General features: G+C 36.2%; 13 protein-coding genes and 6 non-coding genes across 21 annotated transcripts; 9 read left to right on the top strand and 10 right to left on the bottom strand.

The window, feature by feature from the left end:
• Nucleotides 1–257: 257 nt before the first annotated feature.
• Nucleotides 258–6,388, bottom strand: LOC111592837 (poly(A) polymerase type 3). The gene is made up of 9 exons (XM_023305265.2): nt 5,693–6,388; nt 4,541–4,689; nt 3,714–4,483; nt 3,450–3,646; nt 2,787–3,374; nt 2,472–2,729; nt 1,677–2,397; nt 737–855; nt 258–664 (listed from the first exon to the last, which is right to left on the bottom strand). The coding sequence occupies exons 3-7, from the start codon at nt 4,444–4,446 to the stop codon at nt 2,167–2,169; spliced, it is 2,007 nt and encodes a 668-aa protein (XP_023161033.2). The 5' UTR covers nt 4,447–4,483; nt 4,541–4,689; nt 5,693–6,388; the 3' UTR covers nt 258–664; nt 737–855; nt 1,677–2,166.
• Nucleotides 6,389–6,621: 233 nt separating this feature from the next.
• LOC111592844 (ubiquitin-associated domain-containing protein 1) lies at nt 6,622–9,386 on the top strand. Its single transcript, XM_023305280.2, has 6 exons — nt 6,622–7,126; nt 7,265–7,276; nt 7,342–7,831; nt 7,888–8,229; nt 8,293–8,596; nt 9,145–9,386. Exons 1-6 carry the CDS (start codon nt 6,753–6,755, stop codon nt 9,291–9,293), a joined length of 1,671 nt encoding a protein of 556 aa, XP_023161048.2. The 5' UTR covers nt 6,622–6,752; the 3' UTR covers nt 9,294–9,386.
• An 11,945-nt stretch (nt 9,387–21,331) lies between these two features.
• LOC115482763 lies at nt 21,332–21,678 on the bottom strand. Its single transcript, XM_030222692.1, has one exon. The coding sequence runs from the start codon at nt 21,579–21,581 to the stop codon at nt 21,351–21,353; it is 231 nt and encodes a 76-aa protein (XP_030078552.1). The 5' UTR covers nt 21,582–21,678; the 3' UTR covers nt 21,332–21,350.
• Nucleotides 21,679–27,597: 5,919 nt separating this feature from the next.
• On the bottom strand, nt 27,598–30,076 carry LOC111593319. Its single transcript, XM_023306027.2, has 9 exons — nt 29,665–30,076; nt 29,441–29,604; nt 29,195–29,377; nt 28,928–29,137; nt 28,692–28,868; nt 28,325–28,608; nt 28,121–28,266; nt 27,801–28,063; nt 27,598–27,744 (listed from the first exon to the last, which is right to left on the bottom strand). Exons 1-9 carry the CDS (start codon nt 29,939–29,941, stop codon nt 27,730–27,732), a joined length of 1,719 nt encoding a protein of 572 aa, XP_023161795.1. The 5' UTR covers nt 29,942–30,076; the 3' UTR covers nt 27,598–27,729.
• Nucleotides 30,077–31,087: 1,011 nt separating this feature from the next.
• LOC111593533 lies at nt 31,088–33,665 on the bottom strand. 2 transcript variants are annotated; one of them, XM_023306337.2, is made up of 9 exons: nt 33,577–33,662; nt 33,083–33,384; nt 32,863–33,026; nt 32,624–32,806; nt 32,362–32,571; nt 32,126–32,302; nt 31,699–31,985; nt 31,483–31,628; nt 31,088–31,412 (listed from the first exon to the last, which is right to left on the bottom strand). In XM_023306337.2, the coding sequence occupies exons 2-9, from the start codon at nt 33,357–33,359 to the stop codon at nt 31,147–31,149; spliced, it is 1,710 nt and encodes a 569-aa protein (XP_023162105.1). In that variant the 5' UTR covers nt 33,360–33,384; nt 33,577–33,662; the 3' UTR covers nt 31,088–31,146. The 2 variants fall into 2 exon arrangements, with proteins under 2 accessions (XP_023162105.1, XP_023162113.2); XM_023306345.2 differs by lacking the exons at nt 31,088–31,412; nt 31,483–31,628; nt 31,699–31,985; nt 32,126–32,302 and having other exon boundaries at nt 32,444–32,536; nt 33,577–33,665.
• A 20,216-nt stretch (nt 33,666–53,881) lies between these two features.
• On the top strand, nt 53,882–54,780 carry LOC111593853 (general odorant-binding protein 56a). The gene is made up of 2 exons (XM_023306902.2): nt 53,882–53,972; nt 54,424–54,780. The coding sequence occupies exons 1-2, from the start codon at nt 53,913–53,915 to the stop codon at nt 54,778–54,780; spliced, it is 417 nt and encodes a 138-aa protein (XP_023162670.1). The 5' UTR covers nt 53,882–53,912.
• Nucleotides 54,781–55,624: 844 nt separating this feature from the next.
• On the bottom strand, nt 55,625–56,101 carry LOC111594806. Its single transcript, XM_023308272.2, has 2 exons — nt 56,042–56,101; nt 55,625–55,981 (listed from the first exon to the last, which is right to left on the bottom strand). Exons 1-2 carry the CDS (start codon nt 56,099–56,101, stop codon nt 55,625–55,627), a joined length of 417 nt encoding a protein of 138 aa, XP_023164040.2.
• A 1,080-nt stretch (nt 56,102–57,181) lies between these two features.
• On the bottom strand, nt 57,182–61,252 carry LOC111594817. The gene is made up of 2 exons (XM_030226140.1): nt 61,073–61,252; nt 57,182–57,877 (listed from the first exon to the last, which is right to left on the bottom strand). Exons 1-2 carry the CDS (start codon nt 61,250–61,252, stop codon nt 57,182–57,184), a joined length of 876 nt encoding a protein of 291 aa, XP_030082000.1.
• A 959-nt stretch (nt 61,253–62,211) lies between these two features.
• LOC111592679 (general odorant-binding protein 56d) lies at nt 62,212–62,853 on the bottom strand. 2 transcript variants are annotated; one of them, XM_023305046.2, is made up of 2 exons: nt 62,761–62,853; nt 62,212–62,703 (listed from the first exon to the last, which is right to left on the bottom strand). In XM_023305046.2, exons 1-2 carry the CDS (start codon nt 62,809–62,811, stop codon nt 62,356–62,358), a joined length of 399 nt encoding a protein of 132 aa, XP_023160814.1. In that variant the 5' UTR covers nt 62,812–62,853; the 3' UTR covers nt 62,212–62,355. The 2 variants fall into 2 exon arrangements, with proteins under 2 accessions (XP_023160814.1, XP_023160822.1); XM_023305054.2 differs by having other exon boundaries at nt 62,212–62,700; nt 62,761–62,826.
• A 14,860-nt stretch (nt 62,854–77,713) lies between these two features.
• On the top strand, nt 77,714–78,186 carry LOC111594826 (general odorant-binding protein 56d-like). The gene is made up of 2 exons (XM_023308294.1): nt 77,714–77,767; nt 77,848–78,186. The coding sequence occupies exons 1-2, from the start codon at nt 77,714–77,716 to the stop codon at nt 78,184–78,186; spliced, it is 393 nt and encodes a 130-aa protein (XP_023164062.1).
• Nucleotides 78,187–78,326: 140 nt separating this feature from the next.
• LOC111593265 (thioredoxin, mitochondrial) lies at nt 78,327–78,968 on the top strand. Its single transcript, XM_023305936.2, has 2 exons — nt 78,327–78,580; nt 78,644–78,968. The coding sequence occupies exons 1-2, from the start codon at nt 78,417–78,419 to the stop codon at nt 78,909–78,911; spliced, it is 432 nt and encodes a 143-aa protein (XP_023161704.1). The 5' UTR covers nt 78,327–78,416; the 3' UTR covers nt 78,912–78,968.
• A 1,038-nt stretch (nt 78,969–80,006) lies between these two features.
• On the top strand, nt 80,007–80,080 carry Trnai-aau. Its single transcript has one exon. It is a non-coding gene; the product is annotated as a tRNA-Ile (tRNA).
• A 4,321-nt stretch (nt 80,081–84,401) lies between these two features.
• Trnam-cau lies at nt 84,402–84,473 on the top strand. Its single transcript has one exon. It is a non-coding gene; the product is annotated as a tRNA-Met (tRNA).
• Nucleotides 84,474–84,790: 317 nt separating this feature from the next.
• On the bottom strand, nt 84,791–84,862 carry Trnae-cuc. The gene has a single exon. It is a non-coding gene; the product is annotated as a tRNA-Glu (tRNA).
• A 446-nt stretch (nt 84,863–85,308) lies between these two features.
• Trnae-cuc lies at nt 85,309–85,380 on the top strand. The gene has a single exon. It is a non-coding gene; the product is annotated as a tRNA-Glu (tRNA).
• Nucleotides 85,381–85,734: 354 nt separating this feature from the next.
• Trnae-uuc lies at nt 85,735–85,806 on the top strand. The gene has a single exon. It is a non-coding gene; the product is annotated as a tRNA-Glu (tRNA).
• A 4,308-nt stretch (nt 85,807–90,114) lies between these two features.
• Nucleotides 90,115–90,186, top strand: Trnad-guc. The gene has a single exon. It is a non-coding gene; the product is annotated as a tRNA-Asp (tRNA).
• Nucleotides 90,187–91,688: 1,502 nt separating this feature from the next.
• LOC111594605 (odorant receptor 56a) lies at nt 91,689–94,294 on the bottom strand. The gene is made up of 6 exons (XM_023307975.2): nt 93,988–94,294; nt 93,011–93,441; nt 92,730–92,945; nt 92,563–92,664; nt 91,804–91,956; nt 91,689–91,745 (listed from the first exon to the last, which is right to left on the bottom strand). Exons 1-6 carry the CDS (start codon nt 94,292–94,294, stop codon nt 91,689–91,691), a joined length of 1,266 nt encoding a protein of 421 aa, XP_023163743.1.
• A 23,645-nt stretch (nt 94,295–117,939) lies between these two features.
• Nucleotides 117,940–118,503, bottom strand: LOC111593865 (general odorant-binding protein 56h). Its single transcript, XM_023306928.2, has 2 exons — nt 118,437–118,503; nt 117,940–118,368 (listed from the first exon to the last, which is right to left on the bottom strand). The coding sequence occupies exons 1-2, from the start codon at nt 118,491–118,493 to the stop codon at nt 118,027–118,029; spliced, it is 399 nt and encodes a 132-aa protein (XP_023162696.2). The 5' UTR covers nt 118,494–118,503; the 3' UTR covers nt 117,940–118,026.
• Nucleotides 118,504–121,896: the final 3,393 nt, after the last annotated feature.

Here is a 121,896-nt window from a genome sequence, read left to right as displayed (position 1 = left end):
ACCAAATAAAAACAAATTCTATTTTTTTTTGAGCTTTCGCCTTGTATTTTTTTTTATTTTTTATGTTTTTTTGTTTATTTGGTAAAATTAAATCAATATCTTCATTTCAATTATATATTTTTTTGTTATTACCTTTTTTCAGTTATCTTTTCTTAGAAAAACGAACATAATTGTTTCAAATTTTCAGCGTACAACTAGAAGAAGAAGAAAACAAAGATTGAAATAAAACCAGATGAAAATTGGAAAATCAGAAAGAAAATAGGGCAAATAGAATAGAACAGTAAATTCTAAAATTCATAACTAGATTCTGTTCTTGTTTGCAGTTCATGTTGTTCTTGTTGTTGTCTTGTTTCAGTGATTCGTGTTGTTGTTGTTGTTGTTATTCACTCTCCTTCTCTCTCTTTCTTACACACTCTTTACTTCTCCCGCACTCTAGGCACTCCTTAATACCAGCTGTGGGAAGTAAAAAAGACGTACAACAAATATTATTGGGGAGAAAACCTTAAGACAAAATGTTTAGCGAATTGTTTGTTTCAGGCCGCTTTGTTGTTCTGGTTGTTGTTGTTGTTATAGTTGTCCGTTTTCAATGGTATGTATATGCCCAACGCACTTTGCGCTGGAGACTAAAAGTAAAAACAAAACTCTGCAGCTTTAAAATGGAAACCTAGAAAATAAATAAAAGAAATATATTATTATTTAGAGTTTCTTCGTCCAGTTCGTCTGCTTAAAAACTCACCGTTTTGTATAAAATATATGGGCTTCCATTATGTTTGTTGGCATCAAAATGCCAAAAGGAAATCAATGGGTTAACTATGAAAAACTAAGCCTTAATGGTACATGTATTAGCTTTTTACACTGTAAATAGAAAAGTTACAAATTAGTCAGTTTTAATTGAAAAGTAAAGTTTTCTTAAGCTTAAAGCAATATGTACTAAGAGTTAAGTATATTTAACGAATATCAAATAATACATATTTATTTTAATACTAAGAACACAAATTTCACATATTTATTAAAAATTTGTCCAAAAAAACTTAAGAATTAAAAAAGTAACTAAATATTTTATAATTTTAAATATTACAATTATAAAAAACTTTCATTTTCCAAAATATTTTATAATTTAAATTTATTTTTTTAAGTCTTTTTTAAATTAATATATTAATTTATAATAATTATTGTCACTCAACTTTTAACGCCAAAAGTTATTTGAAATACTTTATAAATTATATTTATAAATCATAAATTTAGAAATTTCTTTAAATTTAATACATAAAATTTGTAATTCTCTTTTAAAACATATTTCAATGTTTATAAATTAATTATTTTTATGATTTTACGATTTTCTTTTGAAATACATAATTAAAAATATATTTTATTGTTTTAAATTAAATTTTTATTTTTAAAATCAAATCGTTATATAAGTTATAAGATTCAGTTCAAGAAATTGTTCTTAAACATAGTTTGTAAGAAATTTCTTTTGAGATATATATTTTAGTGAGATATAGATTTAATCTTTTAAAGTCCAGTAAAGTACAGTTTTATAAGCCAACATTTGAGAACCAACATTATTGTTTATGCTCAGCTATATGCACATTAAAATAAAACAGTTTTGAATAAAATACGTATAACTCGATGGGGATAGGAAAAAGGAGATAGATAGTCAATATTCAATAACTTACAAGAAATTGTCGATGCCGCAGTTGCGGCAGCTGCTGCAGTTGCTGTTGCTGTTGTTGTTGCTGCTGCATCTGGCAAGGCTCTGGCAGCAGCTGATTGTTGCTGTTGTTGATGTGGGTGTTGCTTGTTTTGTGGTTTTTGCATAGGTGGTTGCTGTTGGTTGTTGTCATCATCGTCATCTATAAAGTAACTGTAGTTTGTGTTGTTGCCGCCGTTTTTATTGCCAACACTGGTTGCTCCACAAGCTGCTGATGCTGATGTTGTTGTTGCTGCTGCTGGCTGCTTGCGCTTGTGTCCGGTTATGCTTAGAGCAGCCGTAAGACTCGAAGCCGCATGCAGTATAGAACGCTGATTAAAAATGCTATTGGAAGCAGCCGCCGCGGCCGCATTGTTGTTTTTGCGAAATTTATGATGATGATGCTGCAATGGTTGTTGCTGTTGCTGCTGTATATGTTGCTGTTGCTGCTGATGTGCTTGTGGCATCGGCGGTTGTCACGAGCAGGCCACTTCAGCTGTCGTTGCGCTGCTGCTGTTATTATTGTTGTTGCTGCTGCTGCTGCTATTGCCATTAGCTGCCTGCTCTGTTGTGCTGTCCAAGCAGCTGCTATCGGAGCCATTCTTAGCGGCTGCCTTGAAATTGGGTGCACTCATTTGCGCTGCTGTGGGCGTCGTGGGCGTTAAGCCGCCCAATTCACTGGAGGCATTCGAATTGTCCTCAGCCAACTATTGAAAAATTGTAAAAAATTCCATTTAATATACATTTATATATAGCAATAGCCATATATAAAGCTATTTACCGATTCACTTAATCTTTGCACCTTATTGCCGCTGTCGCGTCCCCGTGGATTTGCAGGTGGCAGCGTCTCTTGCGACTGCGCCAGCTCTGACGAGAGACGCTTGCGTTTGGCCATCATCGTGTTATTGAAATTATTGTGATTTTCCATGGATTTGCGTTCCCGTTTAAGAAAATCGGCATCCAGGTAGACCGACAGCTGTTTGCGTTTTACATGGCGCGCTATAATGGACATGCCCTCCTTCAACATCTTTATGTTTACCTGCAATTGGATTTATGATTAACAACATAGATAATCTCTTTACGATCTCCTACTTACGCCATGCATATTCACGTGCTCGGTGAAGTTTTGTATGCTCTCGGTGAGGTCAATGTTGAGGTTCTCCGAGCGCTCAAACTCTAGCCCAATAAACCAGAGCGAACAATAGGGCGCTGTAGTTATGGCTGATTGTGCCGGCTGCTGTTGCTGCTTTAATTCCTCCTCATTGCCACTGTTGTTTTGCGAATTATTAGCACTAGCGGCGCCCTTTTTCAGCTCGAAACATTTGGGATTCACATGAGCCAAGACAATATGTGGAATCCTTTCCAAATTGCCAATTAGCAGGCGGACTTTTGACTCAACTAGACCACACCATTCCAAATGATCGTCGGCTGTCTGAGAGTTGACGAGCAGAACAATAAAATGACGATATCTGTAAAAGAAACTGGGTGCCTCGAACAGGCGATCCCAGCCAACTCGGCCAAGCATTATCTCATCCGTAATGCTCATGCCGCGATTAAATTCGGTCAATATGACCTTCTTAGTAGACTCCGATACATTGAATGTGGAGTTTTGTTGTGGATAAGCGGGCGTTATAATTGGCATTAAATGATAACGATCCGAGGCATTGACCCGCGGATCCCAGACCTAAACAAATAGATTTATACGATTAATAATATATGTTATATTTGAGATAATTAGAAATTTATTTTTGCTATATACCTGAAATCGTAGATTAACATTATCTAGATGTTTTAGCAAAACAGGATTGGGCCACTTCCAGCGTGAAAATACCAAAAAGAATTTGTGCACCAGCGTTGCAGCAGCTGCATTTGGATACAACTGACATGTGCGTGCCACTAACATTGCCCAGGTGACACCTCCAAAATAGCCCAGCGAATTCGAATAGATGCCATGCTCTACAAACAAACAAAAAAAAATATATAAGCTATTTGTTTAAACAATTCATGCTTAAGTTGCTCTCACTCTTTGCCCACAATTTGATAGCGCGTAATGCTAGGCGAAAGTTTTCAATGTTGGGCACTAGGGCAAGTATTTCATCAGTTACACGACAACCATTCAAGCTGCGCACCGAACGTGGATCCAAGTTCTTCAACAGATTATCGTCGCGTAAATCAAAGTCATCTGGTATCTCCTTCAGGGAAAGTCGTGCGAATAGCAAATCAATTTCAATGCCATCAAAATTCATTTTTATTACAGGCACAAATGCCTCCTCGACAGAGCGACATTCCGTGACCTCTGGTTGTTTCTTCAGGATCTCGAAGAAACTCTGAAAATAATCTGTACGTTCGATATTTCGTGGTGCCACGCACAAAGCATCAATATCCGCCCCTTTATGATGCACACCCAATCTATATGAACCAAAGGTGTAAATTTTGCCGCCCAACTTCTCGGCTGCAGCTTCGGGCATATTTTTGCTAACGGATATATCCTTCACCCATTGTTTGACCAACGTATTTAATTTCGCTAAGATTTCCATACGATGATTCAGTTCGTCCTGGCTCTCGAAGACATTGTACGGCTCCAAGGATTTGCTTAGCTCTTCGGTCCTTTGTAAATCCTCAGCACGCGGCTCGGCCAGGCTAATCGCTGATGTAATGCCCAATTGTTTGGCAGGCTGGCCGCTGCCCGAGGTAGAATTTCCATTGTGTTGTTGTTGCTGCTGCTGCTGACGTTGTGTTGGTTCGGAATTCCACATGGTGTTGCTTATGTATATATATATATATATTTAATTACTGCAAGATATTTCAAATGTAATTAGGCTAATCTAGTGAGGATTATGGTGTACTCACCTAACTAGTCTTATAATTTAGCTGGTTTTTTTGATTAACTTAATAATTAAGTTGATGTTGCAATTGTTGTTGTTGACGTGTCGGTTGCTGTTGCTCCGTTAGCAATAAATGGAATTATATTTCTTGCCCGTTAGCGCAATATTAAAATGCTGCAAATTAGATATTTGTAAAAATATATTATAAAATGGTTAAAAATCTTTAAATTAAATAAAAAGTTGAATGCTTCAAAAGTAATAATAGGTTAATGCAATTATTTTTATTTTTTAAATTGATTTTAATAATATACATTAAAATTCAAAAATTCCAAAAATTAAATCATATATTATTTAGATGAAAGCTTCCGGCAGATTTTAACATGGGATTCATAAATATTTCTTTGTCGCAATGGAATTGTTTGTTTTTTTTTTTTTAACAGAGATAAGTTATTAGAAGCTAACAAAAACGATATAAACAAACAAAAAATGAGTGTTCCTAGAACAAGTAAATACTGTTAGTGATGCACTTTTTGAAAAGACTAAAAAAAAGCTAGCAAACTATGAAAACATAGCTGGATAAACAGCTAAAAATTAAATTACTTATTTTGAAATGCTCATGGGATTGAATTCAATACACAGAATTCTATGACAGTCATATAATAAGCTAACTTTAGTTTTATTTAAAAAATAGTGTGTTGAATAAACGAAACACGAGGGCAAAATAAGCTGATCTCAGCGGAACGAAAAACAAGCTGAATGCAGCAACACCGTTTGGCAGAACTGGCCACACTCAAGAACGCGCGAGTGAGAGCTTTTCTCTTATTCGTTTCTGTTCTGCTTGCTCACATAAACAAATGCGTAGATGTCAAGTTTTTTTTTTGTATTTGTATTTAAACAAAAGTGCAAGCTAATTGTCGACATATTACAAACATAAACAAAAAGCAACAGTAAAAGCAAATCAAAACGGAATCACATATCAAGAGAGATAGAGAGACACCCACACACACGCACATTCACTGGTTTAATGGCAGCAGAAAAAAATGTCTCGCATATATATACATGCACGCACACACAATAGATGCAGGCACAACTTTCGTATACACAAACAATTTGTTCTTCGTAAGGAACTTTTAGGTACCGTTCGTTTAGTTACTTCTTCTGTTTATTACCTACTTACCTGCGCTTTTTGTTGTTTTACAGTTGGGTTTAGATGTTGAAGCTACGTTATGTGTATGTTGTGCTTGTGGTGGTGGTGTTTCAAGTGTATGCGTATGTTTTGTATGAATATGTGTGCACATGTATGTATGTATGCAGCTTGGCAGCGTACGAGTGTTGAGGTCCATTCATTTGTGTCGTTCCGGCTTTTTTTTGAAGCACTTTTTCTCTTTTTTGTTGCTCAGATTGTATTTGTTATTTGTGTCGCGCTTTGAATGTGTTTTACTCGTCGCGCGTTGTCTTCTTCATGCTCTCATCTCTTTCATATCATATTCGCTTCTATACCCACATGTAACTTTTTCTTTTTCTGTTGGCCTGCTTCTGTTTTTTTTTTTTTGTATGCTACGTGACTGAGTGACTCGGTTGCTGACTGACGCACGCCATGCACAACAAAAATCCGTTTTCATTTAATTATTAATATACCATATGATGGACGCGCGCACTGCATTGATGAAATTGCGTAGTGTTGTTTTTTTTTCTTTACTTTTCCTAGTGTGTATTCATTTTCGGTTTCCGTTTTACAATTTGATTTGCGCGTTCTACAAATTAATATGCCAAGAACCGCAACGACCGATACGCGTGTGTGTGTGAGTGTGTAGATAATAAAAGAGAAGCCAAAAAAGAAGCAGAGTTGCTTTGCCGTTTTATATCGCTGGCCAATCACGTGAAGACGTAGACGCAGAACAAATCGTATGAATCAGACATATTTGAATTTATGATATTGTTTTTTTCTTAATGGAGTAACTAATACATTTTAAAGTGGATTTTTAAAAGAATTAGCAAACTAATAAATACAACTGCTTAAAAATGCTGGTTGTTCAGTTTAATTTTATGTGGAACGTAACATTGACCACAATTCAAAATGAATGCGGCCCACAACTAATCAACTAATGTGGCAACGCTGACAAACAGCTGTGCAGTTTATTTGTATTTTGAGTGAATTGGAAAAAACGCTGCTGAAAAAAAATTGAAACAAAATGTAATATAAAAGCACCTAAAACGGACTTGATGGCAGCCACAATATGATACCCTGGATGCGCGAAAAGTTCAATGAGAAGCGCGCCAAGTGGTTAGCACGCAACAAACAACGCGGCAACGCAACCGAAACCGAAACAAATTCCGATTCCAGTCGACGTACTGCCATCAGCAGCAGAGGCAGCACCAGCGCCAGCGGGAGCAACAGTGATGCAGGCAGCAGCAGCCTTAGCCTGCGCAGCAGTCAGGTGCAGACGACGGAGATGGAGACGCAAACGGATGTCGTTGACGTTGGCGTCGCAGTCGGCGGCGGCATTTGCGTTTTGCGCACTCCCTCGCCGGCGCGCAGGCGGCGAATTCAATTGGAGTTGCAGCTGCAGCAGGAGCAGAAGGCAAGGCATGCGGAGCAGCAGGCGAATGCGTAAGTTGCCAAGTAAATAAACGTTTGCTGTGAACTAATAATTCTTATTTTTTTTAATTTTGTTTCATCCAAATTCTCCGTTGGAACCCACAAACAAAAAAATAACACCATAAAACAAACTATGCAAAAATTGCGAAGTTTGTTTCTCAGGTCAGTGCGATGCAGTGCACCATAGTTGATAACCTATTGCTTGAATGTGTTTTCTCTTTTTATAGGAAAAATCATGCTAGGCTCGCGTCAGCTTCATCGGCGATTGCTGATGATCAGGATGTGGGCAAAGCTGGCGCAACAATAACGGTGCGTGTTATCTGTCCTAGTTCCCGTGTCCTCATCTTTAAAACTGACATCAACAAGCGCCTGAATGATCTTAAAAGTGAAGTTATCTTGGAGTTGAGCGATGATCCTGAGTCGATACAGTTATTTGCGCCCGATGTCCGACATTTGAATCCACGTTATCGTCTCTATAAAGCGGAATACTGGGGAGGGGAATTGAACGAAACCCAAACACTTGCACAGCTTCATGTGCGCGACAATGAGACGTTCATCTTGTCACCCAGGCGAAACACTTTGCCACAAACGGTGACACGAACTCGTGAAGTGCCAGGACCAAATGAGGCGCTGCTAGAGAGTGCAACACGCTTTGTGCACTCCAATACTAACGCGCTGCCAATCATCGATATCAATGAGATCTTTCAGCAGTCGAATGTAAGTGGACAGCAGAATCTTTTGTGGATAAATCTCTATACATAATCTTGTTATAGATCCAATATGATGTACGCAAGGTACTCATCTCTCTCGCCCAGGCTTCGGCTGCTATAATTGGCGCTGGGCCATTTGCACCTCGCTTAATCAGCATGCTAAAGCAACGTTTGGTCAATCGTCGCAATCATCAGGCGGATACGCTGCAGTGCCTCATTGATATGGGCTTCACCCGAGAGGTTTCTGACCAGGCTTTGCGCTCAAATAATGGCATCTATTCAACAACTTTGGAGTGGCTCATACAGAATCAAAGAGAGGAGGATGGCTCACCGTCGCCGCTGATGCCTATGAATATGCAGCACAGCGTCTCCTCCATATCGCCCTCAACTATTGTTACCGATAATGTAACCCTTTAGACTATGTAAATTTATACCATATATACACTTATACTTCCCTCTCTCTTTTAGGAGACGATTGAGAACACGGCTGCCCTTTTGCAAATTGTGCGCATTTATAGCCACCGCGATACGCCGCCAAATGAGGAGATTGTAGAATCCTTGACAGACATGGGCTTTGAATATAATGCAGTCGTGGCGGCGCTTAAGAAGACGGGCAATAATAAGGCCTCCGCCTGTGACTGGCTGTGCGAAAACCGCTCGGGCAGTGTCATTGAGCTGCGAGAGGGTCTGGCTCCCGATTCTCCAATACTTAAAGTAATACTTGAAATGCCGCAGGTCCAATTGACGCTCAGCAATCCAAAAACCTTTTTGGGTATGTGTATTTAGAGATATATGTTTGCATAGAGCTCAATAGTATAGAGAATAGGTTTATATACGGCTATATAGGTAATCTATTGATAAATAGATAATGTATGTATTACTAATATAGTATAGAAATTAGAGATAGCTATAGACAGCAGGTGTATGTTGTGATATATATGAAATCTATACCAAATGTAGAAATGATTGTAAATGAAACTATCTATGAATAGCATAGAGGATTATTGGTAGTATAAATATGTATGCAATATAGTATATATAGTACAAGTATTTGCATTAATCAGCTAGATAGTATTTTTATGCAGTCTTTAAATGTATAAGAAACAGACCAGGCGGCATTCGTCGCTCTTGCATCTTGTTTGTATTACATGGAGCTGATAGAAAATAATATATCCGATAGTCGGGCATATGTTATGTTTTAGAGCTAGTAGATTTTCGAAAAGAAAATACGCATTTAATACGATTTTGTACGGCTCGAGTTTCAAGGTATATCTTAGTCGGATCTCATTCTATCTTATATCATTTTCTTCTCTCATTTAGCCTTTTTGGCCATACTGGAAAACGAGAATGCGATACGCGTCTGGCGCGGCGATAATGACACAACCTCCGTTATCACACATATCCTGCAGAAGTACCATGAGGAGAAGCACGTAATGGGCATTAATCAGTTCTACGTCAATCGCTGGTGAAGGCGAATGCTTTTTTATAGTGGCCTAATTATTGAGATTAACCAAATTCTATTTATACATGCATATATACATATACAATATATACAACCTATAGATAGAGACACACACAGACACATACACACATACACTTACACCTATATATATATATATACATATATATCTATGTGACTATAGATGTGTATAGACACTTTTTATACATATATATGTATATATATATAACTACGAGAAGTACATAGTTTACAGTTAAGCGCCTTTGAGCCTCAAGTATTGTATAAAAAGTATTTTTGTAGCCAAACAAAAAATGGAAAACGAATAAGGAAATAAAAAAAAAACAAAATTGCACCAAGCCAAAAATGCAAAACGCTTCGCTTACACAGAGCACATTGGCTGCAACCGACAAACGCTTACCGATCAGTACGAAATGCATTAGTCAATAAAATATATTATATATATACATACTATATCATTTATCATCTTATCATCTAGTCATGTTTTTTAAGCTCTTGTCATTTATATCAAAACTCGCACAAAAATTGTCCCACAACTATTTTTATCTTAAACACAAATTGAGTTGTAAAATTTGTAAAACTAAAGAGTGAAAATTAAGAAATGAAGATGGAAAAGCGCAACTGAAGTATTATTTTGTAAAACAAATATTGTATTTCTATTATTTATAAGTAATAAAAATAATTAGTTTTTGTAAAAAATTGAGTTTAAATCAATATATTTATGCCTAGGTATATCAATAGATATGGATATATGGATATATTATTATATATATTTATTATCTTCTTTTTTGTATTCCAACGAGAAACCAGAACCCTGCTTGACATGCGAGGTCTGTTTAAAAAGTATTTGCAAGCTGCTTTCCCAAGAAGTTATATGTTTAGTTAATTTTGGTCAGCCATTTTTCTTTGACAAATATTTAAACATTTAATTTTTCCATAACCTCTAAAAGTTTTTAAAAAAATTATTTAATTTGTTATATCTATTTTATATTCTTCAAAGTAAACTCCATTAGATAATATAGCTTATGTTATACTTGCACCATTCACGAAGCATTGTCAAAAATAATTTTTCTGTCTTGCTTAGCTCCTCCTTCAATGACGTCTTTATCAGCTCAATCGTATCGTATTATGGCCGTATTATAACTTTTGCATGCTATCTTTTACGAAATTAATTTAATTTATATAGAATATTTGCAGGAAAGTCTCAGCAATTACAGTGCCATCAAAAAGAATGTTTATTCATTTCAATTATATTAAATTAAGTTTTCCTTTTAAGATTTTACTTTTTCGTTTAGATTTATGTTTAATTCATACCACCCTCAATAAGAATGCCAAAATAATTGTTATTTATAGAGGTACAAAGCGGAAAGCTTAGTTGTTATAGCTCTTCTATACTTTGTATCTCAAGTTGGACTAAATGTCAAAGGCCAATTACTCATACGCCCCATTAGCCTATATAACAATATTTATTCGTAAGCAATTGGGCTTGCACTCCGTGAGTCATATTTTTATCTCTAGAGCTATGAAGTTCATATCAAATGAATCATTCCAAACTATAAACTTTTGATTTATTGATAAGGCAAAACCTCAGTGGGGAAACATTTCTCGCCCCATCAGCTCCCAATCTCTCTAGCAGACAAATGTTACCAAATATAGTTGATAGCTTTTAATTAGTATTTATTAAATGGTATTTCTGTTTCTGAAATATTAGCATGTAATTTTCATTTGAATAGCTTTTTATTTGCATTATATTATTATTTTGTTTCAATGTTCATTTTATAGCGTATGAGGGGTACATTAGAAATAGCCCAAGTCATAGACTTTGATAAAGATTTTATAAAATTATATAAAAAGTTAAGAAATTAAGAAGCATTCAAGTTTTTCCTAATGAATAAATAATTATGAAAAGTTATTTTGATAAACTCTTATGTTTTTTGAGATTCTAACTTAAGATCAGTGTAAAATGTATGAACAGTTTTCGATAAATATTATGTTATAGACTCTATAATGGACTCTTAAGGATTCTTTAAGGACATGTTTTTATATACAATTTCTTCAACATCCTCTAGACGATTTCATTACAGTGACATTTTCCCCTCAATTGTCTCTAAACTGTAAGCGTCTCAAGTATGCGAGTAAATTCGGCTTAACTTTTTCTTCCCCTCCCTTCACTTCTTCTCTTTTCTCTTTATGGTTTCATTATGGGAAGATTCCATTACAGAAATTTTTTTTATCTACTATATGATTTAACCTGCGGCCAGCCTCTATCTACATAACTCTATTAAGCTTAAGTTTTAGAAGATTTCTTTAAGAATAAAATAAATAAATTATATAAAATCTTCTTGAACTTCTTCTAGAAGATTTCTTTAAGGAGAACTTTTTTCGTCAAATTCCTCTAATCTGTAAGCGTATCTAGCCTGCGACTAGCTTCGACCTAGCTCCCTAAACTTGTTGACTAATGTTTCATACACTCGCCACGCCCCCACTCGAAGTGCTTCACTATTTTTTTATTCATTGTTCTGTGCACATATGTTATGTGGAAAATGTTTTGCAATTTGTTAAATTTTATGGAGTTCTTTTCGTTGTTGTTCTTGTTGTAGTTGTGGCTGAAAAGCGAATAATTTAACAATTGCACTTTAAATGCATTACAATTAATTTTCCGAGCGACCGCACATTTTTCCATTCAACTGCAACTAAAACAACTAAATGTAATTTTTTTTCGCATTTTTTGTTTATGGTTTTTGTAGATTTATGTTAAGCGCGTTTATTTGGTGGTCACGCATCCGTGAGATACGCAGCTCCTCTCGGCTGCATGCAGATTCAGCTACATTTGGCTTTTTGGCGAGTGGCTTTTAATTAATATTTTGCGCGCATAATTGTTAAATTGTTAAATTGTTTAGGAAATGAGCAAAGCTTAATTCATTTAAAATGTTTTTTATGCGCTCGAAATGTGGCTGCAACAGCTTGGGGCTGCTGCAACGTTTGCCTAATGGTCCTTGCGTCTTGTTTATGCACAAGTTGATGACGCATGAATGGCGGCACGGGGCGGGGGCCAGATAATAAATCATCGGCTGCAAGCAGCAGCAGCAGCAGCCAGCCAGCTAACTACTAAATCGGAGTGATATACCCGGCCAAGTGGCCCAGGCAAATGAGTTTTTGATATTATCAAAAAGACGAAATGCATTGACAAGCGAGTAGAGCACGCCCCAACTCCAGCTCTGCCAGCTTAGCCGCAGGATAAGCGACACACGCCCAAGCACTCCCCAGGCAGCCTATAAAAAAGCATCAGCACGAGAGTGCGGGAGCTCCTGCGTCCTGCGTCTTGCGTCCTGCGTGGGGGTTGCTTTTACTTGATATTGTTGTCGTGTGGCTTTCTCAATTTCCGTTGCATATTTGCAGGCGCCGCACAATTTATGGAACTTTATTATCGACTGAAACCGAAAACCAAAAACCCAAAAAAAAATATATTCCAAAAAAAAGAAAGGAAAAGAAAGCTCATCAAAACAATACGCTGAAACAATTTGGATTTTCGCAAACATTTTGGCAATTTGTATGAAAATTGTTTTCTTTTTTGTTCGGGTTTCATTTGAAATTCTTGTCGCATGCGAATTTTCATTCTGTTTTCTATGTTTATATTTGCCGTAAAAGCCCAAATAACTCCATATAATGCGTTGGCTCTTAAAAATTGCATTAAATATGCATTAAAATTGCTGTCGCATCGGATATCACATAAAATAAAATATTAAAATTGATAGAAGAATGCGAAGAGACCGACTCGAAGATGTGCTGTAATATGACAAGTTTTATTAAAGATATAGTAGACTGAAGTCTTACTTGGAAACTAAAAATCTTATTTTTTCATATGTATGCTGTTATAGATTCTATATACCAAATTTTTGGACTCTAGCGAATATACTTCTCGAGATCAATGAGTTCAATTTGATAATAAAAAACATGGCTAATGAGTCAAAAATACAATTAAAAATGTTAAAATTAAGATTAGTAAGTGAATAAGATATATTTCATTAATAAGACTGAAACTAAGATTTAAATGATATGGGTAGCTATACTTTTATAGATAGTACTTCAAACTTTTAAAATTACTGTAGTCTTCCAAATAAGAGCCCACCTATCAAGTTTTGTTTTTTGGTCAACATTTATAAAAAATAAATAAATTAGCATTTCAGCTACTTTTCCAAAAGAGATAATAAGTATAATATTTATATATATATATTTATAGTATGCAAACAGCATTGACACTTAGTTATACCCCACTCACACCCTGTTCAAGTACAGGGTATATAAATATACAAGACGTGCGTTTCGCTCACATTTTCTTTGCGCATCTTGGGGTTTGAGCCAAATGACATTTGGCCAAATGAATGCATTAAATTGTGCAATGGGCCCAGCCTCTCTCTAAGGACTTGTGATTTATACATAATTTATACATGATTTTCAATTGATTTAATCAACATTTGAGTCAATTAGTCAGTTGATGTTTCCTGATTGTTCAACAATTTGCATTGTTGTCATTCTACTTTTGTTATCAATCGACAATTGTTTTGGGATTTGTTTTGACCGAACTCGTTAAATCTTTTAACTTGCGGGTAATTAAATTGAATATGTTTTAGTGTAAATTAAAATTTCCGAGGTGTTATTAAACATATTTTGAAAAATCAAGAACTTTTAAATTTATAAAATTCTCTTAAAATATTTTAAGAATATTGTTAAAAATGATCAAAAAATATTTTTTTTAAATACTTTTGTTTTTATTTAAAAATAAAATAAAAACAAAAGAAAAATAAAATAAAAACAAAAGAAAATATTTTATTTTTAAATAAAAATAAAATAATTTTTGAAAATATTTTTATATGAAAAATATATTTTTATTTTTCTTTTTTTCATAAATTTTAAAAATTGTAATAAAATTAATTAAAGAATTTCGATATATTAAAATTTCTTTCTTCTCTTATACATAATGTTTTGGCCCAAGTTGCCCCAGCAAAAAATTCCTCGAATATTCTTCCACTTGAAATGTTTTCTTATTGGACTCCAATATGGTCGTCTTGCCTGTTTGCTACCCCTTGAGTAAAGCCCCATCCAATTATCCATTTAAAACCAAATCGAACTCCTTCATTAGCAAACATGACGAGACATGTTGTCAAATCTTAACTTAGGGCACATTTCATTTATATGCCATAAATACTTGTACGAAACTTGCAACGCGACATGAAAATTAAGCAGCGGCCACGCCCACACTACAATCTGCCCCCGCTCTGAACAGATGCCCTAATGTGGTTGTCTGCAATGGCAGCAAAAAGGAGGAATTTCAGCTTAAACGCATGAATTCACACAAAGATACTAAAAATTTGGAGTCTGCGGCAAGGATCGAATGCTCTGGCGGACCATGCGCGTATACACACATACACACACACACACACCCAGCATACACATGTGTACAAAGTCAACTACCCTGTGGCTAGGCAAAACTCTACAGTTTATGACGCAGTAGGCCAATGTCCCGGCCTCATAAATATAAAAATTAGTTGCTGGTCAGTTAGCAAGTGGGTGGCTAAAAGGCGCAAGGATGGGGAAGGGGAACGTGCTACGCTTGACCGTTTGCTATCGTGTGGGCGGCCCAGACGACGGCTACGGTGGCCGCCCCACAATTAATTAATTAGTTCAGTTGACAAAAATTGGTGGGGAATAGTCAAGGCGGTTGGACCGAACAACTGGTTGGGCAGCTGTGTGACTAAGAGGGCGCCGAGGGGAGGTGGCAACTGTGGTTAGCCCCGGCGCGTGTTTATGATGGCGAATGTGACTGGGTCGACTACTGACTTAGTGTGTGTGTGTGTTTGTGAATGGCTGCGTATGGTTAGCACTAATATAGTTGCAGTTGCGTTTACACGATGGAGCTTTATGAACTGAGTAAGCCAAAGAAGTGTAAGCGAGAAGAAAAGTAATTTATTGTGGGTTCCCCACAATTGTAGCTTTTATGCATTTCTCCATGAAAGGGAGAGAAAGAGAGAGATAGAAAACGCTCAAACTTTGGATTCCGTTACAGTGCCTTGCTCTGATCAATTGTGCATAAGAATAATATCCAACACAATTATACTCATTTACTTAGCTGTTAATTTCGCCGATAGAGAGCGCTGACACATAGTGTGCTGTACATGTGGATCGTGTGGAAGATGAATGCACTGCTTGCCTTCGTATTCACTAATGCTTCTGATCGCAATACGCTAGACTCATGCATTTCAGCTGTTGTGAGCATGAAAGTAATAATTAGTGTCTTTCTTACTTAACCAGGCATAGGCTGCTTGTGGATCGTGTGTGTGTGGAATTGTGAAGAACTAATTCATGAAATCCTTTGCCCATAGACGGGGCCTATAATTATGTATATGTTTCTCTTACACTGCTTCTTTATATGTTTGTATGTATGCATGCATGTACATGTGATTGTGTGTGTGTCATTTTGTGTGTCATTTTAGTCAAGGGTCATGTGGCATGCGGCCAACTGTTTTCATAAGCGTAGCAAATATTTTCACAAGCCCAATTAGTGGGCAACCCCTCAGCTGACCAACTGACCACACAGCTGCCGAGAGTTGTTGCCCATGTTGTTGTTGCCGTTGTAGTCAAGGACTCCTTGTCCTTTTGGCCATCTTTTCCATACTTATGTATGGGTATATATACATATATATATATGGTCCCTCCCGCTGACTTCTAAAAATTAATAAAAGTGCAAAACTTTCTTCTTGCCTTCTTTTCGCCAGCTTTTTGTTCGCCTTCTGGTTTTCGTTGTCGTTTTGTCAACGCGCCTCGTGTGCAACATACTTGCGAACAAAAGTGAAAAAGCCAAAAGCAATAAAGTTTTCAATTGTTTCTCTGCCACTCTATGCAATGCGGTTCTCTTTATTTTTGTTTTTTATTCCTTTTTTCTCCCTAATACACTAGGCAAGGGTATGCTTAGTTTGTTGTGGGCCTGACATTACTAGATAAATATTGTCTTATAATATAAGCTTAAGAGTTTTGTGAGTGATTCTTATTAGTAACTGTATTGTTAATATATCATTACAGAAATTGTAGTGCTTTCATCAACAAACGTCCATTAATATTATTAATTAATGTCTATAATAATCATATAGAGAGTATTCAGTTGGCCTTAATAGCAATTGGCTAAAGATATTACTGGGTCCAAATTTCTTAAATTTTATTTCAGTGTTAAAAGAGAGCTTAGTTCTAAATAAAAGAAATAACATTTAAAATGTTTTTAGTATTGTTTCTATTTATCAATCATAATATTTATATCTTTATCATTGACTCAAGATTTGCCTATTTAAAAGTTTCTGAAGTCCCTCATCAGTTTTGAATATTTTTTAAATTTATTTTGAAGGGTATTTGCAGCTGCATTAAAGCAATGCATTTATTTTTTTTTTTTTTGGTTTTTTCTATAGTTTTTATATTTTTTCTTCTTCTTTTTAGTTTCCTTGTAGTCGTTCGCTTCAAAGTTTTTAACTGGCGCTGACTTTAAGTGCAATTCAGTGCCGAGGCAAAAGCGAAAAAATGCTAAAAACTTTTCCCCTACTTGCAACTGACTTTGTTCATTGCTGTTGTTGAATTTTTTTTGTGGCTGCCACATTTCGTTTTTGTATTTTGCAGTTTAAAAACGCATTGCCAAATGTGTCACACAAAAGTTGTTGCTGTTGTTGCAACTGACACAAAAGCTGCAGCAGCCGAGGGCTGAGGGGTCGGGCTAACTGCTCGGTGTGCGGTTGCTTTGTCTTATGCATTGCACATTTTGCACTTGACAGAAAACAAAAGGCACATGCAACTTGGACGCCCTGCCTAGGCCCCGTCGAACGGTACTTAGCGAGAGAGCACTGTAGTCACGCCAGCCAACGTGTGGGCAAAGGTGGACAAAGGTAGGCCACAAAGAGAATGCTAAATGTAACTGGGTTGAGCGTTTTAATGGTGACATTCAGGCTATTCAAAAATGTTTGCTCTTCATGACTAAAAGTGTGAATTGCACTCAAAAATAGGGTAAATAAAAGAAATATATATCCAGTTTATATACGCTCAGTATTTTTAAACAATTTCTTTGCTTAATATTTCTTACAAAAGAATATAAATATTAAAAATTTGAGCAAAATTAAAAAAAATATATAAATAATTTGTAAGATGCATATGAATGTAAATAATAAATAAAAAATAAAAATATATACATAAATATTTATTGAATCATTTATTTATTAAGAACTCGCTTAGACTTGGACTCATAATATTTTTGGATATTTTATTTATGCTCTATTAAATATTTTATATTTCTTGACAACTTTTAGCCCTTCTAAACATTTATTTAAATCTCTAGATTATATATAATTTTCTCTTCTGTTTTTTTGCGCCAGAAAGTATGCTTTAAAAGTTCTTCTTAATTGGTTTGTAAATCAATAATTAACTTCTATTCGAGAAAATCGCTAGCCAACCGTGTGTAAATCACTTTTTAATTACTCCAATGCTATATACTATATATATATCTCCTCTTAAGACGATTAGCCTACCCTTTATGGGCGGCAAAACGGCTTTCAGACTCTTGGCTGACGTTAACAAGCTGCGTTCTGAGCAACTACTTGGACATTGATAGCCTTAACATGGCCTTATTAAAATCGCCTGCCATGACGGATTTATTTTTAATGAGTCTGGACTAAGCAAAAGTTAATGAGGCCCGAGCCAAACAAACCGCCCAGCCATGAATGCGATGATGTACAAATCTTTCACGTGCGTGGCAAATAAATCATCATTGCTCGCAAAACCAACAAATACAATTGCAATATTCGTTGGGGGTTCCAAATCCTGACAAATGAGCGAAAATATCATAGAAGCCCAGTACAAGAACATAAGATATTAACGTGTCTTAACCACCCTCTATTCGTTTCCCCATTCTAGACAAATGCATTAAGTCCCTGAATGTAACTATATAAACTACAATACAATCCCGTTTGATGCTGCTGCTACTGTTGCTGCTGCATTGGCGTCAAATTTGCTGCTTCATTTATAAGGATTACAGCCCTTACAGTAAAAACTCATAACGAAATTACTTGCAGGAAATGCAACAAGCACAATGGCCCAACCATGAGTCGCAGCTCTGCTATGTGCTATGTGTAGCCACCCCTAAGCGTCTTCTATTTAGCAGGGGTAGCATTTCTGGCTGACTTCTTGGCGCTAACCATTGACGTGCCTTTGTTAAGCGGAGAACACGAATTATGCATTAGTTTCAACTTGTAGCGCATGATTAGATGTTTTCTTTTTATATACACATCTATTTCCCACTTGAGGGCTGCTGTGTGACCCAAATGTATTCGCGTGAGTTGCACTCTGGGGTAAAGAAAGTGCGTATGTAGCAAAATAATATTAAGCTCTGATGGTGGGCATAAATTAATTGATTTTCCTAGAGGCTAAGTAGGTAATGCATCTTAAATATTCTATTAAAATCAAATTCAAGTCGAATGAAAATGAAAAAGTTTAACAAATTCACTTTTAATCGAAATCGATATCATTGTTGTAACAGTAATTATTATTGTTATTAATATTATTAATACATAATATTAATATAGTTATTATCATTATCATTACCTTTGTCTAGGGTGAAGTTGAAGTAGAGTCTATAATGGAGCAAATGTGAGAAGTTAAAGATGCTTGGAAAAGTTTTTAGCGCTTCACTCGCAGCTCGACGCTGAAGCACTGATGACAATCCTCAGTTGGAGCATATAGAAGCGTTACACCTTGAAGCTTAAAGAGGATTGCAAGGCTGGAGGCAGCCTAAGCTAGAGCAGGTATTCGGTAAGCAGCAAAGGCTATGCGACACTTTTGTCGGAGTGGCTGAAGATGCATACAAAATTCAAAGTATTTTTATTATTATTTTTTTTTATTACAACTTTAATTTTCATTGCAATTTTAATTATCATATATATAAGTTTGTTATAATTTTATAATATTTATTTAGATGTAGTCTGAAAATAATGGATTTAATAAGTAAGGAAAGAAAGAGCAGTACGATTATATTATCTATTTAACTAACTATACATACTTTATAAATATTTCATTAATTTCAATCATAATAGACTTTAATTAGCCACTCCCAGACCCAATTGATCTGCGAGCTCATATTTCTAGCCATAACTTTGGCCACTCTCAAATAATTCGTGCACTTGCAGCTCGGCAGCTCGGCAGCTTTTTCCATATTTTTAGACACTACAAAGACAACCCCAAAAATACAAAAGAAAAAAATAAGAAACAAGAAACAAACAACAAGAAACGCCCCTTTCCAGTTAGCTGACTTTTTAATAAATATAAAGCGTTAATTTGCTGCATAATTGCGCCGTGCCACGCCCACTTGCTGCGTGTAGACCCTTCGTGTCTGGCAGCTCGTTTGCTCCTAGTTAAGTAGCACAGCCTCCCACTCCTTGGCTTGTCTCAAAGACAAGCAGCCGTCAATGGCAGCGCCACGCCCCTTTACGTTGGGTTCCACCCCGCCCGTCCCTTTTTTATGTCTTCAATGACAGTTATTTCATTTTTCTTGTTGATGTTTTTCCCTGCACTCATTAAACCAAGTTAAAAAGGCATATAGCACCCAGTTGTTGCCGTTGTTGCCGTCATTGTTGTTGTTGTTGTTGGCCTGTTTCCGTTGTTAGCCAAGCTGTTGAAGTTGTCCTGGATATGCTCCTGGTTTCAGCTCGTCTCTTCCTTGTTGCCTTCGCCATGTACTTGCGGCCATGTCGAAGACAACGCACAAAATTTTCAAATAACATTTTCCACAGCCCCACAAAAAAGTCGAGAAACAGAAACTGGAGTAGTAGAAAAAGACAAGGACATAATGTCGCACTCTGGCTAGGACTGTACACGACTTGGCTTTAATTATTGTTGATAACACGGCGCACAGGGCGTTGGGCTTTAATGTTCTAGCCGCAAAACGTCATGGCTGAGAGCTTGGCACGCGGCTCTGACACAAATTTCAATTGCGCATCTGTCTAATTGGCGGCGTCAGGAGTCTGTTACTCAGCGGGCTCTACATGCATTGGCTTTTCATCAATTTTAAGCATAGTTATTAGGCATATGGCGAAATAGAGAGACAAGTCAATAAAAAATTAGTCATAGACTAAGCTTATTTCGACGTATTGCTAAAATTAAGTAGACATATGGTTAGAGTTGCTAAGTGAAGTATTGTTAATGTGTTTATATACATGGAAAATTGAGTTTAAAATAATTGCAGATTTTTTTTTAACATATTTTGATTAGAATAATAAATTTTGATTGGCTATATTTATTAAAAAATTAACTAATCATGCTGTTAGTTTTTTTTTAAATAATAATAACATTTCTCATGAAAGAAATAATAAAAAAAAAATATAATAATAATAATAATAATAATATAATAATATATAATTACAATGTATATATAATAATAATAATAATAATATTAATAAAAATGTGATATTAAATGAAATGTGCTTGGCTTATAAACAAAAGAAAATGCAACTTGATGTTGGTCTTCTAGGGATTATTCTTTGTTAATTTTAATTCAAGTTGACACAAAGGATCGTCGGCCTCATTGGATACAATAGTGAACTAATGTGTGAAGTGATCTCAGAAGTAACTCTGATGTCTTCAACCTATTTCGGACTAGTTAATAAATATTTATATAATGTAATGAATATGGTTTTTTATATTTAAAAAATGTGTATTTTTATATGGGTAAATAAATAAGTTTGCTCTAAGTACTTTGTTATTAATGCAGTCTCAAAATATGTGATTACCATTCATCAATAATAGTATCAATTAAAAATACTCTTTATAACAATATATTCCTGCAGCAACTTAGTTACATGGCAGCTAGTTAGTAATATATTTTAGCCAAGATTTGCATTATTATCTCCATTATTTAACCGCTCACTTTAAGCACCAGCTCTTCAAAAGTAAAACCAATCACTTAACTTTTCAACTATAATTTATTCACATTAAATATTCTTAGACACTTTTCAAAAGGAATGACATGTTATGATATTACACAGCCGCCCTCTTCCGCTATACAGCAGGCGGTAAGCAGCAGGCAGCATTCCATTTGCTCTCTTGTTGGACCATTGTTCTCCTCCACATAGATCGTTTGGGGCTGTGTGACGACTACGGCTGGTTGTGTGTAGGCTGGTTGCTGGATGACTTCGACAACCTCCACTGGCGGTGGATAGTAGGGATCGATGACATCCACTTGATAGCCCGGGTTGTACATGATCTTGTCGTTTAACTACGCGCGTGTCTAACTAATTGAATTGACTAAATGTTATGTTGTACGTCGCAATAACTTGTTTTAAACTAAAATTGTGGTTCGCTGAAAGTTGATTTTTGGTAACTTTTTCGCTACTGAATACATTCTTTTTTTATCATAAGCCCCTGGCATTTGATCAATGAGCTCTGATAATAAAAGAGTTTTGTGTAAGTGTCAAAGGCACAGTGAAGCAATGTGATTGAAAATAAAAGAAAATTTCAAATTGTGATTTACATAATTTAAATTACAATTATTCGTCACATGTTTCGGTTTAATTCAGGGTGAAATTTATTCTGTGTATTTTGGCAAGTCTTTTAGGTAGCTAATGAATGTGCAATTGAAGCTATTTATAATTATATACAAATTAAAAAAATAATTATTATTTATTTATTTGGTTAAAAAAGTTTTTTAAAAATATAATTAATATTCTTATTAATATTAATTTTAATATTCTTATATATATTTATATAATATATGTATTTATATAATATTATATATTAAAGCTTATTTAATTATATTATATATGCCCAAAACATGCCTTCAATATTTTTAGAGATGAGTGCAATTGATAAATTATTACTAAATATATAAGAACAAATAAATAAAAGAATTGTTGATAACAAAAATAAATTCTAGGTATAAATATTTATCAAGCTGAGGTATAGTTTCTGTTTTAACAATAGCAAAATAAATAAATAAAAAATAAATTTAAATATATATCATCATTTAATAAGAATAATTGTTTGCAGCTCTATTATTTATATGAAAGAAAAACAAGTGCCATAGTGCGTATGAGTAATATCATTTCTAACCAGGCTGAAATTAGAATTATTTCTTATATACATATATATTTGATGAACTTATGATTTAACACAATTATCGCTGTCTTCGCCACAGTTCAGCGCTTCGCGTGCAACAGTGCGTATGAGTAATATGGTTTGGGCTATAGATAAACGGCAAGTAAAAAAAGTACACACAAATTACGCTGAATGGGTGACCCAGCAACCCACAACACTGCCCTGCCACCCACTCAGTCAAACCCTTGTCAAAACTGTTCGAAGAAAAAAAAAACAGTAGAAGAAACTTTTGGCTTTGCGGTTGCAATACGCAAAGATCTCTCATAAAATGTTTTATCAAATGGCAGCAGGCGGCACTTTTTGACACATTTTCGCTTTTATTGGCAAATTGAAAAACATATATAAATAATAACTGGCAATGCCAACTAAGTTTTCCACTGGCAAGTTTTCATATATACTTGTGTGTGTGTGTGTATGTGTGCTATGTCAAAGGGTTGCCAGGCCGCTCATAAAACTACAAAATTTTTGCGGTTTCCCTGTGTGTGTGTGGGTGTGGATGTTATTAAATTTGGCTTTTTATTAGAGCAGGCCAGAAGCACATTCGAGATTTATGCAAGACAATGTGCTGCCCAAGTGCTCAACCACAGCCCCGTGTACCACACAGAAAACATTATTTATAACAAATCGTAAAATTTTATTGCACGAAAAAAGTGTGTGTATTGTGTGTGTGTGTGTGTGTGTGTACGTGTGTGTGTAAATGTGCTTCACAAGCCATAGAAACTTAATTTAACGGAAAGCATTAAAGGATTTGCAGCGCCTTTTGTTTGAAGTTCATATTGTTGCTGCCGTTGTCAAATGTTGTTGTTGTCGTTGTTGTTGTTGTTACTCTACATTATCGTGCAACAGCAACAACATTCGCCGCAGCTAAAGCAACAGGGACAGCAGGGGCAGCAGCAACAGCCATTATCTTTGGGTGGTGGAGGCTGGACAATAACCGTTGTAGGGCCCGTCGGCGGGGGCACATTTATCACCTCAATACGTGTCTGATTATCCATTATTACTATTTTGCTTCGATCAAAGTTTTCGAGCTGCGACTTCTTGCGCGTTACACGGACGGTGTTAGACTATTTTATAAGGCCAGATCGGCCTATTATGGTATTCACTCACTGACAATCTCTAAAGTACGTTCTCCGCGAATGTACGTAGTTGTGCTCTGGCGTGTGTATGTTGTGTGGGTATTGACTACAAAAATAGTCTTATCTGTAGATAAAACACTATCGCGCTCTTATTATCTTCATTGGGCTGGACAGGTGAATTGTCTTATCTGTACCAAACATTTTATTTGTTATAAAAAACACAGATTGCATGAATAGTCTATATGCACGGAAGTATCAAAAAGGAACTAGTTCCAATGAGTGATAGTTTATACAGTTTAATTGCAATATAATATAATTTAAAAAGTAAATATATAACTTATTTCAATGTTGTTCATAAACAATGTGTGGCTTAAAAATATATATTTAACAAGTTCTCCTCACCTCAATTTATTGCCATATAAACGTGTGAATAGGCTTACAGTATGAGTCAGCCTTTTATTACAAAAAAATTGTTTTTAAGTGAATTTGTTTGCTTATATTGCTATTGAGTTGTGTATTATGCCAAGAATTGTTAAACAATAATAATATAAATGTAAAAACGCAGTGAGTAAAGGTAAATTGAAATACACTACTCACGGATATACATATATAGAATGTCTTTTACAGCTGGCGTATATATGACTGACTCATCTATATCTTTGCGTTGACAAAACTTTATACCTTGAGAAACAAATTCTGAATGATTTTATGAATTTTAAGATAATATAGTTAAAAAGTAAAGTAATTGTTATTGGGAGTTTATATAATATATTTTTGATCTGAGCTTAAAATAAACGATTAATGCTCAAAGGAGAATAGTATTATTTTGATTTTAAATTTTGAAATTTTGAATATTTAATGCGCAATCAATTTTGATCGATTTTTAATATTAAAATATACGAAGAAATAATACTCAAAGAAGAATACTTTTATATCGATTATAATCGATTTTATGCGCATGGGAAAACACCTGAAACCCAAATCTCTAGTGAAGACTTTTCAATTGCTCAACGCTGCTTACCAATTAATAATAATGATTATGATTATAATGCTATCTTAAGAATTTGTCCATTAATTTTTCCTTGACTAGTAAATTGATCGACAGCGATTATAATGTATATACATATATGCTCTCAAAGAGAGATGGCTATATTTTTAGAATTTTATGACCAGGCCACAACGTCGATAGGAAGCACCTGGCTTAACTAGCTTTATCTTTGACAAAGCAATACACAAACAGTACGTTTAGCATTCAATGTCATGTGTGTGCCAAAGTGAAACATATAATGACCAATTATATGTTATCTTATCTAATCTAACTATGAAACTAACAAGAACTACGAAATTTACATGCAGCACATAGCAAAGCACCCAATTTATGCAGCTGGTGTGGAGCGACGCCGTCATAGGTATATCCCATTGCCAGATCTCAATTAAAAATTGGGGTTATTTGTGGTGGGGGGATTGTCAGGGGATGTGCATTACCTTTGTGGCCCACAATGAAATTAATAAAAATATATTTTTGAGCGCGCAATGGTGATGATAATTAGTGTACGTGATTCTATTTACTTGGAAACCAGCAGCCAAAAAGTCCCTCCGAAATACATAAAAGGGGTGCTTTGCCTGTTTGTGTGTAATATGATATGCGCGTAAAAAATATAGTACGTGTGTGCGTGACAATGGCAACAACGTGCGATGACAGGACTGAGGACTTCGAACTGGGGCTGAAGCATTTGGGACCTGGGTGTCAAAAATGAAACAACGCCTGCTCGGAATTTTAAAATAACCAAATGAGCTGGCGCCTGAAGTAAGCCAGCAACAGCGAGCGAGACAACAAGCCCCATAAATATTTATAAACTTTTGCCTGTCATATAAATACAGGGTCATTAGTTGGCCGCACACACCTTTCGCTCCGGCTTGAGCTGGAAGCCCCTTCAGGACAATAAGATCCAACTAGACGGCCATTTAAATGTTTACGGCTCTGCCAACTTGACACTAGTAGCAGCTCGATGCAGCTTATTAGTTAAACAAAGGAATTATTCAAGGACACTAATGGGAGACTCAAACAAGCAGGAGACATGTTTGTAGCTGTATGTGTGTAGGTGTCTCTATGTAACATATATATAACATATAAATGGTTTTGTTGATGTAGACTAACTACTGAATGAGTACGTGAAGATAAAACGTATATATACAATTTATATGATAAAAAATAATTACTTTTGGTATGTAGATGCTAATTTATTTTTTTTTTAAATAGAAATATAAAATATATATAAATGTTAATTCAAGAAATATATATCTAACTTAAGTAGAAGAGCTTTCGCAGCATTAAAAATAATTCTTGAATTATACAAAAAATATATAATACATATAAAAAGAAAAATAATAAATATTCAACTATAAATAAAAAAATCAAAATATATATTTTGATAAATTTTATATGCAAGCTGATTTTTTTTCTATCAATATCCATTAAAATTAAATATTTAACTAAATAAATTTAAAAATTGGAAAGCAATTCAGGCAGCTATTAAAAAAATAAATACAATAATATTTATATATTATATTCATAACAGTGCTAAAATAATAATGGAAAATATACTTTTTTTAAACTTAAAAACAAACATTTTCCTATTTATCATATTTAGTTCATATCAACTTCAACTTCAACAAATATTTTCAAGCATTTTTTATTTTTATTTATTTTACAAATAGAAATTCTTTAACAATTTTCATAAAGTGCGTCTGCCACAACTCAAAGCTACTTATTCTAAATTTCAAATGTAATACCAATAAAAAAATATTAAAAATAATATTGCTAACAATAGCTACATTGAAATGCTCAGGTTGCAAATACTGCAGGGCAGTTGGTTGACTGTAATATACTCATATTTATAATTTAGCGCCAGCTACAGACACGCCAAACTGCCTAGAAAGGAGCACATATAAAAATGATAAAGCAAAATGGCGAAAAGTGGCAGTAAAAAAATAAAATGCGCTGCCGCAAAAGTGCCATTTGTGGCATAAACACATGCGCGGCAAAGTTTGATAAGACAAAAGGCGGCGGCAGCAGCACACGAGTGGGTGGCTGTCTGGCAGGCTAACAGGTGAAGCAAGCCATGCCGGGCAGGTAGGCCAAAAAGTTTGCCAAGTGTGGTCTCACACACACACGCACACAAACACAGCAACTGCGACAACACAAGCAGCAGCAGCAGCAGCAAACGTGGCAATGTCCTAAGGATGAACTTCAGCGCCAACGTTGGCACCGCAATGTGCCACTAAATGCTGCCACTAAATGTGTGCCAAGTATTATTGCAGGTGCCTATCTATACATGTGTGTATGTCTGTGTGAGCGAGTGTGTTTCTCAAGGATCTACCTTTCAGTCGAGCTGCGCATAAAATTAGCACAATAAAAAGCCATAAATGCGACACAAAAACATGAAAATCCACTTGTTATAATTTAATCGAGTTGATAGAAATTTTACGACGACGCGTTTTTCACGTAAATTTTCCTACACATACATATATATTATGTGTTTGTTTTTTCTTTCGTTTTAAATGTAGGTTAACATAAAAGCCGTTATCACACGAGACCTGTTAATGGGCGGCCACAAAGATAGCTCAGCTATAAACTAAATCAGTTTAGTAGAAGGCGGCTACAAATGGAAATGCATTCGGATCCCAGGTCCTATAATTGACCTTGTGCTGGCTCTTTAAGCACCTAAGTTCACAATGGGAAAGCTTTAAAGCTTCAAGTTTTGTAGGCTGAAATAACAGATGAGAATACTAAGCAGGTTTGCTTTTGTAAGGTAGAAATACAGAGGCTAATACCCTAAATGCATATGAACGCAGCAATCTTCTAAACGCAGTACAATTATATATTTTTTCCATATATACCAAAGTTATTCATCAATTAGGCAAACCCCATACTGCCCAAGTATCTCGTAGCATATTCTTTTCAATGCAAGCTTATTTACAAGGCATGAATATTTTAAATTATTGATCCATTATCTATCACAATATTACTCTTTCGAAACGCTGGCTCGACTTAATTAAATGTGTATATTTTATTTATTTGTAACATGTTGAAATTAATACGGACTCGATATTTACTTATTTTAATAAAGTACTTAAGTCTTTTCAAAAATTGTTTGAGGATTTAAATATGCATAGTTCTTATTCCATATCAATCTGAAAAGAATGTATTGTCAATGCATTATTATATTAAATATATCATATTCGCTCACTTCCTGTCCCGAATATATGGTTGACGCCTTGCTGGCCCTTTGACTGGCTATTGAGCTGATCTTACGATTGTATTCGTCCTCGGTAGATAACATACAAACATCTATGAATTTGGCGAGGCTCGGAGACTTGAGCTGCTTGGCAATTGGCAGAGCCTCTTCTAAGGCCTCTTTCGTACTCTCTACCTTATGCTGCAAAGTGTTTGCCTTTATCATTTGAATAATGCCTAGGAACTTCCATATGAGGCTGTTACAGTTTTGACTCTCTAGATCCAACAAATTAATAACTGTTTACAGACATAATATTAATGAAGTATTCGTACCTTTTACCGCCTTGCGTGCATTGAAACAGCATTCATCGTAATGTAGTTGGGTCAGATGAATGCTGGCCATTTGATGAAGTAGATAGCATTTCTCTATCGAAAATTTAGAAAATCTCATTCGTTTCTCCAAGCGTGATAACATTTTTCTAAAAGTCAAATAAATTAATTTAATTTATAGTAATTTAATCCTTTTTGTTCACCCACCGGCATTTCCTGCCTTCGCTTTCCTCGTCGCCTTCTTGATAAGTCGATCGGTCGCCGAATACAAACGGCACAATATCTTTCACCTTATCGACAGGCAGTAAAAGCAATTGCAACATTGCTCTCGACGATATTCTAAAGTTCTTGGGCACGCGATACTGTTCACAAAGGGCCAAAGCTAAGTTATTATATACCTCATTATGGAACTCAAATTTCCAACACATGACACGATTTGTTTTCGTCACATAGTAATCGCCCATCACTTTCTCAACATAGGAGGAAAGCTCCTAAATGTATATTGTCAGAAATTAAATGATGTCATATGATATATGATATATGATATATTACATTTGGACCGACATATATTTACCTTGACGTCCTTGGCTTTACGCAGTCGTCGTATATGTTTGAGATCATGAATCATATTGCGATGCGTTTGATATTGTACTCGGAACAGATACGCCTCTCTACTCTTTTCCAACATCTTCTTGTCGGGGAACTTGAGGAAGCTCACATAATACTGAGGACTGCGGCATTGCAGCATTTTCTGCGAGAGTAAATAAATATGGGTTAAACATATTACAGCATATTAGATCTTAGACGTACGATGAACTGCCTTATAATATCATACTGCTTGAAGGCAAGTGTTCGCAAGAAGGATTTTGAACGCTTGCATTGATCTAGAAGCAAGCTCGGATTGTTTCGTAGATTCTTCATGAATAAAACGTCGTACCACGAATCGTTCAGATAGTTTTGATGGATTACATTGAATGCACGCGCTCTGCGCGACACTTCAAGCGGCGACAAAATCTCTTCCTATAGAAGCTGTATTAATTATCACTATATTCGTTTAGGTATACCGGCTTTACATACAATAGTCTCGGGTATACTGAGCACATCGCATTTATGCTGATCTCTCAATATCTTCCACATGGGGCGCGTGTCAACGAACTCTTTCGCCTTGTTGATCTCTCGCACACGTTGAATGAGTTTTTGATGTTTTAAAAAGAACAAGGACATGGATTTGCCCGTGACATCTTCAATAACATCGTTTACCTAAATTTCGATACGCATATATGGTATATCCGTAATATACATATAAGGACATGCACATCTTACCACCATGACTCGCGTTTGAAAGTGCTTGGCCTTGACGCCAATAAAACGTCGGATATTATCGTGCAGCTCACATGCACTGTTCTCGAACTGGTTGAGCTCGAACAACGCATCGCAAATTTGCAAATTGATGGGACAATTTGGACCACGCGCCCCCATGCCGATTTCTATGATCGAATCACATTCATTTGTCAATCAATTATGTGGAAACATCACATCCAACTTACTAGCAGCCAATCGAGCATCGGTCAAAGCCTGTTCGATTCGTGCGGCCTTTCGTTGCACCTGACTGCGTCGATAGAGCGTCACATAATCATAGTTGTTCATATCCAGTGCCTTCGTATAATAATATAAAGCGATGTTCTCTCGGCGTCTATTAAAGTAGTATGTGCCCCAATCTCTATAAATATCATGTTCGATTTCCTCGCTCCAATCAAATTTCAGCCATATAGGCACAGCGCCATCAAGCCCAGCTTGCGGGACATAGCCCACAATGGACGTCATGATTGTAAATACTTGTTAGCAATCGAATGTAATTGAAATTATGAAATTGAAAAATTACAAAACCGAACTATGTTTCAGGTTATTGTGTTAAACTGCTTCCATCTGTTAGTGTGTTGCTACTGAAGCTATTTGTGCAAAGTTAGCATTAAGTGATTTATATGAAAGCTCAATGAGTTCTAGATTGAAAATATCAATATTTAGTTTTCAGTTATTTTTGTTAAGGTTAACTGAAGCTGAACTAGAGTTTATGGTATTTTTTTGCATTTAGCTTTTTCCAATAGTTTCAAAAACCTTTTTCGGCTGATACATGGTTTTCTTGGAAGTTTTCTATAATGATATCTAGATATGTTGTCTGTTTTGATAAGACATATGTTTGCTACATAAAATTTTCGATATATAATATGTTTCATGTTAAAAAGCAGCGTCAGTTCGATACTTGCAGCAGAATTTATACTTAATTACTATAAACTTATAAATATTCAGATCGAACTTCATGTATGAAGCAATTTCTTGTTCATTGTCTTGGCTGCTTGGAACATTTGAAACTTTTTTTATTAAATTTTTTACTAACTTTATATTTTATATATATTTATTTAATTATATTTTATGTTCTTAGGTTTTCATTTTATGTTCTTAGGATTTCATTTCCTTTACTAATAAAAGTTCTTTAAGAACAAAATTACTTCCGTACTATATGATTCCTAGAGTCAGCTAGTTGATTCAACTGAAAAAATGTAAAGGAAACAAGCTATTGAAATTGTAAGTGTTTACGACTGGAACTTGGAAATAGTAGAAATATACCATTTACTGCAGCAATATCAGCGTTGATCCCACCTAATAGACCAATTATTATTATTGTACAAAATGTATTTAATTTATTTTAATTATTTTTATTTTATTTTTAAATATTTAAGTTTGTTTGCCAAAATTTTATTTAAAAAATTATTCTTGGATAGATGTTACGGGGCATCAAATTCATCTAAAAACGGCTTATTTATGGGACTTGCAAAGTTGAAGCCTTTTTGTTGTGGTTCTTTGACTAACTTTACAAAGCGAACTTGAATTATATATATATATATTTTTTTTTATTTGTTTTTTTTATATATTTTGTATATATATTATTTATTGCTAATTTTGTAAAAAGGTATCAAAGTATCCTTAGTAATAAAAGAAACACTTTTCCAGCATTTCCTGAACTACACGCCTCAGCTCAGCTCAGTGCTTGCCATGGACATTCTGCTGGCCCGTGCCATCGCTAGTGAGACACCCTTGCGACGGAATTCTTCGTCAGCCTGATTGTAGCATACTTCTATAAATTCCAGCAGTTTCGGTGACTTTAGCTTTTCGGCAACAGGTATTGCCTCGTCTGCAGCTTCCCTCGTCTTTTCTATTTTGTGCTGCAAGGCATTTGCTTTGATTATCAACAGTAGACATAAGAACCTCCAGAGTGCGCTTTGACAGTCGTGACTTTCTATACAATTGTAAAAAGTATTAATATATTTTTATATCATATAAAATACGTATTATATTGGTGTAAGCACCTTTTATAGCTTTGCGCGCAGTAAAACAGCATTCATCGTAATGCAATTGACTTAAATGAGTGCTGCTTATCTGATGGTATAAATAGCACTTCTCAATTGAATATGTGCTGAATCGAATGCGTTTCTCCAGGCGAGTAATTAGTTTTCTTTGGATTACAAATTCTTTCATTAATTCATGATACTTGCGGAGCAAGCATTGTAGTTCAATGTATTTACCTCGCATTTACCGCAGCGTGATCTATCACATCGCCTCCTTGATATGTTGACCGATCTCCAAATACAAATGGTTGGACTTCTTTAATTTTTTCATTTGGCAACATTAAAATCTGAAAAAGTGCATCATCCGATTTTATAAGATCTTTGGGCGCTTCGTACTGTTCGGCAAGTGCGATTGCCAAGCTATTGTAGACCTCATTGTAGAACTGGAATTTCCAGCACATGACACGATTTGTTTTCGTCACATAGTAATCGCCCATTATTTTCTCAACAAAGGCGGCAAGCTCCTAAATAGGTCGTCAAATTAAATCAAAGTGAAATATAATAAAAATAATGAATTAATAAAAATATAAATATATAAATAAATACAATCGACTAAATATATAAATAAATACAAAAGATAATTAACATCACTAATTAAAAATACCTTGACTTTCTTTTCCATTCTCAGCTTGCGAACTTTCCCTAAGTCGTGAATCATATGGCGATGTGTTTGGTATTGAATGCGAAAGAAATATGCATCCTTACTCTTTTCCATTAATTTCTTATTGGTAAACTTTAGGAAGTTCACATGGTAAAGTGGACTGCGGCTATAAATCATTTTCTAGCAAGATTTGTACTTATTAATTAATTAAAAATGTATACTTTATGCTTAATACTAACTATGAAACGTCGAATTATATTATATTGTTGGTTACACATTTTTTCCAGAAATTCTCTAGAGTTCTTGCATTGATTTAGCAGCAAATTAGGATTCTTACGCAAGTTTTTCATGAATAGAACGTCGAACCACGACTCATTCAAGTAGGTCTGATGTATGACATTAAAACCGCGACTTCTGCGCGCGATTTCCAACGGAGATAAAAAAATTTCCTTTTCGGAATATTTGAATATCAAGCAATGATCATGATCGTTGAGTACCCACCTCTTCCTCAGGTATGCTTAGTATATCACACTTCTCTTGGTCTCTTAATATCTTCCACATAGGACGATCATCGATAATTTCACTCTCTTTGATTAACGCGCTCACGTGTTGCACAAGTTTCCGATTTTTCAGATAGTATAAAGATAGGGCCTTTCCTGTAACTTCTCTAATGATATCATCGACCTATAGAAAAACACTTAACGGAATACTTAACCTTTTTATTGTATATTTAAATTTACCACAATCAGACGCTTATCAAAGTTCTTGGCTTTAGTACCCCTGAAATGGCTTAAATTTGTGTGTAATTTCAATTTAGACATTTCGAATTTGTTGAGCATAAGCTGACAATCGCATATTTGCAGATTGATCGGACAATTGGGTCCCACATCGCTCTCAGCCATTTCTATTCAATACACCAATTAGTTGACTTTGATTCTTTCAATTAATATCCAGACTTACCTTCAGCCCTAAGAGCATCAAGTAGTGAATCATTGATCTGGGCTGCTTTGCTCTTGGCTACACTACGTCTATAGAGCGTATCCCAATCTTCATTATCCAGTAGAAGTGCTTGAGTCAGATAGTAAAGTGCAAAGTTTTCGCGGCGCCGATTAGAGTAATAAGTGCCCCAATCTCTATAGATATCATGCTGCACTTTCGAACTCCAGTCCAAGTTCATCCATGCCGGAAGAGTTTCGCCTTCTCGCAAATTGGGCACAAATCCAACAATCGAAGTCATCGTTCAGGTATTACGGTATATCAAGCTATAAAAAATTATCCAATATAATTAAAGGCTCAAAGTGCAAGAAGGTCGAATCGTAGTTCTATATTCTATCATATCATTTCTATGGAAAGTTTGTAATTTATTACTTTAATAAAATTATAAGTTTTACCACTCGGTACATGCTAAGCTTAAGTTAATAGTAATTAAAATAGTTAGTTAATTATTTACTTACTCAACAAATAATTCACTTTCATTAATTTCCACTATAAATTTAAGAAATTTATAAAAATGTTAGAAAATTAAAAATAGGCTAAACAAAATAATAAAAAAGGAAAATTTAATAAACTGCTGTCTCTCAGCAACAAAATCAAGGGAATAAGAATAAGTTATTGAAATCAAAAAAAACTAAACAAAATGTAAAAACAATGCCTACTTATATTATTAAATAATATATAAACATAAAAAATATATTTAAATTGTTTTCCAGTTATGTGCAACGAAATATTGTAACTATTATAAATTCTTTAATATAAATTTCACTTATTAAATGTTAAATAGTTTTACCTTTTATTTGGTCAAAATCATCTGATAAATCACAAAAAGGCTTTGCTCTACATATATCAAAGATAAACACATTTTTTTTAATTTACTTATTATTGAAAAAGAAAAATTCAATTTTTAGGCTCAAATATCATATACGCCTTTGAGACTAATTCTTAAAACTATTTGATAAAATAATTCATTTTAATTACTGATTTATCAATATTTCTCAAGATTAAATCAAAATTTAAAACACTATTAAATATATATATATAGATATATTAAGCTATATACTAATAATACCTATTTACAAAACATATATTGATAGAATCTATTTCCATCTATATATATATTTATTTATATATTGATAAATATATATATATGTATGTTTTTCATTTTAAGAACGTATTGTTTGAGCAATACATATATTTACGTATCTCAATATATATCCATAATCTGACGTCAAAAAAAGAGTTTTGCGAAGAACAAATAGAAAAGTTCTTGGCTTGCTCAGTGCGATTCCGATCGCTTTACTAATTTAGCAAGAAAATAAAAACTTTTGAAATAAACGCGTTTTGATTAACGTTAATAATATAATTGCACCTCAATTCGTTCTACAAGCTGAGTGGACTGCGTGTTATGGGACAAGCGTGCAGGGTTTCCGTTTCCGTTTCAACTTTGAATTCTGTCACACTTCAAATAAGCACCTTGCCATGCAAGGCAACCAAACATATTATTACTATTACAGAAAAAAAGCAGCTAAAGAGAGTAATACTAAACCGCAACTCATGTGACAGAAGTGGCACAAACACACATGAGCCACCGTAGCCGTCGTGCCACCGATTGGCTTTATAATAATAATTGTGCATGCCCAGTGGCTCAGCCAAGTGTAAGAAATCACTTAAAACACACAGCCCGGCAAAGGTTTCAGTTAGGGATTATGTACACATAGCCTCGCAGCCCTCTTCTAATGGCAAAATTTAAGCCACAAGAGCGACCACAAAAGGCCAATGATAAGTGTTAAGAGTCGTAGGCGTAGGCAACTCAACGCGCACATAAATCTAATGTATAATAAATTTAAATAGCGAATTCATGCAAAATGGCAACTCGAGTGTGACCAGACCCCTCCTAGCCCCGCCCACTTTTTGGCTGTCTCACGCACACACACACACACACACAACCACACACATACATCTAAAGTCGAGGCCGACAATGACTACACTTTAGCGGCAAATTTGTGCGCATTGTCGCCGTATTATTTGCTATTATTTATGCCTTTTCCACTATTTACTTCCTATTTTTTTTGTTTCATTTATATTATATTGTTGTTGGTTTTGTTGTTGCTCACACGCCATTGTGTTCGTATGCAAAAGTGGACGCGAACCACTCCCTATACAGTGTCTAACCGCAGCTTGGTATGGCCAGTGGCGTAGACAGGAATTTGGCTGGAAAAGGGCGCAGCAGATGTACACATATGGAAATGGAAGATGGAAGATGGGAGCTGGAAGATGGAAGATGGAAGATGGGAGCTGGAAGATGGAAAATGGGAGCTGAAAGATGGTAGATGAAAGACAATATTCTTGACTGTTGAGCCTGATAAAGAATATTTCTATTTTTTGGACTCTTTCTAGAGAAACCAATATATTAAGTAAATGTGTAGTTGTAATATATATATATATATATGTTTTCCTTTACTTTAATTTCTCTTCATATGTTTGGGAAAGCCAATTTCTAAGTCTCACAATCCCCTTGCTGCGCACGCCACTGCCAACGTCCAGTGGCGTGCTAAGCATTTGCTCGCGTGGATTTTAAACATTTTCACACAACATTCTCATATTTAGACGGCACACATCAGCGACAGTCGAAAGCCAGTGCCCTGTTACCCCGAGTGCGCGCCCAGAAAGTTGGCGGTAATGTAAGCTCCATAAGCCAAATAAAGGACACACACTAATAGCATGCAGCACACGCGACCAAAGCGCCCCGAAACGTAAATCTGTGAAATGTAATTGTTGCCATGAAGAAAACGCCAGAGCCCAAGCCCCAGCTCGAACTCGAACTCGAACTCGAGCAAAGCAAACCCAACCCCACTGGCATACCCAAACCCAAAGCTAAGGGCATTTTAAGTAAGTTTTGCTGGCGCTCTGTGCCATATTCGCATTTTGATAATCGTTGGGCCTCCATCGCACTGCCTGCTCTGATATACAAATTGGCTTTTGCAATGACTTTATACATTTTACGAGCAACAGCCATTTGAGTGGGTTTTCGTATACACACACACACACATATATATATATATATATATATATATATATTTTTTTTTTTTTGTTGGGATTTTATCGGTTTGGTTCTCGTTCTTGTGCTGCTGGCTTTGAGTATGTGGCGCACTCTGATGCGATTATAAAGGCTAAATTGATGCAGATAAAATTAATTGAATTCAAAAAGCCAAATCCGCTGCCCTTTTTTTTGGTTTCTTCCACTTTTCCTACTTATTTCCTTGAAAGTTTTTTTTTCTATTTAGTTGGCGAGTTTAACAAGTGGGTCGCATTTGGGTATTTTTTTTTTGGTTTGCTTTTTCGATAGTTTGGCTAGTTAGTTGGTTAGGTCATGCGAGCAAAAGTCTTGAATGTGCACTCAATTGCTTTTAGATACGCATGGTGCATGCTTAAAGGAAGTTATCTATCAAAAAGAGGAAGCTAAGATCAACGAAAATTGGCAGTATAACAAATATAAGCGAAATATAACGTAATAGCTCGTATACATAGATAAATAAGGTATTTAAAATATTAAAGGAATATTGATACATCGCTGATAATAACCCATTGACTTCACCTGAAAGTTTACCTTCAAGTTTATCTGTCCAAGTTCGTGGGTAAATACCAAACTTTTGTGGAATTTCCGAACTTTGACATTTGAAAAAGCTTTGCCTTCATATAAATATATAATGAAGTTCAACCAATCGATAGGGTGTGTTGCAAGCAGCTCAACGAACATTTCACTATTTAAGTTTTAAGTTGTTTAAAGTGCAAGAAATGCCAGGACCACATAACCCGCCAGGACCTCATGGCCCACATGGCCCAGGAGCCCATCACCCAGGCGGACCGGGACATGCGCCTGAACATGGCCATCAAACGCATCCGCCGCATCATCAGCCAGCTGTGCCCCATCATCATGGACCGCCAGGACCCCCACATCACCCGCATTGAATTTGCAAAGCTGTAAAGCCAAAAACACAATTAAATTAAACAAATTATAAAAAAAACCTAATCAAATATATTTTTGCTTGACCAATAACTAAAAATAGTTTCAAACCGCGTTTATTTTTGGGTACTTTTTATATACAATTTGAAAAAAATAACGCTTCGAGTGTTTTTCCCAACACTTAGCCGTTTATGACAAACGATTCTTTTTAGAAATCGTTGCTAATAAACTTGCATTATAATGAACTAGCTGGTTCAATAAGCAAACAATAGACCTGGATGACATACCCACATTGATTAGATAACTCTTATCTGAACACCATAAAAAGACTAAGTTGGGAATAATATAAAGCTTGTGCACATACCCAAAGGAATTTCAGTTGAACAAAGTTACTGTCGTTGTGCACAATTTAAATTAATTAAAGACAAACTATTTGCAATGCATCATCACAATCCTGCACCACCGCACCATCATGGACCGCCGCCGCCGCACCACCATGGACCTCCGCCGCATCACCATGGACCTCCTCCACATCACCACGGGCCACCGCCGCACCACCATGGACCCCCACCACACCATCACTGTCCTCCAACTCATTATGTGCCACCGCCACATCATGGCTGCCCACCGCCCCATCATCATGGACCTCATCCACAACCTCGTTAAATTGCCACATCTACAATGTGATTTTTCTGGCACGATCTACACAGTATATTTGTGTCAAATATAATTTATTTATGCACAATTAAGTTTCACGTGTCTTTGCTATTTGCAATTGTTTTTCATCATTTTAAAAAATAAACAATAAAAAAATTATATTTTCAAAAATGATATTTTATATATTTTTTTAACTTTTATCTTTAAAAATATAACAATACTAAAAAAATATTTTTTTTACAAAATATATATTATTTATATTTATAGAAAATATATATTTAAATTAACAAACTGCATATACTCAACCAAAATAAAATATAAAAATATTTAAGTACTGGAAAAAAATTTGTATAAAATTATTTATTTTTATTGTAAATACATATTTGAATCAATCAATTGCATTTACTCAACAAAAAGTATTGCAAAATAAATAATATAATATATTTTCATTTCATCATACACACAATATTCTATTTATTAAAAAGATATATTGAATCTATTATACAAGGGTTTTTTTGAGCATAATAAAACTGTTAGTTCATAATTTTTTTATCAGTTTTTTATATCTGAGGGTTTTCCAAATTTTTTTTAACTGCGTATGACTAAATTTTGCTTTTATTTATATGCTTGATTGCTCTTAGTCATGTCTGTAGTTCACACAAATATTTGATATTTGTATTGATTAGCAGAATAGTATACTTAAGATTAGATAATGTTTATCAGGGTGTATATATTGGGTATGAAATCAGAATATGATATCTGTGGAGTTTAGTTAGCGTCTGCAGCTTATGTGATTCGCACGTAAAGTCTACGGTTAGAACGTTGAAACGCAATGCCACCGCCACATGGAGGACCTGGACATGGCCATGGCGGGCCACACCATGGAGGACATGGACATGGACCGCCCCATCACGGACATGGACCACCACATCATCATCATCACGGACACCATGGACCAAGGCCATGCATATGCTGTACGATTTTATAGAGCAAAGGCGTCTATCACAAGGCCTATTCAATAATGTTACAATCTAGTTTTAATGTGTCAATAAAGCAGAGAGAAAGAGTTCAAGACGTTTACAAAGTAACAGCTGTTTAATTAGTCAAATCAAGTGGCCCCAACAATTAATGAGTGGCTAATCACTATGCCTAAATACTTTAAAACCGCAAAAGCCGCTTACATGGCGGTTACTTTTATATAAACGTTTATAAATTATATCTGTATGTCTGCGTGAATGTGTGTGAGAGTGTGTGTGTGGCCTTGCGTGTCGATTTCTGCACAGCACATTTGTGGGTGGGCGCGGTATACACACTCACACACACACGGCTTTAATTTATAGCAGTCAAGTTGGAGCAGACCAGAAGACATACAAGTGCCATAAATTTTGGCAAAGGAACACATTATTTATACTGTCAACTGGCTATATTTGAAACGGAATCCAACGCTACGATATACTACCTATAAATAAGTGCATTAGCTTGCCAAAGGAGAGCGAAAAAGAGCAGAGAAGAAAGTCGGGAGCAATCCGTAACAAGTAGCGCTCATTTTGGTATAAGTCTTCATTAGCGGTTAAAAGGCTGACCTACAATGGGGGAGACGGCCAGTTAGTTGGCACTGCCAATGGGTTTTTCATACGCATTGAACTGTCGCCGCAGCGTTAAAGCCGGAAGTGCCCAAAACAACAATAACAACAATAGCGTATGCGCTGAAAGGGACGAGCCAAAAGGAACGCAACAACATCGCTGGCCAAAAGGAAAATGCTTAAAGTTCAAATTAAGCACAACAGCTGGCGAAAAATTGAATTGAAGGCAACAGCAACAACAAAAGCAGCAGCAGCAGCAACAACAACAGCCACAATGTCGCTGCATGCTTTCCCTTCTTCGCCCACACACAAACACACACAGACCATACCCAAAGCATTTGAACGACAACAGGCAACGAGGCTGGCGAAGGAAAAACCAAATAAAAAAGAAAAAAACAATATATAAACATATATAAATTATATGTTTTCCAGTCCTGTGGTGACTGAAAGTTAGGTTGAGAGGCGACTGTGCCTCTTATTGCTGGCCTCGGGCTCAGACAATGAAATAAGCCATTTAACGAGCAAATGACGGAGTGAATATTTATTTAAGCGGTTTACTGGAAGAACGCTTTTTAACCCTGCTTTTAATTGTTCTTTTTTGAATAATCGAAACAGTTAATTTTATTGGTTTTTCTTATTATATTCACTATTTTTAGTTTTACTTATATGACACCAATTTTTAGCATGTCCTATCAGTACGAGTTAAAACACGAGACTGATCTATATTTTTACAAATCATAGCCTCACCGGCGTAAGTAGAGTTGCTCTTGCCAGGGCTGTTCCTTAACTTGTCTAGCACCCGATAATAAGTGTTGAATAATACCTTATATTAAGTGTTATAAGCTAACTAAGTGTTATAAGTTAACTACCCCCCCCTCAAGTGTAAGGTCGTCCTCGACCGACCCAATTCCAGCGACGACTCCTCGCAAGTGCTTCGCGGACTTCTTTGCGTCGATGATCCACCAAAGAGTGAGGCCAATGCAGATTAAAGTACAGCATATGGCTCCTCTTTCGGAGTGCCGTACAACGACACATCATCAAAGTGCACCATTTCGGTTCCTTGGTCGCATATTAGCAGCGGTGACCAGCGAGTCGGTGCAGGTGTTCTCGAATGAAATCCGCAAGTCGTTCTCATTCACATTCAATACGGAGCAGTATGAGCAGCGTACTGATTCTTCGCTATCGCCGTTCAGCAGGCGCTTACTAAGCTTGCTCTTGCGCCTACGTATGTGGCGTCTGTTGAAGCTGTTGGTGCCCGACGTGGACGTGAGCCTTGGCATCGGATGATGCACACCAAAGTTGTGCAGCTGCAGCGACTTGAGTGTGGCTGGCGCCGTCGATGACTGGCCGTGCACGTGCCCGTGATGGCCGTGATGACTGTGTCCCACCACTCCAGCGATGCTATGAGCCGTTACTGGACGAGTGATGTGTGTAGTCTGTCGGCGCGCTCAGCTGGCGATTGAATTCGGCCTTGCGGCGCGTCAAGTCCGTCAGGCAGTATTTGTTCAGATGGCCGTTGCTGGAGACAGGGCTCTTGGGCGATGATGCCAGATGCTGCGTATAGGCCGAAGGAGTTGCTGCTCACGCTTAGCTTATTGCCGGCGTTGTGCAGCAGATTGTTACAGTTCTTGCCGCTGATCTTGGCTGCCAGCGACTGCGACACCGGCCGACTTTTTGCTAGGCGCCCTGTACTCCTTGTCGTCGCTCTCGCTGCGCACCGATGCTCGATACGCAGGAAATGTCTTCGTCTTGCTCTTCAGCGAGCCGTTCAGCAGTAGCTGCTGTTGCCGTGCGGCAACTGCCGACAATGCCGGCCGCTGCAGTTGACGTGACGCCGCTGCCGATGAGGATGAGGATGAGCCGGCAGCTGTGGAAGGTGCCGACAGAGATGGACAGCGGTTGGAGCAACCTGTGGCTGTGAAACTTCTTGAATTAATGCAGTTGGCAGTGTTTTGGGGATTTCTTGACTTGGTTCTAGTATGGATGAAGAGTCGCTTGGCTCTGCCGCCGCGAAGAACTCGTTAGTTGTTGCTTCTACTGTTGGTGGTGGTGCCGTGAACAAGGGGATTTCCTCAACGATTCCGCTTGTAGATTTGCATGCTGTGGTTCTGGCTTAGCATCCAACTATGGGGCGAATAGAGCTGTTGCTGGTTCTTGTGGACGACAGGATAAATCGTAATTTTTCTGCAGGCTTTTTTAATTTTTGGGAATTTGGTTATAAAATGTATAGTGTTGATGGATTCCTCTAGCCAAATTGATTTTAAATCTGAGGAGTCCAAAATGTTTGGGCTAACAATGAGCCTTCGCGAGAGTAATAGCAAGCATTAAACTTTGCAACTAGATCGTCCGCATTCTGTTTCTGGACAGTGTTTCAGTGTTTCAAATAAATAAATCAATTTGTGAGTTTTGGCTATCCCGAGAACTCCATTGACAGCAAATGTTAACTGGTTAAGCTGGTCTTGAACCTCAGTGTTTACTTCTATCCGTCTACTGTTGGCATTCATTAGTCGCATTTCAGTGGACCTAATCTACTCTAAATGACCGGCATCGGGTGTACCCGCCACCAAATTGTTTTATAAAAATTATGCCAAGTGGCTAAAGGTAAATTGAAAAACTATATCTAACTTATTCTAAATTGCCTAGCGGCTTATAATAAAAGGTGTAATAAAAAAACAAGGGAGTCATCTTAGGTTGTCCTTGTGGACCACCCTTCCTTTAATGAGGACCTCGGTCCCCAGGTCTGCTTCCACGGCCTTCTCGACACATAAAGGTGTGAGTTTGTTTCCGAGCCGTCGGTTGGACTTGACCAAATCCTTGTCACCAACATCGAAGACTCTATTCTGCCGCTTTGCGTTCTCCCTAGCTCTGAGCGTCGTCTGAGCGTTTCTGATCTTTTCTTCTATCTTTTCTTGTGGCTCTTGTTTTTTGGGGTGTCTATCATACTTAGCCCTAGCACATGTTTTGCAGTTTTGTACTATTTCCTTGGCAATTTTTGCCATCCGTGGAAAGTAGTACTCCGAGAGTACCTGCTTAACATTTTCCTGTGCAGACCTATGGGCCCTATTATGCTCGACTGTGAGGATTTCCCTTCCTTCTCCAACCGCAAATATGTCCACTACGCGATTTTTGCAATGCCAGAACTTTGTGGCTGGGTATCTTCGCACCAATGCATCTTGTATCATTGCAAGCGTGTGTAAATTACAGTGGAGAGCATTTACGCATTTGGGTGAGACTACATCTTCGAGCTCGTCTAGCAGCGATTCGACGCATGTATAGCTGATCAAGTAGCGTTTCTTATTTCCAAAAAGAATAAAACTTCGTTTTAAGGGGAAACGCGCCTCTTCTAGCACTATCTGGTTTTGAAAACAGTTCAAGGGTTTGTCTGTCGTCTCAATGGTGTTGGTGAGAGATACCTCACTGTGGATCGTTGCTGCGCAGGACTCAATTTCTTGCTCATTTATAGCGTTGAGCTGCTGTCTTGACAAGGCATCCGCAACCAGATTGTCCTTGCCAGGTTTATAGAAGATACGTGCATTAGACTCGTCAATGCGCGCTTTCCACCTTTTGATTTTCGCATTTGGATTAGATTCCGAAACTGCGAAGGTCAAGGGTTGATGGTCAGTGAAGATATTAATGTCTTTCACCCCATACAAATAGTGCCTTAATTTGGCAAGTGACCATACAATGGCCAATAACTCTCTCTCATTGGTTGCATAGTTAACCTCACTGTCCTTCAATGTTCTTGAAATCATTGTTATAGGACGACCCTCTTGAGACAAAACTGCACCTATGCCGTGAGCCGAAGCATCGGTCGTTAGATCGAATGGCTTCTTAAAATCGGGGTACCTGAGCATTACATTCTCGGATGACAAAATATCGCGCAACTTCTGAAATGCCCTCTGCTGCACTTCAGAGAATTGAACCTTTATATTTCTGGACCTATGCTTACTGACTGTTCCATTTTCACCCTTCAGGATATTCGAGATGGGTCTTGCTATTGCGGCGAAGTCCCTAATGAAACATCTGTAATAACTTGCGAGGCCTAGAAATGATCTAACCTCGAACAGCGTTTTTGGTTCTGGATACTCCTGTATTGCCCTAACCTTTTCAGGATCCGTCGTGGTGCCAGTGCTGGTGACTACGAAACCAAGAAAGTTCACGCTTTTCTTAAAAAAACGTGACTTTTTGACGGAGACCCTCATGTTTGCTTTGTATAAGCTTTTTAGGACCCGATCCACGTGTTTAATGTGGGATTCCTCATCTTCTGAAAAGATGATTACGTCATTGACATCAACATAGCAAAATTTGCCAATCTGCTCTCGCAGTATGTCGTCGATGGTTCTTTGAAAAATGCTTGCTGCATTCTTTAATCCAAAGGGGAGTCTTTTGAACTCGTATTTCCCCCCGTTCACAGAGAAAGAGGTTTTTTCACGGTCGCGTTCAGCGAGTATGATCTGGTGATAACCAGACTTGAGGTCTAATGTTGAAAAGAATTTGGCTCTCCCCAAATTCCCCAATATCATTGATATATTTGGCATAGGGTATTTGTCCGGCACGGTTTTTTCGTTAAGTTTACGAAAGTCCATTACCAACCTCATTTTCCTATTGCCCGCTTCATAAGTGCCCTTCTTGTCTACTACCCATATTGGGTTATTGTAGGGAGAGACGGACTTTTGAATTATATCATTCTTTAGTAGATCTTTGATTTCTTTATTAACGAAATCAGCCGCTCCCATTGGATATGGGTAAAGCTTGGTATAGATCGGTTGCTCATCTATGGTCCTAATGGTAGCCACGACTGATGTGTTATACGGCAACGTCTCGTCTGGGTCTGCAAAGGCCTTTTGTCTGGTCTTCAGCATTTTCAAAAAAGAACTTCTAACTAATGGGGATGCATCTGCTATTTGTTCAGCTAACTCATTAATTCTTTGAGTCAATGCATGCTCCCTCTGCTGGTTTACAGCAGCCTGTTCGGCTAAAGCTTTGCTGATAGCCGTCCTTATTACTTCCGTAAGCTGATCTACATCCATTCTACCTGATGGTGGGAGAACTGCACAGTCGGAATCTGAGTCGCTAGACTGCCTGCGAGGGTTTCTCTATTGGTTGAACCGAGACATGCGCAGGTCAGTGGTCGCGAAAAATAAAACGGGCCGTCAGAAGATGGGTCGAATTACGTCGCAGTTCTGAACTACGAGAACTGCATGCACAACTTCAGACACACAGAAAGTAACACAATGTAATTTTATTGACGATCTGAATGATCAATTGCTGCCACTAAAATTCCCAAAGTAGTCACTCTCACTTGGTTCTGATCATTAATTTTTTTTTTTTTTTTACATGCAATTGCAATATAAAATACTCGCTAGTCCTAGCTATTTTTTTATAAAATAAATTTTAACACTTTTTGTGTTTGAAGAAAAATTTTGGCTAGAGTATCCACTTACAAGATTCAACTAACACAAAACAAAAAAAAAAAAATCCCTTTATAAGATCTGTCAATTGCAGCTCCCGCGCTGCTGTCTTAATTGTTGTTGGTTGTGGAGTCCGACCACTAGTTGGGCGCCAATTATATGTTTTCCAGTCCTGTGGTGACTGAAAGTTAGGTTGAGAGGCGACTGTGCCTCTTATTGCTGGCCTCGGGCTCAGACAATGAAATAAGCCATTTAACGAGCAAATGACGGAGTGAATATTTATTTAAGCGGTTTACTGGAAGAACGCTTTTTAACCCTGCTTTTAATTGTTCTTTTTTGAATAATCGAAACAGTTAATTTTATTGGTTTTTCTTATTATATTCACTATTTTTAGTTTTACTTATATGACACCAATTTTTAGCATGTCCTATCAGTACGAGTTAAAACACGAGACTGATCTATATTTTTACAAATCATAGCCTCACCGGCGTAAGTAGAGTTGCTCTTGCCAGGGCTGTTCCTTAACTTGTCTAGCACCCGATAATAAGTGTTGAATAATACCTTATATTAAGTGTTATAAGCTAACTAAGTGTTATAAGTTAACTTATATATATATATATATATATACATATATATCTAAAAAGGAAAAACCCGAAGCATGCTTCAAGGCGCCGAGGCGGCAAAAACACGACCTCAACTCGTGTCAACAGCTGGCAAAGAGAGTCAAAAGTCTCTCAACACGAAAAGCAGAGAATAGCACAGTGGCGCCAATTGCCAGCCTAGCGTTTATTTGCCGTACTAAACAACGCCTGCGCTTAAAGCCCATCGAGTGAAACATAAACAGAGAGCACTACGTGCGACTCCAGTCGAATTTCGTTTCAGTATTTTGTCGAATGCTTTGAGGTTTGGGTGGACACACAATATTCATTGCCAGCTCGATAAGAAGTCGTCATTGTTATGCTCGATAAAAGACGAATAACCTGCCTCGAGTCGAGAGTACGAATAGGTGTTATGCACAAATATCTTATCACTAAAATATTTCAAGGCACTTGAGGTGTATGCAATCAGCATTTTGCTAGAATTATGTGCATATTGTGTAAAGCTTTAGATTTTCAGGGGCTTAAGTCATTTTGGCCATTGATTAGATATATGTTTGTGATTGGAAAGCTTGTTATAGAATTGATGGATGTGATTGGCATACGAGTTACAAAAATTAGTTAATGAGCTGCTCTAGCTGAAAGTCAATGTCGTAGGAGCTGAAATATAAAAATAATACAGAAAGTATATTAAGTACAGTATCTATAATATTAATATTTTATTAGCCAGAATATTATAATAGAGAATATATGCTATGTATATCATAAATAAAATAAATAATGTTTATTATAAATATTTAAAAAATATCAGTGCTTAAATTTTCTATTTATAACTTTATTTATTTAAAAATTAAATCAATTATTTTTTGGTTGTTATTAATAAGATTGTAATTTTTTTTTAAATTTTCGCTGACATATTTTAAAACAAAATATAATAGGAAATGGTAGATTTGGCTTTCATACTTGATCAATCATAACACTACTTAAATCTATATCCTATATAAATGGGCAATCAGAGAATTTCTTTGTAGACTTAATTGCATATAATTTCTTAGCTTCAGTCTGTACTTAGCAACAATTGTCTATATAATCTCCAATGTCAAACGCTTTGCTTTTACTTTTAAGTTAAAATAAAATTCAACTATTTTACCTGCTGATTTGCTTCATTTGGAGCATTGCATTTAATTATGTGCTCGGTAGTTCCATTATGTTGAAAAGTGCTTGGGCTATAATGCCAGCCATATCCTAAGCATGTAATTATAAATGTGAGAGTTTCGAGTGTTGTGTTGGCTTGCCACGCCCACTGCCTAAGTACAGCCTGCCAGCCAGCCTGCAACGTAGTAGTGCATAAATTATGTTAGGCCAAAGTGTAAGCAAAGTTATTTGCAACATAAACCTTGCCACCAACATTCACACACACACACACGCACACACACTCTTTCAGACACACTCAGTCATGGCGACACAGGGCCTTGGTTTGTTAGAAAGATTAACGCGTGCATTTTGTTTTTTTTATGCCAACAGCTCATAAAAACACAGCAATAAACACACACACACATAGAGATACTTATACTAAGCCGTCTGCGCTCGTACTAAACGAGGGTGCATTAGTGGGGAGTGCGCGACTAACAGATACCCTGAAAGTGACAAAGAAGCTGCAGATATAATGCATTTTAATTCACTTTTTAAGAGTTTTTCTAAAACTGAATTTTATTTTGATCTGTACATACATCCAAGAATTTCTTGGCGCTAAATGCAAGAAGTATAAATAAAATGAAAATGAGGAACAATATCTATGGGAGCTGATTAGCTTATTTTGTTTATGGTGTACAGGTCTTGAAACGGAAGTTTTTTCAGTTGTTCCTTTATCTTAAATGGAAAACTTAAGTCCATACACAGCAAAAACAATATACCCTACTTGCCCGTATCCATTGGGTATCAAAAACAAACTGCAACGGAAGCTGCGCCTCTGTCATGTGCTCGGGCGTTGTCAGTTTTTAGGAAGCGCAAAGCAAAGAGGCGGATTGGATGGCCCGGAATGAGTGCAGCAGCGACTGCTCATGGCGGGCCACTTCAGCGACAATAATAAGCGCCACAACAGCAGCGTCAGCGGATGCCACTGCCCGACTAGAAGGTGCGAACCGTGGGGTCTGTTAATGATAATGATGACAGTCTGTCGCCGGCTTTGGCTGCCGCTCCAGCTGCACTTGCTCGCTGTAGGACACTCGGCGCGCTAGTTAAAGTTTTAATTTGGCATATTATAGTGGCTATAGTGGTGCAGCGTGCGCTCGTTAGATACGGATATGGATATGAGCATATGGTATTATGTGAGCACAACTACTCAAAGAGCAGATTATGCACTCAACAACAAAAAATGAAAAAGACGACGAGATGGCTAAAGCTAACTACACTTGAGCTTGAAACTTCTGGCATTGAACTTAAGCAATAGGAAAAGGGCATGGATGATAGCAGCTGAATTAAATGAATCACCTATACTTATTTAGGGAAAAGCTTAATTTATTTTATTTTTTGTGTATTTTAAATCTATATAAGCTTATATCATATCAATAAATTCTGTTTTTGTAGTGTGTATTGTTGATGGTTTAAATCGATATCTTAAAATAAGTATATGTATTTAGTGGAACAGGCTGGCCTTTATGAAGAATATTATAATAAGCACATTTTTTCTTGCAAGCTTTGTTAGTTTATAAATCTATTTTGCTTAAATGTGTTGAAGTAGAAAAAGAGTTTCTGTAGCAAAGCTACTATATGTAAAAGATATTTTATTTAAGTGAGGTTTTTGCTTAAAGATTACGTGGCCAAGAAAAAGTCTTATAACATGAAATACGCTTGAAAGTGAAAAAATTATTGGAATCAAGTTTTGAAATGCGTAATGAAATATTATTATATATTCTTCTGTTTTTAAATTCTTCTATTTTGGTGAAATTTTACGTTCTTGAATTTAAAATCAATTTGGAAAAGATATTATAGAACCAAGAGTTAAGTGTAAGCCAGCTTGAAATCTATCGTTTTATTAATTAAATGAAAATATATTTAATTCTAATTTAAATAATTATTTTTTATTATTTATTTATATATATGTATATGTATAATAAATACAATAAGCATGATTAAATTGTCTACCATTTTAAATTATCTATATAATAATTAACGTATTGCATTTCTCAGTCAATTACTTAAGAAACTACAATTTTTATTATATTTAATTCTAATTTTCGGAAAAACCTTTTTGCATAAAAATCATTTGTGTTGTGTCATTGGCTTGCTTTGGCTACTTTGCGGATATCAGCTCACGCTTAAAGCCATTTAGCAAATTATGTGCGACTTCCTTTAACCCTTAAGTAAAGTAGCGCACAAAGAAGATGCCAAGGCAAAGGCAATGCCAAAGCCAAGACGAAAGAAGTGGCAAAATGGGAGGAACATTTTTTGGCAAGCATTTTCAATTCAATCAAACGCCCACTAAGAGAAATGCAAATACCCAAAAGACAGACACACAAAACACACACACACATAGACAGGCACGCACACACATGTTGGCATTTAAATAAAAATAAACATGCCAAATGGTTAGAAATACTTTGAAACACTTTTAAGCATCATTACATTAGCAAATTTTTCTCTGCGCTATGCAGAAAAGCAACAAAGAGGGGCAAGGGGCTGGGCGAGTGCGGGTGTGGTGCTGTGGGGCAGAGTGAGGAGATTTAGCTGCAGAATACACAAAAGGAAAATGTGAGCAAAAGAGATTTTTCGGGCGAAATTGTGGGCGTGACTCCAGCTACTTCTTTGCAATTTTATTACATTTGAAAACGGTCTGTGTGTGTGTTGGGGGTAGTGTGAGTGGGCGTGTCCAGCCATAACAACGTTGAACTAAAGCACACATTATGGCCACCTTTTTCGTTTTGGCTAGCGCCAACTTTAGCATTTTCTAATTTACATTTAACACAAATGTAATTATTGACAAAAGGCAAAATGCTCTGACAACATATGCAGCACCACCGAAGCAGCCAGCACCACAAACGTTGGTTTCTATGTAATTGTCGTTATAATAAATAACTTCAACTGTCCAACACTTGACACTTGACATCAACTGCAACGGAAGCGAACACACAAAAAACTACCAGAATGAGCGAATATCAATTGGCAAACACTTTTTGCATATACCCTGTAAAATTGATAAAGCTTGAGGGTTAACAATTTGCTGTAGCTGTAATAATATATGTATGTATGTATATATATTCAAAACTATATAACATATCAATTAACTAATATCTAAATACAATGTGCAAGGAAACAATTGAAGGTAAACTAAATAATTAATAATAAAAACAGTTGAAATAAATGATTAATTAAATAAAAAAAATGTAACATAAATATTCTCCTTTAGAAAGAAATTTTATTATTTTTTATTATTTTTTTAATTTATTATTATCATTAATCATCATCATTATGTATTTAAAAATATATTTATTTGCTTACTTAGGAATAAGGATTTTTATATTAAATAAACTATGTGCACTAAATAAAATATTTAAAATCTAAAGGTTCAAAAAAAAAATATATAAAATTAAAAGCATTAAAACAACATAATACATAACATAACTTTTAAAATAATTTTTATTTAGTTTAGTAGCTAACATGAATACCTCATAGTAAAATATTTTGAAAAAGATATGAGAATAAAATTTGAACAAAATTTACATAATAATTTATTTAATATAGGTTTATGAAATTGAAAAAAGTAATATAAAAATCGAAACTCTTAAGTTTTTGCATTAAACAACAATAATAATAATTATTTATTGAATATTGGTTTACGAAATTGAAAAAAGTAATATAAAAATCGAAACTCTTAAGTTTTTGCATTAGGCAAAATACCTCCTTCATTAGGAATCCCTATGTAAATATATGTTTCAAAAAAGTTTGCTGAAAATAATGTCTATTAAGGCAAGGGCAATAGTGAATGCGTATACTCCTGCTTCTGCTCCGGCACAGGGTATTAAACCACCAAACTCAACTGGACTTTGCCTCAACCGCATGCAAAGCGCCAGAAAAACAGCGTCGCATATTTCAAACGGGACACATGTAAAAATGCTGAAGCGCTGATAAGGACATTAACATTTGCACAAACACATGATAGAGTTGTGGGGAGGACTAATGGGGAATGCTACGGTTCTTTTCTCTCTCTCTTTTTCTCGAAACTTTGAATTCGTATGCGAAACATCAAAAAAAAACGTTACCGCGTCGCTTTTGACACGCAAATTTATAACAGCAGAAACTTGTTGTGGTGCCAACAGCAGCAAAAAAAACCCACCGAACCACACGAAAATAAGAATGAAACACAAATAAGTGAAATAAGAGTGGAAAATATAGGTATAAATAAAAAGGTAGCAAATTTTTGAACGCATACAAATGCAATTTAAATTTACTTATTTAGAAGCCCACGGGAATTCCAAATTATTTGCCTTTTCACGCAAATTTAGCGACCATTTTTCTCCAAAAAGCAGCTGGCCTGGCCTCCCTTTTTTTTAGACAGGTGGGCACCAAATTGTTTGAGTTTACATAGTTAAGGCGCGAGGGAGTGGCACCCTCTGACATGTGCTGCACAAGTTTTTCGGCTGAGTTTTTGGACGATTAGAAAATGCTTGAGAGCCAAAGTAAAACCAAAAGGCTCTGACAAATGCCCAGACTGGCAATTGTTAATGTTGTTGTTGTTGTTGTTGTTGCTCCTGTGGTGATTAATGACGTCGAATGCTGTATAAGCAGACAGCGGGGGACGTGCAAGCGGTGCCGCCAGTCCTGGCAGCTTAATTTAAAATGAAAATTGTACTTAATTTCTAGCGTAGCTTAGCAGGCGAGCTGGGTCGAAGCCGGCTAGAAGCTGTGGGAGGAGCAGCAAAGACAGCTGCTGTTTGCTTAACAAGCGAGACAGAGAACGACGCAGCGATAGAGGAGGTTAAGGGAAGGGAGGCACAGAGTGAGAGCTTATAGAAAAGCCATTCGGTAACTCGACTGCCCTCGAGCAGAGCTAGCTCATTGTCTGGCTAGGTTGCGAACTCTAAGGCTCTATTTATAGCGCTTTGCACATAATTCAAGCATTAAGCACATAGTACATCATTTACTCTGATAAATATGAAATATGAGATTAATAGTGTTGGTTTCTAAATAAGAAGGCTTATTTAAGGAGTTTATCATATTTTAGAAATATATCCGCAAACTATTAGATAAATTATAGAGTTAGATAAATTGTATAACGCAAATATGGATAATAGCAAATATATATATATAAATATATATATTTATACAACACATAGATGTGAGATGTGGAATATCAGATATGTGGAAAGGAGCTGTAATAATAATGAAAATGTTAAGATGTTGCCTGAGCTCGGCAAACCCTTTCATGATTTATCTATACTCTGCTCTCTAAAGGGCAAAATTGGACCTCTTGCATAAATAATTGTGAGTAAAAATTAAGAATTGATCGAGCCTCAAAACATGTGTGGAAAAAGTTTGTTCGAGATACCCCATCTATGTGATTAGTGATAATAGTTAGAAGATTGAACAGATGTCGATCAAATTTCATGAATATTTATGAGTTCGCCTTTTTAATGGTATTAAAATATACTTTCAAATCCAGAATTTAAAATTTAGTTAAGCTGAGCTGTGCTAGAGATGCAAACTCTAAATTTTATTTAAAAGCTTTTATTTGTTATATTTTGCATTTATGAACTTTCCATTTATTCATGCTTAAATATCTTATCAGCTATTGAATCTTAACTTCTTTTCTTTCTTTGCTTCAATTTTTAGTTCCAAAGAATAAGTAATAATCCAATATGGAGTATTCAAATAGTAATATATATACGCTACATACAATTTTATTTTATTTGCCTTGAGCATATATAATTTTATTAGTATATATTTCTTATATTATTTTCTTACATTTAGTATATTGATTTATAATCGATTTCTAATTGAGTTTCAATATTCAGAGCTCTCAGCTGAAGTTTTATTTCTGGCTCAAATTAACGCACTGTCAAATTGCGGCAAACATATGTCACTTTCCTGTGTACATATGTAAATTTAGATATGTATATGTATGTGTGTTTGTAGAGACATTTTCTACCTGACTTTTGACTTATAAATTTTGAAGTTTGCTTGGCGAACCGCAGGCAAATTGAATTAAGATTTGCCACGTGAGGATTTCAAAGAATTTACACAAAGTCAAACCAGCTTTAGTTTATTATTATTGTTTGGCTGTTTGGGTGGACGGGGCATGCAAGGTGGTTGGGTGGCTCGGGGATTCAGTGGTTGCTTGTTGGCAATTTTCAATCGCAATCTTTTCGTTTTATTTTTTGTTGTTTTTGGTTTATTTCTTTGGCGCAAAAGCTACTTTATTTTGACAGCAGACAAACAAATGTCAGAATTGAAATTAAAAGGAAGCCAACGACAGGCAGACGAGTGCGGGAAAAACTTGGTGGAAAACATGAAGAAGGAGCAGCAGCAGCAGCAGCAGCTAGAAGTGGCAGCCGCATTACGCAGCAGCGACAGCTCTCTCTCTCTCTTTCTCTCTCTTGCACACTCTTTTTCTTGCTCGCTGGCAGAGCTCTTCTGCAACAACACCCACACGCATTGCTCTGCTGACTTTCTTGCATTCCCGTATTTGCTTTGGTTTTGCTCTGTCTGTGTGTGTATGCGCGTGTGTATGTGTCTTTTTTGTTGTTTTTGTACATTTCACACAGCGTGAAATTTTCTAAATGTCATTTTGCTGTCATCTCGTGGATAATAAGATTACAACTACGTTGAAATAATAGGATTCAAATGAAAAAACTTTGCCGTCGTCTGTCTTTTACTTCAGCTACAGCTTCCACTTCTTCGTTTTCTTTGACTTTTCCTCGCGCGTCTCAACTTTCAATACGACTTACACCTCGTGCCTCAGATATATATCTCGCAAACTCCCCTCCACTCGAAAATGTGGGCGCGTGTTGGCAAAGTACAAAGTTTTCATTTGGTCTCGCTGATTGAGTAGTGCGATAATGATTAAGCAGCTGCCAAGTAAGTACACAAAAAAAAAAACAAAAAAACAAGAAAAAACGAAGAAAATTAAAAACAAATACAAACCAAACATGAATTGGTAAAAGCAGACTTATTGATCTTGAGACCACGCTTCAGACATCTGAATAATGCCCCGGCTGTCGGTCTGCATGCATAATTGATTCGATCGTTCGTCTTTAATGAGCCAACGCAAGACTCTAAGCAAAAAATAGGTTTGCTTTCATAGAGCTCGCCCGCAGGCTAGAAGTCAGAAAGTACTTGTCGTAATGCCAAAAAAAAAACGAACATGAAATGGATATAAAAACAAAGTACCCAAAAAAGTGACAGCTTGGGTAGATCACAGCCGCAGGCCCATTAAAATGAAAAAAAGTTAAAAAAATAAATAAATAAAAACCGGCTTAAACTACCGCAAAATTCGACTATAAAAGCTCAACGCAATGCCTCACAAAACATCAGAACTTCTTCAGCGTTCTAACAATTCACATCTAAAGAAAAAAACAATTTATAAAAATGAATCCCATTTTTGTGATCGCTCTGAGTGCCGTCTTCATGACGCTGGCTGTGGCAACTGTAAGTACAAATTATAAAATTGAATAAAAAAAATATAAGGGGAAAAAGTAAATTATATATATATATATATATATATATGAGCAGACTTTAAAGCTGTTATAATAGGATTATTTGTAGACAGAAAATAAAGAGAAAAACAGTAATTTAATAAAAAAAGATTTGAAGAAAGAGAGAAAAGTACAGTATTAAGGTACAGCTGTATCATGATCTAATTGTAGCAGAAATGTGTAGGTATACAACAAGCAAGTACAGCTGGAAAGGTATAACAAAACATTGCTCACAAATAATGAAAAATACAAGAAAATAAAGAAGAAAAAAATAAAATAATTGCTAGGGAAAAAGTGTATAAAAGAATAAAGTTCAATTAATAAGAAAGGAAAGTCAGATCAAAGAGAAGATTTATTTTAAGAGAATTGTATTCATAGTCTACCAATCAAATCTCAATTTACAGCCCGTTGAGCTAACCGACGAGCAAAAAGGTTTGATCAAACAGTACGTCGACCAGTGCACCAAGGATGTCAATCTGACCGAAGAGGAGATTGCCAAGGTGAAGGCCAAGGACTTCAAGAACCCCAGCGAGAATATCAAATGCTTTGCCAACTGCTTCTACGAAAAGGTGGGCACCCTTAAGGACGGCGTCGTCCAAGATGAGGTTGTGCTCAAGAAGCTGGGCGCCATCATTGGCGAGGAAAAGACCCGCGAGGCTCTGGCCAAATGCAGCAGCATCAAGGGCGACAACAACTGTGATACGGCCAACAAATTGTACGAATGCTTCGAATCGTTCAAGCCCATCGAGATTAAGGCTTAAAGCCACATTTTGTTCACATGCTGACAAATTGTAATTAATTTATGCTTGCATTGAAAAACAATAATAATAACTCTGTATCGTAATAGATAAAACAAAACGTTGTCTATATATATATGTGTGTGTGCATGTGTGTGTATTAGTTAACTAGTTGAACATAGTCACATGCGAAAAGCACTTCTGACGTTGTGGGTTTTGCTGTGATAGTTGCTTATGCTACAGCTGCAACTTTTTTGCCTTACAATGTAGTGAAAATGGAATGTCTCTCTAATAATATATTTTGCAGAAGTGTTCCCATGTCAACTAAAAGATCAACTAAACTTCTTTAGCATATTTCCGAATAGATCTCATTAGAACATAGTAGAAAAGCGTTTCTGTATCTATAATAACTAGTTATTTGGCCTTCAAATAATAGCTAAAACAATCTTTACGCATTTCATTAATTTCGCAGTGTTGGCTAAAAATTGTTTCTCTGCGCAGTTGGGTATTCTTTGTAATGCGTCACAGTTTGTCACAGCTTAATTGCAGCTTTGCTGGCCTCTGGACTGGGCATAAGCCAGCAGCTTAAATGGATTATGTATACATATTGCTACATATATACAACTACTATATCGATGAGAGTGTGTGTGAGTGTGCGTGTGCGTGTGTGTTGGCTCATTTGCCATTTTCAATTTGCATAATTAAATGCACAATGCACGTGCCCCAACCACCCACGATTATGCGGCAAATGCGTTAATATTGTAAAATAACTTTATTATTTAACGGATTTCACTGCGTGATTGCCGCGCTGGTCGCTTGTCATTTACGTAAAGTGCATTCGACCCTTGCTGTTCCCCTCCTGCTCTGTTTAAGCTGCGAGTGCCTTTGACATGCAGACCTCCAAGTTATTGACAGTTTCGCAGCTGTTGGCGCCTTTTTTCGCGGTTGTGCCACATTCAGTCAACTTGGCCTTGATATTGTCCACCGGCACCTTGAAGCGTGCCTTGGAAAATTTCACAATATTCTCATTGTTGGCCTTGCCATCTGCGAGCATCAGACCCAGTTTCTTGTATAGACATTCGTGAAAGCATTTGTACGCATCGGATGGATTGGCGACTTCCTTGTGGGCTGCGATTTGTGTCGCCTCGGCAGCCGGCACTTTCAGCTCTTTGATGCACTCCTGCTGCTTCGCCGCATAGGCAGCCATTTCAGCAGCACTCTGCGACTGTGTAGGAAAAGCGTCTATAAAACTAGCTCAAAGTCCGTGCATATATTGCTGACTTACCACAACCAGCTCATAGAGAGAGCACACGATAAAAACTTGCACAAAAATGTTAACTTTCATTTTGCTTCGCTCTTGGTAGACTGATATTCGTCAGCTCTTTCAGGCTGCTTAAATAGTCCAGGGGTCAGAGTTATTGTACCGAAATATTGAAAAATTATTTTAATTAAATTATTAAATTTAAATTTCATTTAATTTCTGCTGGTTATAGCTGTTAGCCTAGCATTAAAATTGTTTTTCCCGCATGGGGTTATTGTTTTACCTAAAAAATATTGACATATGTCTATACAACCTGATTATTATAATTATATTTTTGATTAGATCTATGTTTAAATATATATATTTTTTAATAATGTGTGATACTTTTTATAGATTTAACTCGCTTTTGTTACATAAATTTCCATTATATTTATTTTATATCCAAATAAATGTATCAGAAAGAATACAAGTTCTTTTATATTGAAGAGTACATATGTATATATTTAACATTTTATATTTATTTATTTCTATTTTTACATATGTTGTATATGAGGTAAGCTTAAATGTTAATTTAATATCATCAGAATATTCACTCTTTCTACAAATTGCAATTACCAATAGAAGAATACAAATTTTTTCATATATACGATACCTTTAAAGTATCTATATAAGGAGTACTATTTTTAACCTACCCAAAAGCAGTTCCAATTTTTAGCACAACTAACCCAAGTCTCAAAGCATTTTACATAACTCTATTAAAGACAAAACTCTGTTAATTAGCTGTTAATTAGCTTACCAAAACTGTTATTAACATTTATATGTAAGCTGAGAATAACATATTCTACATTATGTTCTCTACATTCTCGTACGCAACACACATTTGCTTTAGAGCACTGTTAATAACATTATTATGCTAAATAACATTTATTTGCAATTTTTTACAAGTTCTAAGCAAGTCAACTGCCGCCTAAAACTATGCTATCTATAGTATATTAGGAATAAAAAAAAAATGAAGCTATGCCTGAAAGCACGTCACATATATTGATATAAAAAATATTATTGCATATTACACACACACACACATATATATATATAGATATATATATATTTATTTATATGTGCGATATATATATTTATATAAAGTACAATATAGTTTATAAAATATTATGCCGTTGCGTCGCTAATGCGCTGCATCGCATCAATGATCTCATTGGCTTTGTCAGTTGCAGTCGCCACATTCCCGATTTCGTTCTCATTCTCGTTTTCGTTCTCGTTCTCCTCGGTGTCCTTCTGATCACTGCTAGTTTCGCTACGTTCAAGCATCTCGCGCAGTCGCTGCTCGGTGTCCAGATTCTTGAGATGATTGTAGCACAAATGCAGCTTGTAGGTAGCCTCACAGCGATTCCGGCTATTCATATTCTTGCACTCCTTCAGCTCCGGCTTCAGACGTTGCATTAGATTATCCAATTGCATTTTAAAGGCCTCCTCCAGCATCATGTCGTAGTGCACTATGCCCAGACTCTCATACAAGCAACGCACAAAGCACTGCAGTGGCTCGTTTCGCTTGATGTCCAGATAGGGGCCGGTGTTGCTATAGTCAATATCGGCCACATTATTGCCGGCATTCAGCTCTGCATCCCCATCGGCAGGAGCAGCGGCCAACTCGTTCTCTGAGTTGCTATTATCATTGAAGAGCAGGCTAAGCCGAAAGAATTTCAACTGCGACATGGATATCTCCGTCTCCCGCATGCAGGACTGTAGCAACTCCTGGTTGAGCTTCGATTGCTGCCTTGCCACCTTCGGTTCATCCCAAACGCTGCGCGTCAGGGACATGTTCAGCGACACAGAGACAGACCGTGCCTAGACAGAGAGAAAGAAAGCATATTCCAACTGATCTCAGCTAAGAGCTCAAGTTTCATCTTACCCAGGCTGGATTCAGACATAGGCACTGCGCCAACAACAACAGGGTGACTCGAGTATACATTTAAAGTAATGTAGATCCACTTTGTATTTGATTTTACTTTATTGGAGCACTGGGAAACGTGTTCAACTATATATGAAACTGACGTGCGCGCTGTCTGACCTTATATATAAGGTCCAGTTTTTGTGGATAAATGATATTTAATAGCTGCAACTCACTTTAATATTCACACGCCTGACTAGACGCTGATCGCAAATGGATCTCTTGTGGGCAGAGCTCAGCTAATTATATATACATATATAGTATCACGAATTTCATGCTATATGCTTTAAATTTTTTTGCTCTCATTTTTAGTTTTTTTTATAAATTATTGTACAGATTTTAATGGCTGCGATGAGTCCAGCTTATTTTGTTAGATAAACAACATTTAAAAGGACACGCGTCAGTGCGCAGCTATATATATTATATATTATAAGCCACATTTATAGCCGAAAAGATGACATATACGAATATATATATTAAAAATAGACTTAATGCTAAATATTTGTTTTTACGTTATTTAAATACTGCAAATAATTTGATACTTATTATAATTATTTAAGAAGTTTTTTTCTAACATAAATAAATATATGAAGATTAAAATCGCGTGACTTTTTGAAATTATATTTTAAGAAATACTATTAAAAATGATGAATTAATTAATTTAAATAAAAAATCTATAAAATTCACACAACACTTAAATGACTTCTCATTTAATTAATTAATTCCAATAATTTCATTATTATCTTCAAGAATTTTTTAATAAATTGTATTGTTTCTTCAGCAGCAGGAAAATTGTGATTTACTCTTCATTCAATTACTTAGCTTCGCGAATTCCTTTGGCAATTACTCAAGAAATGCGTAAAATCGGAGATATTTATTAACTCGAATCTCGCTCAGCTAAATGTATTGGTCTTAAAAGCAATACCTAATTGATGAACTCGACAAGAGACGTGTGCTGATTATCTGGAACAGGAAACAGCTACAGGACCTGGTCGCCAGACACATGTATGTCTTTAAGATCAAAGTAAAGACAGCTGAACTGAACTGTCAATGCCACAATGCCAATGTATATATATATATAACAACCCCCAGAGCGGAGTTTTTATAAAATTAAATTACATTAATGTGAGAACCACAGGCAGCCAATCCATGAACCCCATGCCAAGGCAGACTCATTGAGCCAACTAACAAGGCGTACAGGACAAGCGAAATAAGAAAAGTTGCCCGGTCTGAAATGCTCAGCCTGGCTGTCGCTGTGCCAGTCTGTCTATCTCGCTGGCTGGCTGTCTGTCCGTCCGCCTGTCTCCATGTCTCGCTGACTGTCAAGACAAAGGCTAGAGCAGCATCAATGTGTTTGTCCCTTTGGCAGCGTCCACAGAGCACGCGTGTTGGGTTTTCTTTGACAAGCCGCCAGCGCAGAAACCACGAGCTGTCTACTTAAATGCATTAGCTGGACAGCAGGAGGCGGGGTGAGTGGGCGGAGTGGGTGTGGCAGAGGGTGCTTTTTAATAGACATTAGTAAACGCATCAGTGATTATGCCAAGGCTTTTGTGCAGACAACTGCAACTGAAACGGATGCTAAATGGAAGTGGCAGGACAGCTCGTACTGCCAGGAAGTGACAAAATGAATTATAGACGCCAAGCTAAGCCCGACTATCAGTCAGCCTTTCAGTCAGTCAGCCAGTCAGCCAGTCAGCTGACTGGCGCCCAGCTAATGGTCGCCAAATTCCCCAAGCATTTGTCCTTTCTATGCTAACAGTAACTGAACGTATTCACGCAGCTTGCAACCCTATAAAAAGTGTCTCCACATCCCCCAATCGAAACTCTGCACACACCTCACTGACCCACTGGCAATTGCAATTGCGCCACGTGCTCAATGAATGTTTAATGATTTGTTAATTGGATTTTGGCTTTTGAACAACAGCAACAACAACAACAACAGCGACAACAATAAAAGGTCAAGCCCTCAGCTTGTGCCTATTCGTTTGTAGCAAGCATTACGCATACGTCGTGTGGGCCGCACTTTGTAAAAAATAAAGAATGGTAAAATAAAAGCTAAGCAAAGCGAAATCGAAAGTTTTTCAAGCGACGCTCATCAATATTTATGCATTTGAATAAACGTGCAAATACCTAAGGGACGAAGGGACTTAACGTCTGATGGGGGTCTGACAGTTGCCATCTAATGATCCCCAACTGTTATGCAAATGTTCTATAAAATATGCTTTTAACTCACATTCCCAGTAAATTCTAGCCAAGAAACAATATTAAATATTTGTACAAATTAACAGGGTTTCTTCTGGTAATTATATTAATAACAATTATTATTTAACTCAGATTCGAGTTAAGCTTTTCATTAATTTGTATACCTTCATCCAGTAAGTGTGGGAAATCAGAGTGTAAACTCAGAGTTTTGTTGAAAATGTACCGAATAGACAGAAAAAGGCGTGGCAGACCCCATAAAGTATATATATTGTTTATCGTGGCTAAATGTCCGTCTGTCTAGAAACCTGATATTATACATTTATATTGCTTCATTCCACACACATCACAAGTCTATCATTGTTTATCGATACCGCATTTCCTTGTTATCGATAGTCAGAAATCTATTTTTTATATAGTTTGATGATAAGATTGAATATTATAGAAGATGGGAACGTACAATTTACTGTTGCGGTTTCTAAAATGAAAACAGTGATACAGATTTATATTTACCTCAAATTCGCATAAATATATAAATATATATATATATATATATATATATATATATATATATATATATATATATATATGCATATATATATATGTATATATATATAAATATATAAAAATATCTTTATATTTTATTTATTGTATTATGTTCAACTGAGAAATATATTGTATTAAGTTTGCAATTTTCGTTAGTTAATAATAATGAACACTTAAATATCTATATTTGGTATATTCATCCATGCTTAAAATTATATTAATATTTTATAAAGTATGGAAATAGTATTTGATAGGGCTTGAACTAATTTTTACTTTGGTGTAATCTTTTTAAAATATGATGCTACTAAATCCGAATTCAAATAAGACCAATCATCAAATAATATTACTTCGTTTTCCTCGTAGCACTTGGCTAACAGGTTGGCAAAATCACATTTGTCTATTAATCTTTTAGAATCGCATTTGGCCTGTGCCGCCTTTACCGTATTCAAGCCGGCGATGGGTGCCATTACTTGGAGCACCGTATCGGCATCGATCTCGCCATCGATGAAAAAGCCAATATTCTCCATAAAACAGTAGGGAAAGCAACGGTAATTGAGAATATTGGTAAAGCCCAAGGGCAGGCATGTTCTGGCAGCTTGGTCCCTCAGAGTTGGCGGTAGCTTGGGATTCTGGAAAGGCTATTGCTTAAATGACTTGGCTTTAGTTATAACTACACAATGCTTACACAGGCTGCACTGAAAGCTAAACAGTTTAATAAAATAAATACAAAAATCATAATTTTCGATGTTTAAACTTTTGCAACTGAAATTTTCTGCTTACTGTTCTTTGCTGGTGTCGCAGGTATTGCTTTTATAGCACGAACACATATAACGCATTAGCTATGCAATTCGTTCCATTATTAATTTGCTTAAGAAATTTCAAGTATTTAGAATATCAAGTGTATTTATATATATAGTCTTTGGTTCATTTATATAGAGACATTGATATATTTCGTAATATCTTAACTATCGATAGTTGATAATCGATATTATAGTCTTACGACACGTGAGCACATGTTGCTGTAGGCCTTAACTAGTTGGGCCTGTCAGCTAGTACATACAGCTTACATTATGGCTTCTTCCAATCAATTTCGTTTCGGACTCCCCTGCGGTCTAGTTGGGATGCGGTCGTAGACGTAGTTGTGCTGCGATTTGGTTTAAATGTGCTGTCAGAATGTGCATCTGCGAATCGCTAGATCCTTATATAGAACAAAGTTCTCAGTGAATCAGTCGAGTCCAGTTTATCTTCAAAGAGCGTTATTTTACATAATTTGAATTTTATTGGCGCCTCTATGGTGCTCACCATAGAGGATTGGATTTGCTTTTTGAAGATAGTTTGCTGGAGGCTCTTAGCATCAAATCCAGTTTTTTCTTTTGGCTTAGCATGCTTTGGTCTTGGTAAGAATCCCAGGGACACATCCGGTCAGTCACCTATTCTAGTAAAGACTCTTGAAAATTGTTTTTAATTTCAAATGCTCGAAATTATATTTATTTTTTAGGAAGCTCAGATTTATTTATTTACATTCATTTTATATACACATTCATTTTGCTGTCGGCTGCTTTCCACATTCTAGCTGATAGTTCACAAATACTTCTGGTTACGTTATACTTGGTGCTGGATTTGAGTTGATTTAGATCTGGGTATTCTGCTTGTAGTAGCACTGATACAACTGGAAGGCAGTATCGCATTTATCGGTGCCCTTCAACGAATCGCACTTTTCCTGGGCTGCCTTGACCTTTTCCACGCCCACAATCGGGCCTATCTTCTCCAAGACGACATCGGGCTTGATCTGGCCATCGACCAAAAAGCCGGACTTCTCCAGGAAGCAGTTGGCAAAGCACTTGACCTTATCATCCACATTCTCAAATTTGCCCTCACGCAGAGCCATGGCCTGCTCCTTGGCGACTCCCTCCTGCTCAATGCAGGCGCCAGCATTGGCCTTTGCCCGGGCCTTCTGCTCGTCCGTCAGCTGCACCTGCTATACACAATTAATTAGCAGATGTACAAACTCCTTACTCACACCTTTAGCACTTACATCGGCAGCGACCAGAGCTACGATGGCAACGAGTACGATAAGATATTTCATGATGTATTTGGTTGTATCTGCTTTTTGCACTGCTTGCTTGATTCATCGTGCGATACGCTTTTATATCATTTTACTTGACGAACTTTGCCCACATTTCGATTCGGCTTCGTTGTTCTCTTTCGCTCTCCCCTATTTGTCTGTCTCTCTCTCTCTATCGCTTTTTATAGCTCGCTGATCACAAGAGAGTTATCAAATGTGTCGAAGTAGTTTATTTAATTCGCGCTTTGTTGATGATGCTTAGCCTCTGTGTCACGTTCTAAGCGCTTCTGTCTCTCGCTCTCTCCTTCTCTCTATAAAGATTTAAAGTTTTCATTAATTTTATAATCATTTTTTATTTTTGCACTTTACGTGCTGTAATCTGACGACCTTTGCAATTATTGCTGCGAGTGATTTACCCAGCTTTATTGTTCGCATTGCGAACTGTTAATTGTTTATTGTAATTTGTAAAATTAACATTAATGTTAATTTGATGTGTTTTTTGAGCAACTGTAAGTGCCGTTGAGTGCAGCGATGCAGCAAGTTTAGAGGCTTACTTTTTCGATATTATTTGTGTACCCATTATTCAGGGCTAATTCGCCCAATCGGCCAGCCTAATGAGACATAATAACGTGCAGCGCATACACAAAAACGAAAATATATATTTTAGGCATGTTTTTAATAATTTATTATACTAAATGTGGCATATGTAATCATTCATAATTTAATTTTTTATTATATTAAATTAAGTGAATTAAGGTAAAAATAACAAATGTTTGACCAAAAAATATCTAGTAGCAAAAGTTCTCTATAGAATAAATATATAGATTAAAGACGAAATGTAATTCAAGCTTGTTATTGAAATAAAAAAACGAAATTTCTTTTATCTGTATTTCATACAGTTGCTTTGGTTATTAGACTAATTGTTATACGATGAAGTCCATCGATAACTATCGCTTTAGATCGAAGCACTATTTGCACCTTCATAATATATTATATAAATAGTTAAGCCTCTAGCAAATCTTTACTTTTAGTAAAAACACCTTAAATTACATTACAGTAAATTGTAGCTTTAGAAGAAAATGTGTTAAATATACTTCTAAAAATATATAAATATATATATTATAAATACAATTAAAATCACAATTAAACAATACACTAGCAGAGATTAATATTGATAATCTGAATTAGTTATCAATTATTGATGACTATGAATATAAATATATGTATGAATGAGCCTTTCACTACACTTTCCTAAATAAAGGTCGCAATACACAGCTGTGGTTGACAGAACATATGTAGAGAAAGTAAACTTTGCACACTTGCATATATTTAACATTTTTTTCTTACAATGTATAACATTTGAACTATCTTAATTAGCTCCTGCACTTTGTTAAAGTATCATTTAATAAAAAATTCACAACTTTAACAATCGCCTCAGTTAAGCTATAAACAATTTAATGATAATTGCTGTTTGCTGTTTGATGAGCTAAGCTTGCCAGCCTTGCTTGTGTATGACAGCTCAAAGGCTGCAATCTTCCGATAATATCTAGCTAATAATCAGTCTATATACATCCAATTATCTTACAGCTATTCGATTCATATGTCTAGGTACATTTCCATAATTAACCCACTCGAAATGAGATGCGACAGATTCGCTTGAACAGTCTCCAAACTGTTATATATTTAAACATACCGGTTTCTAATTGATTAATAATTAGCTGTGCGGGCTGGGGCCAGCGCTATATGTGATTGATCTCAATTCGAATCGGTGTCTGATGCCAAAGTCCGCGGACAGAACGCGCTCGAAATATGCCGAAGTCCAAATGCCAAAACTGGTTTGCCAAAAAGCCAAAAAAAAAACTATCTGCGGAGTCACTCCATAGCCACATTCAGGCAATTAAAAAAGTCCATTTAAATCATTATACGATGGGCATTTAGTGTGTCTGGAACCGAATGGTTCAAAGATTATATTTTATCTCTTTTTTTCTATTTTGGGTATTTTCCGAGCAACTCGTGCAACAAATAACGTTATATCGCATATATTACAAATATTTACTGCTGACAGCATCGATAATTCATGACCTACTCAAACTACCTTTAACAGTGCAACCAAAAACTTACCCAGACAAACTCATAAATAGTTACGCACGCCAACCAACCAAAAAACAAAAAACAATTCAACAATAATAAAACTAAAGAAAGGGAAAAACAAAATGTCAGAGCTCTGGCAACGCTTATTGGGTGCCATCGTCGCCTGCCAAAGCCATAACAAATATAAAATATTTAAATAGTAATAAATTCATAATGTCAACGTGTTGTTGCTGTAACTGCCATAGATTTATAGACAATAATAACGACAAACACGAAACGCGCCTTCCACTACCAAAGACAAATATATATATATGAATATATATGTATATAAACTTTGCAGGAACCTGTGACTTAAGTAGCTAAAAAACAAATATATCACAATGAAAACATTTCAACTTTCTGATACTCTGTTAACAGGGGAAAGTCTTCTCATTAGTTAGCTAATATTCAATTCCAATTGGGAAAGTTACGAATGAAATGAAAGTCCTTAAGACAAGCAAAATGTTTTATCTTCCACGAGAGTTTTCTTTCTAAATAGTAAAACAGTTTTTTAAAGTGCTCTAAGTAATATAAAAATATAATAAACAAAAAAACAAGCTCAGAAAATTTAAGTTGAAGAAGATTAAGAGCATCAAATTCTTTGAAGATGTAAGCCAAAATCCATCGATCCGCATTTAAAATATATAAATATATAAAAAATACATCTCATAACCTATTAAATCCATCTCTATTACCTTGACAAATAGGGTATAAAAAGCAAAAACAAAAGTTTCTGCAAAAAAAAAACCAAACTAGATAATATGATGGAAATGGCAACGTTTTATAACTTCATATAAGAAAATAATAAAATTCTTTTATTGTAGACATGATAGACTGTTAGTGCAAAGGGCTGGGGGCCATCAGCGAGATATACCTTACATATACATATACATATACACTGTATTAAATACTATATGGCATGCCATAAAAATATAAACAGCACATAAAACGACTATGAAAACAATGGCACACGTTACACTACAGGACGAGAAAGGAAGAAAAAGAGAAAGCGAGAGAGAGGGGAGGGAGAAAGTCCTGCTAGCTAATGAAATGTCATTGGACCCAGGCGGGGCTGAGACGCGACTCGGGATGTCAAGCTAAACTGAAATGCAAATGTCACGCGAAAAACTATTTGACGACAACATTACGTTGACATTATAATGCGATATGACCAAAAGAATATACGGCCCAAGAGACCCAGCCAAACACACACACAGAGCCACTACCTGTAGTGAAACGTCCCAAAATGTGCTGAAAGCTGAAGCTATGCTAAGTATTCGCAGTCATATGCAAATTTTATTAGCTACTTCTTTATGGCGAGTCATGCAAATAAATTTATTAACTATGAAAATTAAAAGTAATGTGGAGAAACCAATTATAAAAAAGTAAAGAATCGTAAAGTTAAATTACGGTCATTAAGCTAAGAATAATACAAATGCAATAACATTTAATTTTGCAATAAAAAAGGCTAGACCTATTAATATAAAGTAATAATAAATATATATAAAACTTAAAATAAATATAATATATAATATTGATTATAAAACTATCTTTCAGAATAAAACTCTTAGTAATATTATATTTATACATACCTCATTTATTGTTGATACCTCAAAAATTATGTTTATTTAACTAAATTTGTAATGCAAATACTAAAATTAAAAGTTTCTATGAAAATGTATTTCAAGCAAAAAGAAAAAAGTATTAGATATTTCACATTAAATTAAGTTTTGTATAAATATAAATATAAGAAATATAAGAAAAAAACTAATTTTATATTATTGTTAATATTATTATGTATTATTAAAATAAATTAATTCACATAAAAATATAAGGCAATGGAAAATATAATAACTTAGATGTGTACCTGTGAATAAAATTAAAAATACAAAACAAAAATTATTTACAAATATAAAAAACAATTCATAAATATTTATCAACCTTATTTTAAATGCATACTGTAAAGAAAACAATTATTTAAGCTTATGTTATTTATATTATTTAATGATAAATTTAGGTTAACGAAATCTTTAATAGCCAAATGGCCCATATATCATTTATTACTGTCACGTTGCATGGGCGCTTGATCTCTGTGCCGGACGAAAAACAAAAATGCCTACAGAAATTCAATTAGGCTTATCCCGTGCAACAACAGCAGTAGTAACGACAACAACAACACCAAAGAACAGCAGGTAAAACAGCTGCAACACCTGCGCAATTAATTAGTATTTGCCGCATTAATTTCACAAAAAACTCGGGAGCCTCGCATAAAGTCCACAAACCCACAAAATTGAATGGGAGAAAGGGCGCCTAGGCACCAGACTAATAAATTCACAAATGGGCCCGAGCATCCGCATCAGCACGAGCTCTGTAAAAGGCTTATCTAAGCCAGAAACTCAGCTTTTGGGGCTACGCAATTAGAGCGAAAATGTGCGCCAAAGTCAGCAACGGGCCAAACAAACCACTAAAACACTAAAGCAGCCAAATCAAATAAAGCAAATTCACTTAATTTAAATTATAATTAAGGCCAGCCAACGGGACAGAGCTCTGCGTTTGCTGATGCGAAGATAAAATGAGCTTTGAAGTGGGAACTGCGTGGTTCGCTCTAAATGTGACCTACATCTTAGTGGACCTTTAATTCGGAAACAACTTTAAAGAGAATCTCTATAGAAAAAAGTTAGAGTAAGGCGGATCACAGCTACTGCGAATGCGAATGTTTAAATAATGACGGTCATATTTTCTTATAATATATGTATATTCTATAAACTTGTTTTACAATTGATATTTTAGTAACATATAATAAAAATTAAAAGTATAACTAGAATTTCAAGTCTGTTAATTAAAGACCATATTCAACAACGGTTTGACACTTTGTTGCCAGGTAAAATATTGTTTAAGCTCAGTTTGTACTTGAGTCTTCTTCACAACAGAATAAAGATGCTTGCTCCGTCACAACTATTACAGTTCATCTTCAATGCACCCTAGACTAGTAGCTTGCGCCGCTGGATCATGTGCATCTCCTCGCACATGGCGGGCATACCAAACTGCACAATTTATATCAGATCGAGTTATACTGAATGAGCTGCGTCGATCTATGCTGCTCTTATCGTGGCTTCAAATTTCTTGTCAACAAATTTCTTCTCACAAATAAACATCCATATTACTACAACTTATATATATTTCCATAGTTTGCCCGGAAGTTTCGTTGGAGCATAGGGACATTGGGAATGATCACAAATTCCTCAATGCACTCTCGTAGTCCACTTGATGGAAATGTCCCTCAACACTGTCTTCATACTTGCAAAACACTATCTGCATGCAGCAAAATCTTTATAATAAAGTTTTTAACAAAACCTCTTTATTGAGCGGTTGACCTATACAAAGTATTTTATAAAGTAGTAACTAAAAATCAGAAAGTTGACTGATAGTCGATAGTCAATAATGACATTTTAAAATAGTTTAACATTTTGATATAAAATCAACCAATTGGCATTGAAATCATATATAAATATATGTGAATACAAATATTCTTATCGCAATTTAGCGCTGCTGTTTTTTTTTTTCATAAAAAGAACATATAAAGATTGAACGTCATTGATATGTCAATAACTTCTAGGGGATCTTAAATAGGAATATAATAGCCAATAACAATGCCATGCTTTGGGTTCAGACAGAAAGTTATTTAATTCGGTATTCGATATTTAAGACATAAATAAAACCCAATCAAACATGAACATATAATGAGGATTATTGATTATTTTGGACTTATTTGGGAACGTTTTTTTTTTTCATTATTATAATTTACACATATTTATATATACTTAAGCTTCCCGCTCAGCCCCAGAGGCTGATAAAAATCTCATCGGTGGCCATAAAAGCTGAACGGCCAGGTCCGCGGAGAGATATCATAATTTCCACTTCTATAATTTGTTTATGATTATAACCGCATGCAAAATAAAACGCATTTAAGTAATTAAGTCATAAAAAGAATGCGTGCGCTCGTAAAAAAAAAAACACAACAACAACAAAAAAGCAATGTGGAGGCATTGCAATAAAATGCCAAGAACAAAACAATTAGGCAATTAAATGTGGCGCATATTACCAAAAATTTTCGTTTTGGTAACAAAACGCGTCATAAAATGCGGCCAAGGACTCGCAAGACACTTAAAAAAAGGGTCACAAAATATGCCCATAAAAATAGGAATGGAAAAAGGGAAATATCAAAAAGAAAATGATGTGAAAATGCTGTTGATTTGCCCGATTGCGAAGTGTTTTACTAATATTTATTGAATTCCAACAAATAATAAAGAAAAAGTATTGTTTAGGAAGCGAACAATGCTCAACTGAGGGCAGCAGCCCAGCGCATATTTTTCGCAAAAATTCCAAGCGCGACAAAATGAATTCTTTTGTGACAAGTTCGGTTCGGTTGAGCTCAGTTTAGTTTAGCAGAGGAACTCCAAAAGAGCTCAACGAGGACCCTCAAGCCAGTTACGACCACTTCATATAAGGAACGAACTGTGAGATGTTTTCTTTCCCGTTTGCCGTTTTCCTTTTCGTTTTCTTTTTCCCCGCCACTCGCTCCCTTTCTTATATAACGCATCAAAGACAGTCAGGTGAAGGAATGCAGTAAACGTTTTGTAAGAAATTGAAAAATCTAAGAGAAAGCGAACAAGAAAACTTCGTAGCTCGATAAAGAAGTTGGATTCGGGGAAGGGCGACGGAGCAGCCAGAAAAAATCAGCAGAAAATGCGCTGCTTTAGTTCACATTATTGTCCTGGTCCTTGTGGATATTTGCTTGTGCATGGAATTTTTTAATAAACGTTAAAGTTTATAACATTCTCCATATACGAGCATATCGACAGGGCACCTACACACTGCTCACTAGAAGGAGGGTAGTAGATGTTTAGGCAGGGCTCTGCTGTGCTCTGCTCTGCTCTGCTGTGCTCTGCTGACATCTAAAAAGGTAAGCCAAAGGCATAAAGAGCCCTCACATAAAACCAACTAATTAGGCAAAGCATCTAATTAGACAGACAACAAGCACAACCTGATTCTCTTCCAAAAAAATAACAAGTATATGCGTCTTTAGCGCCGGCTCGTAAAAGCCAAAGCCCAACCAAAATGACAGCGTCGCTAAAAATTCTTATCGCAATGCCAAAAATTAAGCCCCTGCGTAGAAAGACAGAGAGCCCCAGAAATTTATTGTAGCAAAGGTTAAAGATGCGCCATGTTAAATGTGGAAATTGTTTAATCCAGAGCTTAGCAATTACAAGGCACAGCGCTCGTGGTCAGCTGCATGAAATTGGGAGCTGACAACGTTAACCCAAACAGAAAAAAAGGAAAATAATAAAATTTAAGCTACATAAAAGCGCACGCTGTATACTCTGCCAACTGAAAATATTTAGTTTATAAATATAATGTATAAAACAGAATAAATTATTGTAAGCAAAATGAAAGTTAAAATAAATATAAATATAATATGATAATGATGGAGTTGATTAAGATGGACTCTTTAGTCAATGATTAAGTAGATGAAGATGAATTAAGGAGATAAAGGGCAATGCTTGGATAACAATTTTATTAATTATATTAATGAAAAGCAATAATAATTATATTAAATTCTTTAAAGGAAAATATAAAAAAATTTACTAAAATAATAATCCGAATATAATAAAACATTTAAAAAAGTGCATAATAAATTTAATGAACCGACCTATGCAAAACCAAAGTCCTCTTTCTGAGCTGTCGATGTACCGGCAACTGTAGAATCTAGAAAAGATTACGCTCAAACTACGAACGGCAACGAAAAAAGCTTGTTAATAATAGAGAGAGAGAGAGGAAGCGTGACTCCAGTCTCTCTCTCCTCTTTAAAATATCAATCAAAGAAACTGGATATATTCGTATACACATTTTTGCAGCACAAAAATTGTACCCAAGCAAAAAATGTGTTCCATATCATGTGACTATTCTAAAATACTCTCACTGGCAGCGTATTCTAAAAAAGGAAAATTATCTCAGTAAAGTGGAAAGAAATGCTATTTGCATTTTATTTGCTTTGTAATTTGATGCTCGATTGCCTCTTTAGTGTGTAATGAGCTGGGCAGAAAATGCGTTTTATTTTGTCGCCAAATATAGAAAAACAAAGCTAAAGTGGCTCTCGCATGGTGCAGGTGCAGCTGAATACTGAATACTGACTGAACTTGTGGGAATTAGTTTTGGATAGAAGCAACATAGATTACAAATACCTATTTGATAAGGGCTGTTACTTTTAATGTGCTTCGATATCAATAAATAGTCTAAGGTGAACTGAGGTGAACTTGATTGAATTTGATGCGCTTATAATTGGAAAGATATTTATTATTATATGAAAATGATGAAAAAAACACGAATTGTATAAATGTTTAATTAAATTTTATACATTATTTTAAAATTAAAATATTACAATGTTAGACGTAATACAACTTTTTAATGAGAGTAAATTGATGCGATTCTGAAAAGCATTTATTTTCTTTTTATTAAAAATATTCAATAACATTTAAATTAACGGAAACCCGTTTTACTATATCAATTTCATTCAATTTTTTCTTTCATGTAAAGCAGATTTATATAAAAGCAGCAATAGTTAAAGTTTTAACCCTGAACTTTTCCGAAAGCTAAAGAATTTTGCAGTTAAATTCACTTTACAATTCTGAGATACTAAAATAGTCTACACACAACATATTCCAAAACAAATTTCAGATTCAGAATCTAAAAAAAAAAATTACTTTTATATCACACGCTGAAATGACAAAATCGATGTGATGGCATTGATAGTTATAGCAAGTTAGCTCAAATTAGTTAGTTAATATTTACTTAAGTACAAATTAGAAAGTATTTATTAGTAAGATTCACCTGAAACGAATACGTAAGTTTATAAATGTTAGTCTTAACCCAGAGCTGCCAACAACAACTAAATAACTTTCATAAAAACTTAGTAAAACACAGACAAATTAAAATGTATTTTAAGGTTTCTATACATAACCGAGGTCAACATATTAATCCTTACTTGTAAGTTATGCATTTACATTTAATTTATACATCTATTTCGCTTACATTAAGAGTTTATTTATTTTCAATATTCATTGCTCCGCTGCAGCCACAAAAGGCTGATATTTTTAATAGATTTTCTTGATATTTTCATTTGGCCAGCCACTCATAAATTCTATTTAATATAATAAAATATTTTATTCACACTCAAATTTGTCTTTGGCCACACGAATTGTGTTTTGTCTGATTGTTGTTGAGGCAAATGTTCTCATCATAATTTCAATTGCATGGAACGCACGAGTGCATGAGCAACACCCTGAGAATATTTCGACACTTCAATTCGAAACAAAATAAATTGCATAAAATATTCTATTTACGTTTTCACAGCCAAAAAGAGCGAGAGAGATAGTCAGAGATTCCTTTGCCAAAGTAGCCCAAAAATTATTTATTACATCTAATGCAATCAAAAATGGTTGTAACTGCAATGCCTGCGGGTTTTTATGGTGTGGGCAAATGGGTAAAGGAGAAACGAGAAAGGAGCAAGGGTCCATCAAGGGAAGCCCAAAACAATGCGCATTTTGATATTAATTAGCTTTTTGGATCGACAAGCAGCAAATTCTTGCTTTGAGTTATGCTCGGAATTTATGATAAGCTATGCGGATTACGCATAGCTTTCGACAGTTATCGCAATTCCGACTGCAGAAAGAGTTCAACGAAATCAAGCTGTGCGCACTTTATAATTATAGACTGTAAAATATATTTCTGTTCCAATTATAAACTAATTTGTTGGCTTATGTTATGAGCTCTGTGAGCGCCGTTAATATAATTAACTCAATGTCAAAGGAGGCAATACAACTTTAATACACTACAATTAATGCTTGAAGGTGTTATACGTTTTTAATGCTCAGGATATATATATATTAAGTTCATGTGATATGAGCTATGGAAATTATAATCAATTAGAAATCTAAAGTTATTTAAATTTATTTTATTCTTAGCTTTCGAATTATAATTAAAGGGTACTTAGTCCTGCTACTATTTGCAATGCAATAAGAATTAAAGAACAAATTGTTTTATATTAAATAAAAATAAAAATTATTTTGTTATACATTTAGTTTAACTATAGAATCTGAAGAGCACTCAATATTCGCAGCATTCAACTTTTTCACTTGTTTTTGCAAGTGCAACAAATGGATAAATTATTTATTTAACAAACAGACGAGCTCGTGAGTTCTCACTGTACATTAAGTTTTTGTCACGAGTATTTTAATTTGACGAAAGCTGCACAAAAATATGCAAATATCAGTCATTAAATTAATTAAAACAAGCTTCACCTACGATATGGCAATGAACAACACACACAGCCAGACATACAGACACACACACACACACACACACACACACACACACACACACACACATATGCAAGCAAAAGAAACTTTTCCATTTGCATCTGAACTTTGTTGGAGTTGTGTTTAAATTGTTATTATTCAAGCTTTTGCAATTTGAATTTGTAGTTGAATTTGTGCCAATGCGATTTTCTAATAAATTTCCTGAGCTTTAAAGCATTTGATTAACTGAAGAAAAAATAGAAGAACAATTAAAATTAAATTTCCAAAATTGGTTTAAAATTTTTATCAATGATGCCTGAAGTACGATAAAAGGTCGATAGATTATGATATTATACAAAGGCTTGAGGTTTTTAAATACCAAAACTTTGATATAATAATTTAGATTTAGAATTTTTAAATTATGAATTAAGTTTAAATGTTCTTTAGATATAATATAATATATATTTATCTCGCTAGTATTATGAATTAAATTTTAATGTTCTTTAGATATAACATAATATATATTTATCTCGCTAGTATAACAACTCATCAAATACTGTACTAAAATATTTAGTATAAGTCCCATATTATATAAACAAGCTTAAAAAGCCCTGCTCCATCTCAGTGTATATATTATGAAACAATAAGGAACTTTATTAAAGATATATTCAGAGAAATATATCAAAATTATCAGATAGACTCAGCCGAAGTTCCATCCAACCCCTAAATACACATACGCAATGCCATTTCGCGGCTATCCGAACTATCCACACAGTTCGCCAACTGACCCCAAAAACCGTGAGGCAGAGTTCAACAACCTTTGGCCATATCCCCAAAGGAAAAGTCTCTGATGAAGCTGTTTTGAGGGAGCTTATCGCAGGCACACACACAACCACACACATACATGGAAAAGCAATAATCATAGGCATAAGATTTACTAATAACAATGATATAAGACATTTGCGCAAATGAGTATATAATAAAGCTAATGGAAAATTATGGAGCTAGCGGGTAAGTGGAAAACTTGGAGCACTGAGATGCCGGCGCCACTTTGTTGCTGTACAAGTTTAGAAGTTTAGAGATACATGTTATATATATATATATATATATATATATATATATATATATATATATATATATATATATATATATATATATATATATATATATATATATATATATTCAACTCAGCAGCAACAGCAATTTTATATATAATCTGGTTTTTTATCAATATGGCAATTGAGTCTCAATATAATTGATTGAATTTACCTTTAGACAATTTATGGGCTATCATTTGAAGTTAAATGCGAACTTTTAATGTTTATGGCCTGCACATATTGCAACTAAACCTTTTCTCAGCTTGGGGGCGGTGTGCACACCTTAATGGCCTATTAAGGTGTTTTTGGGTTCGTGTTTGGGCCTGCGATTTAAATGCAATTAAATTGAAATGTGTTTTTTAATACTCTCTGGCTATCGGGGTAGTTGGGCAAGGGGTATTCCTACGTTGTGTAAATGCTCGTAGCAAACAGATGAGAGAAACAGAAGCCCATTTCAAGATCATAAATAACGTAAAACTCATTAGACACGTAGATACAGATATATTATTTAATGGGGTTGTTTGAATTCGAGCTAAATAAGAGAAATGGGTTTGAATGCATTATATAATTATATTATCTTATGCATTTACAGAGCACCTACAAGTCGATAACTCAACGCTAAGACAAGTACTTTTTAGTGTTTCCGAGCACATTTTATGACCAAATATAAGATAAGATAATACACTTAGTTATAATATATAGATTAAATAAAAATTATAACAATATTGTATGTACAGTGTATCTGACTGCCAGGCACTTTTGCTTAAGGCAGTTTTACTGTAGAGAAGTTCGTATAGATATACATAGATATAATGAAATATATATGTATTAGAGCATATTTATGAGTTTCATGTGATTAAATTATTTATTTTTATTTTTAGGCGCAAATTCATATTTTGCATTTAAAATCTACTTTGAATATGCAAGACACTATATGTAAAATTATCTTCAAAAAGCCTAGTCTTTTACAGAGTATCTAACAGTCGCATACTTTCCCTTCAATCACAGCGAGTTTATGGCCACTTTCTGGTTAGATATTACATTATATAAAAATTATAATTAATCAATAGGTTTCTTTTTGTACTTAAGTTACTACTACAGGGTATTTAATAGTCTTTTCCTTATCTTTCGAATACTTGCACTGATTTCTTATACACATAATGACTTGAAATTTCGTGATATACGCATTATAATTAATTTTAAAATATTAAATAAATTGTACAGGGTATCTAGCAGTCGTAACTTATGCCCATAAAACACTTCTTTTCCATTCTGCTACCCTAGTACAGATCTTAAACAAAATACATACTATTGTAACTAAATTCCTCTTCATATACAGCTTTTTACAGGGTATCTAGCAGTCACTCACCTCTGCTTACAGTGTTTAACGGTTTTTGGACACACTTTATAGCCACAGCAATGGCCCGAAAGGGCAAGCCGTTCGCTTCAATTAAAATAAATGAAATTGCGTACGCGCCCTCCCCCCGCGCATACCCCGTGCACCAAAAAAAGGAATATAGGGTAAGAGCTTGTTGGCTCGTAAAAGCATTTAACACATTAAATGAGCGCCCGCTCATCGATGAATAGCCAGCCAGCATTTATTTATGAACAACAATAATAACTTTTCAAGCATTTAATTTAGCTGCAAAATGGCTAAATACAATGCGTCACGCCCAACTTTTTAGCGGTTTCTGTGACGCCCACACACACAGACGCAGAGTGAGAAAATGTCAACCAAAAATTGTCAAATGCACAGCATTTTATGCGCCATACATTTATGTTGATGCGGTTGGAAAGTTTTTTAATTACATTTGCAGATCCCGCGCCACGCCCCTCTTCCTCTAGCTAGCAGCTACTATAGCGAATACATATATATATTTTACGGTTTATGATTGTGTGTGGAAAAACTCATTTAATTTCGTAACACTTTGAAAATGATAACAAAAAATAATTTCTTATCAGGATGCAAATATTTTTAGCTCATATTCATAGAGTGAAGCTGAATGGGCTGCGTGTCTATATAATAATATATATATTTAAAGCTCGTTATATTTTGCTGATATTTGCATTAAATTTGATTTTGCTCAGGCAACCCTAACCCACTTGCTCGCACGCCTGTCAGTCAAGCATCCTTCCATCCAACCATCCATCCATCCATCCATCTCCAAAAGTAAACTCTTTGCAAAACTTGGCTACTTATCATCAGTGGCTCACACAAACAAAAACTAATTGCTGAAAGGCTGTAGATTATGTAAAGCCTAGCTGAATGACAGCACTGTATCCTATCTCTAACCCTGAATCATAAAAATGTTTAGACAACACACACACAAACACCCGCACATACACAGAGAGCTCATCATTCATTTGCCGCTGCCTTTCGAGCAAGTAAACATGGCCAAATGAAGAAAGTGCCTGCTTAATGTTATCAGCCTCATGTGATCTAATGTGACCCAAATATATTTCTATAAGTATATATATATATACATATATATATATGGTGTGTGGGTGTGTGGCACATAAGTAGCTGCTGACCAAGGCAAACAAATTTAAAGCAATCTCATTGAAGCTTTGGCAAGTAGGTCGCATAATTAGCCTGGAAGCTGGCCAAGAAACCAAGAGAAATTTATAGTTAACGGGTCTATACAATTGAAAGATGCGCTACGGCATTTATATATAAAAAGAGAAAAGAATGCACAACCTTATAATTATTGAACCTATTTATATATATATCTGAAGAGTAACTGTCTTTTTAGCCATTGATAACCCCAGATTGCCATAGGCAATAGTTCTTTAGAGAATCACATGGAATATCGGCTGAGAGAGGATTATATTTTAAGCCATAAATAACCAGTGTTTGGACTTTTCGAGCCAAAGGTGACATTTGCACTTACGGAAGTATAAGCAAAGTATATAAATTGTCCTCAATGCTTGCTTATGTCCGTTGCTGATATAGATATGTCTGAAAGTATTATACTCTTCTTAATCATTTTAAATAGTATGAAAAAAACTCTTAAATAAATTAAAATTCATTTTATACAAATTTCATTATCTTCAGAAAATAATACTGAAAAAAAGCCCTAAAACCATCATAATTCTTGAAATTATATTGCTGAAAACATAATATTAAATAAGTGCATTAAAGTTTATTCAACTGCAAAAATAAAATCGAAAACTCGATGCAAAAATCGTATAAAAGCGCATTGCAGATCGAAACCAGTTGGCAGAAGCTGTACAAAAGGCCTGCGAAAATAGTCTATAAAATAACTAAATATTTATAAACTATACATATAGTACACTTATATATTTATATATTTATTTTTATATATTTATCACAACTCAAAAATGAAATTGTTAATAGTTTTGCTGGGCTACCTAACGCTGTCCTTGGCAGCTGATGTGAGTAAAGAAACATACTATAAAATGCTTAACTATATTATATTTTATATAAAATATAAACCTATCATCTTACTTAATAGTTAACTGATGAGCAAAAGTCCACGATTCGGGCAAATGCCATGCTTTGCACGCAGCAGGAAGGCAACACCAAGGAGCAGGCATTTGCGCTGCGCAATGGAAACTTCGAAGATGCTGACGATAAGGTCAAGTGCTATGCCAATTGCTTTTTGGAGAAGGCTGGGTTTATAGTCGATGGCCAGATCAACGGAGAGGCGGTACTGCAAAAGCTGGCACCCGCTGCCGGAGTGGATCAAGTGAAGGCCGCTCTCGCCACTTGTGATTCGGTCAGGGGTGCGAATAAATGTGAGACGGGCTTTCAGATCTATCAATGCTTCTATAAGAATCGAGCTTGGGCTTAGATCTGCAACATTAATTTAAGTTTCAAATAAATCTTTGAGCGTGTTCCTAATCATGCTACTTGACTACTTGAACAGAATTTTTAATCTAAGTAGGCGTGTCCTTCACATATGGTTTAATATTTACGGCTCAAATATACATTGTTTTGTTTCCCACTTTACATTAAACATTGGAAATAATTTTAGCTCACAGTAAACAAAAAAATTGTAAATTGTTAAAATTACAAAAAAAAATGTCTTTAAACAAGAATGCCGTAAAAATCAAAATATTGAAAAATTTATTAAATTCTCGTAAAACTACGCCTTGCCGAGTTGTATTCGACGTTTCAAATGTTCAAGAATTTGAAGATAGAGTTAAGCGTGCATCAAGACCCGTTTTAGTGAATTTTTATGCAAGGTTAGTTTGATGACGTTATCCATACTAGCTATCGATAAACTATTTTAATCGAATCTCATTCAGTTGGTGTTCTCCATGTAAAGCCCTCGCGCCTCGCCTTAAAAATATTATATCAGAGCAGAAGGGCAATATGGAGATGGCACGTGTTGATGTCGATGAGCTAACAGACCTGGCCCTCTTCTACAACGTGAAAAAGGTACCGTCGATACTGGTCATGCATAATGGTGAAGAGCTGAATCGTCTTGAGGGTCTCCAAACCTCCGATCTCATAAGAAATTGGTTGTCGACTGTCATCAAGGGTGCACCTGGCTGCATTTTCCTGAAAAAGTGATTGTTTTTAAGTGAACGAATATCTGATGAAATGTTATGAATAAATGTTTTTAATTGATTTTTTGCGATTTTAACTAATGTCGCTTGCTGTCTGGCGATTTACCAGTGCAAATATCGGTACCGGCAATTCAATATGCAAACAGTCTCGACTCTCTCTCTCTCTCTCTCTCTCTCTCGCGCCAGGTTCTCAAACAGTTTGTGAATCAGCGCCAGAGTTGGGTGAGCCAACAACAAATACAATGGGAAGCAGCTCGTATATGCTCAATTGTTTGTTGATATTTGCTAGCCAAAAGCAACAAAGATACTGTGCAACTCTATCTGTGTCTATCTATATATCCGTCTACAGCTCTGTCCATCCATCTCTATTTGCTTTTGCTGGTTATGTTCTGAGCTTAGGGGACTAGACTCTAATTGATTTTGGTAATGTTGCTTTTTAATGAAGTGTCAAATGCGTGTTACTTGGTTTGGGTTTGTGTTTCGGTTCGGAGCATCGCTTCAAGATGCATGTCATGCTACAGAACAATGGCTGATGAAGTATTAAGTCCTTGTACTCCCCAAGGACTCTTATCAAAATACACTGAAAACTGTTTGTGGCAAACGACACGAGTTTAATGTGAATCCAAAATTAAGTTAAACTAAGAATACACTATTTTTATAAAGCTATTCCCTATGAAAGTTTATATAGATCATTTTTTTAATATATATAAATATTTTGAATTTTATGCATACTTATATTTATAATATATATTTTTTTATATATTTATGTGAAATTGGATAATAAATTTAATAGATTCTATTAACATTTTGCAGACATATGCAATGTATTATATATATATGAAATTTTTAGTAACAAGAGAGCAGTCAATTCTGCTTTGCTAAAAGCAAAACTGGCGCCTTGAAATCACACAGCAACAAAAATGTCCACTAAATATAAATATATGAGCAATAAAATAAATTAAAAATAATCTTATCTCATTAAAGCAGACAGAGAGGTAATTATAGTTTATAATATATCGCCAACAAAATGTATTTCATTGAAATATATTTCATTGTACATTCATTTCGTGTAGCAGTCTGAGCTAGAGCACTTCACATCGGCCCATTAGCTCAGCTGGTTAGAGCGTCGTGCTAATAACGCGAAGGTCGCGGGTTCGATCCCCCCATGGGCCACATACAATTTTTTTTATTTTTTATTGTGGTGTTTTAAAAATTTTTTTCTACACAATTTAAAAACAAATTAATTGAAATATTGTAAAATAAATATATTTATTTGTTATAGTAAAAAATATTTAAAATGTACATTAAAATAAATGAAAAGAACCAGAATATAATAACAAATGTATAAAATAGTATATAGATTAAAATTAAGTAATACTTTTAATATTTAAGCCATATATTACTTGAGTAACATATTAAACAAATATTAATTCTCTTAAATGTAGCCAGCATGTAGGTAACCTAAACAAAGTCTATAACCTGCCGTCCTAGCTTTTGAAAATAATTGCCTGACCACCAGCCAACAGTCTAGCATACAAGCCCGCATACATAATATGACAGACTAATCCTTAACCCTTTTACCAAACACACGCACAGCCTTCCAAAATACATTACCATAACCATTCTGTTAGCTGATTGAAAAGGGGGAGACGACAACGACGACGACGACACTTATGACCATAAACAAAATTGAAATTATAAAGCAAAAATGTGGAACAATTGCCAAAACTGCCAAGAAGAAGAGTTACTTTTGTGCGTGTGAGAGAAACTGTTTGTGCCGGGCCCACAAAATAGATGTGCCGCAATGTAATTGAGTATTTGTATTCAATTAAGACTTATTTCAATATTTGCATACGTCGAATGCAACAGCCCAGACAATCAACACAGACAACAACAACTCCGAAGTGAGCTGGTAGCAGTGTTGTGAGTGTTGTCCAGTGTTTGTTAACAGTTGCTGGCCCAATGTAAATCCCCTCCATATGCTCGAACATAATTTGCTGAAACGAAACTTGAACAAACAGACGGGCTGAACAGCAGAAGGAGCAGCAGCAGCAGCAGCAACAGGAGCGACAGCAGCAACAGCAGCTGCAATAGAGTCCAAATCTCTGGATTTTGCAGGGGGAATTTAACGCCACAAGGGATTTTAGGAAAGGGTAACGAGGCGGATTGTACATCATGTGTGCAAACTGTCTGAATTTGACAGCCCGCATAAAGCGCTGGGCAGACAACGCCGCCGCCGACGTCTCTGCCACCGCCGCCGCCTAGGTAAACAGGTAAAGGAGTTAAGCAGATAGAGGAGCGAGGTTATAAATGCAATGGCCGGACTTTTAGTGGGTGTGCGTGTGTGTGTACGTCACAAAATGCAACAAATATTAATTTTTATTATGCAAACATTGCTTTAATTACATTATTTTTGCGTATGGTCCAGCAGACAAACCAACTTGACATGTAGCCACACACGTCTGTGTGTGTGTGTGCTGGTGTGTGCGTGTGTGTGGTTAACTACCTCCAACCACAACGAACGCTCTGTCCCTAGCTGATTCCTTCTCTCTCTCTCTCTCCATCTCTCTGTCTTTTCACATGCCTTTCGCGCACTCTCTCTCTCTCTTTCTCTCCCTTTGTATGATCAATCACTGGAAAATTGGATTTTCATATGGGCCCGAGTCGAGGTTGTGTGTGGCGTTTATGCAATTTCCCCTGGCCGTGGCCATAGCCTTGTGGCTGCAAAAATCAATCGGTTGCCAATGTTGAAACAAACACGCGCTGCCTCGCCCAGGCCACGCCCCCACTCCTGCACCTGACCGCTTGACAAGCACAAACACAAACTTAATCAGCAGCCATGAATTGGTCAATAATTTTTAAATACAAATCAAGTGTTAACTGCGGCGCTTTATGCCCCAGCCTCACATCAAAAGCCAATTTTCTGCATTTGAGGGCGACCGAACGGCCACGAGGGGCAGCAGAGCTGTTTGCGCAACGGTTTAAAATCTTATCCAAAAATGATGTATGAGGCAGGCACTTGGAGCGGGGCTTATGAGTCTTCGCTTTAAACTGATTGCACATTGATTACCAATATCACATGGAAGATATGATTTAATATAATAGTATCTAATCTGAGAGGATGATGAAGAAGCTAATGGTAATAGGATTAGTCTGTGTGTTTTATATGAATATATAAATTTTATATAAAAAATAAATTATATTTATATAAAAATTTATAATATATATAAATAATATATTATACATTTTTATATAATTTTTATATATATAATAAATAATATATTAAAAATTTTTATATGAATTTTCTAACATAACTATAATTGATTTTTTATTTTATTATTTAAAAAAAAATAAACAAAAAATAACTACATAAAAAATATAATTATTCATTTAGTTGCTTGGAAAATAAGAAAAGCTTAAACTCTCAAAAAAATGTTTTATATCACAATTTTATAGCTAAATAATGTAAATTATTATTATTTTTTATTTTAATCTCTTATAAATGTAAGTTCCTAAATGGCTTAATGCAAAAAAAAAGCTTAATTAAATAAAGAATGTTGAAAATATTTTAGAAAATATCTTTATATGAATTCAGTGAAAAAGATTTTTATTGCTTTACCTTATTCAAACATTGCTCCACAAAGAAAGTAGTCATATCTTTTATATAAATATATGATAAGATATAGTAATTTCTCAGAGCGCTCTAAATATAATTTTCAAATATTCCACTCACTCTGCGTTGTTATCGCTTTAACACGTTCCTGCTTTATAGCCATATTGAATGTCATTCATTTGTCTTCTAGCAAAAGTTTGAATCTCTAAAACCGCAAATGTCCCGTAATGCTACACACACACACACACGTGCGTATATACATTCAACACACACATCGTGGGATTTTGACACTCAAACAGATAGATGTATTCAGCCGGAACCCTTTTTGCCGGCTCAAACCATTTGGCAATCAATATAAACAGACACGGAGCTCTACATATGGAGATATTGTACAGTTTTTTTTTGTTTTCGGCTTTTTTTGCTGCTGCTGCTGCTGGGCAGGCAGATCCATCGTATCGTCCGGCTTTGCCCATGGAAAATTCTGCTGCCTGGCGGAAATTCGATTTATTTTCATCAATATTCAATGTCAATGCAACATCTTGGTGGCCGAAACCAGAAACGTACATCAGGCATGTCGAGGGCAACGGGATTGCAACAGTAACAGTGCCTAGGGGATGGATGGGAGGGGTTACTCTACGAGCTGTGAAGGGGCGCCATGGAAATGGACTTTGTGGCTTGAACTTTTTGGGGTTTTCCTATTAAAATTTGATGCGCACGTTGTCTCTTGTCTCATGTCTCTTGCTGCAGGCAGGCAGGCACCGCAGCATCCCCTCCTAGCAGGTGGCATTCACACACACACACACACACACACACACTTGACGCTTTACCATTGCATATTTAAACAAATTTATTTGCAATTTAGTGTTTGCGGTCTCTGAACATTTTCCCATTTGAAATGGGCATTGGGTGTGTCGCTGTTTGTGCACTGCAGTAACGATGCTGCTGCCTTTTAAGTGGCGCGCGAAAATTAATTAAAATTTGGAATTTATTGACAAAATATGTCAATTTGATTTCGCTTACCCCCTCAAACATAACAACAATTGGTAGCAAATAATCATATTTACGCTGCAGTTGAGCTATAGTTATTACGGCGAATTTTAATGTAAATATTGCAAAATATTACTTTATTTGCCGAAAGCATTTCATTTACATTGAATCGATAAACATGATTTGTGCAATATATTTTAAAAATTTTGATTTTATAATTCCATGAAAACTGAGCAAGCAGCAGCAAGTTCAAACCACAGTCAGGGCAAAAATTATTTTTTTTTGTTTTTTAACAATTTTTTAATTTCTAAATAATCAATTTTACAAAATTTAATTTAAAAATATTTGTTTATTATTAACAGAATTATATATCCACAAAGAAAATCTATTTAAGTTAGCCAAGTAGTTTCAGCTATTTTTAGCATATTTAAAGTCAACTTAAAATGTTCAACTTGCTGACTTGGGCTACCGTTGCGAGCAGAGCAAACAGAAAAGTAAAAGAATCAACAGGAAATAGCACGCGACACACGACACGCGGTTATTAAAGTCATATTTGTGCTAAAGGCGAAAATCGTTGGCGCAGCAGCAGCAGCAGCAGCATGAGCAAAAAGGTTGGAGAGGGAAACTGTTGAGAATGTAAGCAGCGTCCGCATGCAACGTTGCGATAAGAGTCGTCAACGCTGTGTGGCCACAGCTAAGTAAATACGTAATCCACGTGAATCCGTGGTCCAGCGGCTACTCTGTGTGCGCGCGAGTGAGTACACTCGTGAGCGCGTGTGTGCGAGAGAGACAATAATACTACACGCCTCAGTAGCCATAGCTAGCATAATAGACTGTTTGAGTGAGAGAGCAGTTGCTGTCTTTTATTATACATTAGTTGAACCGTATACAACAAGCAGAGTGGCGCAGTGGAAGCGTGCTGGGCCCATAACCCAGAGGTCCGAGGATCGAAACCTTGCTCTGCTATGATGTGTACATTTGAAGCCATATGTGAGTTTCATTTTTTATTTTCCTCTTTTATGTGTTAGATCAATAAATATATAATATTCACCGCATCTTCCGCAGTAGCATTCTACATGCAAGCTTTTTACATTTAAATAGGCAAGTAATTATTAAAAAATGTACTATATATTATGTTGTACAATAAATTCAATTGAAATTGGCTAAATCATTTTAGGTGTTGTACAGAAATAAAAAATAAAAAGGTATGGTATTAATAAATATAATTTGATAATGCTAGTTACATAAAAAATAAAAAAGAAACCACACGACGAATCTGATTTTTCCCATACCGGGAATTGAACCCGGGCCTTCCGGGTGAGAGCCGGATATCCTAACCACTAGACAATATGGGAGATATGTGTTTGATTGCCAAATGCTTAATATATAAATTAGCTCCTATGCTAAACTTTTGCTTTAATATTATGATTGTCATGCGTTACTAAACATACATGTAATACATATGTAAAACATAGCAATCATTTCATATTAATAAGGTCGAGAAAAGTCAAATAATTCATACAGTTCAGTAATTTAATTTCATAAGCATATCCAATTAATGCATTATCAATTGAGATTAATTACCACAATTTTAAGTTATATAGCAGTCATATTTTTGGGGCGACTTTGTGCAATAAGAATGAATACCAGTATTTAAAATAAGTGAAAATGTGACAAAATTTATAATTTTTTTAGATACTCTAGCAACAACGTCTTGCTGGTGACATATGTAGTAATATTGGAAGCAATGATGTGTATGTAAGTAAACATATATTGAGCATTTGGCATGCAGGCATTCACCTCCCATATTGTCTAGTGGTTAGGATATCCGGCTCTCACCCGGAAGGCCCGGGTTCAATTCCCGGTATGGGAAACACCTTAAAGAAGTGCTTTGACAATTTTTTATTTTAACACATTTACTTACAATTTACAATACATATAATTTTTATTAATTTTTTTTTTTAAGTTCCCTCATCGTTATTTATTTATTGATTTTTGAATAAATATTTTTCACTACAATTGTACATGTTATATGTTTAACTAAAATGTGGATAATATTTTTGTTTGTTATCCCAATGTGTTTCAAAAAAATATATATTTGACGTTTTCTTAAAATTATAATTGTTGTTTATAATAAAAATTGGAGTAAACCCAAAATATTGAGCTCTATTGAGCTCTATTGAGCATAATAATAATAAAACCAGCATCTGTTACACTTATAACCATATCCCATATGGTCTAGTGGCTAGGATATCTGGCTTTCACCCAGAAGGCCCGGGTTCGATTCCCGGTATGGGAGGGTAATTTTTTGTTGCATTTACTCTTATATTTTTTTAATATTTTAATAAAGACAAATATTTATTAAAATTGACCGCCATAAATTAAATATTATATTATTTGATTGCGTAATGTGTTAGAATTGATGCGTAAAAACTGGGTATTTAGGTACTTAAAAATATTTATACATACATATATATGATACAACGAACACAACGATCAAAACGTGTTCGTTTTTTTGTACTTTTTGTGACTTAGAATTCTCAATGGGTTTTGGCAGCTAGCTAGTGGTGTGCTTGTTGCTTGGAATTCAGAATTTGTCATTAGTAGAGGTAGACTGACGTTCTACCCAAATACTAAAGGCCAGTTGATGATACAGAATTATGATTCTTTGTGATTATGATTTGTATACCACGATTCTGACGGGGTTGCTCCTGCCTAGAGTTGTCGGTCGTACTGATGGTCTTTAACTAATGACAAATTTCTTTCTAAATAATAAATTTGATATATAAAACGTATTCAATTAAATCATTGCTAAGTCTACAGGGTATCGAGCTCGCGTGCAATGATTGGTTGTTAGGTCTCAACTGCTCATTCCATATGGCATATTGCCACTTGTCTGTGCGCGCTTATTGATGCCCTGGCCAGCAGTCTGTCTGACTGCTGGATTTTTGGTGCTGTTGCGAGGAGTGGGAGGATTGGCAAGTGGAGCGTTTGTCTGGCTCTGTGACCGTGGCAACGAAATCATCAGAATTGCTGCCCCCGTCTCTCTTTTCTCTTCAATCATTTTGTCTATATGAGTGTGTGTTGTGGCGTGTGTTCTTCTTCTTTTTTGGACGAAAATTTACATAAAAATCGCATTACACTTAACATCCACTTTGCTAAACGAAGCGCATGAAAGCGGGCGCCACGTGGTTCGAGTTTGGTTTTCGGGCTTTTTTGCCCGCATTGGGCGACTGCGCTTTTGTAAGCTGACAACGCGAGTGGATGGGTGTGCGGCTGCGTATGTGTGTGTGCCTGTTTTTGTTTGTGTGCAGTGTGTCTCTTGGTCGGCGCAAAGCGGTTTCAAGTGCATGGCGAGCCTACGAAAATTAAATTAAAAAGCGCATCCAAAGCGACCGAATGAAAAGAGTTTTTTGATTCTCGAAAATAAAATCACAGAAAAAAGACGCTCTCAGAAACCAATTGCAATTTGTCGATAACGATCTTTATTTGGGCAGCACTCAAATTTTATAAAGCAATCACTGGCTAGAAACCTAACAGCAGCATTAAATCTAGTTAAATGTTTATTTATGGTTAAAATTCAATAAGCCTCATATAATATATAGAAATGCTTCGCACAAATATATTTTAGTTACATTTGAATATATATTTTAAGATATTCTTGTTCAAATTTGGTATTTAATTAAAAAACGAACCTGATTCTCACTTTATTGCTTTGATCACAACTTATAGTTAATTTTTTAAAGTTTTTTAGAATTACATGAAAACATATTCTCTATGTAGAATTAATAAAGTGCTGATGTAAATAATATAATTTATAAATTTATTTTCTATATTAACTAATGATGTATGAAATATACATCTAATAATTTTAGTTCCCATTACTATTATTATCAAGCTCAAAATGTTGTTAATTTTTGTTTTTCCAGCTCTGAACTGCACGTATTTCTAAGTCTTTAACTAAAACATGGTAATTTAAAAAAATATGGTAAGCTTAGTATGAGGAATATAAAGATTTTATTTATTTATTTTTATTTTTTATAAATTTAAAAGTTGTTTGGAAACAAATTTTGTTCTCCAACTACTATGATGTTGAGCTGATGTGTTTCTTAAATAATAAATTTAAGAAACACAACAGCTCAACATCTTAACTGTTATTTAAGATAAAAATAGTTAATTTTTTCTTTTGTTATTTAATAATATCAAAATTTCTCAGCAAATAAAATGAAAAAATTCTTTCGCTAAAAGAAATCTTTGTGATTTGGTAAATTTCGTGTGTTTTATTTGTTTTATGAATTTAATTGAAATGTCTAAAATGAGCTCTAAAGTCGCATATAGCTTGGTCGACTAACTCTGGCCGAGTTGTTGACTCACGGCACACGTTAAGTGTTTGGGCCATTAAACATTTATGGGACACAGTTAAAGCGACACACGCTAAAAGTGAAAATGAAACTGAAAAAAACATTGGCCAGCTGTTTGTTACGCGTCTGGTTATTAAATATAATTAACGCACGCCGATTTGTTGACCGGCGCCATAAAATGAAGTTGTAGTTGCATAAAAGTGAAATATTCAATGCGGGGCAGGGGGCGAGCCCATCTGCTGTTCCCAAATGTGCAGCGAAGCTTGTCTAAAAACAAAAGTCAACGCACAAATTAGTCGAGCTGGCAGGATCCCAAGAAGGAGCCTTGCTAGCTGCACTGCCGGCCTTAGGGGGCAATACTGGTAATATATATTTAAATGCAACTGATTAATCATGAATAAAGTTGTTGTGTGTTCACAGTTGTTGCCGCTCACGTGACTGAAAACAATTTGACTTCAAACACATTAACAGTTACGGTCGATGTTGAAAAAAGTAAAAAAAATAATAGAGAAAGGAAAAAATTGTAAACGAGCACGCAGAGGGAGGGAGAGAGAGGATAGGGCGATGGGTTTGTCACCAACATTCGAGGAACAGCTACTAACTTGGCTAACTAAAAGTTTTCATGCATTGCCGTTGACAGTGCAATAAACATGCCAAAACAACAACTGCAGCTACAACAACAACAACAACAACAACAACAACTTATGAAAACAATAGCGTCAACTGACCCGCCCATATGAACGCCCCTAAACACGCCCACGCCTCTGCTTTAACTTGTTCCAACGGGTGGCAGTAGAAGAAGCTCGAAAAGAGAGAAAAACAGTTCGAATTAGACACGTAGCCAGTAAAATATTTAGTTGGATCGAATGTTGTGTATGGATGCATTTGAGCTTGGCTCGGGCTGCACTACTGAAATAGTTGGCAGCTCTTTTCCTGGAATTTTCAAGAATTTTATTTTTTTTTTTTTTGTTACTTAGGGTTGTGGAGGCAGTATGTGACTGATTTATGAACTTTGCATGCAGTTTGCAGACATTCCACAGATAAACAAATGTTGATTTCTAAAAAATATAAATGTATATATATATAAATATAAAAATATCAAAATAAATATATAATATAATATATAGATATATAATTTTATTGTTAGATATATAAATATATTTTGTTTTGGAAATTTTCTATTTTTATTTATATTTTTATTTGTTGAAATTTTATTTTAAGGACTTTAATATAATATAATCTTAATATATTTTTTTAAATTTTCTAACAAAATATATATGTAATATATACATAAATAAAATGCATAATATGTAAATAGTATTGATAGATTTTTGCTATAAATAAAAGTCATAATAGACAAATTATTTTTATTTAATTTAATTATTTTATTATATCGTAGCATAAAATTGTATTTTTATTTTAATTTTTATTTTTAATTTTATTTTTTGTATTTGAACAATTTCAATACTAAACACTTATTTTAAGAATTATGTTATATTATATTAATAATTATGTTTTTTTTTATATTTAACTCTAGATCAATTTAGTTTATTTTATTTACTAAATAAAAGTAATTCTTGCAATTAGTTTTTATGTAAGAGTACAATTCACATATTTTGAAGTATTTTTTTTTCGGTTTCACAAAGCTACATTTTTTAAATGTATGCATTCTAGACATTGCTTAATATGCATATATGTGCATAGCAGAACTGCAATTTTATCAGTCAAATATATATTTTGTTCCGCCCAGCACTCAGTTGCTCTTGTACTCCAAAAAATGTTGGCTTGCGATGATAAATATTCATTACATGTGTGCAAATTCGTGTTCAAAGGCAAGCAATTTTAATTTTTATTCTTTTGCAAAACTGAAAAATAGGGTGACTAATGGCCCTCTGCTTAAGAGTTGGCTGGCGGTCCAAAGAGGGTTGAATGCACATACATGTGTAGTATGCGTATCTAGGGGGAGTTGTATGCATGACATTCATTGTGTTTAATGAACATCCATTACTCCGTGCGTTATGTAATGTCATAAATAATCGCAAAACGTGCAGCGCAGCGAAAACCATAAAAAATTTGCCAATATTGCTAAAAATAGTCCGCAACAGATGGCAACAATTGGACACGAGCAAGTGCTTTGCAGTCTATTCATAGATTCTGATTGTGTTACGCATCAAATATGGTGAATGTGTTAGCCTACAGCGTAGCATTCGGCAGAAAACAAAGTTTTCGTCAATCGTTTCCAACAATCCTCGATAGTATAGTGGTTAGTATCCCCGCCTGTCACGCGGGAGACCGGGGTTCAATTCCCCGTCGGGGAGAGATTGTAAAATTCTTTTTATTTTATTTTTTTAAATTATATTGTTTTTATAAAATGTTAAAATGTATGAATATAAATAAATATAATTTTTTTCTATATACTTTTAATTAAAACATCATTATTAATTCATATCTCAATTGCAAGCGGAAGGCACTACCTACAACAACTTACCATAGGGGTGTTTTGGATGTATAATGGTTGCAAGCCTCTTAAATGTTACTTTAAGCTTAACAATTTTTATAGTTATAAAAGTCTACTTAAATACAATTAATATTCATATATCATATATGGCTGCTACGTTTTTACATGTTACGCGCTAAATGTCTACAAAGTCTAACGGCATTTACGCTTGGGACTCGGGTTCGAACCCCGTTGCAACAATTATTTTGGTTTTACAAACTATATTCTTATTTATATGTTTTATAGTATTTTAAAAACAATAATTATCATCTTATTTTAAATAAAATTGATATATATATATATATATATATATATATATATAGTTCCATAACTAAAAAGCATGTGCTTTATGTGTCTTTGTTTCCATTCTAATTTATGTTGTTTTGTTTCCACATCAACAGCTCACTCTTCAGAGATGCGTATCTGAGCTGTGTGTAGAGCAACCCTTTTTTGTCTGTTGCTTGTTAGTAGTAGTTAGTTGGCACCCCATGTGCACCCTTACCCTTAGTGCAGGGATACCTGCCATGGCTTGAACCCATTAATACTCATTAGTATCTGCATTTTTTCTCTGGGTGCTGGCAGCGAGACACACTTCAGTGTGTTGTGTGTTCGCCTTTATCAGCCATTTAGCCACTTTGTGTATATAATCCCCGGGACGCGCAACAACCGCAAACAATATGCGTGTTTATTATTGTTTGTTGGTTTGGCTCTCTGACTGTTGTTTTGAGTGCGGTTCCTTTTGTCTATACTCTTAATATTATTAAAAAATACACCCAAGGGTACAACAATTCGGTTGATTCGGTTAGTTTTTTTTGCCTTGGTGGTGGTTGCTTGACGGACCGTTTTCCAATATTACGCAGACCAGACGCATAAATTCGGTGACTGGAGAAACCCCCCAGACAATTAGAACTAAAGCAGCTAACATTGGGTGGGTGGGTGTTTGGCCGGTTGGCTGGCTGCTTGTCATGTGCATACTTACATTGAAGTAAAAACTGCAAAAATCGTTTGCTATATATATGTCTACGATATACCTATATACAGTTTAACAATAAAACACACACAATGCGCCTGACATTCGCTTCGAGAGACGCAACTCAAAAGTGATAAATGATGTTGCTTGTTACTGCCATTGGCTTTTGAGTAGCAGGCATCACGTTTATTTGCGCTGTAAAATGTTTTAGCATTTTGCCAACTCGTCTATCAACTCGTTTTTGTTCTCCCTTGCAAATGAATTGCAAGCCATGTTAACTGTCATGTTAGCCAAACGACGCGCTGACAAGCGCAACGGCATTTGATTAGCGAACAGCGAGTGGCAAAGAAAATCTAATACAAATGCGCACTACGCAACAAATTGAAATAGCTGTACGCGCCACGCATAATCTGCAGATGGAATGAAAAAGTTCGTTAAGCAATCATTGAATTATTTAGCCAGACTTACATCGAGAAAGGTTTTCAGATTCAATTCGACCAGCAGCGCGCGCATCTTCAACGGCCTCTGAGCGTGCATCATCATTAGCAGCAGCATCCGCTGTACAGGCAGGCCAAACTTGTACCAGTCGCCGGCATAGAAGGCAAAGCACAATTCATTCTGCTGCACTTCCCAAAAGGTTAAATATCGCCAATGTCAGGTCAATTGGTTGGGCAAAAAATAAAAAAAAAACGATTTGGAATGAAAGAACATGGAAATTGTTAGCTATTCATTAAAGGTTGACAAGAACAAAGGAAAGGAAAAACATTTTGAAAATTGTCTAAGGGTTTCGGCATAATAACTCCTGGATAACTCAACTCTGCTATTGCTTCGTACTTTTAATTGTTATCTTAATTTCAATAGCATTTACAATCGAGTTACAAAATTATTTTCTTGTCAGACAGATTTGGTTTTGATTTATGCCCAAAAGTATTCTACAAAATAAAATAAGAAAATTATCTAAAAATAAATCTAAAAATGTTTCTCATATATAAAAAAACTCAAATTATTATTTTAAAATATAAAATAAAAGATTTAAAACAAAAATTAAAAACGTTTCAATAATAAAAACGGATACATAAAATAAGTAAGAAATTAAATATGTTTTTTTATAAGATTGGTAATAAATAAATAAATAAATTTTTTTAAAATCATATATATATACATATATTATTAATAGATATTTGACATGCCAAAATAATAATAAATTTTGTTTGTTTGTCAACCTACACCTTCAACTATTAAAGTCGCATGCCAATGATATATCCACAAGATTGCAGCCATGACAAACAAATAGAGGAACATAAACGAATAATCCATGTTGCTAGGCTCCTGCAGAGAGGAGAAACTCGAAAAATAAAGTAAGTAAAGCAGGAAGAGTTTCGCTCAAGACTTACGCCCACAGTAAGAGCAAAGAACAGAAAGCAGATGAGCACAGAAAATATGATGAAGTCGGCCATGACAGGTATGCGAATGAGATGCTCGATTTGCTGAACGAAATCACGTATCTTCAGCTGCTCCTGGACAAAGTATTTGCAGAGCTGCAGCTGCCAATGGATGCGTTCATTCGCACCCAAATGATGTTGCAAGAGATTCGGCTCGAAGCGTCTAATCTGCAAAGTAGATGAAGCAAATTAGGCCTTGTTGTTGAGATACTATATAATATATATATACTTACATCCATGGCCAATACTCGTTTGTTGAGTATCTGCAGCTTGAGCGTCACATACTTCATGAGGCAAGCGATGAACGTGTGCCACAATGGAATTGTGGTAATGCCCAGGGCAAGGGCATACCAAGCACCCAAATACCCCATGACGAAATGATCGTACAGCTCGCCAAAAGGGAAGAGTTTGAAAATCAAAATGGGCTGTGCCTCGCCCCGTCGCACTGCGGCCATGTTGAAAACGGTCTTTGGCAAAAAGATGGTGCGATAAATGCAATCCAAATAGGCCATCATACCAGCCACCACCGATGGCACCCAGAGCAAAAGCGTTATAGTCCTCACGTAGCGTTGAGTGGCATGCAACAAATCCAATTCCTGAGCATCCGATTCTAGTATCAAGTGCTGCAGATCCTCATGAGCAGTGCGCAGCATCGTGATGACACCTAGTTGGGGTAGAGGAATAAAAGGGTTTTAGAAGAGGTATTTCAGGAATATCTCGATAAAAGATGACACAGAAAGAGACTTAAGATAGAGGGAGATAACTCTAAGAGATCGTTGGAGACATTCTGAAAAGCGATATATTCAAGAAGGAGCATTCCGTGGAAGAGAGATGCCACAGTAAGACTTGTAGTTGCAATTCTTAAGAGAAATGAAATGATTGGAACTGAACTTAACTGAAATAATAAAGAGCCACACTTAACACAGAGGCCTAAAAGAGATCTATGACATAATAAAGAAGCCTTAGGAAAATCCCTAAGAGACAGATATATTCAAGAAGGAGGATGCCGTGGAAGAGAGATGCCTCAGTAAGACTTGTAGTTGCAATTCCTAAGAGAAATGAAATGAATGGAACTGAACTTAACTGAAATAATAAAGAGCCATACTTAACACAGAGGCCTAAAAGAGATCTATAACATAATAAAGAAGCCTTAGGAAAATCCCCAAGAGACAGATTATTGAGAGAGATCCCAAGGCACGACCTTACTTACGCTCTCGCTGCACATACGCATTTAGTGTCGCTATGGAGACAGCGAAATACTGCACCGCAGTTGCCCAGCTGGTGGCGCCATCGTTGATGCTCTCGTAGCCACGGGATAAGAAGAGGCGCAGCAGCATCAGCGCACAGCTCAGCCAAATGGAGGCCGTGAAGATCGTGCAGCGGAGCAGCGCGAGCCACGGATGACGCTGCTCAATGGACGCCACATAGCCATACCAGCGAAAGCAGCGCAAATGCAGGCGAAAAAGGGGATTATCGAAGCTGTCCGTCGACAGTTGCAGCTCCTTCACCTTGTACATTTTGACTGTGAAAACTTATGGCATAATTTGTGCGTTTTATAGCCTCGCACTTGGCTGTTTGCTAAGTGGACTGCAATTTGCATAACTAAGGTGCTGAAAATTGCATAGTAGATAATTGTCATTTAATAGCTGCTATTTAACTGTATTTCGGTTGACAGCTGCTACAGTTCTCCTCATGGCACATGTGGCAAAACATGCTATTATCGCATTTACATTTCGAACTTAACTTTAAGTTTAAATATCATTAAACTTTAATGTGCTTCTTAGAGAAAATACATAATATGTGAGCATTGATTATAAATTATTCACAGTTGAATAAAAGACAATAATAAGTGCTCTAGTTAGGAGTGCCCGACTAGCAGTTACCCTGAACTACACTTAAAGGTATTTTGCTATAGATATATGCATTTTATACTCATCCCTTAAACTGGCCTGCAACAGTTTTCTCATGTTTTCGGGTTCAATTTAAAATTGTTTTTATTAAATAATTCCAGATTGCTTCAAAATAAGAAGCTCGCAAGCTTCTGATTGATTTAGCTAAATGAAAATTAAGGCAAATGTTCTGTAGAACAGTCTAGCTATATCAATTTAGTAATGAGCTAGAGTGCTATTTTGGAAGCGTCCGACTAGTAGATGCCTTGCGAAGAGCTGCTAATTCAATCATTTTAAGCCTCTCTTTAACGCTTCAAAAAAGAAATCACATTATCGATTTTTACCGATAATAATAAAATGGGCTGAATAATCGTATGATATACAGAAATATATATATCAAATCGTAGATTTTGTGATTTACGTGATACCTGCCTTAATACGGATGGACAGACGGGCAGTCAGACATGGCTAGATCAACTGGGCTCTCTTACTGAACAAGAATATACATACTTTATGGGATCTGCCACGTCTTCATCTGGCAGTTACATACATATTAAAAATCCAACCATTCTCTGAATTCTCATTTTCAAAGCCTTTGCGAATTTGGACTGTTTATTTTTATAAGCTCGAAAATTTGTTAATTTAATAATAATTAATTATTTCATAATTTAATTCTACTTGTAATGAATTATTGTCTAACGTGTAAGCCAAACATTTATTAAATGAAATTTTTATAATGCAATCGAGACATATTTCTATTAAATTTGTATTAAACAATATTCTAAAAGAATAAAATCTTCTTTCAACCGTAACCTGCGATATATAAGCCTTTTTTTTTTTGCAAATTGTAGAGATTAAATTTCAGCCTCTCACAGCTACTTCCTTGCGCAATTACTAGCGACTTGAAAGTGCATTCCTTTCATTGAAATTATATATTTATTATACTTTTCAGGCAATACCCCAATTACTTTGCTTAGTTTTGACTAGCTTATAAACTTGCATGTCCCTTAGTCGAATGCTTCTTTGCTATAAAAAAGAAAAAAAAAAAAAAATAAACAAAATAGAAAACACTGTGAAAAACATGTCACACACAAAAAACAAGCCCGAGCCCCAAAGGCAATGCTCACGAGTGGAAAAAGAAGGGGGCAAAGTTCATGAAGTTGAAATTTCACTAACGAAATTTAACACGCATGCAGATGCTGTGCACTAAAACCATTTGACATTAGACTTTTGTTTAGATATACTTCAGTTAGTTCTTCGCTCGGCAGCAGCATGTGGACAAAGTTTGTGCCCAAAAAGGTGCCAGCGAGCGTAACATGCAAATCTAATTTCCCCCAAGTTAAGAACAACAATTTCCAGAGGACAGAATATTTTGAGAGGTTGCCCAAAGTATTGACAGTTGAAACTAGAATGTTATGAGATAGAGATATGCAGTAACAAATTGTAGTTAATTTAATGAGCTAATAAATCAGTTTTCAATTTATTTTATTCGTTTTTATTCAGCTACTAGAAAGTATTTTGGCTTTCAGCTAATCAGTGAAATTTAGCTTAGTATAAATTATATGTTTTCCAGTCCTGTGGTGACTGAAAGTTAGGTTGAGAGGCGACTGTGCCTCTTATTGCTGGCCTCGGGCTCAGACAATGAAATAAGCCATTTAACGAGCAAATGACGGAGTGAATATTTATTTAAGCGGTTTACTGGAAGAACGCTTTTTAACCCTGCTTTTAATTGTTCTTTTTTGAATAATCGAAACAGTTAATTTTATTGGTTTTTCTTATTATATTCACTATTTTTAGTTTTACTTATATGACACCAATTTTTAGCATGTCCTATCAGTACGAGTTAAAACACGAGACTGATCTATATTTTTACAAATCATAGCCTCACCGGCGTAAGTAGAGTTGCCCTTGCCAGGGCTGTTCCTTAACTTGTCTAGCACCCGATAATAAGTGTTGAATAATACCTTACATTAAGTGTTATAAGCTAACTAAGTGTTATAAGTTAACTACCCCCCCCTCAAGTGTAAGGTCGTCCTCGACCGACCCAATTCCAGCGACGACTCCTCGCAAGTGCTTCGCGGACTTCTTTGCGTCGATGATCCACCAAAGAGTGAAGCCAATGCAGATTAAAGCACAGCATATGGCTCCTCTTTCGGAGTGCCGTACAACGACACATCATCAAAGTGCACCATTTCGGTTCCTTGGTCGCATATTAGCAGCGGTGACCAGCGAGTCGGTGCAGGTGTTCTCGAATGAAATCCGCAAGTCGTTCTCATTCACATTCAATACGGAGCAGTATGAGCAGCGTACTGATTCTTCGCTATCGCCGTTCAGCAGGCGCTTACTAAGCTTGCTCTTGCGCCTACGTATGTGGCGTCTGTTGAAGCTGTTGGTGCACGACGTGGACGTGGGCCTTGGCATCGGATGATGCATACCAAAGTTGTGCAGCTGCAGCGACTTGAGTGTGGCTGGCGCCGTCGATGACTGGCCGTGCACGTGCCCGTGATGGCCGTGATGACTGTGTCCCACCACTCCAGCGATGCTATGAGCCGTTACTGGACGAGTGATGTGTGTAGTCTGTCGGCGCGCTCAGCTGGCGATTGAATTCGGCCTTGCGGCGCGTCAAGTCCGTCAGGCAGTATTTGTTCAGATGGCCGTTGCTGGAGACAGGGCTCTTGGGCGATGATGCCAGATGCTGCGTATAGGCCGAAGGAGTTGCTGCTCACGCTTAGCTTATTGCCGGCGTTGTGCAGCAGATTGTTACAGTTCTTGCCGCTGATCTTGGCCGACTTTTGCCCGTCGTCGGTATCGTGTTGCTGCTGCTGCTAGCCGCCCTGTACTCCTTGTCGTCGCTCTCGCTGCGCACCGATGCTCGATACGCAGGAAATGTCTTCGTCTTGCTCTTCAGAGAGCCGTTCAGCAGTAGCTGCTGTTGCCGTGCGGCAACTGCCGACAATGCCGGCAGCTGCAGTTGACGTGACGCCGCTGCCGATGAGGATGAGGATGAGCCGGCAGCCGTGGCAGGTGTCGACAGAGATGGGCAGCGGTTGGAGCAACCTGTGGCTGTGAAACTTCTTGAATTAATGCAGTTGGCGGTGTTTTGGGGATTTCTTGACTTGGTTCTAGTATGGATGAAGAGTCGCTTGGCTCTGCCGCCGCGAAGAGTTCGTTAGTTGTTGCTGGCTGATGAGCTTCTACTGTTGGTGGTGGTGCCGTGAACAAGGGGGTTTCCTCAACGATTCCGCTTGTAGATTTGCATGCTGTGGTTCTGGCTTAGCATCCAACTATGGGGCGAATAGAGCTGTTGCTGGTTCTTGTGGACGACAGGATAAATCGTAATTTTTCTGCAGGCTTTTTTAATTTTTGGGAATTTGGTTATAAAATGTATAGTGTTGATGGATTCCTCTAGCCAAATTGATTTTAAATCTGAGGAGTCCAAAATGTTTGGGCTAACAATGAGCCTTCGCGAGAGTAATAGCAAGCATTAAACTTTGCAACTCCATCGTCCGCATTCTGTTTCTGGACAGTGTTTCAGTGTTTCAAATAAATAAATCAATAAAATCAATTTGTGAGTTTTGGCTATCCCGAGAACTCCACTGACAGCAAATGTTAACTGGTTAAGTTGGTCTTGAACCTCAGTGTTTACTTCTATCCGTCTACTGTTGGCATTCATTAGTCGCATTTCAGTGGACCTAGTCTGCTCTAAATCACCAGCATCGGGTGTACCCGCCACCAAAATGTTTTATAAAAACTATGCCAAGTGGCTAAAGGTAAATAGAAAACTATATCTAACTTATTCGAAATTGCCTAGCGGCTTAAAAAAAAGGTGTAATAAAAAAAAACAAGGGAGTCATCTTAGGTTGTCCTTGTGGACCACCCTTCCTTTAATGAGGACCTCGGTCCCCAGGTCTGCTTCCACGGCCTTCTCGACACATAAAGGTGTGAGTTTGTTTCCGAGCCGTCGGTTGGACTTGACCAAAACCTTGTCACCAACATCGAAGACTCTATTCTGCCGCTTTGCGTTCTCCCTAGCTCTGAGCGTCGTCTGAGCGTTTCTGATCTTTTCTTCTATCTTCTCTTGTGGCTCATCAGAGTGCGCCTGAACCACATCAACTGGTCTCTGGTCGATGACCGAATGGATCGACTTATTGTATTCGGTTGTGGCCAGTAAAATGACTTCTACGGTGTCATTTATGCCTTTGTCGATCTTTAGGCATCTGGCTAGCTCTAACAGAGTGCTGTGAAAGCGCTCAACCTGTCCATTCGATATGCTATGCAATGGTGGTGCATTTGAAATGCTGACCCCATAGTTGTTTGTGAGCATAGTCATGATGGTCTCTGAATTCAATGACGGTTCATTGTCACAGTAAATGGATCTGGCTTTTGGAAAAAAATTCATAAGTTGCATTACGGCTGGCTTCAGATCCACAATGGTTCTTGAAGCGACCGGTTGGACGATAGCAAACTTAGAGAACTTGTCGATGCAAGTGAGAAAGTATTTCTTGTCAGTGGAGAAAATGTCTATGTGTAACATCTCTCCTACATGTGAGGGGATCGGTGTCTCTCCAAGCTCTTGTTTTTTGGGGTGTCTATCATACTTAGCCCTAGCACATGTTTTGCAGTTTTGTACTATTTCCTTGGCAATTTTTGCCATCCGTGGAAAGTAGTACTCCGAGAGTACCTGCTTAACATTTTCCTGTGCAGACCTATGGGCCCTATTATGCTCGACTGTGAGGATTTCCCTTCCTTCTCCAACCGCAAATATGTCCACTACGCGATTTTTGCAATGCCAGAACTTTGTGGCTGGGTATCTTCGCACTAATGCATCTTGTATCATTGCAAGCGTGTGTAAATTACAGTGGAGAGCATTTACGCATTTGGGTGAGACTACATCTTCGAGCTCGTCTAGCAGCGATTCGACGCATGTATAGCTGATCAAGTAGCGTTTCTTATTTCCAAAAAGAATAAAACTTCGTTTTAAGGGGAAACGCGCCTCTTCTAGCACTATCTGGTTTTGAAAACAGTTCAAGGGTTTGTCTGTCGTCTCAATGGTGTTGGTGAGAGATACCTCACTGTGGATCGTTGCAGCGCAGGACTCAATTTCTTGCTCATTTATAGCGTTGAGCTGCTGTCTTGACAAGGCATCCGCAACCAGATTGTCCTTGCCAGGTTTATAGAAGATACGTGCATTAGACTCGTCAATGCGCGCTTTCCACCTTTTGATTTTCGCATTTGGATTAGATTCCGAAACTGCGAAGGTCAAGGGTTGATGGTCAGTGAAGATATTAATGTCTTTCACCCCATACAAATAGTGCCTTAATTTGGCAAGTGACCATACAATGGCCAATAACTCTCTCTCATTGGTTGCATAGTTAACCTCACTGTCCTTCAATGTTCTTGAAATCATTGTTATAGGACGACCCTCTTGAGACAAAACTGCACCTATGCCGTGAGCCGAAGCATCGGTCGTTAGATCGAATGGCTTCTTAAAATCGGGGTACCTGAGCATTACATTCTCGGATGACAAAATATCGCGCAACTTCTGAAATGCCCTCTGCTGCACTTCAGAGAATTGAACCTTTATATTTCTGGACCTATGCTTACTGACTGTTCCATTTTCACCCTTCAGGATATTCGAGATGGGTCTTGCTATTGCGGCGAAGTCCCTAATGAAACATCTGTAATAACTTGCGAGGCCTAGAAATGATCTAACCTCGAACAGCGTTTTTGGTTCTGGATACTCCTGTATTGCCCTAACCTTTTCAGGATCCGTCGTGGTGCCAGTGCTGGTGACTACGAAACCAAGAAAGTTCACGCTTTTCTTAAAAAAACGTGACTTTTCGACGGAGACCCTCATGTTTGCTTCGTGTAAGCTTTTTAGGACCCAATCCACGTGTTTAATGTGGGATTCCTCATCTTCTGAAAAGATGATTACGTCATCGACATAAACATAGCAAAATTTGCCAATCTGCTCTCGCAGTATGTCGTCGATGGTTCTTTGAAAGATGCTTGCTGCATTCTTTAATCCAAAGGGGAGTCTTTTGAACTCGTATTTCCCCCCGTTCACAGAGAAAGAGGTTTTTTCACGGTCGCGTTCAGCGAGTATGATCTGGTGATAACCAGACTTGAGGTCTAATGTTGAAAAGAATTTGGCTCTCCCCAAATTCCCCAATATCATTGATATATTTGGCATAGGGTATTTGTCCGGCACGGTTTTTTCGTTAAGTTTACGAAAGTCCATTACCAACCTCATTTTCCTATTGCCCGCTTCATCAGTGCCCTTCTTGTCTACTACCCATATTGGGTTATTGTAGGGAGAGACGGACTTTTGAATTATATCATTCTTTAGTAGATCTTTGATTTCTTTATTAACGAAATCAGCCGCTCCCATTGGATATGGGTAAAGCTTGGCATAGATCGGTTGCTCGTCTGTAGTCCTAATGGTAGCCACGACTGATGTGTTATACGGCAACGCCTCGTCTGGGTCTGCAAAGGCCTTTTGTCTGGTCTTCAGCATTTTCAAAAAAGAACTTCTAACTAATGGGGATGCGTCTGCACAGTCTACATTTGTGAAATTTACATTTTTGCATTTGTGGAAGGTGATTGGTTCGACCTCCGTGCCCCACTTAAGTTGTCCTGAAGCTAAACAAAGCGAAGCAGATGCCTGCTTTAGCAGGTCAAGGCCTATAATCCCATCAAAGGTTGATAAGTCCGGCAGAATAAAAAAAGTTGCTTTTAACCCAAACATTGAAACAAAGCATTTGTGTGTAATTTGTGTCTCGCCGTGAATGGAGTGAATTTTGAAGGGGGACTCTACCGAGCGGACGCCTTTCAACCCTTTATGTGGCCGAATGAAATTCTTGGCCGCGCCCGTGTCTATGAGGAATTGCATGTGAGTCCCTCCTACTCTTCGTCTGATGACGGGTAGAAGGGATTTACTCCTAAAAAATTAAGGGCATCAGAGTTATAACTAGTAACGTCATTGGTTTGTGCCGCTGCGCTGGAGGCAGCATCAGCACACACCTCTGCCCCCTGTCCCGCGCCTTGCGTGACGTGATTCAACCTTTGCTGCTTTCTCAGACCGCCTGTGCGGTCAGATGCGGGGTGCTTCTTGTTCGCGTAAGCAAGGGCCTGAGTGGGCTGCATTACCCTTGAAAAGGAAGGATCGACCTCCATGGGCACTGGTGCGCCATTATTGTTGTGCTGCCTGGTGCTTCGTGGGTCAGTCCGAAATGGGGCCCTGTTTTGCTTGCTAAAGTGCGGATTCTTTGTACCGCTAGCTTGTCTTTCGGCTTGATGCGAATACCTCTCATATTGGTGACCCTGCGCTTTTGCATGCGGCTTGCGCTCTTTGTCTTCAAGACTTTTTGCAAAATTAGCCGCGAATGAGTACCTTTCGTGATTCGACTCGACCTCTTGCGCGAGAGCTAGCGCTGAAGGCAGATCTCTGGGCTTTGCTGCAAAGAGCACATCTGTTAGACTGCGCTTGAGACCCGATATGAACACACGCAACGCATCGTCGCGGAATTTTTCACATAGGCCCTTTGCTAAAGCCGGCTCATATGACATATTAACTTTGTTTGTGAGAAGAGCGAGTTTCTTCTCTACTTCATCATAATATTGAAGCAGGGACAGGCCACCTTGCCTCAAGGTACTTAATTCTTGTTCAATGACATGAATTGGTCTCTTATCACTGTATGTGAAATCTAGGCGATTTATTATCGCATCAAAATTCAGCACAGTACCAAATGAGGCTAGCACCGCGTCTGCGGGGCCCCTAATCTTGCTTCTTATGATGATGACGGCCTGATAATGACGAGAACTGCCATTATACGGTCTGAAGATCTCGTAAGTGGCTAATGCTGCCTGCCTCCAAGATACATACGATTCCTGTACCCCTGCAAACTCAGGTAAGCATTTGACGGCATCTAGTGGCTCGTCACAGTGAATATCGTTCCTAATTCCTATAGCAGCATACGCTACTACTTGTGGGGCGGCAACGTTTGCTACCGCTATTTGTTCAGCTAACTCATTAATTCGTTGAGTTAATACATGTTCCCTCTGCTGGTTTACAGCGGCCTGTTCGGCTAAAGCTTTGCTAGTAGCCGTCCTTATTATTTCCGTAAGCTGATCTGCATCCATTCTACCTGATGGTGGGGGAACTACACAGTCGGAATCTGAGTCGCTAGACTGCCTGCGAGGGTTTCTATATTGGTTGAACCGAGACATGCGCAGGTCAGTGGTCGCGAAAAATAAAACGGGCCGTCAGAAGATGGGTCGAATTACGTCACAGCTCTGAACTACGAGAACTGCATGCACAACTTCAGACACACAGAAAGTAACACAATGTAATTTTATTGACGATCTGAATGATCAATTGCTGCCACTAAAATTCCCAAAGTAGTCACTCTCACTTGGTTCTGATCATTAATTTTTTTTTTTTTTTTTTTTACATGCAATTGCAATATAAAATACTCGCTAGTCCTAGGTATTTTTTTATAAAATAAATTTTAACACTTTTTGTGTTTGAAGAAAAATTTTGGCTAGAGTATCCACTTACAAGATTCAACTAACACAAAACAAAAAAAAAAAAATCCCTTTATAAGATCTGTCAATTGCAGCTCCCGCGCTGCTGTCTTAATTGTTGTTGGTTGTGGAGTCCGCCCCACGTTGGGCGCCAATTATATGTTTTCCAGTCCTGTGGTGACTGAAAGTTAGGTTGAGAGGCGACTGTGCCTCTTATTGCTGGCCTCGGGCTCAGACAATGAAATAAGCCATTTAACGAGCAAATGACGGAGTGAATATTTATTTAAGCGGTTTACTGGAAGAACGCTTTTTAACCCTGCTTTTAATTGTTCTTTTTTGAATAATCGAAACAGTTAATTTTATTGGTTTTTCTTATTATATTCACTATTTTTAGTTTTACTTATATGACACCAATTTTTAGCATGTCCTATCAGTACGAGTTAAAACACGAGACTGATCTATATTTTTACAAATCATAGCCTCACCGGCGTAAGTAGAGTTGCCCTTGCCAGGGCTGTTCCTTAACTTGTCTAGCACCCGATAATAAGTGTTGAATAATACCTTACATTAAGTGTTATAAGCTAACTAAGTGTTATAAGTTAACTTATATTTTAAATGGAATTTTTGTGACAATAAATACTTAGGAATGTTGAAGTCTGGATTAGGTGATTCAACCAAACCCTTAACCTATCTGCTTTAACACGGTTTGTGTACTAGAGCCGGAGATAAATAAAGAAATAATGAAATAAGTTGAAATCTATTTTGTAAGAAATTTTATTGAATAGAAATTGCTGATTGAAAATACATCAAATCTAGCTTTAATCGACTTTAAAATATAATTTAATAAATAAGTAAAAACAATATTTATTAAATTATATTTTGAAGGCGATTAAATATTGTTTTTACTTATTTATTAAATTATATTTTGAAGTCGATTAAAGCTAGATTTTAAGTATTTTCAATTCGCAATTTCTAAAAATGTGTTTGGTCTTGGGTTATGAAATCGTGTATATATTCTAAAATTTTAGTCTGTATCTGTATTAAATAATAGTATTTATCTTATATTAGATGTGGTATTTCGCGATTTACCACATCTCTACTAGGCTACTTAGGTACCCAAGCGCATATATAGCAAATTTCAGAATTCTATCTTCAATAGCGGCGAACTGGTTTGCGTGTCTACGGACAGACGAGTATAAAACCTCAATTGAGAATATCTTTACTTTTCGTAGGAGATCTCTGCATTCACACAAGCACACAGATTGACAGACTGATCTGTCTGGATCGATTTTCCTGGTCTTACTGATCTGAGAATAGGGCCTAGTACGAGCACTTGCACAACACAATTTTACCTTGAAGTCAATTTGGAAAGTAAAGGAATTACTCTAGCAAATGTTTATTAAAGTTGATAAGCTATTGAAGATAGAATTATGATTAAATTGAAAATCACTTGGAAGTGGAGTTCATATGCCAATTGCAAGTGGAATTGCAATTCGAGGCAGAACTTTGATGTTTAGAATTCCGTTTGTTATGTTCAGTTTCAAACTCATTTCAGCTGCCTTTAGTGTAGAAGTGTGATGCTCACGTGTAATCCAAAGCTATGCATACTATTAATTTACAATCGAAGCTGATTTTGCTTGCTTCAAAGCTGACTCTGATGACTAAGGTTCAATTTGTTGAGCTTCTAATCAAATACTCAGGTTCCTAACTAGCTTCCTGACGTTTTGCTGCTCCAACTACCTGAAGCCGTAGCTCGATTGTGCTTAATTCACTGGGCTGTTGGCGCTGTTGTTGTCTGAATTGTCGTTAATGGCTTTATATGAAATGAGATTCTTTGCATTGGCAGTCGGCACACACAGGCTGACACACACACTCGCTTGCACAACAAAAATGGCCATGTTGTGAATGCATTGTCAATGCGACAATCATATGCAGCATTTGAGTAATTCGTGGCGTTGTGTATTGGGTTTGCTATTCGATTGGCTTTCGAATTGGGTGGGGGGCGGTGGGGTCTAGCCCCAAACGGATACACACATATATATGGATATATATGTGCAAAGAGCGATAGAGAGAGAGAGCTTGTATGTGTCGTCTATTTCACAATTTGCATTTAATATCCTTGTGTGAATAATTTACAAATGCAATAAACGTAAATGCGTTCTAGGCAGCGACGCACTCAGACACATGGCTTTCACATAGCCATGCCAACTGAAATGGAGCAGACCGAAACCGAATCGTTTGCTTCAGACGTTCACAGCCATGCTGCAACGGGCTGCAGGGCACAGTATGGACCTCTCCACGGTCTCTACAGATCCCTTGGACTCCTCCGCAGCGGACCCAGATCCCTGGGGGCGTCTCCATACCGTCTCGAAGCGTCTCTCTTTCGATGTAGGCATATTTGTATGTTGCATGTTTGCAACTGTCTGCCATGTGAGTATTTGTGTGTTTGTGTTTGTGTTTGCAAATGTGTAAATGCATTCGCATTGGCTTCCTCTTCGACTTTCTCCTTCTCTTCTCAGACGACTCCCCATTCAGTTGGGTTTGGCGTGAAATTTGCTGTAAGCAATAAGCCTGTGAGGATATTGAAAGTCACTCGTTTCTGGTATTTACTTATGCATTTGTTTCATGTTTGGCAAAATGATGCTGCACACAGTGAGAGAGAGTGGGGGAGAGAGTGAGAGAGAGTGAACAATGGTGGTTGGGGCACCTCTTGTTGGTTTATAGTCGCAATTGGCTTGCAGCTTTTCACGCTACATTTCCTCCCTGGCCTTAGCCAAAGTAATCGGATATTAGTTGGTTTTAGTTATTGTTATGGCATATTTATTGCCAGTCAAAATTGCAAGCGATAGTGCGAACTGGCCAACTGCTTAAAGTGCCACATAACTTGGCCCAGATAAGTGTTACCTATGGCCAAAAGGGCAATACGATTCGATTTGGCCAAGACATCTCTATGTGTGTGTGCGTGTGTGTGTGTGTGTGTGGCTTTTGAGCTCTCTGACTGTGTGGTGGGTGGTCTTTGTGGTCAAGACTTTGCAACTTTGCAATTGTTTAATGCCAGCTGTCCGTATTGGCCAAGCAATTGGAATTCCAATATCACATTTTCAGTTCATTTTGCCAAAGCGCCAAGGAATGTGCACAAAGCAACTTTTGTGCTAAAACAAACCAACAAGATGAGTTACTTTTTGTAATCACGTTTATTGCAATCTAACACACATGGCAAAAAGTTCATTTCGCCTCTTGCACATAGCTCGCTGCGGGCAACGGTCACATTGTGGCATAGCACAGTGTGACCATACTTGCACTTCTTTGAAGTTCGTGAAGTGTAAGTGCAGTAGACTATATAGGCAAGCGAAATACATTTATTCACTTTTGAGCATCTGGATAATATGGCTAAATGGGGTAGAGCTCTTTCAGAGTGATATATATATTGTGATATAAATTTATGACTTTTTAAATTAAGATTGTAGTTATGAAGTTTATGAAGAGATAGTGAAGAGATATATCAGATTGTTATATATAAATAAAAAGTTTTTTTTGTTTTAATTTTAATTTATAATTAATTTGTTAGATATTTAGAGTTATATTAAGCTTATGACCAAGAACTGAATTTTTCTGAATGCCAATTTATATTGATCAGTTGAGTGATTGCCTTCAAGGGACATTCCTAGCTTTGAAATATTAAATAAATAAAATATTATTAAATAATTAAATAAATTAATTAATCTTGATTCAGTTCTCTTTCTGTGGTCTTTCTCAGAGTCATATTAACCTGAGTCTTCAATTGCTCCATAATTTATTATAATTTATTATCTTTCATGAAAAGCTAAATAACTCTAAGGAAATCAGTTAAGCTGCTCATTTTAATGATCCGTTCAATCGATGGTGCTCTTTTGATGACTAAATATGTCGATTGAATCAAATTTTCTTAAAGTTTGGCCCTTTCCCCTTTAGTATTATTAAATTGTTAATTAAGACATTTATATAGACTGAGTTAGTCATATATGCAAATGCATTTGTCAAGTGAATTGGCATAAAAAGCTCTATAAAAATGATTGTTATATAGTTAGAGCTATCAACCATACGCAGATAAACTTAACTCATGTGCCATAACAACAACGACTTGAATCGAGTTCATTTTTAGGGCTCATTTGACAGCAACTTATAAGTTTGTCTATATGCTTCCGGGCCATGAAATATGGTTATATTTAACCTTAAATCAAGTCTTTCAAAAGTTCATAAACTTAAAGCGCAAGCGGGGATTGAAACGGGGAAAAACAGGAAGCAGCAGCAGAAGCGGAGCGGCCGGAGCCAGGGCCAGGTTGGGGTGTGGGTGGGAGGGCGCCAACCAGCCACTAAATTGTTTACACGCAATTTCATCAAAACAATAAATCATGCAGTTGGAAACGGCACAACAAAGGCGGCGACATTGTCGACGCCGGCGTCGCTGTCGCTGTCGACGTCGTCGTTAGCGTCAGCGTCAGCGTCGCGACGTGACGTCAAGTTGACATTTGGTGAAAATCAAATCAAAAGCATTTTTCCGCACAGCGGAAGTTGGCGCTAGCTCAGCTCCAAGTCAAACTTGGCAAAACACACATTTATAACAAGAGGGTGGCACACACACACACACACACATACATACGTGTCGCTGGCAATAAACTTGACGGCCATAGTCATCAATCCTGCTAGCACAAGAGGCAAAAGTTTCATTTTTTTATTATTCTGTGGGTGTGTGTGTGTGCTGCTTGCTTGCTTTGCACTCACATTTTCACATTTTTATTTAATTTATAAGTATAACATTTAATATTAATTATACGCCATGTAAGCCCATTGCGCAGCGTGCTGAAAAGCCAAGCGCTTAAATAAGTATTTGTGCATTGGCCAACTTCAGCAGCCGCTTTTCATTTCATTCATAAACTATGCATGTTTATTTGCACTGCAGCTGCGGCCACAATGACCAGGACATAAAGGACACCAGCTGGCGAAGTGAGCGAGGAAGGTGTGTGCAGGGGGTTAGCTCAAGGCGGGGCATTCGGTGGGCGCAACAGTTCAAGCAATATACTTTTTAACCCTTCTCACTTGCTCTTTGGCTTTACGCAAGAAATAAAAAAATAAGTAAATATATTTCTATTAAGCATGGTAGTTGAGTAACTGATACCCTGTAATTTACTCCTGAGTTGACTATAGGTTGCTGAGTTTATTGTCAGAGTAGGTCTAAGTTCTCTCTCTATATTTTACACCAATATCATGTCAGTTTTAATGCAGATCTGTGATAAGAGAAACCTTTAGACAGTTTCCAATATAGATTCGTTAATATTTCGCTGGCTTATTAAGCACACACATTAAGTTAATAAAAAAAAAACTGAAGCTCTAAATTAACACAATTTTATGATGACCTTTAAATCATTTTTACGCGTACAGGGTATTAAAACCGAATAATAACAATGTAAATTCTTATATAAAGAGAAAGTCGCAGGTTTCGTACCTTAATATAAAATATGAATTGACAAATTATATACGCTGTATATACATATAAAGTTTATACGAGGGCAGTATGTAAAGATACTGATTGAAAGTAAGAAACAAATAAAAAAATATTATATTTAAAATTTTGCGAATATTATATGTGCTATAAATTATTTTATAAGAAATATAATTTTTTAAATTTCAAAAATAGTTGAAATTTTATCTAAATAAATAAAATATTTAAATAAAATATCTAAAACAAAAACAAACAAATATTTGTATCTAAAAATGTTTATATTATATTATTTCATCAATTTATATGCCTTATTTTATTCTTAAAATCAAAATTAGCTGCAGTCTTAGCAGCTATCTCAGATATAGGCCTACAATCCACTATTCATAAAAACTAATTTTATATAATTTTTTTAGTTAATCTTGGTCATCATTAAGGCCTTATTCAACGTACCTTTGCTGTTAGAGTATTTAGACAAATGAAAGAATAAGCGTAAAACGACGCGCCCAAGTAAAATTCCATTATGTTTAAATTGTGGCTGGTATTCTGACTGCCGCACACACACATAAACAAACAAACACCCACCCACACACACACACATTAACAGAGTGAAAAATCAGCAGCGAGTTTTTATTTGCATTAAGAAATTATAATTATGGCAGCTGGCTGACTCGCTGCCTGTCTTTCTGGCTAGCTGGCAACTTGGTTTTATCAGCTTTTGGGGTTACTTTTGCCCTTATAGCTGGTGCCTGGTCGCCGGCTGCTGCGTGGGTCGCGCACAGCACACTTTTTAATTGAAAAGTGCAAAATAATGTTAAAGAAAAGTAAAAAGTAGTCGCGAGCACAAAGTATGCGTCCAAGTATCCCACCATACCGAGCTGGATACCATTCTCCTGTCCATTCTTATGCCCATTCCCGATCCCAAGAGGCATGCCACTGTTTGTGCCAGCATCCAGATGAATGCAGTTTTTTGTTCAACTGCGCAAAGGGGTCAAAAGCAGAAGAGAAAATCAAGTGAGCGCGATACAGTCAGTCGGGCGTACCCGATTCCATAATACTCGCGACATAAAAACATTTATTCAATCAATATCGATTGCTTATAAATGATCAATATCGATCATGTTTCCAAAGAACCCAGACATATCTACTATATTTTTTTCTCTCTCTCCAATGATGCGCCAAAGCCAAAATACTCGTTTTCCCACGTAAACGAGTATAAAAAGGGGTTAGCGAGAGAGAGGAAGATAGCCTGGCGCTGAGTGTGCTGACCCTTCGTTCCCTTAGCTGGCAACGCTAAAAAGCATAAATTCTGACTTTTACCAGGAATGAAACTGAGACTTGGGGAGTTACAGCCAGCGGCTAGAGCGAAGACTTGTTTAGCTTTTCATTTTTTCTCGCTTACAGAAATAACTCATAATACCGTTTTTAACTAGAAAAATGCTTACACAAATTATTATTTCATGGCTAGAAAGAAATAATATGAGTTGTGTCTAAAAAATAATGATGCACTCAATATTTACAAAAGATGCGGAATAAAAATAATAAAAATTATTTAAGTTGTTTTATTTTTAATAATTTATTTTTCAATGGACAGTTGAAAACAGCGTAGCAAAGGTCCAAAAGAACACGAAAAAAATACAAACATTTTAAAAATTTATTTTTATTTTCTTTACAATGAAAATTTGAAAAAATTTCGATTTCATTTTGAAATTAGCATTAGAGTATCGGATTATAGCAAAATGTTATTGTAGCTAAAATACTAACAGCTAAAAAAAAAATGAATTGAAATAATAATAAATAAAATACAATATATCTCATAAGAAAATAATCCTTAAAGCTTAGTTTCCTTTTAATTCTGGCAGACAATCAATAATTTTTTGTTTATAAATATAAAACATATATATAAGCAAGCTAAAATTATTTATATGTACATATATATATATATATATATATATATATATATATATATATATATATATTATAGAATATGCCCAAAGTAAACAACAAAATTTTAATAATGGCCGCTTATTCATTATATTAAGTATAGCTTATTGTTCAATCTATATAATTTCCTTATTTTATACACATAAATATATTCTGTGAAATTACATTCCTGAACAAGCCACTTCCTATATAAGACTAGATTGTATTTTTGTTACGCTCTTTTCCTTCTGTAGATATAATGCTTACAAATATACTATATTAAATAGTTTAATTCCTTCAGATAGCTATTATTCAACATTGGAAACTTGAATATATCATAAGTCTGCAATTCTCTAGTATCATTCAGCTATAGCTAATGTCAAAAGTGTTCTCAACACGACTCGTTCTCATAACGAAACGTTAAGTGGATGCATAGATATTTATCCATTTATCGATAATTACGTCATTTGCGAACACTTCTGTAGAATGTCGATTGAGTGCAGTTTGCATAAAATGCATAACATTTGCGCTACTTAATGCGAAAGAAGAAATACAGAGAGACAACTTGGCTCACCTGGCCAAGATACAGCCTCTGGCCATTTGGTTGGGTTCTAAGCCAGCTGCAGTTGTCGTTGTTGTTGTTGGCCAAATGTAGCATGTAATTCGCTGCAGCTAAGCCGATCGGGTAGTAATTTTTAAATTGATGGCGCGAAAATTACAACAAACGCCGCGAGCGCAAAGTCAAGAAGCCAAGCTAAGAGTCGAGCCAGGCAGAAACCGTTAGAAAGACGAAAGCAGCGAAGTCAAGTCAACTGTGAAATAGGCCCGCAGCCAATGCGGCCTGATGATGGCTAAAATGCCTGACTGTGACCCCGGTCCGGCTAATTGTGCAGCACAATTGATGATCGCTGCCTCTTGTTGTTGTCGTCGGCGTTGCTGTTATAGGCGTGGCAGTGCAGTGTTGCCCAGCAGCTGCCAAGCGAGTGAGCGCTGATTGAGCATAGCTGAAGAAATTGGAGTGCGTGGTTCTGTGTGTGGCGCCTGTTAGTTGGCTTTAGTTAGCAAATTGGCCTACAAACTTGTTACCATTTATCACACTCAGTGTCAGCATATCAAGCGTGCAAAAATTTTTGCTCGAAAACTTTTTTGAGCAGCGCTTGACAAAAATGCGTGTCGAGAACATAAAATGACACTTAAAGGTGCCAGCAGAAGTGGGTGTGGCAAGCATACATATGCCAAACACACACACACTCACACATGCTCATACTCAATCAGGTATCATTTAGGCTGACAACCATCAATCTTAAGCTACTTTATCTTGAATGACACGCAGACATACTCGATACTAGATGCTCCCACACTTATGGCTATCAGCTAGCAGGGGCGCTCGTCTGATAGGCAAATGTATTTGGATTTCGATATGCCAATGTCTTTTGTTTGCCCTACAATAACAATCGATGTCACCAGCAGACCGAAAGAAACTCAACTAAAAGCCCAAACAGCAGCAGCCGAAAACGCTTCTGATGTCGCATACTTTTAGGCGCGACACGAAACTGTCGCCAATGTGTGGAGCGAGATGATATATGGTCTATGTGCATATAAAAGAATGGAATGCAGCAGGGCGTCTGCTCTAGACACAAAGTCTACAAGGTAAACACTTTTACTATGTTTTGGGTTTTTTTGTTTGAACTGCGCTTCAAATACCTTAACTACAAAAGGTATTTGCTGATGTAAGGTATTTCTGCCTTGATTATTTAAGCATATCATATTGCATCTGTTATATTTGGTATACTTTTTCTTACTATTTCATTTTTAATGCTCATTTAAGATATATTCTGAATTTTAAATGTGATTTATATATTTTATATAGGGATGTCTATAAAAAATGGTCAATTCCACCTGATATTTGACCAATAAATTGATTCACGCACAACTGAACTTAAATTTCGGAGTAGAAATATTATTAATACTATGCTGTATGTGCATGTATATATTATTTATATATTTTTTGAAATTAATATATTCCATTTATTAAATTTATATTTTATTAAAAAAACATAGCACACAATATTAATATGGTCATTGAAATATTAATTATATTTTTTTTTTATATTTATATAGATTTTTATAGTAAGCAAACATTGTAAGAAAAACTTATTACAATTTTTTTTTTAATTTAACAAATATATTTATTGATTTTTAATATTTCATAATAAATATTTTTTGAGAATTTAAACTTTGTTTTTTTGGTTTCTTTGAATTTGAATGTTAAAATTTTGTTAAATAAGTATGTTAGAATTTTTTTACAGAACAACTTCTTCACACTCTGAATGAAAATATATATGTATATAAAAAAAAATATATATATATTATATAAGTATATATATATAATAAATACTTCTATTAAAGTATTTAATTCTTATCAATCAAACCATTTTACCGAAATTTTATCAATTTGGTATAAATCTTTATTGCTTAAGAATTTCCTTATTCATAGCTTATGGTACGGCTTGAGCTGTAGTACACATTTTTTCGTAATCTTAACAGAGTGAGAGATTCGCCACGGCACCCCTCTTTATGTTGCTTAATATAGTTGTCATCCCTTACAGACTGGAAATAATAATTTTCATCTTGATGGTTTATTTAGAATGTGCTGCATATGTGTGAAGTATGTTAGAAATGTCTACAGCTGATTTTGACAGGCACTCTATCGCTAGCCAAATGTCTTGAAGACTCTTTAGCAGTGCTGCTCGGATGCTTGGGTACCCCTCTTTGTGGCAGGAGCAACCCTTTCGTTGACTTTTTCCAACTGCAACACGTATTCGAGTGCAACGCAGTGGTCTTTGGACATTTCGCATAGCTCAGCCTATGAAAAAACGTGCAAGATTTCAAGAAATTTCTTTCTTTGCAATACCCAAACCACAGAATGTGAACCCTTTCAGAGCCATTGACACTGGGAGCTGTACGCGCTTTTGTGCGAAAATATGCAATTGAAATGTTAAATAAATAAAGGCGTAAATACTTGAAGGGCAAAGCAGCGACAAGGCACAACATTCAAATGATGTTGTGTTGGACGTTGTGGCTATATGTGTGTATGTGTGTATACTAGTACATATACCACAAAAAAAAAAACCAAATATTAATGGCCAACTTAGTGCTATCGAAAGTTGAATACTCTAATAAGAAGTTTGTGTTTGTAATAACTAAACTTCTAGTTCCTAGATCTATTAGGTTTAAATACTGAAGTATTTTAATTGACTATATATTTATATGTGTTCGTAATATGTTAATATTTAATGTGTATAATTTATATAAAATTGTATTTCAGGTATATGTGAAGGTTTAAATGTCCTTTTGACATATTTCAATAATACAAACAAAAAAATATTTATACAAAATATGTATACCAAATTATATTAACCAGAGCTAAGTTAACGTGGTCCAATATTGTGAAATATTTCTTTACTTAAATGAGCACTCATCTAAATTTGTAATGTGGTTCCTAAATGATGATATGTATTTATCCGATACGGTTCTTTGTGATATATGTTTATGATTCAGTAAGTTTAGTATATATTATAGTATTATAGTATTAAAGGTGTTAGTTAATATTAGATAACAAAAAATTTCACTTTATAGTTAGTAAAATTTAGTAAAATTAGCAACCTTCTTTTTGAAAAATATTAACAAAAAGTTCAGTTATTGCAACTACAGGCAGATATGCCCAAATAGACCACAGTTCACATAGACTACTATTAATAATAGAGCAGCAAAAAATTATCTTTCTAATTAAAAATGAACTTTATATTTCTCTCTCTGTCCCGCTGGTTAAGCGTTACACATTTCTCGACAAATTTATAGTACTCCATGTGAAGGGGAGTTACAGAAAAAGAAGAGAGTCCCGTTATGCATTCCATAACTTGGGAGTCGTCCTCCTCGTCGTCATCGTCGTCAGACGTTGACGTTGAAATGAATGAATGAAAATATGCAGGCAACGTGATTCGCAGCGACGCGACGCCATATTGCTTTGGGTAGAATTGGGGGGCGAAACGTAACCGTTGGCAATGGCAGTGCCGTTAACGTTAACGTTACCGTTACCTCTTTTCCGCTTTTCCGCAAGCATGGAACGATCGAGAGAGAGAGAGGAAGAAGGGGCACCATATTCGCATTTGCTGGTTTGGTATTTTCTGTCGAGTTCAGCGTAAATTCATTCATTTCCACTTGAATTTACAATTATGCGAAACTGTTGTTGAATGGGTTTTGACTTGCTCGGAGGTTTTACGGATTTGGTTTGAGGAGATTTCGGAGAGGGATTTTCGTAGCTGTTGGTAACGCTTATGCATTTGCATTTGCCGGCAGCAACAACTCCACTGTTTAGCTTTTAATTAACTATGGAGTGAGCTCTGAGGAACTGCATCGGGAGCATATACTTATATACAACTCTATCGCAGCTGGAAGCTCCCCAATTGGCAATTGTCAACAGCAGCTGCTAAAAGTTTGCTACCCAAGCGTTGCCAAGGTGCGTAGCTGGGTATGAATTTTCTGCATGATGCGATTTATTTACTGAGCGCTTATGGAATGTAATTAACTTTATGAGGTGTACATGCAAAAGCTGTCAAGGGCGATTAAATGTTTGTGCATTTATGTCGTGTGGGAGAAACTCAGCTTTGAATTTGTTTAGCAGTTGGAATTGAGACTTGTTCCAGCACTCAGTTAATCAATGGCCATAAACTTTGAATGAATCACTCTATCAGTTGATGGTGTTCTACAACGTCTTTGCAGCAAGCCAATTGATTAACGTGAGCCTATTCATTATGTTAGAGATATTCAATGATATATTTATTCTAGTTATTTGCTCATTGTTAATTGTGAAATTGTTTATTTACTATTAAGATTTTGTGTATATTAATAACATGTATATAAGAAGAAATTTTCTCTTAAACTTTTACACAAATTCCTAGTCCATTCGTATTTGGCAAAAGTTTTCCAGTGAAGCTTTGCTTTAAGAACTTGCTCAAATTTGAACGTTTTATGTTCCGTAGATCTTAATTTAATTAAAAAAAAATTTTATATCTCAAGAAGTATGATTTTTAAAGGAATTCCTATATTTAATCTCGCTTATTTTGTAATACTCTTTTCTAGAAACCCTATCGCCTACTAGTAATCAACCATATGCTCTTATGCCATTTTCATTTTTTGTAATAAAAACTTTTTGAGCAAATAAAAAAAAAACTTTTCAAATGCCACTTCACGTGGGTGGTAAAACCTGTTTTTTTTGTATGGTTGCCCAACTGCAGGGGCACTTCAGCTAGTTGCCAATGCAATTCAATGTCATATCCTTGAAAACTTAAAAACAGCACAGCCTGGAATATGGCTAAGGAAAAAGACCAACAAATAGAAAGAAAGAAAAAATATCAACGGCAAACGGAAAGTTTTGTTATTGAAAGTTCATCGATGAATGCGAAATAGAGTTGGGCAAAAGCTCGGTGCCAAATCCAGTTTTCAGTTTCCCGGAACACTCAACCGATCGAGTTGCCAGTTGCGAGTTGCGAGTTGCGATTTGCAGTTGTGAGCCTCCTGTTTCCTTGCGGCTGCTTACAGTCCATTTCCTTGTAGCCCGTTTCACAATTTTCAATTTCTTTTGTATATATGCGATGCCACATTGTAAGCAGTTGCTGCCACTGCTGCTCTGAGCCTCTGTGTCGTCGACTAATTTCCTCGGCCAAGTCCAGACGTCGTCAGCGGCATATCCTGCCAGCCGGAGAGTCAGCCAGCCAGACAGCCAGGCAGGCAGCCAGTCGGAGCTGGGCTGTCTGCTTAGCCCAACATTTGTATGTGGGCAATGCGTTTGGGGGCAGTCGTTCCGTTGTTTGCATTTTTATTTGTATTTCATTTTCAATTGACTGACAGAGTCCGTTGCCCGCCTACCTGGCGGCTACCTGGGCGCAAAGTTCAGTTCAGGTATGCGCTTTGTGTGCTCCAGTCCATTCATCAGAGTTATTTACTTTTTAACGAGTTGATTTCATTCAATTTGTTTGCCCAGGTTTCAGTGGCTATTACTGACAAACATAGCTCTCGTAGCAGCATGAAAAAAGGGTTGCCACCCCGTTGCAATATACTTGAATATTATTTAGCCACACTTTAAGCTGCATCTTATGCCCGTATAGCGTGCTCCATTAAAGCTCTCTCTCTCTCTCTCTCTCTCCTAGTATATACGTATATGTATGTGTGTGTGTGTATAAACAAGTGAGTCGCAAACTCGGCAATTTCTTTCATTTTCCGATTTTTGTTTTTCTTTGGCCTTTATATACCCTGTACTTAGAAAGGAATTACGGTAGGGTATGCAATGCTTTTATCGATTTATATAATAATTAAATGAAGAAATTTTTTTTAATATGCTCAATTATTTTTACAAATTAGCCGAATGCATGTGCGAGAATTATGTCTACTATATAATAAACTAGATAAAAATTAAAAAAATAATATACAAATATTTTGTATAGATATATTTTATAAAATCATTCAACAATCTTAACTTAATATATTTGCCGCGCCTTAGAGTATGCCGCTTTAGATCCACTCATTGAATAACTCTCAGCCAAGCACACTTAACTTTCATGCTTCCTGTTTATTTTTTGCTACATCCTCGTCTTTGGAGAAGTCAAGTTCTGGTGCCTCTTGGCGTTTTTTCGGTTTCAATAAATATTTTCGCAATGCACAAATTAAAAATTCTTCGAAATAATAATAGAACATGACGAGAGAATGGCGCACACTCAACCCGCAAGCTGTCAAGGCAGCGTTGTCTATTTAACAACAAAACTTTCTATGCCTTCAGCCTGCAGCCTTCCGATAACAACAACCAGACGAAGAACAACATCGAAGTGTCCCGACCCTGTCAATTCGATTGAAATTGTTGCCAGTGGCTATGATTTTATGAGTATTTCGTTTGTCTTGTCGAAGCGTTCAAATATATAATTAAATTGTTAGCATTTTGCAGATGCTTTTAAAATATGATCAAAAATTAACCAAGTATCCTGTTTAAGTGGCAAGTGGCGCCATCTGTTGGACGACAGCGTCGGCGGCAGCTAAGTGAGAGAGAAAAAAGCTAAAGAATACAACAAATATTGAAGATATTTGCAGCGTAAATGAACTAAATTTTTGGGCTATTAGAGAGTATAAGGAAAGAAAAACTTGTAAGTTTTTGATGGTGGCGCCATCTGTTGAGCAGCAGCTCGAACTCAATTACGCAAGCCAAACCACAACGATGCGGAAAATATTCGAAGAGTTTACTTTGCTGAAAGCCATATTAAATTTGAAAATAATAAAAGCATGCTTAAGAAATTTTATTTGCTCCGCTCAAGTAGATATTCTGTGTGTATATTTATTTTGTGAATTACTATATATAATGCCTTGGCTTCCCCTTCTGCAGCTATGTTTACATCTTCATCATCTCGGTGACATGCTTCTCCAGGCAGACCATGATTTGGAACGCCGTGTCACAGGGATTGGCACCGGAGACACTGCCGCAGGCTTCCAAAGCCTTTTCCGCCTGCCCCTTAAGGGGTTCGTCCTTGAAGAAATCCAAAACTTTAGCATTTTGCAGCACGCCCTTGCTGTTCATGAAGCCAAGCTTTGCGAAGACACACTGAGAGGCACACTTGACATTATCCTTGACATCCTCAAGCTTTACGTCGCCAGACTTCAGACTACTAAGTTCTTGTTCCGAAACGCCATTCTCTGTCATGCAGCTGGACACAGCCATTTCCACACTCTCAGCCTGGACGAAAAGTACCAGAAATTTTATTAAACTAAATATGGGTTTCTTCTGACTCGAATCGCGCTTACCGCCAGATAGCTTATTAGGCAGCTCAAAAGCAAAATGCATGCAAATTTGTTCTTCATTCTGAGCTTGTTTGGATCACACTAATTTGTTTTTAGCTCGAACTGCACTTTTATAGTTAATCCACGGATTTGCAACTGCATATTTCATGCTTTATTTTAAATGATTATCTAAAGCTGGTTACGCTCATTGCACATATGAGTACAGTGGGCACAATTGTCACTGCCACGGCCACAGTGTGTCGTAATGCTGGAGTGTAATTAGCGCTCGAATCATTTGATAAGCGTGACAGATAAGCAACACAGTCGAGTTAGTCAAACTGAAATTATCATTTCTAATATGATTTGGTTAAAATTAGCTGCGATTCTTTTTCTTTTATATAAGATTGTAATATTTTCGAGTAAAAGAAGATTTATACTAAAGAAGCTTAGGAATTTTTTATATATTTTTCAGGCATATTTTTGAAAATATCTTTATTTATTTTCTTTTTAAAAATTTTCTAAGCGTCTTTCTTTCGAGTGGAATTAGTTTTATTCTAATTGTAAAGTGAATAAGACTTATAGCTAAATTATAAATTTGATTTGGTACTTGAATTCAGGTGCTCATTATCTTTGACATTCAATCGTGTTCTATATATTTAATATCTTATTTTAATTTATCTAAATTTTTTACAAATTCATTTCACAGCCGTTTCATTAACGTCTGTTTTTTAGTTTTTATTATTATTTGATCAGATTAGTTTAATTATAGATACAAATATACAACTAATTTCTGGTACATTTTGTGCGCAGATACATTTGTTTCCATCATATGCCTCGCGGGTGTCGATTGAACTGCAATAAAATGCATGCTTTTCCGTTTTGTATTTTTTTCTCACTAAATACCTAGATTACCGTTAGCTTATGTATAAATATATTTTTTGTAAGCAATTTATAAACATGCAAAAAGCATTTGGGCATATTAATTAAAATCGTTTTATTGTAATTGTTCATACATTGCAATTATCTATTTTTTCCCACCAGTTTTTTGCGAGCGCCGCTTCATTATTTTTGCATTAACGTAACGTTAATTGCATTTTGACGATTTTGTGTTAATTGCCTTCGTATTTGTTGTTGTTTATTATAATTCAGTTAGCTATTTGTATTATTATTAATAATTTGCTGGCATTGAAAGGTTTTTAGCATCGCGTTGAACATGAGTTTCAGCCACTAATTGAAATCCTTTTACAGTAATTAAGAAAAAATGGTAATGGAATGCGGCAAGATATGAGAGCTTGCTGCCAACTGCTTGCCACGCCCTTCACACTGGCCCGCTTTGTGGTCCAGTTAGAAAAACAAACTAATTTAGTAAATTACTATTTAGTGGGCACCTTTTATATGGCCGAGAAATACGATGTTGGCCACCTGGCCGCAGTTTTGGCCACACACAAAGGTCATTTTCGGGCTTTGAAGTTGGGCTTTGAAATGCGCCAAAGGACATTTAACAAATGGCATGCTTTGTGCTTGTGTGTGTGTGTGTGTGTGTGTGATGGTGTGAGTTAGTAGTGTGTACTCCCATACATTCGCATTGCAATTGCTGTTGGAACATCAAAGCAATGCGAGTTTTCCAGTTGACTTCATCAGTAGATTGTGTGAAGTATGCCAAAAATGTGTTGCAAACTGTCCAACAAAACCACGTTGTGTACACCCTATAAGGCGTGAGCATGAGAGAAGTGCCAACAAGAGAATAAACAAAACAGATTGAGGATGAAAAGTAAAGTTGAAAACAACAAAGTCAAATTATCATGCGCATCAAAAGTATTTCAAACTCTTCCTTTTATTACAGAGTATCTGCAATTCGTTTACAAATTTGTTGTTTTTTTTTTTGCTATGCAGCAACTCACGCTGTTGGCCTTTTTGGGCAGTGGAACTTAAAGTAATGCCATAAAATTGAATGCTTAACAAGCTCTTTGGCTGCGAGGCACGTGCTGAGCCAGCTCTGGACTTTAGTGTTAACGCGATTTCTTACACGAATCAAATGTATTGGAGAGTAAAATAATATTGGCCAAGCTTTTAAAATACATTTTACATGCACTTCAATTTAATTGACGCGTGGCCTCGTCTTTCTACTGCTCAAGCGAAATTTGAGATAAAGAACTTTTTCAGAGTGAGCCATTCAATTAGTTTAACACCCCCAAGGTATTAAGATTGGGTTGGCAAAGACGGGGACGTGAGCGGGGCTGGGGTTGGGGAGGTGGCACAACAATTGCTTCTCATCTTACATCAAAAAGGGGCTACTTGAAAAGCTACTGAAGCAAGTGAATGAAACTAGATATGCAGTTAAAAACGGAGGTCGGCCAAATCGCTGGCAGCCCAATGTGGGTGCACATGAAAATGTATATGGAAAATATTATAATTACCCATTAAGACTTGAAATATTTGCGGAACTAGCAGATAATAATTATATGATATTTGGTGCACAAACAACATTAAACTTAATCACATACATTTTTTACAAAATATTAATAGGCATCAAGTAACAAGTTTACAACGTGCGTATTAATGTCGTATCAAATGAGAAACATGCATAAGTTTATATCATGTATAGTTCTTGGGGTTGAGCAGAAGATTGGTCATTATTGTTGTTGTTGTCATTTGGTTTATTTATTGGTCTTCCTCAATTAATCTACAAAATGGCAAATGGGGAAAAACATATTTTTCCAGTCGTTAGCGCTCGACTGCAACATTTTTATTTGATTTAAATTGTTTTATGCACTACACTTATTGTATTTTCTCTCTTTTTTGCAGTCATTAAATACACTACCATTTGATGCAACAAAATTCTTTATAGACCCATTGAAAAATTATTGTATTCTATTATAAATAGCTTTAAAAGTAATGTTATCACTGACCTCGCAAGAATATGCTAAGAGTAGCTCATGTAAAATATTCCTCAATATAAATTCTTAAATAAAACATTAAATATGTGTGTTAACAACCCTGTGACCTATTTTAATTTATATTTTTTATAGGTATATAAAGTAAATTTATTTCTATATCTTTTATGTCGCTTGGAAATTGAGTTGTTGGTCGTCGTTGTTAGGCCAAAGAAATTTGCACAATTTACAATGCTTACCTAGCAAAGCATTCACAAATCCCCTATAGTCCCCGCTCTTACTCTCCCTCTCACTGTGTTTCTAGCGCCCGATCTGTGAAAAGCCTGGCACATATTACGGGTGGCAAAAAAGAACATAAATACAAAATGCAGCCAGGCATAAGAAGCTACCACAGACCATTGACAATTACGTGAATACCTATGCCAGCGCCCCTCATCGCCAACGGCTGCTCTCTTCCATCCCTTCGACACATGTACATGGGCCCCGCTTTGCCCTGAAGGCCCTTTAAAATAGCAAACTAGACCGGGCAATGGCTCCACACTGGCTACGTAATATGTCCTGGGGCTTAGTTGGCATGTGTTGCTGTTGTT

Source organism: Drosophila hydei, unplaced genomic scaffold (genome assembly GCF_003285905.1).
Source record: "Drosophila hydei strain 15085-1641.00,03,60 unplaced genomic scaffold, DhydRS2 tig00000060-arrow-pilon, whole genome shotgun sequence".
NCBI classification, from domain to species: Eukaryota; Metazoa; Arthropoda; class Insecta; order Diptera; family Drosophilidae; genus Drosophila; species Drosophila hydei.
The sequence above is the reverse complement of the archived record's forward strand: the minus strand, read 5'-3'. Positions and strand labels throughout refer to the sequence as shown.

Bases quoted from the DNA above. Each gene is read 5' to 3' on its own strand.
- LOC111592844 (XM_023305280.2), top strand. From the start codon at position 6,753: ATGATACCCTGGATGCGCGAAAAGTTCAATGAGAAGCGCGCCAAGTGG. The intron at 8,230-8,292 runs GTAACCCTTTAG...TCTCTCTTTTAG, and splicing joins CAACTATTGTTACCGATAAT to GAGACGATTGAGAACACGGC. The intron at 8,597-9,144 runs GTATGTGTATTT...TCTCTCATTTAG, and splicing joins CAATCCAAAAACCTTTTTGG to CCTTTTTGGCCATACTGGAA.
- LOC111593319 (XM_023306027.2), bottom strand. From the start codon at position 29,941: ATGACGTCCATTGTGGGCTATGTCCCGCAAGCTGGGCTTGATGGCGCT. The intron at 29,605-29,664 runs GTAAGTTGGATG...ATTCGATCATAG, and splicing joins CGATGCTCGATTGGCTGCTA to AAATCGGCATGGGGGCGCGT. The intron at 28,267-28,324 runs GTGGGTGAACAA...TTTGACTTTTAG, and splicing joins AGCGAAGGCAGGAAATGCCG to AAAAATGTTATCACGCTTGG.
- LOC111593533 (XM_023306337.2), bottom strand. From the start codon at position 33,359: ATGACTTCGATTGTTGGATTTGTGCCCAATTTGCGAGAAGGCGAAACT. The intron at 33,027-33,082 runs GTAAGTCTGGAT...TGTATTGAATAG, and splicing joins TGATGCTCTTAGGGCTGAAG to AAATGGCTGAGAGCGATGTG. The intron at 31,629-31,698 runs GTAAATACATTG...TGTAATCCAAAG, and splicing joins CACGCTGCGGTAAATGCGAG to AAAACTAATTACTCGCCTGG.
- LOC115482763 (XM_030222692.1), bottom strand. From the start codon at position 21,581: ATGTACAACCCGGGCTATCAAGTGGATGTCATCGATCCCTACTATCCA.
- LOC111592837 (XM_023305265.2), bottom strand. From the start codon at position 4,446: ATGTGGAATTCCGAACCAACACAACGTCAGCAGCAGCAGCAACAACAA. The intron at 3,647-3,713 runs GTGAGAGCAACT...GTTTGTTTGTAG, and splicing joins TATCAAATTGTGGGCAAAGA to AGCATGGCATCTATTCGAAT. The intron at 2,730-2,786 runs GTAAGTAGGAGA...ATCCAATTGCAG, and splicing joins AGCACGTGAATATGCATGGC to GTAAACATAAAGATGTTGAA.
- LOC111593865 (XM_023306928.2), bottom strand. From the start codon at position 118,493: ATGAAGAACAAATTTGCATGCATTTTGCTTTTGAGCTGCCTAATAAGC. The intron at 118,369-118,436 runs GTAAGCGCGATT...CTTTTCGTCCAG, and splicing joins GCCTAATAAGCTATCTGGCG to GCTGAGAGTGTGGAAATGGC.
- LOC111594817 (XM_030226140.1), bottom strand. From the start codon at position 61,252: ATGGAGAATATTGGCTTTTTCATCGATGGCGAGATCGATGCCGATACG. The intron at 57,878-61,072 runs GTAATATTATTT...CTCTCTGTCTAG, and splicing joins AGTGCTACGAGGAAAACGAA to GCACGGTCTGTCTCTGTGTC.
- LOC111592679 (XM_023305046.2), bottom strand. From the start codon at position 62,811: ATGAAATATCTTATCGTACTCGTTGCCATCGTAGCTCTGGTCGCTGCC. The intron at 62,704-62,760 runs GTAAGTGCTAAA...AATTGTGTATAG, and splicing joins TAGCTCTGGTCGCTGCCGAT to CAGGTGCAGCTGACGGACGA.
- LOC111593265 (XM_023305936.2), top strand. From the start codon at position 78,417: ATGTCTTTAAACAAGAATGCCGTAAAAATCAAAATATTGAAAAATTTA. The intron at 78,581-78,643 runs GTTAGTTTGATG...AATCTCATTCAG, and splicing joins TTAGTGAATTTTTATGCAAG to TTGGTGTTCTCCATGTAAAG.
- LOC111594806 (XM_023308272.2), bottom strand. From the start codon at position 56,101: ATGAAAGTTAACATTTTTGTGCAAGTTTTTATCGTGTGCTCTCTCTAT. The intron at 55,982-56,041 runs GTAAGTCAGCAA...TTTCCTACACAG, and splicing joins CTCTCTATGAGCTGGTTGTG to TCGCAGAGTGCTGCTGAAAT.
- LOC111593853 (XM_023306902.2), top strand. From the start codon at position 53,913: ATGAATCCCATTTTTGTGATCGCTCTGAGTGCCGTCTTCATGACGCTG. The intron at 53,973-54,423 runs GTAAGTACAAAT...CTCAATTTACAG, and splicing joins TGACGCTGGCTGTGGCAACT to CCCGTTGAGCTAACCGACGA.
- LOC111594826 (XM_023308294.1), top strand. From the start codon at position 77,714: ATGAAATTGTTAATAGTTTTGCTGGGCTACCTAACGCTGTCCTTGGCA. The intron at 77,768-77,847 runs GTGAGTAAAGAA...CTTACTTAATAG, and splicing joins CGCTGTCCTTGGCAGCTGAT to TTAACTGATGAGCAAAAGTC.
- LOC111594605 (XM_023307975.2), bottom strand. From the start codon at position 94,294: ATGTACAAGGTGAAGGAGCTGCAACTGTCGACGGACAGCTTCGATAAT. The intron at 91,957-92,562 runs GTAGGTTGACAA...TGGGAAGTGCAG, and splicing joins CGACTTTAATAGTTGAAGGT to CAGAATGAATTGTGCTTTGC. The intron at 91,746-91,803 runs GTAAGTCTGGCT...TTCCATCTGCAG, and splicing joins ATCTGAAAACCTTTCTCGAT to ATTATGCGTGGCGCGTACAG.